General features: G+C 41.8%; 4 protein-coding genes across 9 annotated transcripts in view; all 4 read right to left on the reverse strand.

Annotated features, from left to right (window-relative positions):
- Positions 1-9307: 9307 nt before the first annotated feature.
- Positions 9308-24329, reverse strand: LOC109899861 (bone morphogenetic protein 5). Its single transcript, XM_020495466.2, has 7 exons — positions 23200-24329; positions 19972-20164; positions 15814-15962; positions 13607-13804; positions 11812-11888; positions 11436-11546; positions 9308-10812 (listed from the first exon to the last, which is right to left on the reverse strand). The coding sequence occupies exons 1-7, from the start codon at positions 23693-23695 to the stop codon at positions 10663-10665; spliced, it is 1374 nt and encodes a 457-aa protein (XP_020351055.1). The 5' UTR covers positions 23696-24329; the 3' UTR covers positions 9308-10662.
- A 2175-nt stretch (positions 24330-26504) lies between these two features.
- Positions 26505-89471, reverse strand: LOC109899860 (collagen alpha-1(XXI) chain-like). Of its 5 annotated transcripts, none has more exons than XR_004211592.1 (30): positions 89245-89470; positions 83162-83292; positions 82385-82945; positions 77102-77267; positions 76753-76981; positions 73985-74158; positions 73355-73432; positions 70353-70361; positions 66280-66369; positions 65174-65236; positions 50294-50347; positions 50146-50199; positions 49902-49955; positions 49382-49435; positions 48707-48760; positions 48566-48619; positions 46157-46210; positions 40086-40130; positions 39461-39514; positions 39216-39269; positions 38025-38078; positions 37748-37819; positions 36851-36886; positions 34492-34536; positions 31035-31067; positions 30784-30922; positions 30561-30615; positions 30281-30475; positions 30096-30173; positions 26505-28293 (listed from the first exon to the last, which is right to left on the reverse strand). XR_004211592.1 is itself a non-coding variant. In XM_031835450.1 (30 exons), exons 2-30 carry the CDS (start codon positions 83259-83261, stop codon positions 28103-28105), a joined length of 2907 nt encoding a protein of 968 aa, XP_031691310.1. In that variant the 5' UTR covers positions 83262-83292; positions 89245-89466; the 3' UTR covers positions 26505-28102. The 5 variants fall into 5 exon arrangements, 2 of the variants coding, with proteins under 2 accessions (XP_031691310.1, XP_020351054.1); XM_031835450.1 differs by having other exon boundaries at positions 30776-30922; positions 89245-89466; XM_020495465.2 differs by lacking the exon at positions 70353-70361 and having other exon boundaries at positions 30776-30922; positions 89245-89466.
- A 5755-nt stretch (positions 89472-95226) lies between these two features.
- Positions 95227-99356, reverse strand: LOC109898907 (uncharacterized). The gene is made up of 3 exons (XM_031835451.1): positions 98485-99356; positions 95706-96455; positions 95227-95396 (listed from the first exon to the last, which is right to left on the reverse strand). Exons 1-3 carry the CDS (start codon positions 98548-98550, stop codon positions 95337-95339), a joined length of 876 nt encoding a protein of 291 aa, XP_031691311.1. The 5' UTR covers positions 98551-99356; the 3' UTR covers positions 95227-95336.
- Positions 99357-122432: 23076 nt separating this feature from the next.
- Positions 122433-144179, reverse strand: part of LOC109898906 (dystonin) — a 190668-nt gene continuing 168921 nt past the window's right edge. For both annotated transcript variants that reach the window (XM_031835453.1, XM_031835452.1), the window contains 19 exons: positions 142865-143034; positions 142420-142579; positions 139177-139371; positions 138718-138846; positions 137882-138025; positions 137258-137446; positions 136849-136984; positions 136469-136632; positions 136169-136331; positions 135329-135483; positions 133408-133482; positions 133281-133298; positions 131997-132101; positions 130379-130496; positions 129895-130011; positions 127455-127648; positions 126942-127052; positions 123586-123718; positions 122433-123469 (listed from right to left, as the gene is read on the reverse strand). In XM_031835453.1, coding sequence (XP_031691313.1) covers positions 123216-123469; positions 123586-123718; positions 126942-127052; positions 127455-127648; positions 129895-130011; positions 130379-130496; positions 131997-132101; positions 133281-133298; positions 133408-133482; positions 135329-135483; positions 136169-136331; positions 136469-136632; positions 136849-136984; positions 137258-137446; positions 137882-138025; positions 138718-138846; positions 139177-139371; positions 142420-142579; positions 142865-143034 — 2730 coding nt within the window. In that variant the 3' untranslated portion in view covers positions 122433-123215. The remainder of the gene's footprint in view (positions 123470-123585; positions 123719-126941; positions 127053-127454; positions 127649-129894; positions 130012-130378; positions 130497-131996; positions 132102-133280; positions 133299-133407; positions 133483-135328; positions 135484-136168; positions 136332-136468; positions 136633-136848; positions 136985-137257; positions 137447-137881; positions 138026-138717; positions 138847-139176; positions 139372-142419; positions 142580-142864; positions 143035-144179) is intronic.

Below are 144179 nucleotides of genomic sequence, written 5' to 3' on the forward strand. Positions count from 1 at the left end.
ATGTATCGTGAGATTTTGAGTGAAAACCTCCTTCCATCAGCAAGGGCATTGAAGATGAAACATGGCTGGGTCTTTCAGCATGACAATGATCCCAAACACACCAACCGGGCAACGAAGGAGTGGCTTCGTAAGAAGCATTTCAAGGTCCTGGAGTGGCCTAGCCAGTCTCCAGATCTCAACTCCATAGAAAATCTTTGGAAGGAGTTGAAAGTCCGTGTGGCCCAGCAACAGCCCCAAAACATCACTGCTCTAGTGGAGATCTGCATGGAGGAATGGGCCAAAATACCAGCAACAGTATGTGAAAACCTTGTGAAGACTTACAGAAAACGTTTGACCTCTGTCATTGCCAACAAAGGGTATATAACAAAGTATTGAGATAAACTTTTGTTATTGACAAAATACTTATTTTCCACCATAATTTGCAAATAAATTCAGCAAAAATCCTACAATGTGATTTTCTGGATTTTTTTTTCTCATTTTGTCTGTCATAGTTGAGGTGTACCTATGATGAAAATTACAGGCCTCTCTCATCTTTTTAAGTGGGAGAACTTGCACAATTGGTGGCTGACTAAATACTTTTTTGCCCCACTGTATACAGCATGTACAGTACCAGTCAAAAGTTTGGACACACCTACTCATTCAAGGATCTTTCTTTATTTTTACTATTTTCTAGAATAATATTGAAGACATCAAAACTATGAGATAACACACACGGAATCATGTAGTAGCCCCAAAAGTTTAAAAAAAAATCTAAATATATTTTATATATGAGATTCTTCAAAGTACCCACCCTTTGCCTAAAGGACAGCTTTGCACACTCTTGGCATTCTCTCAACCAGCTTCATGAGGTAGTCAACTCAAATGCATTTCAATTAACAAGTATGCCTGTCTTCTTAAAAGATCAATTGTGGAATTTCTTTCCTTCTTAATGCATTTGAGCCAATCAGTTGTGTTGTGACAAGGTAGGGTTTGTATACAGATGATATTTGGTAAAAGACCAAGCAAAGAGAAATGACAGTCCATCATTACTATAAGACATGAAGGTCAGTCAATCCGGAAAATTTGTGCAGTCGCAAGTGCAGTCACAAAAAACATCAAGCGCTTTGATGAAACTGGCTCTCATGAGGACCACCACAGGAAAGGAAGACCCAGAGTTACCTCGGCTGCAGAGAATAAATTCATTGGAGTTACCAGTAACAGACACATCTAAACATCAACTGTTCAGAGGAGACTGTGGGAATCAGGCCTTCATGGTCGAATTTCTGCAAAGAAACCACTACTAAAGGACATCAATAAGACAAAGAGACTTGCTTGGGACAAGAAACCGAGCAATGGACATTAGACCGGTGGAAATCTGTCCTTTGGTCTGATGAGTCTAAATCAGAGATTTTTGGTTCCAAAGATGCAGAGTAGGTGAACATATGATCTCCGCATGTGTGGTTCCCACCGTGAAGCATGGAGGAGGAGGTCTGATGTGTGCGGGTGCTTTGCTAGTGACACTGTCAGTGATTTATTTAGAATTCAAGGCACACTTTACCAGCATGGCTACCACAGCATTCTGCAGCGATACGCCATCCCATCTGGTTTGTGCTTAGTGGGATTACCATTTGTTTTTCAACAGGACAATGACCCAAAATACACCTCCAGGCTGTGTAAGGGCTATTTTACCAAGAAGGACAGTGATGGAGTGCTGCATCAGATGACCTGGCCTCTACAATCACCCAACCACAATCCAATTGAGATGGTTAGGGATGAGTTGGACCGCAGAGTGAAGGAAAAGCAGCCAACTAATGCTCAGCATATGTGGGAAATCCTTCAAGACTGTTGGAAAAGCATTCCAGGTGAAGCTGGTTGAGAGAATGCCAAGAGTGTGGAAAGCTGTCATCAAGGCAAATGGTGTTTACTTTGAAGAATGTAAAATATATATTGATTTGTTTAACACTTTTTTGGTTACTAAATAATTCCATATGTGTTATTTCATAGTTTTGATGTCTTCACTATTATGCTATGATATAGACAATAGTAGGTGTGTTGAAACTTTTGAATAGTGTGACTCGTTTCAGGAAACTAGGCGTATGTTGAACGTCACTACTTCACTGGAGAGGCATTTGAACTTAAAAATTACAAAAAAAATGTGTTTTGTGGCAGAAATGCCTTCTGGAACATGTGAACCTTCATATGTCTTAATAACAAACTTGTATGCCATATGTAAATACAAATACGACCCAAGTTGGTTTAGCCATGAGAAAAGACTGGAACCTTCCCGCTAGCCATGATTGGATGAGATAACGGATGGGCTGAACATGCCGAGATATGAATTCAGATTGGTCTGCCATGTACCACACTTCCATCTATAATATGAGCTGGTCAGTATGTGTAGGTAACCCTTTCTAACGCAGTTTTTTTGAAAGACATCAAGATGGCGCCCGACAGAGTGGGCCGCCTCGCTTCTAGTCCTTAAGAAACTGTGCAGTATTTTGTTTTTTATGTATTATTTCTTACATTGTCAGCACAGAAAATCTTAAGTGTTATTACGTACAGAAGTGCTATTGGATATCAGAGCAACGTCAACTTACCAACATTACGACCATGAATTTCCCAAAGGGGATCCAAAAACAACGTCGCCGCAGAAGAGGTAGATGGAGTATCCTCCTGAGCAGACATCGGAGGTGTGCAGGCCACACACCGCCTTCGAGTATATTACTCGCCAATGTGCAGTCTCTAGATAACAAGGGAGACAAAATTAGGGCAAGGCTTGCTTTCCAGAGAGACATCAGGGATTATAACATACTCTGTTTCACAGAAACATGGCTCTCTAAGGATATATTGTCAGAGTCGGTAGAGCCACCGGGATTCTTTATGCATCGCGCCGACAGAAATAAACATCTCTCAGGGAAGAAGAAGGGCGGGATTGTATGCTTCATGATTAACAACTCATGGTGTAATCGTAACAACATACAGGAACTCAAGTCCTTTTGTTCACCTGACCTAGAATTCCTCACAATCAAATGCCAACCATATTACCTCCCAAGAGAATTCTCGTCCATTATTGTCACAGCCGTGTATATCCCCCCTTAAGCCATGACGGCCCCAAGAAACTTCACTGGACTCTATGCAAACTGGAAACCACATATCCTGAGGCTGTATTTATTGTAGTTGGGGATTTAGCTAAGCAAATTTGAGAACAAGGCTACCTAAATTCTATCAGCATACTGATTGTAGTACTCGTGCAGTCAATACACTGGATCACAGCTACTCTAACTTCCCCAATGAATACAAGGCCCTCCCCCACCCTCCCTTCAGCAAATCTGACCACGACTCCATTTGGCTCCTCCCGTCCTATAGGCAGAAACTCAAACAGGATGTGCCCGTGACGAGAACTATTCATGGCTGGTCTGACCAATCGGAATCCACGCTTCAATATCATTTTGATCACACATACTGGGAAATTTTCCAGGCAGCCTCAGAGAATAATATCGATTTATACGCTCATTCGGTGAGTGACTTTATAAGGAAATGCATTGAAGATGTTGTACCCACTGTGACTATTAAAACCTACCCTAACCAGAAACCGTGGATAGATAGCGGCATCCACGCAAAACTGAAAGCGTGAACCACTGCATTTAACCATGGAAAGATGACTGGGAATATGGCTGAATACAAACATTGTAGTAATTCCCTTCACAAGGCAATCAAACAAGCGAAATGTTGGTATAGGGACAAAGTGGAGTCGCAGTTCAATGGCTCAGACACGAGACGTATGTGGCAGGGTCTACAGGCAATCACGGACTACAAAAAGAAAACCAGCCACGTCACGGACACCGATGTCTTGCTTCCAGACAAACTAAACACCTTCTTTGCCCGCGTTGAGGATAATACAGTGCCACTGACGTGGCCTTCTACCAAGGACTGTGGGCTCTCCTTCTCTGTGGCCGACGTGAGTAAGACGTTCAGACGTGTTAACCCTCACAAGGCTGCCAGCACAGACGGCATCCCTGGCCGCGTCCTCAGAGCATCCGCAGACCAGCTGGCTGGTGTGTTTACGGACATATTCAATCTCTCCCTATCCCCACATGCTTCAAGATGGCCACCATAGTTCCTGTACCCAAGAAGGCAAAGGTAACTGAACTAAATGACTACCACCCCGTAGCATTCAAGAAGTGTTTTGAGAGACTAGTCAAGGATCATATCACCTCCACCTTACCTGCCACCCTAGACCCACTTAAATATGTATAGCTCCGCAACAGGTCCATAGACGACGCAATTGCCATCATAGTGCACACTGCCCTATCCCATCTGGACAAGAGGAAAACCTATGTAAGAATGCTGTTCATTGACTACAGCTCAGCATTCAACACCATAGTACCCTCCAAGCTCATCATTAAGCTTGAGGCCCTTGGTCTCAAGCCCGCCCTGTGCATTTGGGTCTTGGAATACCTGACGTGCCGCCCCCCAGGTGGTGAAGGTAGGAAAACATAATTTCCACTTCGCTGATCCTCAACACTGGGGCCCCACAAGGGTGTGTGCTTAGCCCCCTCCTGTACTCCCTGTTCACCCATGACTGCGTGGCCTTGCATGCCTCCCACTCATTTATCAAATTTGCAGACGACACAACAGTAGTGGGCTTGATTACCAACGATGAAACAGCCTACAGGGAGGAGGTGAGGGCACTCGGAGGGTGGTGTCAGGAAAACAACCTCTCACTCAACGTCAACAAAACAAAGGATATGATCGTGGACTTCAGAAAACAGTAGAGGAAGCACCTCCCCCCCCCCCCCCCCATCCACATTGATGGGACAGCAGCGGAGAAGGTGAATAGTTTTAAGTTCCTCGGTGTACACATCACAGATGAACTGATATGGTCCACCTACACAGACAGTGTGGTGAAGAAGGTGCAACAGCACCTCCTCGACCTCAGTTGGGAGTATGGTTCATTGTTTAGCTAGCTACTGTAGCTACATGTCTAAACAAAAAAACGTGACTATGCAAGTAACTATTTCCCTGTACTGTTTACACCTTCTGTATCCTGTGCATGTGGCAAATTAACATTGATTTTATTTGATATAGTATGTGTTTACCAGCGACAGTAATGTGAAGAACAACATGACCTGCACCAAACTCAAATTAGAATATAACGTTAGGCCAACGAGACAGTGTCCAAGTTCTAAAATTCACCCTGTAGAATGCCCTGCTTTTATTTTTTATTTTTTATAACTTAACGTTAGCTAGCTAGCTGACAAGGTAGAAACAAACCAAAACATTGTTTTGAAAGTTGCTTTTAGTTTCCTGGTTTGCTAGATTGACATATACTAAATACATTTTTAAACAGGTGGGGTTATTGGTGTTAAAATACACCAGTTATGCTAATTTGGACCACCAAGCTGCTGATGTTATGCAGCCTGTAGTTTTTGTGTTCATACTTTTTAATAACGAAAATGACAAGTTTGATTTCGGACAACAATAGAATGTTTAATGATGTCACTGCAACAACGGTCAATAGACGTAGTATAATTCAGCGTTTCGTCTTGAAATCTTTGGTTGTTTAGTACATGGCATCACATGTGAATCCTTAAAGAGATGGGTGGGGCTAAAGCTTAAGAGGGTGGGAAAGATGCTAAGCGGGGTGTAGAAACAGAAGAGCTCTCCAGTAGGTGTACCAAAACATTCAAGGGTAATTTTTTTCAAAAGTGGGGTCACAAGTTTATTAACTTTCAAAGCAGAATTACTTTCCATTGTTCTTCAAATGTAGGGTATGATATACCATTATTTTTTTTTGCTCTGAGTCTTTACTTTTATCCAATGTAAAAAAGTTTGCTACATAAAACAGAATTCAGCCTGTCAGTCTCATAAGATTATTTTGGGGAATGTAAACTATTTATTTATGTTACAAAACAATAAAAAACATTACTGTTTGACAGAAAGTGTCTTTTTGCCATAATTTCCAATTTGGGGTAAAAACATTACCCCTGTTGGCACTTTTAGGGGTCGAAATATGTTGCCGTTTTTAGGGTTAAGGATATTTTTATTTGAATCAGAACTTCACACAGTGTTATTTTCCCCTTTCCCACGTATTATTCTTCATAACGCCTTCTTCCACCGTCTATAGCGGGGATATTACGCAACCTCAGAAATGTTTCAGCCAGCCATATTGAGGCATTTGGTGACATGTTGTTATAAAATACTGTATATCTGCAAAAATAATAAATGATGATGAGAACTGATTGCACAAACAAGAGATTACCCTTCATGTTACTACTGCACTTCACCGGGTTCAACAAGTACAATGTAATGGTGTTGTGCTGTTTCACGATTCACAATGCACAGGAAAAAGTCTACCTTCTCCCTAATGGTCTTCAATTCCAACATTGAAACTGAGGGATGGGAATTGAAACATTAAATCAAATGTCCCTACCCTACTTGCGCCTTACAAGGTTACAAAAACCCCTGTATAGTGTTTGTTTTCTGTGTTCTAATACATCTGTTCTGACGTAGAACCACATGCTTTCTGTGACTTGTGTTTTGAACATTACAGAGAGAACCACCCAATCAACACATAGCAATTCAGACCATCCCCATGTGATGGATGGGCCATCTCAGGAGCAGCTTCCTCTGCTCAGTATAACACATTTGCTGAACAAGATGAAACTATGTTCCTGATCAACTGCTGGTACTGGTGGGTCTGTTTTATGTATTAAATCAACAGAGTGACCGTACTGAGAGCGCTGAAACACAAAACTGACATTTCATCAGCACTGTGTGCAGTGCAGGGTTGCTACTGTTTACATGCTTACAAAGCATTAGATATAAAGGAGCTGATTGACATCTCCAAAAACCAGAATAAGATTATAGAATAACTTAGAATATTAAACAGCAATATATTCTGTTATCCATTGTCTGAGTTATTTCAAAAGGCATAACATGCTAAATGAGGACGATCTAAGTTGACCATGACCATGACCATGAAACCATAGGAATATGAAGGATGATTCGTAATTGTAACATTCTTCGGCAAAGAAAGAAAAACACCCTATACAAACTTTAGAGGATTGTCATGCGTTGTTTTATGTCTGTTTTCAGAGCAGCCGTTTTGTGGTGTGTCTCAGAGTAGAGGGTTGTTGATGTGATGGGTGGCAGGGCACCTCTGACTCACTGCAGGCTGTAATTCAGCTTGGGGCCCTCCCAAGGGGAAGGGGGCAGTGTATCAATCCGCCCTCAGTGTGGCAACTGTTTCCCTTTCCTTTCATGTGGTCGGGGGGTTTACACTAAGAAGCCTGTATACTTGCTGAGAGTTCCTTAAAATAGGAGCTCATTCATCCTAGCCCCATACATTATAGAGAGGGAGAAGTGTAGCTGGATTGGAAAGAATCCATGATATTAAACAGTAGATGGGATTGTGAAGTGCTAGAAGTAATCATGCCAGGCAACAGGCCACAGGAATGCAAATCATCCTTAGTTAAGTTAGCAGGTGGCCTCTTATATTCATTGAATGTCAACACTCCTTTTCGATGGAGCGCGCATAACATCTGGGCAGGCAGGTCACTGTTTTTAATTAAGTGAAACACAGTCACTCAATGTTCTGCCACGTGAGAAAAAATGCTATAAAAAGGGGAGGGTGCGGGAAGAAAAAGTACATTTCCTGTGTTCGGTGAATGTCAATACAGTTGTGTAAATACATATTAATCTTTAACCTAATCCCTTTGGTTACCTACATTTCCAAGTGTACTGAACATCCCTGGGCAACCAAAGGACTTCTCTGAAAGTGGCACGTTCTCTCACACTCTTCAGGAAGCCCTACTTGGACTGATTTGTCAGACCAGGGGTGAATGCAAGACCTAGTCATCCCAGGTCTCTGCTCTCATTTCATAAGTGAGCCACTATCGTGAGAGCTTGTCATTAGTCAGGGGAGTGTATGCACCTGTTGATATAACGTTCTTTGATTTGTCCCTGGCCTGCTCACTTTACAGGTGCAAGCTTCCAGCTTCCAGAATACAATTTGTGTGTGTGAGAAGTAGATTAAGCTGACTTTATTTGTCCAATTGTACAGAAGGTCCAAAGGATATTTCTCTTCCTCTTTATCCCGAATTTATCCTGGGATTCAAACTGTCAGCCCTCTGGTTGCTGGCTCGCCTCTCTAACTGCTAGGCTACCTGCCGCTAGGCTACTGCATAAATAATACATGAAAAATATACTTTATGTATACTGCATAAACATGTCTAAGTTTCAATCAATCCAGCTCTTGTTGTGTTAGTGGTTATTAGGGGCTATTTCCTCAATGGTTAACTATTTGTTATTTTTTTCCATTTCAGCTAAGTGGGAGCTGGAATGGCAACTATGTCAAAAATCATAGCCCTGATATAAGAGGTGTTTCTCTTTTTATCTCGGAAGACAGGAGGGCACTGTCAGTAGTTAGAAAATCAGAACTGTCTTGAACTGAATTGTGTCTCCAAAGTGTTTGTGTGTAACAAATTAAACAGAATACATTTAGATATTCTCCCTCTTGGCAGTTATCTTCCTAATAGCTTGAATGTCCTAGCTAGTTGATTTAAAACGGTCACTTCTCTATGGCAACCCCATGCACAACGGGGCTTACCAACAGCTGCTTGGCAGGGCTCAAGTACCTTTCATGATTTAGTGCTAGCAAAGATGAGCACAGCACAACAACAAGCACTGCTATCCCACCACTGTAACTCAAACCCTGATGTTACTGATATATACAATGCATCAAACAATAATGTAATGGTAAAACATCTGGGCACTGTATGGTCTAAACTATATATTTATTCTACATTCTCCAAAATAGGAGGGATGCCTCTTTCGTGCCTAGTGACTGTAGATCACCACACACAGCAACAAATAGGATGTTGTAATCCTCCCTGTCAGGAGAGAGCAGAGCTCTGCTCAAAGCTCCCAGCACCACTAAATACTAGCACTCTCTCACAACACCGCAGATTTACAGGCTCCCTGGGTGGACCCCTATGTTTATATCATACATGTCAAACATTTATAAATCTCAGACGGTAGTCCGGCAACATAAAACATCCATAGAATTCCAAACACTAATACACGAAGACAACCTGGAGGCTGGCAGCTGGAGGAAAAAAAGAGGCATTGAAGTCTATAGAATAAAGATATGTTTGTCAATTGAGTTTCTATAAGGTGGGCTTGGTGTTTTAGGGCCCTTGAGGGTGGAAAAAATACAGTTATTTTCAAGTTAAAATGGAAAATCTTTTAAGGAATGTAAATTTTCTGTTAACTTTTTAAAGTGTTTTGGTTTAGCTTATAAAACATTGAAAGTATTTGAAAGCAATATTTTCAAAAAGATCATTTAATAATATATAAGCCACACTCTAATAATACAATAACGTGTACTTTTCCCAAACATATATTACTCAAATTATTATGAAGCATAACAACATGACAACAATAATATAATATCCATAATAATACAAAAATAACAGTGATATTACCACAATTGGGCAAACAATGTATTTTCTTAGAGTAGTTTCATTCATTATGTATTGCGTATGTAAAATGAAAATATATACTGGCCGTAAAGTACATTTTTAGGGAGCTACTCCACAACTTTTGTCTAGTTCTCATATATTCCTACAATAGACTGTTACTGAACTATGACATTTCCTGGGTCTGAGAATATAGCAGGCCAGTCCTCCTTTTTTCAGTGAATGCTATGGAAAGATATATTCAACAGAATGCATGACATATTTGATGTAGAGGAAGTACCTTTCAGCATAACTTATTTGATAGAAAGCATGATATATACATATATTTTATAGCCAGAGGTCTAACTATAGATTTTATGATAGACTATTTGATGCCTGTGTACAGTGTAAACATGATTAATGTCAAGGCCAGAGGAAAAACCCTAGAGTGTCCTATTTGAAATACTTAATTTACTATTTTACATCATACCTTTAATGTGATTAATGTTGTGCCAGGCTGTTACTCAAATTACATGAATACAGATTCTGCTTTTAACACATCTGAAGTAGAAATCAAAGAGAGTGTTGCAAGTTGCATACATGTAAGCTAGTATAGGCTACAATGTGCTTATAAAACCATAATAATACAATGTTGATGCAATAATTGACACTATATTTGAAATAAGATAGCTACACAAAACATGTTCAACTGGTATGTCCTAAAATATGACCTCATTTAACTGTAGCAGCAATATGTAAACCTTTTTTGAGTGGTTATAATAGTTTAAACAATGGTTTGAAAATGAAATCCAATGTAACAGTTTGAAAAACAGTGATATCGGTGTGCTTGAATAAAGCAATATTTTGGAAAGACTGGTATACTTGTTGAACCGTATCCAATAAACAATAAGATCCAAAATATTGATATTATAGAGAGGTTTCCTTTTACTAAGATTTACAATGAAATGCTATAACTATTACAATGTAATTGTATATGTTCGCTATGGCCTACAGGAGAGAGTGCTAAGTGATGTCAAATATACATGGACTAATACTCATTGTACAATATTGAGTGTTATCACAAAAATAGGGGGAAATAAATAAGTTCATAAAACTAATATATACATAATACTGTACAGCACAACACACATTCAGATCTATCTATATTGATATGAACTTTTCCAGCAATACCACATATCTGAAATACAATCCTGCTTGCCCATTAATGGCAACCACATGACCTAACAACCATGTTTCTGTATTTCTTGAGGATGACATTTGAGCTGTCATCAAAGTAAAGCACAGATATAGCGTTCAGCTTGGTCGGTGCACAGCATGGCTTTGGCACATTGTCAGGGAACATCAGATGGACCTGTGGAAGCAAATAGAAAGGACTGAGTATACAAAGGAGATTGGTCATTCCCGCAAAATAGTGCCTTTTGCATCCCTTTTGATATTTTAAGTAGGAATTGTGCACCAATATTGATTTTTAAAAGGCTGGTATATTAAATGAATAGCCTGTTTAATATAGACCACATGGAGAATTCAATAAATCTTTTTTTTTTTTTTACATGAATGAAGACTTGCATAAGTGACAACATTCTGCATTTTGACATGTCCCTCTGTGACTTCTAGGATTTTAACCCACTTGACCCCAAAATATCTCCATGTTTTCATCATCATTGTAAACACTTCGCTATTTTGTTGCTTTGACAAAGTCAACCCTGTTACTTTTTTTTTTTTTTACCTCGTGAGAAAACGTGTTAAACGTTTTTTATTAAGTTGAACATGTGCTGTTTATGACAGAATATTACAATTAGGTGAAATCAAAGTTGTACTGAATTGGTGGAACAACCCAGATAATTGGTGGAACAACCCAAAGCTGCAGTTTGTGCAGCTTAGAAAATCAATATGGTCTGGAATTAATCCAGCAATTAAGCAATTCAATATGAATTCATGGGAAATTAGCATCTTTTGAGTTTTTTTTTTACATACCAGGGTTTGCACAATGGCGTGATTTGTCGCATTCATATGTGCATTGAGTGGAAAGGAACATTCCCCATCGCAGTAAAAAGCAGCATAACCTTCCGGTGCAATAATCCAGTCCTTCAAATAGAATAAAGAAAATACAAAATAAGCATCAAAGTCCTCCTCTTTAATATTGAAGACACTTTATTGACACTTGATGTGTTTTCTTAAGTCTGTCTGTTTGTGGTCTACTGCATTTAATACAATAGTTGAAACTAAAAGAGGGGCTTTTTACACACACATATTTGTAACACACATGCTATGACCACTTGTGACATTAAGCTCTGCCATGCTTATGTAGAGTAGATATGGTATGGTTCAAATAGTGTTCCATCTTTCCTACCTGCCATCCTAAGTCTCGGAAGCTGACGTAAAGTTCATGCTTCTTGCAGGCTTGTTTTTGCTCACTGGTGTTATGATCTGAAAACAACAAACAATGAATTAATCCCTCAAGTCTGCAAGTTTATCATTAGGCTATTATATACTGTAGTTGTAGACATGAGTTTTTTCTTTCATACAACACCTGTGAGCACTGTGGTATATTGTTTACCCACAGTACAATTATTTTTTGACAATAGGAAATGAACACCAAATCAATTATTCATGAAATATTACCAAACTGTTAACAGCAAATAGCAGCACCAACTCATGTATGGTTATTACATTCATGTGGCCACTGAAGGGGTGTTGACTGGGTATCCCTAATGCACTGAACCACATCAGTTAAAAACAGCTGTCAAAGAATTACAGCCAAATTAAAATAACTAACTGAGATGGTCATTGTGAATGTTCTGTGTAGCTTAGCTAGAGTAGTTGTGTGAGGTGATTAGTACATATTCATATCCATAAACCATCTTTATGAGGACCTGAAAGAGGTAATAGATTAGGCAGGTAGGTTTACTATTTTGAAAATGTATCTGTTTTATATTGATCTACATCAGAGATGGGCAACTCCAGTCCTCAGGGGCTGAAGGGGTATCACACATTCCCCCAATGCCTATCAAACACAGCTGATAAAACTAATTGTATTCTAAATCAGTTGAATATTGGAGTCAGGTGTGTTGGCTGTGGCAAAAGTGTGACACCAATCGGGCCCATGAGGACTGGAGTTGCCGATCCCGGAGCTCCATCTTTCCTGCAGTAGATTATTTAGACTTTTGATCCATTAATTGGAGCAGCATGCAGTCAAAACAAGGCTCCTTGGCAACAAGAGGCTGCTTGAGTAGACATAACATCCTGGAGTGTGTAACAGACTGTTTTAATGCACTGACAGGGAATAACAAATGGGACTGTAAGGTTTGCCATCAACCTCAAAAGGTGTTTCATTATCTGAAGTAAATTTGCCAACCTACACCGGTCCAAACCCAAAACAATTTCAATGATGGTTCACTCTCAGAAGAAAAGCGTACAGTTAGGGTACAGTATTGTTTCTTGGGGTACAAAAGATAAAAATACGCATAATGTACCTTCAGAGGTACATATATGATCTCACTTGGTACTATTTGGTACTTTTTAGGGTACATGTGCAAATAATCTATTTATTTTGAACATAAAAGTATAATCAATGGAGGCGTGGCTTAGTGGGGACGTGGCTTTCAGTTAGTTATTTTGGGCCACCTGTGAGTGGAAGTGATGTGCCAGTTTAAGTGGTCTATGGTTATGTTAATTAAAGTTTGAGCATATCCTTTGCCAGTTCTGAAGTCTTTATAAAGGCTTACTTATGTGACAAGAAAGGAGCTGTAATTTATATTAACTCAACACTGAGTAACTTTGTCAAAAGGTGGTGTAATGGTTAAGGTGTTGGCTTGACAGTCGCTGGATTCAGGTTTGAGTCCTGGTCAGGCTACCACCTGAATTGTGTCCGAAGTGGGATGGTGGAGAGACATGTACACTTGAGGGACTTGTTATAGAAAAGAAGTACATTTTTGCCACTTAAAAAGAATGTGGTGGTACCCTAAAAAGGCAAATGCTACATGTTGTCTCTTTTAAGGTACAAACTGCAAGGGTCCAATTATTTACCTATAACTAATGTTACAATGGACATACCTTACAGGTATACCACTACAGTGACAAGCGTTTGTACCCCTTTAAGTACAATTCGGTACCTTTTTTCTGAGAGTGTAGTTTAATAAGCCCACCTCCACTTTTGGGTGCCCGTGGTGATTCCTGTTGACCACCTGATTTGTTGCGGTTGTGGTTCTTTCTCTTTCCACCAGCAGCCCTGACAGAGCGCAACAACACTTCACTGGCCTTGAAGAATGACACTAGGAATGGCTGTTTGGATTGTGGCCCATTCCTTCCAACGATGCCAGCAGACTTCATGTTTATACTCCGTCCTTTTAAAACAACAAGCAATGTGAATAGCAGCAAACAGAAGCATAATTAGATCCTGTCTAATCAAATGCGTTAATTTAAGGGAGCAATTAAACAAAACAAAATAGGGTAAAACGGTGTCATTAGAGTATATTTTGGAAGCTTGCATTGTTCATATGAGCAAAGACGTATGATAAGTTCCGTTTTCCAATTTGTATGATATTGTACGACTGCTATATGACCGCTATTCCATTCATAATGTAACCTAACGTAACGTAATATATCATACTAAATGGAGGAAAACACACAAACCACAAAGATCATTTATTATTTATTTATTGTCATATGTCATCAGCTAATGTATCTGATTCATAGATAATCCCAAAGAACATTCCATCAATGTCTTGTGGTTTTAAAAAAGATAAAAATATCCGTCTTCCTAGTAATCTTGTCATAATTGTTAAAACAGTCAGGTACTCCTTTGGGTTTTGAAATGTTTTCCTCATTTCCCCACACACAAAAAAAAACTTCTATCAATGAAAAAAATGAAAAACATTTGATGTTTCTCCAATCTTAGATGCAGGAATTATAGTTAACATGCATTATTATCCAAATAAACTCTGTAACATTAACATTGTGCTTTACAAAAAGGAAAAATTTATCTAAAACTGCCTTAATCTTTTAAGCCTCTTTTGACATGTGAAATATCAGATGCTGTTCTGAAGCCCCACCTCTATGAGGGATGGGCATCTCAGGATGATCTCTCCTACTACGTGACATGAAAATGATCTGTCCTCGACATGAAACCAAGCAACAGGTGTTCCCCTGGGGTCAGTTCTCCTTCCCCTATTGATCTCGCAGTCAGTCACTGGGCTCTGTTTTCTCTTCACAGGGATTATCCTACCTTTGCTATGCATAGGGCACACAACGCTATCTGTCCTTCTCTCGTCTGACACACAGGTTATGATATGGTATGTATCTCTTCATGTCTGATAAACATCAACATCTCAACCTCAAACCTTGACAACACAGGCCTGTCCTTTCCTCTATGGACAGCTGTGTCTCCTTCCAAGATAGCAAAGAACCTGGGTGTGACCTTGGAAAACCAGGTTTCTCTTTCTTTCACAGAGAACATCAATGACTCGGTCCGGTAGAGACTGCCTCTAAAGTAGTGTCCCCCAATTACATTCAGCCGTGGGCAGATTTTTCATTGAGCGGATGGTTGGGGGACGGAACATATAAATAGTTTGTACACTGCAAATTGACCGCAAGAACCCACAAAAACAGAATAATTTCAAACCTTGATTACATTGAGATACAATCACATCTGCCTCTATTTATGCGGGGGAATACTTGGGAACAGATTTCCTAAATTAAAATCACTTTAATTTCCTGTTGATTTTACAATATTTTATGTCCAAGATCAAAAATTACATATTTTTTATATATTTTAATTGTTTTGCTCAGAAAACTTGGGGGCCAAATAAAATCACCCACGGGCCGAATTTGGCACACGCCTATTGGGGAACCCTGCTCTAAGGCATCAGTGAATATCTACTCATTTCTCACAAGCTATTTAACACAGCTCCTAGACCAGTCACTCATCATCTTGCTTGGATTACTGCAACTCTCTCCTAGTCTGGCTACCCGGTTGTGCCATCAGAGCTGTGCAGCTCATCAAGAACACTGAGAGTTTATCCAGAATCTCACCCCATTTCTCAGCACTTTCACTGGCTACAGTTGGCACACCAGATTTGGACAGAGGTTTTTTGGCCATCCAGGACTGACATTGAACAGCCCTGGCCTACATTGCTTTGATGGAAATTTCTCTTTCCAATCTGTATGCAAAGATACATTCCTGGATTGACCAAGCCTGGTTGTTCCTTACCTGGATAAGAGTGTCTACTGAATTACAAAAAATAATTTCAAGGCAAACTACTTTGAAGCCTGGGGTAACTACAAAGTTTAACTGCTTTTCTATATTTAATTCCCTACAACAACAAAGGCAGATTAAAAATAGTGTTTCCCTTACCATCCAAAGTCTCCACAGAGAGCTGCAGACCCATGTTCTGCAGTGGGTTCAGCACCCAGTGGTTACTGGTGGCTGTGATGTCAAAGACCAGCCAGCCCCCATCAGAGGCCTTGATCTTTTTGGAATCCAACAAGAATGTCTCTGCATCCCTGTTAAGGAAAATATTTATATAAAATCAATAAAAAATAACAAGTGAATGCATGTGATAACTTGACAGATGGCAATACACATATATTACTATGGGTAAACTTTGATTTACTGGATAAAAAATATTTAACACAGGGGTGATATAATTGACGGACCTCACTCTGCTCTTTGAGCTCTGGAACTAATCATGAAATTCCTGTTTATGCACCTTAGTGTTGTTAAAACTTGCAAGGGCCACACAAAGAGAGAACACATGCATCCTCTGGGTCGTTTAGACTTGGAAGCAGTCAAACAATTAATGAGGCCCTGACCTGCCATATTGGAAATCATTACATAAACAAAGTATCATTAAATAATCACTACATGATGCAATTTATTCCAGCTTTCTCTCTTAGATCTGAGCCAAAAACATCCTTTGACAAAAATGTATCTTACTAGTTAAATTTGTTGTTCCATGTACTCTATCCTTTAAGCCCCATATTTTGACATTTCTCTGAAATATACTCCTCTCTATAAGGAGTGCCTAATGACTCTTTAGTCGGATTAGAGACAATCTGTTTTCACAGCCGCACAAAATATGGATAAGCAGGATATTAATCAACCAGTCATGTATGTACTCAAGGCTATAATTTCCAAGCAGTGAAAAAACACATTTAAGTAACAGATTTGTCTTTGCTCTACCACCAATTTTAAACCATATGTGACTGAACCGTTGAGCAGTTCAACACCGGCTTAATGATGGCTCCTTGGGGGAGGAGCAGGGAAAAAGGTGCTGAACTGTGAAACTCTGAATAATGTTTATCAAGCCGAAAAGTCACAGTTAGGAGCTGAGGAGCTAAATGTGTGATGGCTCCAGACCTCGGTGAGCCATAAAAGAGAATGCGATGACTGGGGCCTGGGGCTTCAGATGGGAGAGTTCAATGACTAGGACCTCCAGAAAAGCCCAAGAGGGTCATATCTCCCCTTCAATCAGCCTCACACATATTTGGCCAGTGAATGTGGGCCCTGCTTTAAGTAGACCCCTGTGTGTTCAGCTATGTCACGGCTTCCCACTTCCGGAACATTGTTAAGAGAAGCAGGTGGGCATGAGGGTTATGATGGGAGCCCCCTAGGCAGCCCCTAATGGGCCCACATGGCTTCAACTGAACTGGGATGCAACAAGCCGCCTGACAGGCAACACATAGACCAGGAGGAGTGATAACTGATGGACTTCCGAGGCTTCACAAGTGGTGAACATGCTAATGGAAAAGCTTTATCCGTGGACTATATTTATAAGGGCCCGGTGTGGTGAGAATGAGGCGGAACAAGGTTGGAGATACAAGGATGAGGTTCACAAATAGTCAGTCAGATGAAAGGAGAGCAATATAGGCAGTGCTTGACTTGGAGTGAAATAGGTTCCGGTACTCATTTTGGGTGCTGGTACTGTTTATATTTAGGTGCAGGAACTCCACAACACCTTTGAGCTTATATTCTATAAGAGGAACAGGAGCTCAAGCAGTAGAACATTTGAGGTGCCGGTCTTCAACTCTGGTGAGCTCCTACCCAAGTTAAGTACTGAATATAGAACACTTGTAGACCAGGCAAAGATAAACTGTAGAATTCATAGATTAAATCGATTTATTTAGTTAACATGTGCAAATGGAAATGTATGTTTGTTCCAAAGTTTCAATATCTTATTGAAAACATATTATTCATGCCCAAATGCAAATAAAGTCCAAATGTATGTTTGGTCTTAATCAAAGGAAAAACATAATTGGACCAGAATGTATGCCTAACCATGTTGCTGAGTCTGTTTACACAGGCAGCCCAATTCTGATATTTTGCCAATAATTGGGTAAAAGATCAGATTTGGGCTGCCCGTATAAACACAGGCTTATTGCCTCCTTTCTTGTTTGCTTCATCAGAAGACATATAATATAAACAGCACAATGGATGTTTTTAGTTAACAAAAGAAAGGAAACATACAAATAACCTTAATATAGCCCTTAATCCCTCCCAGATTTTCTCCCCCATTTGGAAACAAAGTTAAGATAAAACAAAGGTATAGTTAATTAAGCTTCTAAATTATAATATATACTTGTGACAAGCTTCCATTTCGTGGCATTTCTGATTACTTTGTGTCACTTACCAATCTAACACCAAACGTGTATATCAGGTTATGATTTTATAATTCAAAGGAGACAAATGACCTTCTTCAAGACACTTGAAATAAGCACATGAATCAGGATAAAGTCCTTCCAAACTTCCATGATGTGCTAGTGTAAACAGGATGTCTTTTATTTTCTGCCTAATTGCCTGCCTCAAGTGTTTCACAGAACAGTGCAGGTTTGAAAGGGACATTTGAAAGCCTCCCTAGGATTACGCTGACACAAGCATGTCCCCAAGTGCAGATGCTCAGCTTTAGACAATGTTATCTAAAGACAGCCACTTTCAAATGCATCCATTCACAAATTCGAAACTCATTTAAAGTGACAGTCAGAGTGGAGCTGAAGGATGCGACTAAAAATAAACAAAAGATAACTATTGTAAAATATAATGTGTCCATAAAATGTATATAGTATGTATAAACTGGAAGTAGAAGCCTAAGTGTTGTTGTCCATTAGTTTACGCAAATTAGGGGAGGGGTGGTAGGGTAAGGGGAAAATAATAAAGGAAAATATATTTTATATATATATATATATTTTTTTTTTTTACACAAAGAATATATGGGGGATTGGAAATGATGGAGACAAATACATTGATGGAAGCCACAATCCATCTGCAATATTATAGCTGATCTACCCTCAAAAAAAAAAAATTGTAATAAATAAATGTAAAAAAAAAGTGGCAATCGGCAGGAGAAACAATAACAAAACGGTATCTCTGCCTCTGTTTTGGTTAAAAGCTGAGAGATGGGGCTGGAGAACTCTCAAATTCATAGACAGAGCTATGGATACAAGGACATCCATGGTATCAAAATTATAGTTCTAACCATGTTTTAAGGCTATATAGTGCTTGTTTACATTGACTTTGTTTGCAAACATTAGAGTAAGACAAGCTTATATTTTGGGTTCTGATGGGGAATGACAGTTGAATTAAGCTTATGAGGCACTTATAAGTCATATTCTTCAAGAATCAATAGGTATACGTAGTTCATTTATAAGTCCAAAAATGGATGTAGCAACTGCTGACTGGCCCTTTAAGCTGTGTTCAATTTCACAATGTGTTAGGCTCCCTTTTATGCTATGGTGATTGATAGATTGATTGGTTGATTGATTGATTGATTGATTGGTTAATTGATTGGCTGATTGATGTATTGATTAATTCATTCATTAAAGTATTTATTTGAAAATACATTTACAACTATATCACTGAGAGATTACATCTCACATATGATAAAGAGTTCTTCCATTCTCAAAATATCCTGCATCAAAACCCAAATCAGCAACCATTGTGATTCTCTATCTGGCAAAAAAGGCTACGGTCGAACAAGGCAAACTGGTTTGTAAACTCACATGGCTGCACCTTTTATGTACAGTGATTCAGGATGCCTATAAACAATAATAGGGGACATTCGAGATGACTGGTTCCTCTCAGTTAAACAGAATAAGATGTGATTTCTCTTCCCTTCGTATAGGTTTTTGACTGAGGAATCCACCACTCTAAACCATAGAATGATCAATTACATACAAAAGACAATTCAGTTCATAACATTTACATTTAGACACAATTTACAGTGACAGTCTAAAGAGGTATACAACTGGATGTTAAGGATACTCTACTGTACACAGTGCTGTTAGAGAAAAACTACACTGTGGAACTTTATGCAAATCATAAAGAATATAAAGGTCAATTTATTTTATAGGTAGCCTTCAATATATTCTGTTTCTGCAGAGAGAATGTTAAATGTACATGGCTAAATGTATATCCCATTCCACAAGAATTTACAAAGTGATGGTGTACTTTATATATTTTTAAAAATTGAATTGGGATGATTTGGGGGTGTTGAAATGAAGGTCAGATGGTGCTTACTTGTTTTGATATTCCTTGATGACCTGGTAGATGGAGACCTTCAGGGTAATGTTCTCATAGCGGGCATGACTGCCATCTTTATAGATCCGAAACTCAGCAGCAGTCACCGCCTCTCCCTCTGGGATCTGAGTCAGGTCGAAACGAAACTCCTTGTAGTGTCTCCGCTGATGGGAGAAATCTTTGTCTTTCTCCACTGAAAAAGAAGACTGGTCCATGAGGACTAAATAGAGGATTTGCATAACTGCATAATATTTAGAGTGGCAATGCATAAGCCTTCAGATTAGTGATTCAGATCAGTGATTATTATTACTGATACCTTCTCTGAGCCACAATAGATACAAAATGTGTTGCACAGACAGAATGTGGTGTGCCAGCAGTAACCTACCTAACTGAAAAAAGGTAATTTATCAAATGTTTTCACATTCCAAAAGCCAATCCAAACATTTTGACTCCAACAAAAGCACTCTCCAGTCCATTTAATCAGTCAACTGAGTACAGGTAGCAGTTTCCAGACAGGCCCTCCACTGTGTGCCGAACTGCATTCTCTGCCCATGATGAATGGGCTGTCAGTTAAGAAAAACAGGCTGATTTCAATTAAAGACACTTTCGTCTGCCCCTCAACGTGACAAAAAGAGACCAGACAGACTTTTTGACAAGATTTGAGTGACTGCTTTGACCTCATTTGCCAACCTAATATTGACCTCCTGTAGTTCCTATACAATACATTGGCCGTGTTTGACACAGGAAACCCATATTTATCTTTCTCTGACTAATTTGTTTAAACTTGTTTTATCTGAGGACAATGATGAACGAGTTTATACTGAATATAAAATGTGCACATAAAAAATGTTACGTAATTATCAATAGAAAAACACACACAAAGAAGAGCAAAGACGAGCAGAGTGTATTTTCAACCCTGTCTGCAATCAAAGGCATGCCATTATGCAGTCAAGAAGACACAAAGTGACAGCTAACCATCCAACACTGTTGCTAAATAGCAGCATAAAAGGATTGGGAGTTGAGGTGTGTTAGTGTTCTGGCACAGCCAGTGAAATCATAGAGTCAGTGAGTCCATTTCACTGATAGTTTATCTACAGTGAAGGTCTGTGGTTGCTTAACACACAAAGGTCAGGGGTCAGTTCTGCCTGTTACAGATTGGACTTGCACCATGATTAGCTATGGCCAGTAATGTGAAGCAGAAGTGAAGCATTTCAAGTGTCAGATAGCTGCAGATTAATTCGGAAGGTGGTTTGACTCACTAAAAAGTGTCTGCCACAGTTTCAGGGAATTAACTTTGTTTATGGAATTCATTTTTAATTACAATTTGGAAGAAGAGGAAGTTGAGAATGTATACATATTTTGCATCATTTCTCATTGTTATGTCGACAAGAGTGAAGATGCATTTTTGTGAGTACATCACGTAAATGATCTAATAATCAATAATAATCACAACATACTTCTATGCTACAACTATTAGTATTATAGGAGTTAGTAGTAGCATTAGTGTAGTGAAGTCAATTATTGCTGTAGTAGTAATACTTGTGTAAATAGTCTCATTGTACACTTTACCACTGACTGTCCCCAGAATGAGTGCACAGAGCTTTCAAGGCTGACTGTGTACATGCCATGCAGCTCTAAGTGGAAACAGATGTGACAGACCAAGGTGAGGGATTTTAAATCCAACAGCACCTTCACATTAATACATTTTACATGCTCACGCTATAGCACTCTTTAGCTATATCTTTTTATAAGCCTCTTTTTTGTAAGATGTGTCCTCTGTAACTGTCATTTTTGTTTATCATACTAGCACATGTAAACAAGTATAACATTTCACTAGCTCCCTAACAACAAATCTTATACTTTATTGTTTTTTACCGCTGGTGTACTATCCCTTAAATACACATTTCACTCTCCATTGGAACGTAATGCTTAATGAAAAATGACACAAAAACGAATTAACAATGCTACTGCCTTTACATCTAACTGCCCAAACCCAGTGCCACATGGAATAAGTGCTGAAAAAGTGCAGGCTTCACTCAATCGCTTTCCTTTCTTTAACAACAGGAAATAATTAAGGTCAATTTAACCAAGGTCAGACAGTCATCTGATAAGTTATTATGAACTTCTGGGTCAAAGGTCAGAACTACTGATGAAACATTGTGTAAATTATAAGAAAGCTTTTCTTTACACTACAATAAATGTTGACAATTTCAAAACATATAAATACTCTAATGCGGGCCTTTTGTGAAGTATTTTGATAAACATATATTTATTCAAAATACAAGGCCTGTTTCCTAGGTAAGTCAAATATGACGGTTTAAGAGAAAATGCATGTATTTTAGGGGAAGTGTGACATGATGATATTGCAGTTGAATATTTTAAGATCTCCATAGAGTTGAGAATTTCAAGAATGTCCAGACAAACTCTTCTTTTGCTTATTCAAACCTGATTCAAAGAACATGGATATGGTCTTCAAAATGTGGATTGTTTGTGCTTTTACCAGTGTTTTAGCGTGTAAATATGGTCCTGCATTAATATCAGGCATCTGAAAGGCTGAAGTAGAATCTGATATTAAGTTTGAAAAAGACTTCTAACTTCATAAACAGTACCCATGAAATGTATATTACTCAGACAAACAGCACTGTGACCTTTGAAGAGAATTTGCAAACATAGTTGTGAGCAGTGTGGCATTGTTCTTGCTATAGGTGACAAACGGGAAATTAAGGCCTGCTACAATAGGAATAGCCTATAACTCCTATTAATTGTAAATGTAACTGAATATCATCATTTTCTGCAACAAAATTAAATTGGCTACTGTGGGAATATTTGTTGAATACATGTTTAGGGTTTGTATTGTAGTCTAATGATTAAGATCAAATTCAAGTAAAACAAATAATCATTCATTTTAATATAATCAAGGTTGTTAAATTTACATTTTGAGAATCTACCTGGTATTTTTTATATATATATATTAAAAAACATGGTCTAAGCATATGTTTTCAGCATTGAAGGACATTGTGTACTGACAATATACATTGTTTTTAATCATATATAAACGAATCTAAGCCTTTAGATATTAGCAGTGAGAAGGTCATGTGACAATTCTAAGGCTTAAAATACTGTAGTTTATCAGTGGCCACCATATTTTGTATAAAAAGAAATGGTGCTGGAGCGCAAGGCATAAATCAGGCAGCTTGAAACTTTTCTCAAGTCAGTTCACTTACTTACCTAAATTGACAAAGCTCATAATCATATCAGCATCGTTGAGATAGTTGGTGTCGTGAGATGTAGTGAGTGGAGGGATTTGGCTCGTCAGAGGGGCCGCGCGGTAAGGTTGCGCCACGCGAGTGTATCCCTGCGGATAGCCGTAGTTCCCTTTACGCGAGTTTCCATGAGCCTTCCCGCTGAATCCTTTCCCTGTAACCTCTTGTATTCCCAATCCTTCTTCCTCCTCAGTAGTCATGGCATTGTACAGGTCAAGCATGAACAGGGGTGCTGAGGATGCTTGTTTTCCTGGAGAAAAGGGCCTTGGACGATGTGGTAAACCCAAAATAGAGAGAATCTCTCTTTGAATCTCTCTCCGTTCATGGTTACGCAATCTCCTGTAAATAAAACTAGAATGCACATGGTTGTCCCCTAAACCACAATGAACCCAGTGTAGAAAACTCAAGCAGCTCCATAAAAGTCCAAATGTGGCCCGGTTCAAAGGAATGAAGGCTCTCATCTTACAATGATGTGTTTGATAATGATGTTACACAGGTATACAGTTGCTACTCGTGTATAAAATTTATCTCCATTTTAATACAAATATCACAATTTCTGAATGTTTTCTTGCAGGATAACATACAGGTTACTATGTCACATCACTTTTTAGGAGAACGCCTGCCTGCAATGATGTTCTTTGAAGTCTCACATCAATCTATGTTGTGGAGCTGTCCCTTCTCTTCGGCGTGAGGTCCCAGTTCCAGACATGCAGCAAGTTTTCTCGAGTCCTCCGCTTAAATCCAATGTCTCACTGTCACATGTTTCAAAGTAGACGCATCAAATGTGGAATTGTGACATTCTCTCGCACTTTTAACTCCACTTATACACAATAGCATACAGGTACGCCCATAAAATTCGAAAAAGCCCAACACCTTCATTGAATAGAAAGATAACAGCCCCTTTGAGTGATGTCGAGGAAATCACTAGACTATATAATAGCACCCGTTGCCACTCGTTGCCACAGCGCGTAACGTTTTTGGAAAATGTGTTGAAGCTTGTTGTCCATCCAATGAGTCCATACCACCCAGCCAGGACCAAGTTTTTGCATCCACCTCTAGCGGCCGCAATAAAACTTAACCGACATGAAGATGAATGTGGCAGCTCAGATGTGTAAGGGGAGACACTTGAAATCTGAAACCTGTCTTAACGAGTCAAAGAAGAACAACATGGCCATTTAATTACCTCTACAGGTTTGGACAAATCCGTGCGTTTTAGGAGAGGACATTTGGACAAATGCGTAATTTGATTATGTGTAATTTTAGGTGGTGATGAAGGCACATTTGTATATTAATTGAATCTAGAAATCTATCAATCAACGTTCATATTTGACGACATACAACGTAGGTCGATGTCTTATTTGGATAGGCCCATCTATTTTCAAAAGGTAACATTTTTCTGATTCTCTGAAAAAAATACAATTTGAGCTCGTTGCCTTGATGAGAAGACAATGGGCTGGTGAGGTGTGACATGTATGCAAGTTATCCTGAGGCCTCAACCAACACCTGTCCTACCTGGGAATATGGTCGTAATTACAATGGTAAATAATGGGTATCAAAGAAGATTTTTTAAGGCATGTGTATGCGGTGAGAAATGGGCTACTTTGCCAGGTTTACAATATTATAATTGATTGGGTATTTAATTATATAAATATTTTATAATTCATATAAATATTATATATAAAATATACACTTTTTAAGGGGTTGATTGCAATAGTTAACGTTACATGCAAAAACAACCTGTAACCACTTTGTACAGTAGGCCCACCTCAGCTTTATTATTATTAATATGTATTATACAAGTGTCCAAGTTATCCGTTTTTGGTTGGCTCAGGTGCAGTTGCTGTGCTGTCAATATGACCCTCAAGACATATCACAGCATAAGGCATGTTGTATAAAGTATTTATTTTTATTTCAATTGACTAATCACCCCATTGATTAAATGATTTAACAGCTCAGTTGCAGAATTATAACCCCATTGCGCCATCTAGTGTAGGATTCCTACATCATCTGTTAAAACAGAAAGAGATCGAGTTTGGGAAACCCTGGCCTAGCCTAAATAATAGTCCTTTATGATGGCGTGTTGACATTACGAAAATACTATAAGCTCGTTTGAGGAATATCATTTATTTCTTTAAACATTTATTTTATTTTATTCATCAACTTGTTATACATTGGGTTTCAGGGTGTTTGATGGTTGCCTGAGTCATCAGACCACTTTGATTGGACAGTTAATTATTTTTATTATTATTTTAAAAATGCTTCAAGCTCTGTCAAGTTGGTTATTGATCATTGCTAGACAACCATTTTCAAGTATTGCCATATATTTTCAAGCGGGTTAAGTCAAAACTGTAACTAGGCCACTCAGGAACATTCAATATCATCTTGGTAAGCAACTCCAGTGTATATTTGGCCTTGTGTTTTAGGTTATTATCCTGCTGAAAGGTGAATTTGTCTCCCATTGTCTGTTGAAAAGCAGACCAAATCAGGCTTTCCTCTAGGATTTTGCCTGTGCTTAGCACCATTTTGTTTATTTTTAGCCCACAAAAACACCCTAGTACTTGCCGATGACAAGCATACCCTTAACATTATGCATCCACCACCATGCTTGAAAATATGAAGAATGGTAGTCAGTGATGTGTTGTGTTGGATTTGCCACAAACAATACTTTGTGTTCAGGACATACATTTAATTTCTTTGCCAATTTTTTTGCAGTTTTACTTTAGTGCCTTGTTGCAAACAAGATGTATGTTTTGGAGTATTTTAGTCTGTATATGCTTGCTTTGTCCACTCTGTCATTTAGGTTAGCATTGTGGAGTAACTATAATGTTGTCGATCCATCTTCAGTTTTCTCCTATCACAGCCATTAAACTCTAACTGTTTTAAGGTCAACATTGGGCTCATGGGGAAATCCCTGAGAGGTTTCCTTTCTCTCCAGCAACTGAATTAGGATGGACGCCTGTATCTTTGTAGTGGCTGGGTGAATTAATATACCATCCAAAGTGTAATTACTTTACCATGCTCAAAAGGATATTCAATGTCTGCTTTTTTGGAGGGAAAACATAATTCCACTTTGGCATTATGTGGTATTGTGTGTAGGCCAGGGACACAAAATCTCAATCTCAATACATTTTAAATTCAGGCGGTAACACAACAAAATGGTGGAATTCTTATTTCATTTGCATGACACAGCACACAAAGAAATAAAACAAAAATATCTTCATAAGTCATAAAAAAGGATTTAATTAAGGATACCAAAAATCACTGCAAAGGTCACAATTAAACATAATTTTGTTTAATAAAATCAGACACAGCAAAAATAAAACAGACCAAGCTCTCACAGGTAAAGCCCATTAATACACAGTCGATTAGCTCAGTTTTATAAATAACAAAATGACTTAAACTTGCTAGGCTAAGGTAACATTAGGTATGGTGCGGAAAGGTAAGGTATTCAGGCACATAAATGGCATATATGCACTAACAGAAAAGAATTTGCAACAGACACAGCAAACTTCAGATGAAGTCAAGATGTCAACATGTTTCTTTTCACCCTCACTCTTTTGACTGAAAGTAGATAGGATGTCCCAGGTTTACATTTGTTATACTAGCTATTTTTTACCTAAGAAAAATACGTACTTCTGTATTTTCATACAATACACAAACGAGTTATTGTGAAAAAAGGGAATATAAACAAACATTTCAGTAATGCTCACAAGGTTGTGTTTTAGATGATTAAACATTGGGCTTTTGAACATAGCAGCTTCTGTTATAGAGATACTGTAGCAAGCTCACAGATTTGCCCTGAAACTTTCTTTAGATGTCTTTAGATGTTGTTTACAATAATTGCATTCATCAATTTACAAATTATAATTATACGGGTGTTTAAACATTGCATATATATTACTACAAACAAATTTGGTAAACAAATTTAGGGGTGACCAATTCTGGGTGACCATTCAGAAAGTATGGTGCACAAAAAAGCACCAGGGAGCAGTATATAGCAATAGATTGGTATCATCAGCACTGTCCAAGTGGAGGTGCAGGCCTTTATTCCTGTGTACTTGTTTGAGCAGGGCAGAATTCTTAACATTGGATTACAATTTGCCCCAGAATCCAACCGATGCCAACCAAAATCAACCAAATGTAGGAGCAATTACTATCATTCTTTAAAGGGATAGTGCAATTTTCCCCTTGTAGCTGTTCCTGTATACTTCACACTGTCCCTTTAAAGCAAAATGGAGCTTGTGACATAACAAACCAGAATGTGACAAGAACAGAATGAAGACATATTGACGGCATAACCCACTGGGCTCAGACGTCAATTCAGCGTCTATTTCAAGTTGGTTCAGCGTAATTTCATTGAAATTATGTGGAATCAACATTGATTCAACCAGTGTGTGCCCAGTGGGAAGTCAATGGTGCCATCTGTCAATGATTTTAGGAGGCGGGATAATGATGATTTAAAGTGTTTCACTATCCAGATCCCTCTACATTTGTAAGATATCCAGACACAATGAGTTCCTGACTATCTAAGGGGGTCAGGAAGATCTGATCCCAATCATATCACAAGGCATATTTTAATCGTCTACACCTGTCTAAAAATGTGGGCACAATCAGAATGAGACAAGATCAGGACAAAGGACAAATGTTAGAACCGGGTATAAACTGGGCTTGAGAAAGCTCATGAAAGGACGCACATGGATATCTTTGCTATATGCTGCACATGTTAAGAGGTACTTCCTGTTTCCGTGACTGAGGGGATACACTGTAAAAAATGTGATCTTCCTGAGATTGGAAAGATTTGCTGTTTTTCTTTGAGCGTTATGCATCAACTCCAGACTGTTCGATTGCCTGCCTGCTGCCATGTTGGGTCAATAGTTTGGCCCTTTACTAAAAGGATCCCTGCTCCTCATCATGACACCGTAACACTTGGATAGATGGCACACCCCTGGCTGGCCAGGGGCCCCAGGGTTACCTCTCTTCCCCTCCTCCCCGTTTAGGCCAGGGGGTCCTGGTTTCCCTGGATGACCTAGTTTACTGTCTCCCTGGGGACCCATTGGACCTGGGAAAGTAGACCATTACAAATGAAGTGTTTCTCTTGTGGTTCCAAAACATGTTCTACTGGTTGCCAACAATTACTAATCCTGTTATTTGATCAGTTTTTACTGAATAGGAGTAGTTCATGTCAAAAGGCGAACAGTGTGTTTATCTGCATAATGCTCTGAAAACAGGTTGCAATACACATGAAATGACTCCCAGAAAGTGCTCTCAAACAGCTTGGACTGAGGACATGATTAGAACACTGTGCAGTGACCCAGACGCATCAATATTAAAATAATTGTACTGATTTCATTTCTATCTTGACTAACCAAGTAGAAATAATGATATTACATACAGTGCAATTGGAAAGTATTCAGACCCCTTGACTTTTTCCACATTTTGTTATGTTACACCCTTGTTCTAAAATGGATTAATTGTTTTTTTTCTTCACCAATCGACAAACAATACCCCATAACAGGTTTTTAGAAATGTTAGCAAATGTATTTTTTTTTAAACCCAGAAATATAACATTTACAGAAGTATTCAGACCCTTTATTTAGTACTTTGTTGAAACACAGCAATTACTTTGGCAGCATTTACAGCCTGGAGTCTTTTTGGGTATGATGCAACAAGCTTGGCACACCTGTATTTGGGGAGTTTCTCCCACTCTAGGGAGTGTTGTGGCACAACTTTTTTCAGGTCTCTCCAGAGATGTTAGATCGGGTTCATGTCTGGGTTCTGGCTGGGCCACTCAAGGACATTCAGAGACTTGTCCGGAAGTCACTCCTGCCTTGTCTGTCTTGGCTGTGTGACTAGGGTCGTTGTCCTGTTGGAAGGTAAACCTTCACCCCAGTCTGAGGTCCTGAGCACTCTGGAGCAGGTTTACATCAAGGATCTCTCTGTACTTTACTCTGTTCATCTTTCCCTCGATCCTGACTAGGCCAAAGAGTTCAATCTTGGTTTCATCAGAACAGAGAATCTTGTTTTTCATGGTCTGAGAGTCCTTTAGGTGCCTTTTGGAAACTCCAAGCGGGCTGTCATGTGCCTTTTACTGAGGAGAGGCTTCAGTCTGGCCTCTCTACCATAATGCTCTGACTGGGTTGTGCAGCAGAGATGGTTGTCTTTCTGGAAGGTTCTCCCATCTCCACAGAGGAACTCTAGAGCTCTGTCAGTGACCATCAGGTACTTGGTCACCTCCCTGACCAAGGCCATTCTTATCCGATTGCTCAGTTTGGCCGGGCGGCCAGCTCTAGGAAGAGTCTTGGTGATTCCACACTTTTTCCATTTAAGAATGATGGAGGCCACTGTGTTCTTGCAAACCTTCAATGGTGCAGCAATGTTTTATAGTACCCTTCCTCAGATCTGTGCCTCAACACAATCCTGTCTCGGTGCTCTACGGACAATTCCTTCGACCTCATGGCTTGGTTTTTGCTCTGACATGCACTGTCAACTGTGGGAACATATATAGACAGGTGTGTGCCTTTCCAAATCATGTCCAATCAATTGAATTTACAACAGGTGGACTCCAATGAAGTTGTAGAAACATCTCAAGGATGATCAATGGAACAGGATGCACCTGTACTCAATTTCGATTTTAATAGCAAAGGGTCTGAATACTTGTGTAAATAAGGCATTTCTGTTTTTTATGGGGTATTGTGTGTAGACTGATGATATTTTTATTTAATACATTTTAGAATAAGACTGTAACCAACAAAATGTGGGAAAAGTTGAGGGGTCTGAATACTTTCCGAATGCACATTATATAAAATTCGATGTGCAGTAGCATACCATATGGAGTAAATATATTTCATATTTATATTTTACCTGGAGACCCTGGTGTTCCCGGATCTCCAATATCTGCTCTTCCTTGACTCCCCTTCTCCCCCTTTATTCCTGGATCTCCTGGAAACACAAATAGAATGCAATGTGTTCCAGTACAAAGCCAATGTTTACTTACGTTCTACTTGACTGTTTACCCGTACATACTGCACAGATTAATTGAGTCCTACCTTTCAAGCCACACATCCCAGGACGCCCAGGTCGACCTGGATGGCCCGGCTGTCCAATGGAACCAGGGTTCCCAGTAAAGCCCCTTGATCCCTGGGGCCCAACATGGCCTGGTACTCCGGGAGTCCCGTCCCTGCTTTGGCAGTGGTCACAGTGACTTTGCTGCTGGTTACTGAGGAGTAGCGAAGGCATCTCCACTGGGATAAAAACACAATGGAGGGGGGCTGAGATATAGGTGCAGTATAGAGAATACAGCAATTATCAAACATGATCAATACTCACATCTAAGTACCTCTCTGCATATTTGCTGAATGATTTGCTTGGACATCTCCCTTCCCTGTGGAGATGTGACATGATTGATGGCATCATGCAAAAATGTCTCAATCAATTCATACAAACGGCATAGACATTGTTGGATCAATTATGATGATTGTTGGTAAATGAGCAGTTGAATGTGAGACTATGCATGGTGGTGAGTGTAATGGTGGGTTACATACAGGTTTACCCTCTAGTCCAGGTGGCCCAGGAGGCCCAACGTCACCGCTCTGTCCTCGAGGCCCAGACGGGCCTGTCTGCCCTGATATTCCTGGCTGGCCTTGGTGACCTCCCAGTCCCCTCTGACCGGGGTCTCCTGTTGTCCCTTTCTGGCATGCACAAGAGCATAGTATAAGTACACACAATGCTATACTCTAGATGAGGACGAATGCTTGGCTATTCAGGGCTACAGCAATTTACAGAAGTCAATGATAGACTTACCCCCCCTTTTTGTCCCGATGAGCCATTAGAGCCCTATCAATCAAAGTAATGATGGCTGATTAGTAATGTTGCTTAATTACAATTCAATTCACAACTCAATTTGAGAGTTGTTCCCATACTACCACATTTCCAATCCACTACATGAGTGTATTACAACATAGTCAGTGCTAGTCTACAATATGAAATTAATACATTGTGACAAGGAAAATATTCTTAGTTATGAATTATATACACTACCGGTCAAAAGTTTTAGAACACCTACTCATTCAAGGGTTTTCTTTATTTGTACTATTTTCTAAATTGTAGAATAATAGTGAAGACATGAAAACTATGAAATAACACATATAACACAAAATATATTTTATATTGGAGATTCATCAAATAGCCACCCTTTGCCTTGATGAAAGCTTTGCACACTCTTGGCATTCTCTTAACCAGATTCACCTGGAATTATTTTTACAAGTCTTGAAGGAGTTCCCATATATGCTGAGCACTTGCTGGCTGCTTTTCTTTCACTCTGCGGTCCAACTCTTCCCAAACCGTCTCGATTTGGTTGAGGTCGGGGGATTGTGGAGGCCAGGTCACTCTCCTTCTTGGTAACACAGCCTGGAAGTGTGTTTTGGGTCACTGTCCTGTTGAAAACAAATGATAGTGGGACTAAGTGCAAACCAGATGGGATGGCGTATCGCTGCAGAATTATGTAGTAGCCATGCTGGTTAAGTGTGCCTTGAATTCTAAGTAAATCACAGACAGTGTCACCTCCAAAGCACCATAACACCTCCTCCTCCATGCTTTACAGTGGGAAATACACAGGTGGAGATCATCCGTTCACCCACACCGCGTCTCACAAAGACACAGCGGTTAGAACCAAAAATCTCCAATTTGGACTCCAGACAAAAGGACAAATTTCCACCGGTCTAATGTCCACTGCTCGTGTTTCTTGGCCCAAGCAAGTCTCTTCTTCTTATTGGTGTCCTTTAGTAGTGGTTTCTTTGCAGCAATTCGACCATGAAGGCCTGATTCACACAGTCTCGTCTGAACATTTGATGTTGAGATGTGTTTGTTACTTCAACTCTGAAGCATTTATTTGGGCAGCAATTTCTGAGGCTGGTAACTCTAATGAACTTATCCTCTGCAGCAGAGGTAACTCTGGGTCTTCCATTCCTGTAGCGGTCTTCATGAGAGCTAGTTTCATCATAGCAACTGATGGATTTTGCAACTGCCCTTGAAGAAACTTTCAAACTTCTTGAAATGTTCCGTGTTGACTGAACTTCATGTCTTAAAGTAATGATAGACTGTCATTTCTCTTTGCTTATTTGAGATGTTCTTTCCATAATATAGACTTGTTCTTTTACCAAATAGGGCAATCTTCTGTATACCCCACTACCTTGTCACAACACAACTGATTGGTTCAAACGCATTAAGGAAAGAAATTCCACAAATTAACTTTTAAGAACAAGCACCTGTTCATTTAAATGCATTCCAGGTGACTACCTCATGAAGCTGGTTGAGGGAATGCCAAGAGTGTGCAAAGCTGTCATCAAGGCAAAGGTTGGCTATCTGAAGAATCTCAAATATAAAATATATTTTGATTTGATTAACACTTTTTTGCTTACTACATGATTCCATGTGTGTTATTTCATACTTATAATGTCTTCACTAACATTCTACAATGTAGAAAAGAGTAAAAAATAAAGAAAACCCTTGAATGAGTAAGTGTTCTAAAACTTTTGACCTGTAGTGTAGGCTATGGAAAAATACCTAATGTGGTTAGAACAGTTTCACAAATCATAGCATTTGCAAGCATTAAGTACTGTGTAACTGGGCTTCCGAGGCAACTGGCCAATCAACTGTCCAATGGGATAAAATACTTTTATATTAAAGCCATAATTCAATCATTGATATATGGTGCAATTTGAAAGTATTCAGACCCCTTGACTTTTCCCACATTTTGTTATGTTACAGCCGTACACTAAAATTGACAAAATTATTTTTTCAAACTACACAAAATACTCCATAACGACAAAGCAAAATTGGGTTTTTAGTATTTACGTAAGTATTCAGACCCTTTGTTATGTGACTCCAAATTGAGCTCAGGTGCAACCTGTTTCCATTGATCATCCTTGAGATGTTTCTACAACTTGGAGTCCACCTGTGGTAAATTCAATTGATTGGACATGATTTGGAAACCACACACCTATTTATATAAGGTCCTACAGTTGACTGTGCATGTCAGAGCAAAAACCAAACCATGAGGTTGAAGGAACTGTTCGTAGAGCTCCAAGACAGGATTGTGTCGAGGAACAGATCTAGGGAAGGGTACCCAAAAAATTCCTGCAGCATTGAAGGTTGCCAAGAACACAGTGGCCTACATCTTTCTTAAATGGAAGAACCACCAAGGCTCTTCCTAGAGCTGGCCGCCCAGCCAAACTGAACAATCGGGCCTTGGAGAAGGGCCTTGGTCAGGGAGATGACCAAGAACCCGATGGTCACTCTAACAGAGTTCCAGAGTTCCTCTGAGGAGATGGGAGAATCTTCCAGAAGAACAACCATCTCTGCAGCACTCCACCAATCAGGTCTTTATGGTAGTGTGGCCAGACTGAAGCCACTCCTCAGTAAAAGGCACATGACAACCCGCTTGGAGTTTGCCAAAAGGCACCTAAAGGACTCTCAGACCATGGGAAACAAGACTCTCTGTTCTGATGAAACCATCATTGAACTATTTAGCCTGAATGACAAGCGTCGCGTCTGGAGGAAACCTGGCACCATCCCTACGGTGAAGCATGGTGGTGGCAGCATCATGCTGTGGGGATGTTTTTCAGCATTAGGATCGAGGGAAAGATGAACAGAGCAAAGTACAGAGAGCTGAAAACCTGCTCCAGAGCACTCAGGAACATAGACTGGGGCGAAAGTTTACCTTCCAACAGGACAACGACCCTAAGCACACAGCAAAGACAATGCAGGAGTGGCTTCGGGACATGTCTGAATGTCCTTGAGTGACCCAGCCAGAGCCCAGACTTGAACCCGATCGAACATCTCTGGACAGACCTGAAAATAGCTGTTCAGCGACTCTCCCCTTCCAACATGACTAAGCTTGAGAGGATCTGCAGAGAAGAATGGGAGAAACTCCCCAAATACAGGTGTGCCAAGCTTGTAGCATCATACCCAAGAAGACTCGAGGCTAACTGCTGCCAAAGGTGCTTCAATAAAGTACTGAGTAAAGGGTCTGAAAACTTAGGTAAATGTGATATTTCAGTTTTTGTTTTTTTATACATTTGCAAGCATTTCGAAAAACCTGCCTTCGCTTTGTCATTTTGGGGTATTAAGTATAGAATGATGAGGGGGAAAAACAATTTAATCCATTTTAGAATAAGGCTGTAACGTAACAAAATGTGGAAAAAGCCAAGGGGTCTGAATACTTTCCAAATGCACTGTAATCATAGGAAGTGCAACTTACATGATTACCTGGAATCCCCATATCTCCCTTTTCACCACTTAATCCCTGTAGAGAAAATTCAACTAGCAATTATGGTGTTTGTTTTTAGTCGTACAATGTTTTTGTAATTTTTGCTTGTGATTAAATGTAAGGTCTTCAGTAATCAAGTCATTGTCCTTCAGAACAGTTTTAAAATGTCCAGTCATGATTTTAGAATGAGATTTTAAGGAAAGGTTGTTGCTACAGTTGAAGTCAGAAGTTTACATACACTTAGGTTGGAGTCATTAAAACTCGTTTTTCAACCACTCCACAAAATTCTTGTTAACAAACTATAGTTCTGGCAACTCGGTTAGGACATCTACTTTGTGCATGACAAGTAATTTTCCCAACAATTGTTAACAGACAGATTATTTCACTTATAATTCACTGTATCACGATTCCAACAGCTTGGAAAATTCCAGAAAATGATGTCAAGCTTCTGATAGGATAATTGACATAATTTGAGTCAATTGGAGGTGTACCTGTGGATGTATTTCAAGGCCTACCTTCAAACTCAGTGCCTCTTTGCTTGACATAATGGGAAAATCTAAAGAAATTAGCCAAGACCTCAGAAAACGTTTTGTAGACCCCCACAAGTCTGGTTAATCCTTGGGAGCAATCTCCAAACACCTGAAGGTGCCACGTTCATCTGTACAAACAATAGTACGCAAGTATAAACACGATGGTACCACGCAGTCGTCATACCGCTCAGGAAGGAGACGCGTTCTGTCTCCTAGAGATGAAAGTACATTGGTGCGAAAAGTGCAAATAAATCCCAGAACAACAGCAAAGGACCTTGTGAAGATGCTGGAGGAAACAGGTACAAAAGTATCTATATCCACAGTAAAACGAGTCCTATATCGACATAACCTGAAAGGCCGCTCAGCAAGGAAAAAGCCACTGCTCCAAAACCGCCATAGAAATCCAGACTACGGTTTGCAACTGCACATGGGGACAAAGATCATACTTTTTGGAGAAATGTCCTCTGGTCTGATGAAACAAAAATAGAACTGTTTGGCCATAATGACCATCGTTATGTTTGGAGGTAAATGGGGGAGGCTTGCAAGCCAAAGAACACCAACCCAACCGTGAAGCACGGGGGTGGCAGCTTCATGTTGTGGGGGTGCTTTGCTGCAGGAGGGACTGGTGCACATCACAAAATAGATGGCATCATGAGGGAGGAAGATTACGTGGGTACTTTGAAGCAACATCTCAAGACATCAGAAGTTAAGGCTTGGTCGCTAATGGATCTTCCAAATGGACAATGACCCCAAGCATACTTCCAAAGTTGTGGCAAAATGGCTTAAGGATAACAAAGTCAAGGTATTGGAGTGGCTATCACAAAGCCCTGACCTCAATCCTATGGAAAATTTGTGGGCAGAACTGAAAAAGCGCGTGCGAGCAAGGAGGCCTACAAACCTGACTCAGTTACACCAGCTCTGTCAGGAGGAATGGGCCAAAATTCACCCAACTTATTGTGGGAAGCTTGTGGAAGGCTACCCAAAACGTTTGACCCAAGTTAAACTATTTAAAGGCAATGCTACCAAATAATAATTGAGTGTATGTAAACTTCTGACCCACTGGGAATGTGATGAAAGAAATAAAAGCTGAAATAAATAATTCTCTCTACTCTTATTCTGACATTTCACATTCTTAAAATAAAGTGGTGATCCTAACTGACCTAAGACAGGGCATTTTTACAAGGATTAAATGTCAGGAATTGTGAAAAGCTGAGTTTAAATGTATTTGGCTAAGGTGTATGTAAACTTCCGACTTCAACTGTATGTCCATGACAGTCAGTTTAATGGATATTTTACATCCAGAGACTCAGTCCAAGTGACTTCTTAACCGCAGTCCTGTGGTGACATTGTCATTTGACTCGGTATGCTTCCTAGTTTTTCCCACAAAGATCATAGCTATCCCTGTTTTCCATGACATTAAATCAATTAAGAGGTTGTTCAACATGATTCCATTCCGGCTAAATGAAAGCAACCACATTTGGAAGGAGGTAGTGAACCGAGCATCCGATTACACCCCAAGTCTTTTGTAAATGGAAAATGTAGCAACCTCTATTTATGTTTTCCCAAGCAATCTCTGGTCCATAAGTAAATGTACATTTTCAATATGTTCTACAGTTACAGTATGTTCACTTTCATTCTTTGCTGTATACCATTATTTGTTCTCTTGGTCTGAGCAACATGGCAAAATGCAATCAAACTGAATACTTGAAATGTCTGGAACATGAGGACAGACGCTCCATCCAATGCCTCAGGTGTTGCTAATGGGTTTGAAATATCATCAGGTGTTACATAAGAAAACCCAAATCAAATGTTATGAATACCTCCCCTCCTCGTTCACCTGGATCTCCCCTTTTTCCCTGTTGAGATAGAATCGACACCGCAATCACATGTTATTCTTATGGGCAGTAGGAGAAAATAGAGTTACGACTACAAATGTTTCAACTTCAATACCCACATACTGCCCCACATCCATGACACATGCTATGGATATGACAGATGACAGTATGTTCAACATTATACAAGCCTCTTGTAGTGTTTCACTCGTTTTTTCTGATATTTTGTAGTAAGATTGCAACTTGTCCTGAAGTGGTAGAAATGAAATGAAAGGCAAACTGAAAAGTACTGTTTATGATATTTCTGAAATGGTAAACTATTGTCTCAAAACATGTCTGAAACAGTTCCTGTAAACAATACTGTTATAGATCAATTATGTATTTTACTGCATTCGATTAACCCTCACCTGTAAATTGCAGTCCTTGGGGTAATTTATTTATTTCATCCCATGAAAGACTTGCTTGTTTGCTGTAGTATAAATTAATATTCTTTATTGAAGTTAATGGAGGTAAATCTGGAAACACAGCTCACCATAAAGTAGGTTTCTGGCTCCTAATTCTTAATCAAAATGCAACAGCAGTATGTTTCCTCCAATCAAAATGTGATTGGGATGGCAACACTGAAAACATTTGCAGAAAACATTCCTAATGCTCAATCCCAGCTCAATCGTACACTGCGTCTCAGAAGAAGAAAACATTTATATCAATTTCAAAAGGATGTGAGATCCTCTTTGAACAGAACATTTAGTGAAAATTACTATAATTGCTCATTTCAATAATTCCAGTAATTGCTAAATAAGCCTACACACAGGTAAATCCCTATCAAACTTTCAAGACAGTATTTTCCCAGCAGTTAAGAGTGATTTTGTAGGAGCCTGTAAATACCTTAGGTCCTGTCAAGCCTGGCATTCCTGGGTGTCCTGGCTGACCTGCTATTCCAGGGTCACCTGACATGCCCTGGAATAACATTCCTTCAATCAAGCATCATACTGTACATAGTAAGAACATATGGTAAGAACATGGTAAGGACACTTCGTCTTTTAGACGTTCTATAGCTTACATCGTACTGTAAACAGTTCTAAATGATGTCATGTATCACCTTTACTGTCTATTTACATTCACAATAAGCATAATCAACAGATATGAAATGTTAAATGTTGACCTCTGGTCCTGAAACCCCTGGTTGACCTGGTAGTCCACTTTCACCTTTGTTGCCCTTTATTTGAAAAAATGTAATTAATTAAAGGCGGAATTCTATAGTAAGACATAGCACACAATCCACAGTAGATACTGATATGGAAATACAATTCTGCTTTTAAATCATAAAATACTGCTGTGGGAAAAAAGAAAAGCTCATAATCAGCATTAGAGTTTTAGGCGACAATTGATTTTTCTAAACAAATGTGTTCCAGTAACTGCTGTCTGAAACGAATCCATGAATATGAAAACACTGCTCATGTCCATAAACTACTATTTCACCCCTGTGCCATTAACTAATACACATTGGCTCTCGTTAATGCGAGATCAGCTAATAAAAAGTGACTGGGAGACAGAGAGTCGGAGACCAGAGAAACAGACCGCTTTTGATTTCCATCCCAAAATTCCACTGACGAAGGCAATAGTAGCACTGTAGGCTTGGACCACCACTTCATTTGGCATCACTAGTATAGCCATGGCACCGCTCTAAACAACATACTCGCTAGAAGTTATATCCATGTAGAAAATGCTAACCCAAGCTAGGGTTGCAAAATTCCAGGAACGTTCAATAAATTCCTTCGTTTTCTAGAAATCCTGGTTGGAATATTTCAACCCTAACCCAAGCAAAACTATATGCATCAACAATAACACTGAGGAACTAATTTCACACACCAATAGACAAGGGACTGATATTCACAGTGCAACTATAAAATCCTGCCTTGTAAGGACAGATGAGGTAATGCAGCTGGCAGCATTTGGGATTTTATAACACTCTGTTGCTCTGTGTGGTCATCACTGCCTCTAGTGGTGGTGTTGCAACACTGCATGTCTGGGGAATACATTCCCTGACACAGTACCAGTAAGGTAGGATCACAACACTCAAATTGCTCCACACATACTGTACCTTCATTGGTTCACAACGTTTCAATGCTAATGGTGTAATAAAGGTATGTGTTTGAGCAATTGAGTGTGCAGATCTTTACTATTGCTATTTACTATTGAGATTTTCTCAGCCTAGCACCCCATGAAAGTACATTTGACTATTTCTGCAAATAGTATTCACATGGACATTGGGCAAAATACAATTGACATCATCCCTGAAAGGGTTTGTTCACAGCATGTTAAATTTCTTGAACAGAAGAAAAATTACTGTTACCGTAGGTCCAGGTCGCCCTGATGATCCAGGTTCACCAGGAAAGCCATTATCACCCTAAAGAAGAAAAACAATAAAACAACATAAATGTAAATATCCCCCGTATCTCTAGACATTTGTTGTCATTGAGTAAGTGTGAAAATGACTTAGCACTATGTCAATACATATTTAAGACACATACTACTGTAAGTGTGATCCTGAATACATTTGGACAACGTTAAACTATCTATTGACTGCAGCCAACTTACAGATGTTCCAGTTGAACCTTTGGCACCTTTCAGTCCTGACCAACCAGCTTCACCCTGTAATTATAATGATAGAATTAATAACATATGCAGTAACCTTTTTATATTGTAATTTTGTGCAAAGGTTTGCCAATTTTGAAAAAGAGTATATAAGAACAACTTTCTTCATTGATTACATGTGTTTTCTTTCTATATTTCACATGACAGCTTCATTAAAAATTATTTATGCATTTCAATATCAAAACTCAAACCATAGTTTATAAATGTCTGATGTTATGGGAAAAAAACATTGAGTCCCCATACTTTTAAAAATGTTCTTCTTTGTGCTCTTGGCTGAAGTATTTTCAAATTTCAGTATACTTTATAACGGTGCATGTAAACTGTGGTTGAACACAGCATAATGTTCATTCATAGTTTTAGACATAGAACAAGGGAATGTACAATAAAGAAGCACAATAACATAGCCTTTCTTGCAAGCACAAAATGTTTGCTAATGTATAAACTTGCTGGAAAGAAGATTGTGACTTTGAATCTATGTTTTTATTTAAAACACCATAATATCAATTTAATGGACAGTATGGGCATGTCCTGATATGAGCAGACCTTTATGATAATAACAGGAGCTCACCTTAGTTCCACTCTGGCCTACGTTTCCAGGCACGCCAGGCAAACCCTGGAAACAAAGACAGCGCAAATTAGGGTTAAGTGCCTTCCTGATTTTTCACCTTGGGCATTTGAACCAGCAACCTTTCGGTTACGGGCTCTAACCACTAGGCTACCTGCCGCCCTTACTCTATATGACAGCACACAAAGTCACATTTTACTTACCATGATATTAGCCTATACATTACAATTGAATTCAATGCATTTGTATTCAATGCAGTATATAGATGAAAGGCAGACAGTTAAGAGTTTCCTCCCCCTCTAATGTAGCTAACATACATGGTTCACAGATGTATGGTTTTGTTTTCTTTCTTCTGAGAGTCTGGATTAATCACATATAAAATGTCTCTCCCCTGAGCTTCGCTTGCTTTATCAGCCAGCCGGTTTAATGGCTTCCACAGGATGTTGTTAAAACAAATGCAAATACAGCCCTAATGCAGAGAACAGTGGTACTATATACTGTATCATTGGGTATCACAATGAATGGACAGGAAGATAGCGTCTTAAAACCTCATTGTATTTATAATGCATCAGAGAGATTATTATACCAAACTATATAATATACAGTATGTGTGTGTTAACCCTTTGTTTATCTCTTCATAAAATGCTGATTGATTTTATATGAATTTTTTATTTCACCTTTATTTAACCAGGTACGCTAGTTGAGAACAAGTTCTCATTTACAACTGCGACCTGGCCAAGATAAAGCATAGTAGTATTAACAGACAGCAACACAGAGTTACACATGGAGTAAACAATAAACAAGTCAATAACACAGTACCAAAAAATTTAATTAAAAAAATAAAATATATATATATATATATATACCTATACATTGTGTGCAAAAGGCATGACGAGGTAGGTGAATAATTACAATTTAGCAGATTAACACTGGAGTGATAAATGATCAGATGGTCATGTGCAGGTAGAGATACTGGTGTGCAAAAGAGCAGAAAAGTAAATAAATAAAAACAGTATGGGGATGAGGTAGGTAAATTGGGTGGGCTATTTACCGGTGGACTATGTACAGCTGCAGCGATCGGTTAGCTGCTCAGATAGCAGATGTTTAAAGCTGGTGAGGGAGATAAAAGTCTCCAACTTCAACGATTTTTGCAATTCGTTCCAGTCACAGGCAGCAGAGAACTGGAAGGAAAGGCGGCCAAATGAGGTGTTGGCTTTAGGGATGATCAGTGAGATACACCTGCTGGAGCGCGTGCTACGGGTGGGTGTTGCCATCGTGACCAGTGAACTGAGATAAGGCGGAGCTTTACCTAGCATGGACTTGTAGATGACCTGGAGCCAGTGGGTCTGGCAACGAATATGTAGCGAGGGCCAGCCGACTAGAGCATACAGGTCGTTGGTTGACTCCTAAACAAGCTGGTTGACTCCTAAACATGATAAACCTAATAGTACAAATAGGTTTGTTGTCCAAGAAATACACTACGTTGAGAGGAATCATAAAGTTTGTATAGAGAAAATACATGTTTACGTGGACCTATAAGTGTTCTCTGCTCACAATAGTTTTCACTTGGATATAATCAGTCATTTGAACATGGAAAATGAAACTTGGACACTTTCAGAGTCATTAGGACATAAAGTCTCATACCTCAAAGCTAATAAAAAAGCCACTATATATACAGTAGATGGTTTTAAATTAATAGTGACAGTCCCAAAAAGACTTTAGACAAGTTACTACTAATTTATATCAATAATAGGTGTTTCAAATACTTGAGGATAAGTTCCATGAAGTGGAATGGATGCATTCCAGTTCCATGCAAGCTTACCCAGTTTATCTGACCACTCAGTGTAACAAATCTGGAGTTTATAATAAGAAGCATGTGTGTAGTGAACAAATATGCCATGTTTATGGAAATACTAAACAAGGCCTACTACATTTAGTGATACCCAATATCCCTGATAATTCACTGTGGTCTAACCCTGGTGCAAGATGAGGCCAAAGACAAAATATTGTGTACAGGCCAAGGTCAGTTGATACGTCATCTTTAAGTAGTCCCAGAGACGACTAGGTCTCCTTTTTCAAGTATGATCTACGTATGTTCATAGCTAGCTGCTATATTATCTGTTGAAAACATGTCCTCCTTTTCAAAGATTTTAAACAGACATCTTTCACACTTCAAACAATTAATAACTTCAAAGGCTACACGAATATGGGTGACGTAACACGTTCTTACGTAGTTGGTGTATTGGCGGAAAATGAAGAATAACCAACAATGTCACATCCCAAGCAGGGATTGAGAAGCATTTTACATTTATTAATAAACATTGAGTGACGCTCTAGAATTTCCCAGAAATCTATTACATTTTAGTAATTTAGCAGATGCTCTTATCCAGAGCAACTTACAGTATTGAGTACATACATTTTCATACTGATCCCCCCCCCCCATAGCCCTGGCGTTGCAAGCACAATGCCCCACCAACTCAGCTACATGACACTACATACCTGTCTGTTCCCCTTTAAGTGATTATGTCATTCATCCCTGATCTTCCTTGACAATAGTATGTACTTCTCCATCAGTCTCAACACTGGTAGGCTCCTTGCTTTTTTTGTTGCCAATTTCTAAATAACTACCATCTTTAAAAAATCATGCTTTCCTAGATGTTTCTCTGTGTGAAGGTGCCAGGACCGGGCCTTGGAAAATGTTTTCTGTTTTTTTACCACATCCTCTTCAGACTTTATGCTCCTCTGTTCTTCCTAAAATGCTTCCCTTTCTTGCCTTTGATGTTCATGTGGTAGACTAACTACTATATAAACAATGTTACTTGTCCATATCACGACATGCAACACTGTACCACAACTTTCTTATTCCTAAGATGTTTTTCATGTAGCTAGCATGCCAAAATGGTCAAAATTCACACATTTCACTACCTCAGCGGTAATCCCCCTAAGACCCCTAAGACTTTCATTATCAAACACACAACCATCAAAACATTATGTTAGCCAAATTCTGCATATTCCGTTATACCTCACAGCATAATCTGATCTTCCGGTCTTGCACTCTAAAAGCCATCCCACTGGGCACACAGTAGTTGAATCAACCAACGTGGAAAAGATGCTGAATTGACGTCTGTTCCCAGTGGGATAGATCTATGTTTGGCAGTTGAGCGTGGCAATATTTGTTGTTCATAGACTAATGGGAAAAGTGCCTAACATTTGTGAATGTACAGTTGAGTCAATAAACAGTTTAGAATTGTTGACCATATCCAACAAAACTACCTTGAAATGGCTCTTTAGTAATTTTTCATGATAAACGGTGGCAGATGTTTGGCAAATGACAGAGACTATATCTTGAGGGGATTGTAAAAGAACATGGAAACATGTTGCAAAATAACTCCTCAAGAATCCTCAGACACTGCAAACATATTAAAAGCTGTTCCCTAGAGCATGCTATTGATCAAATCACGAGAAATTACATCACTTATTAAAGATCAGGACAATTAGCCACATCAGTTAAGGCACAATAAAAATCAATTGATGTGTCATATAAGACAGGGAATCAGATGAGCCAAAAGCTAATGTATGTGTAAAACAGCAAAGACGTTCTTGGAATAGGCTAAGTAGTACATCATGGTCAACTATGGTATGTGACACGTATTCTTGGATCGCTGATGGAGTATGGAGAAGATAAGTGTTATTCTATGAACAGGTTGTGACTGTGACACTTAAATGACTCATGGCTCATTGAAGGTGATAACGACATATTGGCACAAAGCATTCCATATAGTATTTTCTTCCAATGGAATTATATTTATTTGCCTATCTATGAAAGTGTCCAAGAACAGCCTTCGTTCCCTTCTCTTTACTTTGTTACATTGTGTTCTACTCATTTGAAATTTGACTGCAAAGAACTCTAGCTAGGACAGTGGATCTGGGCCGATTCCGGCTGAGAGTCGGGGCACTCGGCTGAGATTCAGACTCGGCCCGACGTCATGTGGCCCGAGTCTGGGCCGCCTTCGGCACTATTACTTATGGCTAGAATGCGGGATTGAGCTCGGGCTGATTCCGGTGTGAGTTATCTGGCCCAAATGTATTACTTGGGGCTCGGGCCGATTGGGGCTACTCTCTGGCAGATGATTACGCGGGCTGCTTTATATAATTAACATTTCATTATTCATTTATTTTTCCATATTTTCTCATTGTTTCTGTGAGCCAAAAATGTAATTAACATTTAAATTACATTCTTGAAGAGTCTTTTCTGTTTAAGTAGTATTTTGATACTTTGTACAAGGCAATTGATCAGAATTGAAAACTTTGTGGATGGGGCCTCCCGAGTGGCACAGCGGTCTAAGACACTGCATCGCTGTGCGAACTGCGTTGCTACAGATGCTGGTTCGATTCCCGTATGTGTCGCAGCCGGCCACGACCTGGAGACCCATGAGGCGACGCACAATTGGACCAGTGTCGTCCGGGTTAGGGGAGGGTTTGGCCGGCCGGAAGGTCCTTGTCCCATCGCACTGTGGCTACTCCTGTGGCGATCCGGGCGCATGCACGCTGACACGGTCGACAGATGTATGGTGTTTCCTCCGACACGTTGGTGTGGCTGGCTTCCGGGTAAAGCGTGCATTGTGTCAAGAAGCAGTGCGGCTTGGCAGGGTTGTGTTTCAGGGGACGCATGGCTCTTGGCCTTGTTGTAGCGATGGGACAAGACTGCAACTGCCAATTGGATATGTCTTTCATTTTGGATACATTTATTTACATTTGCATCGGGCCGTTTCTGGGGGGATTCTGGTAAGATGCCGGCAAAGTCGGCTGAAATCCGGTAGACGGAAACGGCCCGATGTACTTGGACCGATTCTGTGCATTGATTCATTTTGATTCTGGGCCGAGTCTGACACCCGATTCCAGTCCGATTCAATCAGTTCCGAGCCCCCGGAAGAGGGCCACTTCTGAGACGATTCCTCATTGCTATCTGGAAAATCAACATCCTTTCAATTCCAAACACTAAATATGCCCGAAGGACCTTTAACACCGCATGAGCTACAGTATTCTGCTTGGTCAGCAAAATGCTGAAGTGCAGGTTTTGCTATACTGCATCCATCTGTTGGCTTTGGATAGGGCCTGTAAGTAGTTTTGGAGGGCCAATAGGAGGTGCTCATCCATCTAATCTAAAAACCCTCCAATGGCTCAATGTGGCATCTTTCAGATACAACACTCATGATCTTCGCTGGTTATTGAAAATACCATGACACTTGTCTCAAGAGTAGGGGTGTTAACCCTGGTATCCTGGCTACAATTCCTTTGGTCACCCAATACAGTATGTCCATAGCCACCTAATCTTCCACAGCATCCAACTGGATCACTCAACCCATTCCTCCTCCCATGCAATTAATGCCAATGTCATCAACACATCTGGGAAAATAATAATTCAATAAATACATTGAAAATAAATAGAAAATAATATACAATCACTTCTAAAGACACTAGCTTGAGGGGATTGCAGGCAGCTACAACTATTGTGTGGTTTAGTCCATAAAGACGCTCATTGGATGTTCTGGCAAACCAAATGGCTTACAGCCCTGTGGAGCAACTGACTCATTCTCAAACATTTTAGTTCCATCACTCAGCTTGTGTGGCCAAATCGGCAAAACTTCCCATGCCCTTGCGTAAAACCTTATTTTTCAGCTTAAAAAAATGTCTGTCCCCAAATGACTAACATTTTTCCAATTAGCTGTGTTCCCAGCATCCCATAAAGTTATGTATTTCCATAATAGGGTTAATATCCTGGGATGAACTACAGGGGAACCACTCCAAATGTACTAGCTGTCAGAAAAACTCTCATGTTCCATGGTGTCTGCTTTGATTCAAATAGCCCCAGATGGCCAAGACTGTTTTGGATATCTCCTGCTAAAGTCAAGGAACTTGTTTTATTTGAGGGGGTGGGGGGGGGGGGGCAATTCTGGAATTTTTCCTATTATAGAAACCCAAGCACAGAAGAAAATACACCATTTAGAGTGCATTGGAATGTAAAGTCTAAATAAGCAATGGTTAAAGAAAGTATATAAGTGTTCATGACTTACAAGATGGCCCTCCCTTCCGTCTAGACCAGGTATGCCAGCTGCTCCAACTTCTCCCTATTGATTAAAATAATGCATCGAAATATCATAAACACAGACAACATGCCTAATATTTCAGTATACCCATTACAGGTACAGCTCAAAAGAGATAGCCGCATGCAATCATGTATTTAGTCATTGGATATTGTCTCAACTATCTTTGATACATGATGATGATGAACTGCTAAGATAATGAAAACCATGTGTCAGAGAAACCTGGAAACATCAATGTCGGCTAAGCTGAGAAGGAACAAGAGGAAACACTGGTGCTGACCCATTTACAGATCATACTGGTGCTGACCCATTTACAGATCACACTGGTGCTGACCCATTTACAGATCACAATGGTGCTGACCCATTTACAGATCACAATGGTGCTAACCCATTTACAGATCACAATGGTGCTAACCCATTTATAGATCACAATGGTGCTAACCCATTTATAGATCACAATGGTGCTGACCCATTTACAGATCACAATGGTGCTGACCCATTTACAGATCACAATGGTGCTAACCCATTTACAGATCACAATGGTGCTAACCCATTTATAGATCACAATGGTGCTAACCCATTTATAGATCACAATGGTGCTAACCCATTTACAGATCACAATGGTGCTAACCCATTTATAGATCACAATGGTGCTAACCCATTTACAGATCACAATGGTGCTAACCCATTTATAGATCACAATTGTGCTAACCCATTTATAGATCACAATGGTGCTAACCTATTTACAGATCACAATGGTGCTGACCCATTTACAGATCACAATGGTGCTGACCCATTTACAGATCACAATGGTGCTGACCCATTTACAGATCACAATGGCGCTAACCCATTTACAGATCACAATGGTGCTAACCCATTTACAGATCACAATGGCGCTAACCCATTTACAGATCACAATGGTGCTAACCCATTTACAGATCACAATGGTGCTAACCCATTTACAGATCACAATGGTGCTAACCCATTTATAGATCACAATTGTGCTAACCCATTTATAGATCACAATGGTGCTAACCTATTTACAGATCACAATGGTGCTGACCCATTTACAGATCACAATGGTGCCAACCCATTTACAGACCACAATGGTGCTAACCCATTTACAGATCACAATGGTGATAACCCATTTACAGATCACAATGGTGCTAACCCATTTATAGATCACAATGGTGCTAACCCATTTATAGATCACAATGGTGCTAACCCATTTACAGATCACAATATGTGCTAACCCATTTATAGACCACAATGGTGCTAACCCATTTATAGATCTCACTGGTGCTAACCCATTTATAGATCTCACTGGTGCTAACCCATTTATAGATCACAATGGTGCTAACCCATTTATAAATCACAATGGTGCTAACCCATTTATAGATCTCACTGGTGCTAACCCATTTACAGATCACAATGGTGATAAGCCATTTATAAATCACAATGGTGCTAACCCATTTATAGATCACAATGGTGCTAACCCATTTACAGATCACAATGGTGCTAACCCATTTACAGATCACAATATGTGCTAACCCATTTACAGATCACAATGGTGCTAACCCATTTACAGATCACAATATGTGCTAACCCATTTATAGACCACAATGGTGCTAACCCGTGTATAGATCACAATGGTGCTAACCCATTTATAGATCTCACTGGTGCTAACCCATTTATAGATCACAATGGTGCTAACCCATTTATAAATCACAATGGTGCTAACCCATTTATAGATCTCACTGGTGCTAACCCATTTACAGATCACAATGGTGATAAGCCATTTATAAATCACAATGATGCTAACCCATTTATAGATCACAATGGTGCTAACCCATTTACAGATCACAATGGTGCTAACCCATTTACAGATCACAATATGTGCTAACCCATTTATAGACCACAATGGTGCTAACCCATTTATTGATCACAATGGTGCTAACCCATTTACAGATCACACTGGTGCTAACAGCAATAATAGATTTCCACTGTTGGGGAACTCCCAGACAATAACAACAAATCCTTTGGGGGTCCAGTGCAGATCGACTATGCCAAGTCAACCTGATAGTCCATGTTTTCATACGTCAATCCCATCCCTCTGCAAGCTAACTTTTCTTTGATTAAATAAGACAACTCAGGCTTATCCCCACCCCCCAAAAAAAAAAAAAATTATAAAAACAACCTTGCACTTTACTTTTTCTACTTTTTTTTCAATTGAGTAAAAATGTACTTACTACGACTGTAATAATTGGTTGTCTCACCTAGCTATCTTAAGATGAATGTACTAACTATAAGTCTCTCTGGATAACAGCATTTGCTAAATTACTCAAAAGTAAATGTAAAATGAAAAACATAAAAACAAACCTTTTGACCGATTTGTCCTGGAAGTCCATTCTTTCCATCTCTTCCAGGTAAACCCTGAGTTGAAGAATGGGAGAAAGAGATATATTTTCAAACTTAAAGGCACATCAGCTCCTGGTTTGACACCAGAGTACCTATACGTACTGGTTCTCCCGGATGTCCTGCTGGCCCAGGGTGTCCCCTGCCTCCTTTTTCTCCCTGAAATCAGCAAATCATCAAGATTACCAATATTGAAAGGACCAATGAGGCCAATGTACTGTATACATTTGTCAATATATTTGTCAACTTGAAAGCCCAAGTAAGTTGCCTTTTAACTACTACCTAACCTATACTTTAAGCACAGATCATTGCACCTGTACATTGCACCTGTACATAGCCCATCTGTAAATAGCCCATCCAACTACCTCATCCCCATACTGTTATTTTTTTTGTTGCTCCTTTGCACCCCAGTATCTCTACTTGCACATTCAACTGATGCACATCTATCACTCCAGTGTTTAATTGCTAAATTGTAATTATTTCGCCACTATGGCCTATTTATTGCCTTACCTCCATTATCTTACCTCATTTACACTCATTGTATATAGACTTTTTTATTGTGTTATTGACTGTATGTTTGTTTATTTCATGTGTAAATCTGTTGTTGTTTGTGTTGCACTGCTTTGCTTTATCTTGGCCAGGTCACAGTTGTAAATGAAAACTTGTTCTCAACAGACCTACCTGGCTAAATAAAGGTGAAATAAAAAAATAAAAATACTGTTAATTTAGCCACTATTGTATATAACCATGTGGTAAATGACAGTGTTGTGACATTCTTACCACTTGGCCATCTTTGCCGGAAAGTCCTGGTCCCCCTGAAAGACCTAAAGAGCCCTGGGAAAGAAATGAAATATACTGAAAGTTTGATAACAAGTTATTAACATGCAACGCTCCTTACCTACCTTTCTCTGATAACATTTGATCAAGTGCCTCCGGAAACTGAGGCAGTGAAAGTATTTGAAACTTTACATATAACACCTGCATTAGCAAAATTACAAGTGACAATATGCTGATAATAAAACAGACACTGCCTTATAAAAAGAGCTTGTCTCTTGGATTCAAATGGAATTTTTATGTCCAATTTTGTACATTTTTTTTATGTCCAACCATGAAAATGCAAAAAACAAACATGTATACATACTGCATATATTTATATATATTTTGCTCAGAAAACATGGGGCGTCAAATAAAACCACCCATGTGCCAAATTTGGCCCTCGGCCCACCAGTTGGGAAACCCTGTTCTACAGAGAATCATACATTTGATAACCTCATTCAGTGAAGCCACTTTTATGGCGTACCTTTTCACCTGCTTGGCCCGATGGCCCAGGTAATCCCGGAACCCCTCTTTCACCCTGAAAAGACAAGAGATTTATACATCAAATGTGTGTTTGATAAAAGGGATTGTAGATTATTAGAAGTAGCTTTCGATCCGTACTCTGGAATCCAATCATTGGTGATATTGCTTAAAAGTGGGTCTTCAGTGTCATAAAATAGATCATGCCAATAAAACGTAATACTAATGCCCTTTTTTGAACTTCCTACCGAATCACCAGGCCGTCCTTGTTCTCCCTTGTTACCATCAACCCCGCGTCGCCCCTGAAATAGTGAACAGAAAGAGCAGCTCCATTGATTTACCATCAAAAACCCTAGTCTGATAAAAACATAATTTGTTTTAGAGTGCAGCTGATACCTCTGTCCCAGTTGGACCCTGTGGCCCAGGAAATCCTTGATTGCCAGAGATGCCCTTTATTTAAAAAAGCGGAGAGATGGGAAGTCATGAGGTATTCACCCTTTATTAATGTTGCTCATAGATTAAACATATTTATCAGCTGTGTGTTAAATTAAATTGCAACTTTTTAAAAACATTCATACATACACCCTTCATACGCTCTTTTTAAGGCTTATATACATAGATGCTTCAGAAGTCATTCATAAGGAAATGCTATATGAAGGGAAACAAAGGGGTTTTGATACATTTGAGAAAGCATCAGATATAAGGACCTTTCATATCACACTTCATGTAGTATTTTTTTTATTTCACCTTTTTTTAACCAGGTAAGCCAGTTGAGAATAAGTTCTCATTTACAACTGCGACCTGGCCAAGAAAAAGCAAAGCAGTGCGACAAAAACAACAGCACAGAGTTACACATGTCTAAACTTATGATTGGTACTGTATATGTGATAGGGATTTATAGACATTATGGACAGTGAATATGTTGAATATCTGAAGAATACGTGGATAGAATAGTATATATACAGCAATAGTTCAATTGGATACTACTTGACTAGAATACAGTATAGGCTGTACATACTGTATGAAGTGGGTAAAACAGTATGTAAACATTATTAAAGTGATCAGTGTTCCATGTCTATATACATAGGGCAGAAGCCTCTAAGGTGTAGGGTTGAGTAACTGGGTGATAGCCGGCTAGTGATGGCTATTTAACAATCTGATGGCCTTGAGATAGAAGCTGTTTTCAGTCTCTTGGTCCCAGCTTTGACGCACCTCCAACGCCCTCGCCTTCTGGATGATAGCGGGGTGAAAATCCCTTGGCTTGGGTGGATGAAGTACTTGTTGATCTTTTTTGGCCTTCCTGTGACAGCTGGTGCTGTAGATGTCCTGGAGGGCAGGCAGTGTGCCCCAGGTGATTCATTGGGGTGACCGCACCAACCTCTGGAGAGCCCTGCGGTTACGGACTGTGCAGTTGCCGTACCAGACGGTAATACAGCCCGAAAGGATGCTCACAATCGTACAACTGTAAAAGTTTGTGACGGTTTTAGGAGCCAAGCCAAATTTCTTCAGCCTCCTGAGATTGAAGAGGAGCTGTTGCTCCTTTTTCACCACACTATCTGTGTGGGTGGACGATTTCAGATAGTCAGTTATCTCAGATTTGCTTTGTTAAAGTCCCCAGCTACAAATTTGGCCTCAGGATATGTGGCATACAGTTTACACAAAGTCCAGTGTAGTTCCTTAAGAGCCGTTGTGGTATTTGCTTGTGAGGTATTCTAGGTCAAATGAACAAAAGGACTGTTCCTGTACGTTACCACAAGCACACCATGAGTAGTTAATAATGAAACATACACCTCTGCTTTTATTCTGCCTGGAGAGTTCTTTATTCCTGTCTGCGCAATGTACTGAGAACCCAGCTGGCTGTATGGACGGGGACAGTATATCCGGAGAGGGCCATGATTCCGTGAAACAGAGTATGTTACAGTCCATGATGTCTCTCTGGAAGGAGATCCTCTCCCTGAGCTCATCTACTTTACTGTCAAGGGACTGAACATCAGCGAATAATATACCCGGGAGCGGTGGAGGAAGGTCCACGCCTCCTGAGTCAGACTAAAAGTAAACTCTGAATACCTCTTCTCTGCCGGCGGCGTCTTGGAGCAACCTCTGTGATAAGTTCAGTAGAGTTGGGTGGTACGAACAAAGGATCCAATTCAGGAAAGTTGTATTTCTGGTGAAAATACTGGTGAGTTACCGCCACCCTGATATTCAGAAGTTATTTCTGGCTGTATGTAATAACGCAAAAAACTGTCTTGGCTTACAATTCTGCATGGATCTTTACCCTTAGTGTCATGGGAAACTAGGCTACTGTACAGGGTACAGTGCCAATTCTGTAATGTCTTTTACACTTTCACACCCATACTTGATTACCCTGCAAGTGGGCACCATTTGTTTATTTAATGTACAGTAATTGTGCCGACAAATTCATTGAGGAATATGTTAGGGTTGTCCGAATAAGATAATTATTCTCTACATAATTGCTCAATTCTATTTAATGACTCAAAACAGTAAACGATGTTTACTGAACTCAAAGATTCTTAGTTACTAAGGACGTTAACATATGCAATAAAACAGCCCCCATGTTTTGGAATAACCTCAAATGTAACATCTGCCCTAACTTCAGTGGTAGGATGACATGTACGGGTTTCATTGTTACATAGTGTAGAATTTGAAATAAACTGATGTCTTTCCTCTGATTACAAGTGATGACTTCACAAAACACTTGTGAAAGACACTCTCTCATCACTTTATTGCACTTTTGGAGGAAGATTTGCTTCAACAATGCACTGCCAGTATTCAAAGGCCACAGTATGTTCACAAAGAACATATTGTACTGTAAACTGGTCTACACTTCTCATGACCTCAGTCATCAGTAGAGATCAGTATTGAGTGCAAGTTGAACACCCCACACAGACCAATTTACAGTATATCAAAGCCTCTAATGGAAAAAGCAATGAAAATATATGACTTCAAAATGTCATCCGAACAGCGAGTTGATACATAGTTCATTGACAGAAAACAATGAACAAATTGAAGTCATGAAAATGACTGAAACAATAGGTCTTTTATCCATGATATAGTTTAGGCAGAAAATAACACAACTTGACCTTGAATAATGATGATATTCAAAAATTGAATTCATATGCCACTTGGGCAAACAATACTGAAAGATTACAGGGCGGTTTCCCGGACACAGATCCTAGTCCTAACCTAAAATTTACTTTCAATGGAGATTCTCCACTGAGCTTGCTTTTTAGTCCAGGACTAGGCTAAATCTGTGTCCGGGTAACCAGCCCCACAAGTTCAGTGTGATAGTAATAGAGCTGGTACAAGCAAACAAGTAATATCAGAAAAAGTGCCACTCATGTTTTCTGTTACTGAATTTCAAAGTTATTATGTGAGTATTCACGCAGAGACTGTTACCTTTCATGCTCAACAGTTTCAATGAAATCTGAAGGCTAACGCACAAACACCTTCTAAATCAAGTTACAAGATTTATCCTGTCACAATGACGGTTCCCCTGCAAGGTACGATATACTGTACTCTTTCATGGAAACAATGACCATGCATTCCCCTAAAACATTTGCTTCATTCATACAAATGTAATATTCCCCTCAAGGTCTTCATCATGTTTCCATCATAGCTAGCAATCTCAACACACTCTAAGTGGTCTATTCGATTAATTCCGGTAAGACAATTCCGCTCCAACACAAAGAAACCACGCACCAACATAGAGCGAAGATATGTAGGCACTTTATCATTAACCTAGACAATGTACTGTATGTCAGAGCGACATTCACCTTCACAAATGAAATGACACATTCTTCTCTTTTTGTTTGATATTACAGAGCATCTCAGGGAGGACATGCTTCAATGACTATCTTCGTGGTCTGTTTCATAATCATTATATTCAGACTAAAGGCCACTTAACATATAATCAGGTGAAGACCAAATATGTTTCAATATCTTCAGTGGCAACCAGACCACTATATCAAAGTCTACTCTCAGTCTCTGCAGATATACTGCATGTAAAAAAAACTGTGGCAGCAATGATTATTTACATTTGACTACGATCTATTCTAGATAATGTAGATCTGGACGTATTATTTAAAACACAAAGCTTTCCTGCAAATAATGATATATGAATGGTCTCCATCTGGCCCTCCTCATGAGCCCAGTTATCACACCAGTAGGAGTAACAAAGTTTCTCCTGCCTCCCAGTAGGAAGCAACAGCATTTAGAGTTAGCCAAGTGCTCTTGCCAAGTACTGTACTTTACTGAAGAAATAAGGCCCAAGGGGGTGTGGTACAGTTGAAGTCGGAAGTTTACATAAACTTAGGTTTTCAACCACTCCACAAATTTCTTGTTAACAAACAATAGTTTTGGCAAGTCGGTTAGGACATCTACTTCTTGCATGACACAAGTAATTTTTCCAACAATTGTTTGCAGACAAATTATTTCACTTATAATTCACTGTATCAGAATTCTAGTGGGTCAGAAGTTTACATAGACTAAGTGATTGTGCCTTTAAACAGTTTTGAAAAATCCAGAAAATTATGTCATGGCTTTAGAAGCTTCTGATAGGCTAATTGACATAATTTGGGTGAATTGGAGGTGTACCTGTGTATGTATTTCAAGGCCTACCTTCAAACTCAGTGCCTCTTTGCTTGACATCATGGGAAAATTAAAATCAATCAACAAGACCTCTACAAGTCTGGTTCATCCTTGGGAGAAATTTCCAAAGGCCTGAAAGTACCACGTTCATCTGTACAAACAATAGTACGCAAGTATAAACACCATGGGACCGCGCAGCCGTCATATCGCTCAGGAAGAAGATGTGTTCTGTCTCCTAGAGATGAATGTACTTTGGTGCGAAAGTGCAAATCAATCCCAGAACAACAGCAAATGACCTTGTGAAGATGCTGGAGGAAACAGGTACAAAAGTATCTATATCCACAGTAAAACGAGTCCTATATCAACATAACCTGAAAGGCCGCTCAGCAAGGAAGAAGCCACTGCTCCAAAATCGCCAAAGAAAAGCCAGACTACGGTTTGCAACTGCACATGGGGACAAAGATCGTACTTTTTGGAGAAATGTCCTCTGGTCTGATGAAACAAAAATAGAACTGTTTGGCCATAATGACCATCGTTATGTTTGGAGGAAAAAGGGGGAGGCTTGCAAGCAGAAGAACACCATCCCAACCGTGAAGCACGGGGTGGCAGCATCATGTTGTTGGGGTGCTTTGCTGCAGGAAGGACTGGTGCACCTCACAAAATAGATGGCTTCATGAGGATGGAAAATTACATGGATATAATGAAGCAACATCTCAAGACATCGGTCAGGAAGTTAAAGCTTGGTCACAAATGGGTCTTCCAAATGGACAATGACCCCAAGCATACTTCCAAAGTTGTGGCAAAATGGCTTAAGGACAACAGTCAAATTATTGGAGTGGCCATTACAAAGCCCTGACCTCAATCCCATAGAAAATGTGTTGGCAGAACTGAAAAAGCATGTGCGAGCAAGGAGGCCTACAATACTGACTCAGTTACATCAGCTCTGTCAGGGGGAATGGGCCAAAATTCACCCTATGTCACGAGTCCGACCGAGGGTGGTTCCCCTTCCCGGGCGGGTGGCGCTCGGCGGTCGTCGTCACCGGCCTATTAGCTGCCACTGATTGTCTTTCCTCCCCCTCCTTGTATGTTTATTGGTAGCACCTGTTTATGGATGATTAGTTTGTCTTTATTAGACAGCCGGCCCGCCTGGTTGTTGTGCGGGATTATTTCAGTGTAACCTTCGGCTCTGTTGTAGAGGTACGTGTTAGTGCCTGGTCGTGATTTTTTCCGTTGTACATTTTCATTCCCTGTGTTTGGGAACGTTACGATTGTGAGCACCCTGTGGTGCGTTGGTGCTATTAAAGACGCACAGCATTGCACTCTCTGTCTCCTGCGTTTGACTCCACACCCACCACACCCGGAGCATTACAGAATCACGCACCTTCAAACTGAATGGAGTCAGCAGGAGCAGCAGCCAACCCTCTCCCATTGATGGAGGAACGGGTTCTCCACCACACCACCGTCCTCCATCGGATCGGATCCGCGATGGATCAAGTGATGGAGAGAATGGACCGATGGGAGAGGAGTGGTCTCCTCTCTCCACCTTCGGCACCCCCAGCTCCGGACTCCCCATCTCCCGACTCCAGCACCCTCCGTCTGAGGCTACCGAGGGCTTATGATGGAGCGGCGGCGGGTTGCCAGGGGTTTCTGCTTCAGCTGGAGCTATACCTGGCCACCGTCAGACCCACCCCCTCAGGAGCGGAGAGGGTGAGTTTCCTCATCTCCTGACTCACGGGTCGTGCTCTGGAGTGGGCGAATGCAGTCTGGAATGGCCCAGACTCAGCGCGGGAGCACTACCCAGAGTTTTCCCGCCGCTTCTGTGCCGTGTTTGATCACCCTCTAGACGGCCGAGCGGTGGGAGAACAACTATTTCATCTCAGGCAGGAGAGGAGGAGCGCCCAGGATTACGCGCTGGAGTTCCGGACCTTGGCAGCCGGATCTGGGTGGAACGACAGGGCCCTTATGGACCACTACAGGTGTAGTCTCCGAGAGGACGTCCGCCGGGAGTTAGCGTGTCGGGACACCACTCTGTCACTGGATTAGCTGATTGACATGTCCATTCGACTGGACAATATGCTGGCTGCCCGCGGGCATTCAGAGAGGGTCCTGTGCGTTCCACCACCCAGCCCCTCCGCTCCCATTCCGATGGAGTTGGGAGGGGCTGCGCCGAGGGGTACCGGAGGAGGAGGCCTTCCCTGCACCAACTGTGGTCGGCGAGGACACACGTCTGATTGGTGCTGGGGGGGTCCGTCTGGGAGTAGAGATGGCAGGCGGAAAGCTTCTCGGTCACCCCAGGTGAGTCAGCATCAAACTAAACCAGAACCCCATGTTGGCCACGTGTTTGTCATAACCTTTTTTCTTCACTTTTTTCCCTCTTCCCAGCATAGGGCGCTAGTCGATTCAGGCGCAGCTGGGAACTTTATGGATCGCGGACTCGCCCTTAAGTTAGGGGTTCCGCTGGTGCCGATAGATTCTCCTTTCCCCGTGCACTCCCTAGATAGCCGGCCATTAGGGTCAGGGATGGTCAGGGAGACCACAGTCCCACTGGACATGGTGACGCAGGGGAATCATAGTGAGCGTATCAGTTTCTTTATTATTGATTCGCCTGCGTTTCCAGTGGTGCTGGGGACTCCCTGGCTGGCCCGGCACAATCCTAACATTTTGTGGAGACAGGGGGTTCTCCAGGGGTGGTCAGAGGAGTGTTCTGTAAGGTGTTTGGGAGTTTCCATCGGTGCCACGTCGGTGGAGAGTCCAGACCAGGGTTCCACGGTGTGCATTCCCCCCGAGTATGCCGATTTGGCAATCGCTTTCAGTAAAGTGAAAGCGACTAAATTACCACCTTATCGACCGGGAAGGGATTGTACGATAGATCTCCAGGTAGACGCTGCGCTTCCCAAGAGTCACGTGTACCCGCTGTCCCAGGAGGAGACGTTGGCAATGGAGACATATGTCACGGAGTCGCTGGGACAGGGGTACATTCGGCCCTCCATTTCACCCGTCTCCTCGAGTTTCTTTTTTGTGAGGAAAAAGGAGGGAGGTTTGCATCCGTGTATTGATTATAGAGGTCTAAACGCCATCACAGTGGGGTATAGTTACCCTCTACCTCTCATCGCTACGGCGGTGGATCTCAGGAGCGCGTATAGTCTGGTGCGTATTCGGAAGGGAGACGAGTGGAAAACCGCATTTAGTACCACATCAGGCCACTATGAGTACCTCGTCATGCCGTATGGGTTAAAAAATGCTCCAGACGTTTTTCAATCCTTTGTAGACGAGATTCTCAGGGACCTGTGCGGGCAGGGAGTGGTTGTTTATATTGATGACATTCTGATCTGCTCGGCCACTCACACCGCGCATGTGTCTCTGGTGCGCAAGGTGCTTGGTAGACTGCTGGAGCATGACCTATACGTCAAGGCTGAGAAATGCGTGTTCTCTAAACGAGCCGTCTCTTTTCTGGGATATCGCATTTCCACCTCGGGGGTAGTGATGGAGGGCGACCGCATTAGGGCCGTGCGTAATTGGCCGACTCCGACCACGGTAAAGGAGGAGCAGTTGTATTTGGGTTTTGCCAACTACTACCAGAGGTTTATCCGGGGTTTTGGCCAGATAGCGGCTCCCATTACCTCACTGCTGAAGGGAGGCCCGGTGCGGTTGCAGTGGTCAGCAGAGGCGGACGGGGCATTCAACAAGTTGAAGGCGCTGTTCACTGATGCGCCCGTGTTGGCGCATCCGGACCCCTCTCTAGCATTCATAGTGGAGGTGGACGCGTCCGAGGCTGGGGTGGGTGCCGTGCTATCACAGCGCTCGGGTACACCACCAAAACTCCACCCCTGCGCTTTCTTCTCACGGAAGCTCAGCCCAGCGGAGCGTAACTATGATGTGGGGGACCGGGAGTTGATAGCGGTGGTTAGAGCTCTGAAGGTGTGGAGACACTGGCTTGAGGGGGCTAAGCACCCCTTTCTCATCTGGACCGACCACCAGAACCTGGAGTATATTCGGGCAGCTAGGAGACTTAACCCACGTCAGGCAAGGTGGGCCATATTCTTCACCCGGTTCCGGTTTACTTTGTCTTATAGACCGGGCTCCCAGAACGTAAAGGCTGACGCACTGTCCCGCCTTTACGACACGGAGGATGGGTCCACCGAACCTACTCCCATCCTTCCCGCCTCAAAGCTGGTAGCACCAGTGGTATGGGAGGTGGACTCGGACATCGAGCGGGCGTTACGGGCTGAACCCGCGCCTCCTCAGTGTCCAGCGGGGCGAAGGTACGTGCCGCTTGGTGTTCGGGACAAACTGATTCGGTGGACTCACGTCCTTCCCTCCTCGGGTCACCCTGGGGTGACGATGACAGTGGGGAGCCTTCAGGGGAGGTATTGGTGGCCTACGTTGGCTAAGGACGTTAAGGGTTATGTCTCCTCCTGTTCAGTGTGCGCTCAGAGTAAGGCTCCTAGGCACCTTCCTAGAGGGAAGTTACAACCCCTCCCCGTTCCACAGCGGCCATGGTCACATCTGTCCATAGATTTCCTGACCGATCTTCCGCCGTCTCAGGGGAACACCACGGTTCTAGTGATTGTGGATCGGTTCTCTAAGTCCTGCCATCTCCTCCCGTTGCCCGGTATCCCTACAGCCCTACAGACTGCGGAGGCGTTATTCACCCATGTCTTTCGGCACTACGGGGTGCCGGAGGACATCGTTTCTGATCGGGGACCCCAATTCACGTCTCGGGTATGGAGAGCGTTCATGGAACGCTTGGGGGTCTCTGTCAGCCTGACCTCCGGTTATCACCCCGAGAGTAATGGGCAGGTGGAGAGAGTGAACCAGGAGGTGGGTAGGTTTCTGCGGTCGTATTGCCAGGATCGGCCAGGGGAGTGGGCACGATACATTCCCTGGGCTGAAATGGCTCAGAACTCACTACGCCACTCCTCTACTAACGTGTCCCCTTTTCAGTGTGTGTTGGGGTACCAGCCGGTCCTGACACCATGGCATCCGAGCCAGACCGAGGCTCCTGCGGTGGAGGAATAGGTATAGCGCTGCAAGGAGACCTGGAGGGCCGTCCAGGAATCTCTACAACAAGCGAGTGGACGGCAGAAGAGGAGTGCTGACCGCCACCGCAGTGAGGCCCCCGTTTGTACCGGGGGACAGGGTCTGGCTCTCGACCCGAAACCTACCTCTCCGATTGCCCTGACGGAAGCTGGGTCCGCAGTGTGTAGGGCCCTTTAAAGTCCTGAGGAGAATAAACGAGGTGTGTTATCGATTACAACTCCCTTCCTATTATCGTATTAACCCCTCGTTTCATGTGTCTCTCCTCAGGCCGGTGGTAGCTGGTCCCTGCAGGACAGTGAGGTGCCGGGGGTCCCTCCCCCCCCCCTCTGGACATCGAGGGGTCCCCGGCGTACACGATCCGGGCCATTCTGGACTCAAGATGCCGGGTGAGGGGCCTGCAGTACCTCGTGGACTGGGAGGGGTACGGCCCGGAGGAGAGGTGCTGGGTACCGGTGGGAGACATCTTGGATCCATCCATGTTGAGGGAATTCCATCGCCTCCATCCGGATCGCCCTGCACCTCGTCCTCCGGGGCGACCTCGAGGCCAGTGTCGGCGCGCTGTGGGAGCCGCGCGTCGGGGGGGGGGGGGTACTGTCACGAGTCCGACCGAGGGTGGTTCCCCTTCCCGGGCGGGTGGTGCTCGGCGGTCGTTGTCACTGGCCTATTAGCTGCCACTGATTGTCTTTCCTCCCCCTCCTTGTATGTTTATTGGTAGCACCTGTTTATGGATGATTAGTTTGTCTTTATTAGACAGCCGGCCCGCCTGGTTGTTGTGCGGGATTATTTCAGTGTAACCTTCGGCTCTGTTGTAGAGGTACGTGTTAGTGCCTGGTCGTGATTTTTTCCGTTGTACATTTTCATTCCCTGTGTTTGGGAACGTTATGATTGTGAGCACCCTGTGGTGCGTTGGTGCTATTAAAGACGCACAGCATTGCACTCTCTGTCTCCTGCATTTGACTCCACACCCACGACACCCGGAGCATTACACCCTACTTGATGTGGGAAGCTTGTGGAAGGCTACCCGATACATTTTACCCAAGTTAAACAATTTAAAGGCAATGCTACCAATTACTAATTGAGCGTATGTAAACGTCTGACCCACTGGGAATGTGATGAAAGAAATAAAAGCCGAAATAAATTATTCTCTACTATTATTCTGGCATTTCACATTCTTAAAATAAAGTAGTGATCCTAACTGACCTAAAACAGGGAATGTTTACTAGGATTAAATGTCAGGAATTGTGAAAAACTGAGTTTAAATGTATTTGGCTAAGGTGTATGTAAATTTCCGACTTCAACTGTATATAAAATCGAGCACAGAGCCATGCAATCTCCATAAACAAAACATTGTCAGTAGAATGGTCTTACTGAAGTCCTCAGTGACTTTCAACTTTCACCCTCAGACTCACATTAAGCATCTCCAATCCAAAATTAAATTTAGAATCGGCTTCCTATATCGCAACAAAGCATCCTTCACTCATGCTGCCAAACATACTCTTGTAAAACTGACCATCCTACCGATCCTCGACTTCGGTGATGTCATCTATAAAATAGCCTCCAACACTCTACTCAACAAACTGGATGCAGTCTATCACAGTGCCATCCGTTTTGTCACCAAAGCCCCATACACTACCCACCATTGCGACCTGTACGCTCTCGTTGGTTGGCCCTCGCTTCATACTCGTCGCCAAACCCACTGGCTACAGGTTATCTACAAGTCTCTGCTAGGTAAAGCCCCGCCTTATCTCAGCTCACTGGTCACCATAGCAGCACGCGCTCCAGTAGGTATATCTCACTGGTCACCCCCAAAGCCAATTCCTCCTTTGGTCGTCTTTCCTTCCAGTTCTCTGCTGCCCATGACTGGAACGAATTGCAAAAATCTCTGAAGCTGGAGACTCACATCTCCCTCACTAGCTTTAAGCACCAGCTGTCAGAGCAGTTTACAGATCACTGCACCTGTACTTAGCCTATCTGTAAACAGCCCATCTATCCACCTACCTCATCCCCATACTGGTATTTAGTTATTTATTTTGCTCCTTTGCACCCCAGTATCTCTACCTGCACATTCATCTTTTGCCGATCTACCGTTCCAGTGTTTAATTGCTATATTGTAATTACTTTGCCACCATGGCCACCATTTGACTCTGGAGCAGTGGAAACACGTTCTCTGGAGTGATGAATCACGCTTCACCATCTGGCAGTCCGACAAACTAATCTGGGTTTGGCGGATGTCATTAGAACGCTACCTGCCCCAATGCATAGTGCCAACCGTAAGGTTTGGTGGAGGAGGAATAATGGTCTGGAGCTATTTTTCATCGTTCGTGCTAGGCCCCTTAGTTCTAGTGAAGGGAAATCTTAACTCAGCATCACAATGACATTCTAGACGATTCTGTGCTTCCAACTTTGTGGCAACAGTTCGGGGAAGGCCCTTTCCTGTTTCAGCATGACAAGATCGAGATTGTGGTGGAATAACTTGACTTTGCATGTACAGAGCCCTGACCTCAACCCCATTTTACACCTTTGGGACGAATTGGAACGCCAACTGCGAGCTAGGCCTAGTCGCCCAATATCAGTGCCCAACCTTACTAATGCTTTTGTGGCTGAATGGAAGCAAGTCCCCGTTCCAACATCTAATGTAAACCCTTCCGAGAAGAGTGGAGGCTGTTATAGCAGCAAAGAGGGGAACAACTACATATTAATGTCCATGATTTAGGAATGAGATGTTCAATGAGCAGGTGTCCACATACTTTTGGTCGCCTATAAAATGGAGCGGAGAACATAGCTAACATTTTACATTCTCCCAACCAATTGTGTAATTTTTATTTTTTAAATTGCGTTTTGTGTGACTTATTTTTTAACTTATTGTGTACATAATGTTACTGCTACTGTCTCTTATGACTGAAAATAACTTCTGGACATCAGAAAAGCGATTACTCACCGCAGACTGGAAGAAACCTTTAACGATTCGGACGAGAAGAATATCTTGCTTTCATTGGAACAGGCCCAGATCCACGCCTTTTGCGTGAAGAAAAGACGCTGGAAAAGGGGACGCAGATCGGGGATCCTTCTGAGAAGCCGGAGGCAAGCGAGTAAACTCCCAATGCCTTCCATTCTCCTTGCTAACGTGCAAATAAAATGTATGACCGAAGATTATTCTACCAACGGGACATTAAAAACTGTAACATCTTGTTTCACCGAGATGTGGCTGAGCAAAGAAACGGACAATATAGAGCTGGTGGGATTTTCCATACAGAGACGCTACTGCTGGTTAGAAGAGGGGTGGGGGTGTGTGTCTTTTTGTCAATAACAGCTGGTAATAATCTGGGTGCTTATAAGAAATCCCCGCTATGCCCTCAGACGAACCATGAAACAAGCAAAGCGTCAATACAGGATTAAGATTGAATCCTACTACACTGGCTCTGACGCTCGTCGGATGTGACAGGGCTTGAAAACTATTACGGACTACAAAGAGAAACCCAGACGCGAGCTGTCCAGTGAGGCGAGCCTACAAGACGAGCTAAATGCTTTTTATGCTCGCTTCGAGGCAAGCAACACTGAAGCATGCATGAGAGCACCAGCTGTTCTGTGAATGTTGACCTTTAAACAGGTCAACATTCACAAAACCGCTGGGCCAGATGGATTACCAGGACTTGGATTACCAGTACACAAAGCATGCACGGACCAACTGTCAAGTGTCTTCACTGACATTTTCAACCTCTCCCTGACCGAGTCTGTAATACCTACAAGTTTCAAGCAGACCACCATAGTCCCTGTGCCCAAGGGGGCGAAGGTAACCTGGCTAAATGATTACTGCCCCGTGGCACTCACATCGGTAGCCATGAAGTGCTTTGAAAGGCTGGTCATGGCTCATATCAACAGCATCATCCCGGACACCCTAGCCCACCACAATTCGCATACCGCACCAACAGATCCACAGATGACACAATCTCAATGGCACTCCACACCGCCCATTCTCACCTAGAAAAAAGGAACACCTATGTGAGAATGCTGTTCATCGACTACAGCGCAGCGTTCAACACCATAGTGGTCATGAAGTTCATCATTAAGCTAAGGACTCTGGGACTAAACACCTCCCTCTGCAACTGGATCCTGGACTTCCTGATGGGCCACCACCAGCTGGTAAGAGTAGGTAACAACACGTCTGCCACGCTGATCCTTAACACTGGGACCCATCAGGGGGCCGATCAGGGGTGTGTACTTAGTCCCCTCCTGTATTCCCTGTTCACCCACGACTGCGTGGCCAAACACGACTCCGACACCATCATTAAGTTTGCTGACGACACAACAGCGGTAGGCCTGATCACCGACAATGATGAGACGGCCTATAGGGAGGAGGTCAGAGACCTGGCAGTGTGATGCCAGGACAACAACCTCTCCCTCAATGTGAGCAAGACAAAGGAGCTGATCGTGGACTACAGGAAAAGGCGGGCCCTACAGGCCCCCCCATTGACATCGACGGGGCTGTAGTGAAGCGGGTCGAGAGTTTCAAGTTCCTTGGAGTCCACATCACCAACGAACTATCATGGTCCAAACATACCAAGACAGTCGTGAAGAGGGCATGACAAAACCTTTTCCCCTCAGGAGACTGAAAAGATTTGGCATGGGTCCCCAGATCCTCAAAAGGTTCTACAGCTGTACCCTCGAGAGCATCCTGACCGGTTGCATGGTATGTTGCCTGGTATGGCAACTGCTCGGCATCTGACCGTAAGGAGCTACAGAGGGTAGCGCGAACGGCCCAGTACATCACTGTGGCCAAGTTTCCTGCGGTGTCAGAGGAAAGCCCATAAAATTGTCAGAGACTCCAGTCACCCAAGTTATAGACTATATTCTCTGCTACCGCACAGAAAGCGGTACCGGAGCACCAAGTCTAGAACCAAAAGGCTCCTCAACAGCTTCTACTTCCAAGCCATTAGACTGCTGAACAATTCATAAAAATCGCCACCGGACAGTTTACATTGACAACCCCCCCCATCTTGTACACTGCTGCTACTCGCTGTTTGTTTGTTACCTATGCATAGTCACTTCGCCCCCACCTACATGTACAGATTACCTCAACTAGCCTGTACCCCTGCACACTGACTCTGTACCGGTGCACCCTGTATATAGCCTCATTATTGATATTCTTATTGTGTTACTTTTTTTAATTACTTTTTATTTTAGCCTAAATATTTTTCTTCTTCTTGAACTGCACTGTTGGTTAAGGGCTAAGGGCTTGTAAGTAAGCATTTCACGGTAAAGTCTACACTTGTTGAATTTGGCGCGTGTGGCAAATGAAGTTTGATTTGATATAGTATAAACCACTTTTCCTTTCATTTTAAAAACATGGAAATGCCCTGGAATCCTTGACAGGCAAATCCTATTGGAGAAAGGATGCCATTAGCACAGCTATGTACTGTGCATCTCTCCAGGTGTGCCCTTTAACCGTTACAACTGAATTATCTTGATATTCAAGAGCTCCAATTGGCATCTGACTGATTTGAATACCCATTCAACAATGTCCCATATAGCAGTGCATCCATTATTGATACATTGATTTTCTCCAAAGTGTTGGATTCTGATGAGTGTTGAGTGAGTGGATGTTTGAATATAAAATGATGGAGTACTCACAGGCTTACCATCAGCACCAGCAGGACCAGCTTGACCGGGCCTTCCCATTGTTCCTGCTTCCCCCTGAAAGAGAAAACAGCAGCTTATTGACTGGACCATTTGGACCTTAAAACAATGCAAGTGCACCACTCATGAAACCGTTGAACTAGTCAGAAACCGTTTTTCGATTGCATGCTGCAAATTGTTTTAAAACATGTTCTTTGTGAGGAGCATCAAACAGTAATGGTTTTGACCTTTCCTGGAAAATGTAATGTCACGGCTTTACTGACTATCAGTAAAACACATCTTTCCAAGTGCATGTCTTAGCAGGATAGGTTTAACTTTACTTTATTCAAGATGCCATTTATTACAATTCCTGTTAATATATCAGCCCAAAATGTCCATCTGTGAACCAGCCATGCTTGTAGCATTTTGGATCTACCATCAAAACCTTGTTGAGCAATCTTTTCCTGTTGAAAAACAGGATTTGCACCCATGCATGACCATGCCCTTATAAACACAAACATGTCTGAAACCTTGTACACTCTTATAGAATAAAGGGACCAGTTGCTATGGTAATATTGCTTAAAGGTACGCTACTTCAAAGCTTTAGTGTTAGTTTTAACATCTTATAATTATTTGGCACATGCTCTGTGAGCCATGAAATGGGTCACAGAGCGTTTTATTTTGTGGCCCATTTCAGTAAATGTAATTTTGCCTAGAAGCCAGTCTGTTTCTACTTTTAGTCAACGTGTCATTCTCTTGCCAAACAGTCTGGAACTAGTCCTATTATTTCCATCAATAAGGACGTAGGACAGTGGGGCATGTGTTATTGATAACATCTCCCAACCACAACCCAATCACATGCATTGCTGTCACCTTGATGTACTGTAGGCAGACAGCCACATCTGCTTCAACCTTATCTTTCTACTTGGCTGTACTTACATGGTGTTGGACGAATTGCTCATGCAAGTTGCGGGGAGACAAAACATTTAGTTACAAAACTGTTCAAATGTGGAATGCTTTCAGAAGTGTATTTGATTTGCACAGCAGCATGTTCCGGATGGAAGGAAGTGACACTGGATTTAGAAACTGGCAAGTCTCGGGGTGTAAGCCTTCTGACTGACCTTAATGCCTGGAAGGCCAGGGGGTCCGGGAGGACAGGTACAGGGTTCTGGAGTGGGGTCCACGTCTATATCACCAGGGCCGTTTGCACACTGGAATAAACAAGAAACACATAATTCACTAATCACACATTACATAGCATTCACTAAGCTATACTATTAATCAATTATTTATCTGATTTCCTGCAAACAGACACTCTCAGACAACAGAAGCCAAGAGAGTGCGTTCAGTTCATGTCTCTTAGCAGCAGCCTTATCATTTAGCTTTCAGCAGCCCAGAAGCATTGACACAGCAGACACTACCAACAAAATGACTTTGTAAACGTTCAGTTGAAGTTGGAAGTTTACATACACCTTTGCCAAATACATTTAAACTCAGCTTTTCACAATTCCTGACATTTAATCATAAATTCCCTGTTTTAGGTCAGTTAGGATCACCACTTTATTTTAAGAATGTGGAATGTCAGAATAATAGTAGAGAGAATGATTTATTTCAGCTTTTATTTCTTTCATCACATTCCCAGTGGGTCAGAAGTTTACATACAATCAATAAGTATTTGGTAGCATTGCTTTTAAATTGTTTAACTTGGGTCAAACGTTTCGGGTAGCCTCAAGCTTCCCACAATAAGTTGGGTGAATTTTGGCCCATTCCTCCTGACAAAGCTGGTGTAACTGAGTCAGGTTTGTAGGCCTCCTGGCTCGCACACGCTTTTTCAGTTCTTCCCACAAATGTTCTATAGGATGTGGTCAGGGCGTTGTGATGGCCACTCCAATACCTTGACTTTGTTGTCATTACGCCATTTTCCACAACTTTGGAAGTATGCTTGGGGTCATTGTCCATTTGGAAGACCCATTTGCAACCAAGCTTTAACTTCCTGACTGATGTCTTGAGATGTTGCTTCAATATATCCACGTAATTTTCCACCTTCATGATGCCATCTATTTTGTGAAGTGCACCAGTCCCTCCTGCAGCAAAGCACTCCCACAACATGATGCTGCCACCCCGTACTTCACAGTTGGGATGGTGTTCTTCGGCTTGCAAGCATCCCCCTTTTACCTCCAAACATAATGATGGTCATTATGGCCAAACAGTTCTATTGTTGTTTCATCAAACCAGAGTACATTTCTCCAATCTTTGTCCCCATGTGCAGTTGCAAACCGTAGGCTTTTTTTATGGCGGTTTTGGAGCAGTGGTTTCTTCCTTGCTGAGCGGCCTTTCAGGTTATGTCAATATAGGACTTGTTTTACTGTGGATATAGATACTGTTGCCTCCAGCATCTGTTGCCTGTTGCCTGTGCCTGTTGCCTCCAGCATCTTCACAAGTTATTTTGCTGTTGTTCTGGGATTGATTTGCACTTTTTGCATCAAAGTACATCCATCTCTAGGAGACAGAACACATCTCCTTCCTGAGTCAGTTAAGAACAAATTCTTATTTTCAATGACAGCCTAGGAACAGTGGGTTAAATGCCATGTTCAGGGGCAGAACAACAGATTTTTATCTGGTCAGTTAGGGGATTCGACCTTTCAGTTTCAAGTCCAACGCTCTAACCACTAGGCTACCTGACGCCCCAGGTATGACGGCTGCGTGGTCCCATGGTGTCCATACTTGCGTACTATTGTTTGTATGTTTGAATGTGGTACCTACAGGCGTTTGGAAACGCGTTTGGAAATTGCTCTCAAGGATGAACCAGACTTGTGGAGGTCTACAATTGTTTTTCTGAGGTCTTGGCTGATTTCTTTTGACTTTCCCATGATGACAAGAAATGAGGCACTGTGTTTGAAGGTAGGCCTTGAAATACATACACAGGTACACCTCCAATTGACTCACATGATGTCAGAAGCTTCTAAAGCCATTACATCAGTTTAAAGGCACAGTCAATTTAGTGTATGTAATCTTCTGACCCACAGGAATTGGGATACAGTGAATATAAGTGAAATAATCTGTCTGTAAACAATTGTTGGGAAAATGACTTGTGTCAAGCACAAAGTAGATGTCCTAACTGACTTGTCAAAACTATAGTTTGTTAACAAGAAATGTGTGGAGTGGTTGAAAAACAAGTTTTAATGACTCCCACCTAGTGTATGTAAATTTCCGACTTCAACTGTAGTTCTAGAGACAAGGGGCTATATTACACGTTTATAGCAAGAAACAAACACACCTTAGCTGTGTTTGAATACTCATACTAACCGCACTAACCATACTTTTTGTGATGTAAATTGAGTACAGTATGTAGTATGCTTATTGGTCATAGTATGGATAGAGTTAGTATGCTAAAAGTTCCTGGATGTCGTACTACCGTACATTTGCCAAAATAGAAAGTATACACGCAGTGGACACTGTTTCCGTACTAGGGCCCATAATGTAATTCTTCAAGAAATGGGCAGGGCTTCACAACATTTTCAGATTTGAAGGAAATGGCGGAAGAAATATGTAGCCGAAGTCCGACGAGAGCGGATACAAATGAATTGCTTTAAATAATTACGACAAATGTTAAGAAAATGTTGAGCAATGTAATAAAGTAATGACTTTTTAAATTACTTACGCTACACGTTATGTTGGCTGACAATGTGTTGGCTACGCTATCCTTACGAACCGCATAGCATATCATTACATCAGTAGGTACTACCGGCAATGTTAGCTAGCTACCTCGTTACATCGTACTTGCCAGTATATTAATTATATGCTATCTAAGTAACTACCCAAAGTTTATTGACTTAATTATTCACGTCAGTCTTAGCTAGGCGGTATAGTCGTTGTGCGTTCTCAATGGACAGAAATTAGCTCTGGCTATCAACTCCGATTACAGAGCACTCTCGTCTCAGTGTGCCAGAGCGCAGAATAACTCATTTATGAACGCTCAACACCCGTTTATAATGCCGGTGTCAGTGAACGTCAGCAAAAAAGCTAATTAAATTGTTGCCAGCAGCACAGTTACAGTCACCAACACTCTGGATAACATGAAAACAGTCTTACCAGCTCTGCTATGGTGAGTAAAATGGTTAGAGGGAGGTGTTTTCTCATTTGTGTCTGGAAGTAGCTAGCCAGTTAGCTTGTGTGCTTGACTGCAGTGCTGTTGTGATGGTCAGAACACTCGGAACAACCCTACTCCTCAGCCAGTGTGCGCTCTGAATGCTCAGAGAGGGGAAACACTCAGAAGTTAGGAATGGACAATCTGACAACGCTCTGAATTTAAGAATTCCCAGCGTGCACTCTGGCTCTCCAGATTGAATTTTCAAACACAAACATGTCTAGCTAGTAATTTGTTATGCTAACAAGCTAGCAAGAGGTTGCATAGCAACAGAATCAACTTCCGGTAGACAGGCGTAGCTCTAGTATGCTCAACTGAAAGGATAGCATTCGTTTACAGTATACTAAAGTGAACTAAAAGTATATAGTATGTAGTGTATACTCATTAAGTATGTAGAATACAGTATGTTACTATGGGTATTCAAACACAGCACATGGCCGGCAGGGTAGCCGGCAGGGTAGCCGGCAGGGTAGCCGGCAGGGTAGCCGGCAGGGTAGCCGGCAGGGTAGCCGGCAGGGTAGCCGGCAGGGTAGCCGGCAGGGTAGCCGGCAGGGTAGCCGGCAGGGTAGCCGGCAGGGTAGCCTAGTGGTTAGAGCGTTGGACTAGTAACCGGAAGGTTGGACTAGTAACCGGAAGGTTGCAAGTTCAAATCCCCGAGCTGACAAGGTACAAATCTGTCGTTCTGCACCTGAACAGGCAGTTAACCCACTGTTCCTAGGCCGTCATTGAAAATAAGAATTTGTTCTTAACTGACTTGCCTAGTTAAATAAAGGTCAAATTTAAATTTAAAATTAAAATAAGTAAAGAATATTAGCTTAGACTCACTTACCCTGAAATCCATAAAATTCCATGTAACTACAGGTATGTGCAACCTAATGTAATGTTATAACTACAGTTATTCCTGTGTAGTTACATAGGTATATGGGTAACTTAAGGTAAAGTGTTGTTGCAAAAGACCATGCAATAAAATAAGTCTTACCTCTAGTGATGAAAATGAAACTAGGGGTTTCTTTGTAATAAAGCAAAGCCATCAGCCAAAATACATACCTCTCCATCCTGGAAATAAAAGGAGCGAGATTATGTCATTGAAGCACCTGGCAACCTGCAATCTCACCATAATAGACCAATCCATTAAGACAATAACACAGGTTGAATTGAAGGTCAATTAAACATTGCAAGTCATGCCGGGAGTGACAGAAAGAGAGAGAGAGAGAGATGTTGGCATGCGGAGGTGTATTTTCAGTGCGTTGCTCTCTCTCTTTGTTGCTCCCAAACTGAAATCCAGAAACACAGATGCAAAACAATGGTCTGGCATTGTGGATTAGTAGTCAAATAAATGGCCAAGCCAGTGGAGCATTTGGCCACTGCTTCACAAACAGAATAAATAAAATGTTATTTGTCACATGCACCGAATACAACAGGTGTAGTAGACCTTACTGTGAAATGCTTACAAGCCCTTAACCAACAATGCCATTTTAAGCAAATAGAGTTTTAGAAAATATTTACTAAATAAACTAAAGTTTAAAAAAAAGTAAAGTAAGGAATAAAATAACAATAATGAGGCTATATACAGGGGATACCGGTACCAAGTCAAGGTGCGTGGGTACTGGTTAGTCGAGGTAATTTGTACATGTAGGTAGAGGTATAGTGACTATGCATAGATAATACACAACGAGTAGCAGCAGTGTAAAAACAAAGGGGGGTGGGTGGGGGGGGTGGCCATTTGATTAATTGTTCAGCAGTTTTATGGCTTGGGGGTAGAAGCTGTTAAGGAGCCTTTTGGACCTAGACTTGGCACTCCAGTAACGCTTGCCGTGCGGTAGCAGAGAGAACAGTCTATGACCATTTTTGGGGCCTTCCTCTTACATCGCCTAGTATATAGGTCCTGGGTGGCAGGAAGCTTGGCCCCAGTGATTTCTCCTGAGGGAGAAAAGGTGTTGTCATGCCCTCTTCAAGATTTTCTTGGTGTGTTTGGACCATGATAGTTTGTTGGTGATGTGGACACCAAGGAACTTGAAACTCTCAACCCACTCCACTACAGCCCCGTCAATGTAAATGGGGGCGTGTTCGGCCCTCCTATTCCCGTAGTCCACGATTATCTCCTTTGCGTTACCCACGTTGAGGGAGAAGTTGTTGTCCTGGCACCACATACACTGCCAGGTCTCTGACCTCCTCCCTAATAAAATACCAAATACCCAAAATAGGCTGTCTCATCGTTATCGGTGATCAGGCCTACCACCGTTGTGTCATCAGCAAACTTAATGATGGTGTTGGAGTCATGCTTGGCCATGCAGCCGCAGGGGAACAGGGAGTACAGTAGGGGACTAAGCACTCACCACTGAGGGGCCCACGTATGGAGGATTGTTGCCTAGCCTTACCAGCTGGGGGTGGCCCATCAGAAAGTCCAGTATCCAGTTGCAAAGGGAGGTGTTTAGTTTCAGGGTCCTTAGCTTAGTGATGAATTTTGTGGGCACTATGGTATTGAACGCTGAGCTGTAGTCAATGACCAGCATTCTCACATAGGTGTTCCTTTTGTCCAGGTGGGAAAGGGCAGTGTGGAGTGCGATTGAGATTGCGTCATCTGTGGATCTGTTGGGGCGGTATTTGAATTGGAGTGGGTCTAGTATTTCCAAGATGATGGTGTTGATGTGAACCATGACCAGCCTTTTAAAGCACTTCATGGCTACCGACGTGAGTGCTATGGGGCGGTAGTCATTTAGGCAGGTTACCTTCTCTTTCTCGGGCACAGGGACTATGGTGATCTGCTTGAAACTTGAATGCAGGTATTACAGACTCTGCCAGGGAGAGGTTGCCGTCCGACGGTAAAAGAACAATGAGAGCAATATGCATGAGGTAAGCAGAGGTAAAGGTGCTCCACCAAAGTAGAGGCAGGATGAAGCAAATCACAAGCGATACATGTAATAATCTATTAAACAATGGTTATATAATGGCTAAAGGTATTCCTGGTACCATATGCTTCAATGCACAACTGAAAAGGAAAAATAAGAAAGTATTGTTTTGACTAAATGTCATCAGATTTCAAAATAACATCATAGGCCATGGCATGTCCAGGTCATTTTGAATGGGGTGGCCAAGGTGGGGCACAGACCCATAAAATGCTGAACTTAATCGATGCAAGATGGATTTTTTTTCAATATATTTTTATGATGGTTCAACGCGTGAAATGCTTCAGCTTAGGTTTGGTACAATTCCCTGTTAATCAATTCCAACGTTTTGTTACAGTGTTTGCGTTCAAAGTCAGATTCTATATAAGGGTATTAGCATACAGGAGTAAATTCACTTGTAATTGGCATCCAGAGTCCGAATTATAACGTTACTTTCAGGGGGGTCTCTATTTTTCTAACGGACCTACAAAGGTCGAAAATTTGTTATGGGCTTTATAGTGAAGATGTAATTTAACTGTACAAATCTATTACCTTTAAATGTGTCATGATGAACACAACCAGTCTTGATTCAAAAAGTAGGTTATGCACACGATCATCTACTCAAAACAGTGCACTGGGCACCCGCCATTTGAATGGAAATGGACATCTATTACAAACACCATAAGTTTAATGACGTTCAGACTACAAAGTGGCGTATATTCATGGATAAAAAAGAAACAATAAAAAAGAAACAAAAGTATAAAATGATTTCTCATTCCTATCTATCCTGTTGATTTCATACGGTTTTCGGCCAGACAGCATCAGATACATGGGCTACACATTAAGACAGAGGGGCGGTGTTTCGCGCGCTCGGATGCTTTCTCCAGTGAGATTGATGAGTCTTGCTGTCCGTGCACATCTTGGTAAAAATGCATATAATTTATATAAAAAATATATTCAGAGCCACTAAGTGGCCACTCCCTGGACACGCTACGGATCGTAGGATTGGATTTTCTGATACTAAGTCATGGTGGTATGGTGGCATATGGTGCATTGTGATCAAGAACAGATAAAGAAAATAGGAGATCCCTTAAAAAAATTGAGCTTGGTTTTAATGTGGCACATTTACTACAAGCACAGATCCAAATAGGTGTTTATACTCACAACTCCTGGTATTTCACAGGCGGTCTCGCGGTTGTTCTGCTCGGGGTCACAGTAGATCCTGAGTTTCATGATCTCAAACTGTTAAAGATAGGAATCGTTCATGAGTCTGGGGAAAAAGCAATTAATCCCTAACAGTTTTCTAATGATTAATGAGTCATAAGTCTGTATCGTCACTGTACCAGGATGTTATTTCTTTAGACTTAAGTGACAACTTCATTATATTTGCGATAGTTTTATGGGTTTAAAAACAAATCCAGATACATTCTGGTTGCACGTCTCAAATTTGCTTAAAAAAACTGTTGTTTGAAGACTGTAAAATAGATAATGTCAAACCAATTAAAACACAACACCATTATGATTGATTGCAGGTTAGCATGTTTGGCACACCAATTATCAACATGGCCAAATAAAGACTAAATAAGACGTAGAGGACAGAGAGGATCTTCATGCCAAGATTGTCTAATCTAAGGTCAGTATTTTTCAGAGGAAAATGCAGACCCTTGACTCTTGAAATCCTACTGTTAAACAGTTAGACCAGTAGAGGTTAAAATGTGATCCAATAAAAACAGTTGTCTTGCTCAAAGAGTCACAAATGCAGGTTGTGAAAATGTTGTCTCTTGATAAACTTACTGGTACAGTTGTCTCTTTGCTGACATACTTTCCAATCTGGGTCTTCCCATTAATGAAGATACCAACAGGAGGTTCCAACGGCAGGGTTTCAATTTCCAGGTCATCAACATACAGGATAACATCTTGCTCAGTGACCAGTAGCCTAAACTGGTGCCAGTTCTCATCAAATAGTTTCTATTTGACCAAAAAAGAGGATAAGTAATTATTGTGTATACAAAGACAGAGGTGTAGTGGGGGCTATACACAAGTATACGCCGTATACCCACTTTTTTTCAGTGGGCTTGAGGTATAGGCCTACTCACGTCTTACATATTAATCCTGATGCGTATCAGAATATTATAGTATTATAGGCCTACTCTGTATGAATTATGTAGGGTGAATTCAGAAAGAATGGGACATCATATAAACTGTAATAGCTTAATCCTGAACCGTTTATTTATTGGTCAGACAAGAGAAAATCTAAACTATTGTTACTAAGCCCTTGCAGAGAAACCGCATTAACAAAATCACATCACTTAACTATTTCAGCAGATTTTGTGCATTTTTGTGTTCATTCTTGAGAAAAGACACATTTTTGTGTGACTTAATTAGAAGGAAAATACACACTTTCCTGCAACTTCATTCACAAGAAAATACATTTTTGGGGGGCAAACTTCCAAACAATCTTTTGAAAGTTATTAGAGCAATGCATAATGGGCAATGGTGTTCTACACTGCCTTTTTTTGTGGCCCACATTTATTTACAGTACCAGTCAAAAGTTTGGACACACCTAGAAAACAGTTTTGGTATTAATACATTTAAAAAACAACGCAAGGCTAGTATTATAATATAATTATTTCGGAGACAACCTGGTTGATTAACAATATTGCTTGTTTTTTTATATACAGTACCAGTCAAAGTTTTGGACACATCTACTCATTCAAGGGTTTTTCTTTATTTCTACTATTTTCTACATTGTTTAATATTAGTGACAACATCAAACCTATGAAATAACACATATGGAATCATGATGGCGCACGTGCACAGCCGGTTCGGGTTCCGTGTAATGGCCATTGCATGAAAGCCTAGTAGGCCTCTGGACACAGGCAGTAGGTCTACAATGCTGGCGTATGTTTTGTTACAATAGTCTAAGTATATAACATGTGTGACACGACCGTAATAATCATCATGAAACAGCCTTGGAAATGCCATAAGTGTAAGCCAACATAATTCATTATATTACTTTAACCTGTTTAATAAGGATCAGCGTCCCGTCAACGGGACAGTTGCAAATCATGCAGTGCGTTATGTCAAAATCGCAGATTTCAGAGAAACAACAAATGTCGTTACACGTAAGTGTCTTATATCGGCTGAAAGCTTAAATTCTTGTTAATAATATAACTGCACTGTCCAATTTACAGTAGCTATTTCTGCGAAAAAAATGCCATGCTATTGTTTGAGGAGAGCTCCTAACAACAAACAGTTTTTTCACCGTGATACGTTTACGAATAAATTCACCGCTGAAGGTGAAATGTGTAATTACATTCTAAAATCTTGCTCTGATTTATCATCCAAAAGGTCCCAGAGATAACATGAAGTGTCGTTTTGTTAGATAAAATCATTTTTCATATCCTAAAAAGGTCCTAGCATGCACGATCGATTTTGTAATTCCATTCATTCAATTTGCAAAGAAATTAATCTGTGAAAATCTCACCCTAAACGTTGTTTCAACAAGTCAAATCACAATCGTGTCTATTCCTCAGAGATCCTAGAAGGGGTGTAGTATATCCTATAGGACACCATATTTGGTCAGAGAGCGATGCCTTCATGGCACGCCGATGACGTGGGCGGCCATTACTTGAACGGCTGTATCTGTGTCAAATAAGCACCAATCGGGATCAAACAAAGCTAGCTAGATAGCCAATGTGCCGGGCTTTACGGGAGTATCTGGAAACCATGTATTGTTGTTAACACGTTAGTTTTTTTATATAAATAAATATGGGACACAAAAAATGGCAGTGTAGAACATCATTGCCCAAAATGCACTGCTTCAATAACTTTCAAAAGATTGTTCCGAAGTTTGTTCCCCAAAAATGTGTGTATTTTCCTATCAGTTAAGTCACACAAAAAAATTGTGTATTTTCACACGAATTAAGCTACACAAAACGCACAAAAACACACAAAATCCTTGTTGTACACATTTGCACAAATTGAGTGTGAGATTGTGTTGGTTTAGGCATGTTAGGAATACATTTTAAAGTAGGCCTCGGCTAGCATATGGCCATTAGGAAAACTTTGGATGATTTCAAATAGTCTGACATGGTGACTGCTCTAGGGAGTTTGATAATCTGACCATATGATGATTATACATGATTATTTCAATTCTCTACATTCCATTCTTCTCATGTCTTCAATCCCCCACCTCCTAATCCTCAGATAGCCATTTTCTTGAAAATGTTTATTTGGAATATAACAGCACCAATGTAGTTTTCTGGCATGTCATTAGTATTATGTATACTAATAGTAATATCCTTAATGTGTGCAATAATACACCATATCACAGTGCTAACTTTTCTATGAGCTCTCTCTGTGTTATATTGACTTTATGGATTATTCATCTGCATTAAAGATGTTAATGTTGATTACCAGTTCAGATGAGAAATGAATGAATGACTTAGACAGACTATTTTTGTTTCTCTTTTCCTTTTTTCTTTCCATTGAGCCTTGGTAAAGTACTATCATGTCATGTGTCATGATTTGGAAACCAATCACTCATGATGTTCACATACCTTGGCAGGTGCTTGTTGGAAGACCACTTTCTGAGTACCACTTGGTGCTACACTGGTTGTGGTGAACATGATATTGCGTTCAAATCCATTTAGTGTGACTGCCATTTGTGGTTTCCCGTCATTGGTCTGTATCCTCCAAAGGTCCCACTCTTCCCTGATCAGAGACCCCTTGTACCTCAGTGTGGACACAAAGACATAGGAGGGAGGCAGGCCATCTGGAAACAAGTTCCTGTGGGCCAAAAATAAAACAATCAGTCAATCACATCACTATAAAACAACCAGAGTGATGTGTACCAGAGAGATATAGTAGACTTAGGAATACAGACATGGCATGATGTTTTAAGCTTACTTTGTGCTTTCACTCAGGTCAACACGAGATGTCACCTGAAAGGCCTTGGCCCCATAAAAAGACCCTTGAGTTTTTTTTACTTTTTTAGCCAAATCCAGATAATGTAGAATATCGAAGCCCTTGACATCACCGCTTTCGACTGGGATTCTGCTTGGACAAACAGTCTCTGAAATGGAGCGAATGAGAGAGTTTTGAATGAAATGTACAAAAATACAACATGGTAGAGTGTTTTTTTGTGTGGCTGGTTGAACACCACAAACAAATGTTCATAGAAGCGCCACCATTCTTTGCTCAGGTTGGGCTGTATGTTCATTTAGAGTAAATCCATGGAACACAATAATTTATTTCATTTGGCCTGGACGCCGAAGTGTAAATATCTGTAATAAAATACATTGGCATGGGACACTGGACATTTTGCAAATATGCAGTCTGGCTAAAGAACATCCCTCTCATTGGAAAAAAACAGACAGAATTTGACCATTACACCCACACCCTAAACACACATCTTAATTATTAATAGGACTTGCGAAAGCAAAAGTGCCCACTTTAAATATGGTAAAAATGATTCCTTCCATTTTATTATATTTATTATTTAGAACGCTACTCCTCTGACATCATTTAAGCTAAAAACGCCATTCAAACATTCAAATGTGTAGACTGTCTGGAATATTACGCTATTATAAAACTTTTAGATAACATCTATAATTTTAAACTATAAAACGTTTTTGTCCTCATCCACTTAAATAAGATTTTGTCAGCATTCTAAAGGTTTCATTCTTAAAAACTCCCTTGACCTCCAAAATTCTATGGCAAGTAAACAAATCACGAGTTGCACGTTTCAGCACAATATTGTTTTGAATGTCTGTTTTAGGACTGATGCCCAGCTGAGCATTCTACTCAATGTAGTGTCAGTGCTGATGAAGATTTTATCTAAATTGCATAACCGTGGCTTAGGAACACAATGACATTTCAAAAGGAGGCAAGTAATTAGTAGGATAAGCTATTGTCATCATTGCGATGTCACCAGATTGACTTTAGATGCAGTAAAACTTTAGCTACCTAAGACTGAGGGGAGAGCACCAGAATTTTTGCTAGCTAATATTAGCATTGATAGCTATTTCTGACTAACTTTGCTAGCTCATGGCAACATTGCCATTTCTCTAAAGTAAACTTGACGACATCATAATGACTGCAAAGTTTTTTTCTACTAATTATTTGTCTACTTTAGCAAAGTCATCGTATTTCCAGGCCACTATAGTGTACTTTTGAGGAAACAGTCATTAGTCCCCGTTCAGAAAGACTGAGCATTACCCATCAGCCGGACATAAATATGCTGCAGCATCTGTAGATCACTGACAGTGGCAACGACGCAACCGAGTGACAGAGGTGCAACCCATAAATACAACTTTTGACACAAATCAGCTACTTTGACCACTTTCCCAACAAGTTAGACATAGAATGTATAAAATCTTAGTAAATGTCTCTGCTTTTCAAATTTGGAATCAGAACAGAAATATCTTCTTCCAATCAAATGTTACAAATGTTTTAGTAACCACATCAACTGTATTTTCTGTCAACCTATACAAACAACTGACATTTTGACACATCTTTCAACAAGTTGGACAAAAACGTACATGGTATGCAATCTTAGTCTACTTCTCTGCTATTCGAATCAGAACAGACTTATATTCTACCAATCAATAGGTACTACTGTTTTAGTAACCACATCAACATTTTACATTTACATTTTAGTCATTTAGCAGATGCTCTTTTCCAGAGCAACTTACAGTAGTCCATTCATCTTAGATAGCTAGGTGGGACAACCACATATCACAGTCATAGTAAGTACATTTTCCCTAAATAAAGTAGCTATCAGCAAAGTCAGAGCTAGCTAGTAAGGGGAAAAAAGTAAAGTGTGAGTGTTAGTTCACGAAAGGCATTTTATATATAAAAAACATTTTTAAAAAGGGGGTAGCTGCCCTCCTGTAGGGGTGGTAGGGCCAAGAGTCCAGAGGTGGCAGAACGGAGTGCTCGGGTTAGGGTGTAGGGTTTGAGCGTAGCCTAAAGGTAGGGAGGGGCAGTTCTTCTTGCTGCTCCGTAGGCAAGTACCATGGTCTTGTAGTGGATTCGAGCTTCGACTGGAAGACAGTGGAATGTGCAGAGGAGCAAGGTCACATGGGAGAACTTGGGAAGGTTGAACACCAAGCGGGTTCCAGCATTCTTTATAAGTTGCAAGGGTTGGATGGCACAAGCAGGGAGCCCAGCCAACAGCAAGTTGCAGTAGTGCAGATGGGAGATGACAAGTGCCTGGATGAGTCACTGCCTTGATGTTTGTAGAATACAACAGGGTATTGTCCAGGGTCAGGCCAAGGTTCTTTGCACTCTGGGAGGGGGAAACCGTGGAATTGTCAACCGTGATGGAGAGGTCTTTGAGCAAACAGGCCTTCCCTACAAGTCATCAACTAATTTCATGAAGCTAACTTCCCACTGTTGAATTAACTGCCACAGAACTTACATACATTTCAAATTGTAGGTTAGGGAAAAGTGCAATGAATAGTGTCACTTTCTAGGATGTCAATATAAATTTATGTATTTATGGTTGTTTCAAATGTTGTCTTGCCTTTTAATAATTATATGGTCCTAGTCAAAAGTTTGGACACACCTACTCATTCAAGGATTTTTTGGATAATAGTGAAGACATCAAAACTATGAAATAACACATATGGAATCAAGTAGTAACTAAAAAAGTGTTAAACAAATCAAAAAACTGTATATTTTAGATTTTAGATTCTTCAACGTAGCCACACTTTGGCTTGATGACAGCTTTGCACACTCTTGGCATTCTCTCAACCAGCTTCATGAGGTAGTCACCTGGAATACATTTCAATTAACTGGTGTGCCTTCTTAAAAGTTAATTTGTGGAATTTCTTTCCTTCCTAGTGCATTTGAGCCAATCAGTTGTGTTATGACAAGGTAGGGGTGGTATACAGAAGATAGCCCTATTTGGTAAAAGACCAAGTACATATTATGGCAAGAACAGCTCAAATAAGCAAAGAGAAATGACAGTCCATCCTTACTTTAAGACATGAAGGTCAGTCAATCCGGGAACATTTCAAGAACTTTGAAAGTTTCTTCAAGTTCTATGTTGAAACTAGCTCTCATGAGGACCGCCACAGGAAAGGAAGACCCAGAGTTACCTCTGCTGCAGAGGATACGTTCATTAGACTTACCAGCCTCAGAGATTGCAGCCCAAATAAATGCTTCATAGTTCAGGTAACAGACACATCTCAACATCAACTGTTCAGAGGAGATTGTGTGAATCAGACCTTCATGATTGAATTGCTGCAAAGAAACCACTACTAAAGGACACCAATAGGAATAAGAGACTTGCTTGGGCCAAGAAACACGAGCAATGGACATTCTATCAGAGGAAATCTGTCCTTTGGTCTGATGAGTCTAAATTTGCGATTTTTGGTTCCAACCGCCGTGTCTTTGTAAGACGCACGTGTGATTCCCACCATGAAGCATGGAGGAGGAGGTATGATCGTGTGGGGGTGCTTTGCTGAGCTCAGAGTTCAACACCATAGTACCCTCAGAGCTCATCACTAAGCTAAGGATCCTGGGACTAAACACCTCCCTTTGCAACTGGATACTGGACTTCCTGACGGGCCGCCCCCAGGTGTGGAGGGTAGGTAGCAACACATCTGCCATGCTGATCCTCAACACTGGAGCTCCCCAGGTGTGCGTGCTCAGTCCCCTCCTGAACCCCCTGTTCACCCACGACTGCATGGCCAGGCATGACTCCAACACCATCATTACGTTTTCAGACGACACACAGTGGTAGGCCTGATCACCGACAACGACAAGACAGCCTATAGGGAGGAAGTCAGAGACCTGGCCGGGTAGTGCCAGAATAATAACCTATCCCTCAACGTAACCAAGACTAAGGAGATTATTGTGGACTACAGGAAAAGGAGGACCGAGCACGCCCCCATTCTCATCGACGGGGCTGTAGTGGAGCAGGTTGAGAGCTTCAAGTTCCTTGGAGGCCACATCAACATCAAACTAGAATGGTCCAAACACACCAAGACAGTCGTGAAGAGGGCACGACAAAGCCTATTCCCCCTCAGGAAACTAAAAAGATTTGGCATGGGTCCCGCAGAGTGAAGGAAAAGCAGCCAACAAGTGCTCAGCATATGTGGGAACTCCTTCAAGACTGTTGGAAAAGCATTCCAGGTGAAGCTGGTTGAGAGAAGGCCAAGAATGTGCAAGGCTTTCATCAAGCCAAGAAGAATATAAAATATCAAATTAATTGTAATTTGTTTAACACTTTTTTGGTTACTACATGATTTCAAATGTGTTATTTCATAGTTGTGATGTCTTCACTATTATTCAACAATGTAGAAAATAGTAAAAAATGTATAAAAACCCTTGAATGAGTAGGTGTGTCCAAAATGTTCACTGGCACTGTATGTGTTATAGTTTTTACCATTGATGACATACCACGAAAGTTGGTATGTGGTATGTGTATTGTGCACTTATTTCGGGTCTCGTGTAGTGTTTTTACGGGTCTTGTCCTGTGTAGTTATTAGAGGTTTAAACCTCACTCTTTTGTTTGGGTTACATCCCTGTGTATTTTATATACGTGTTTGTTTTGGGATTCGTCCCCGTGCCTTTTTCATGACATGTATTTTTGGAGGGAGTAATAAACCCCCCCTATTACGTATTCCTGCGCATGTCTCTGATCATTATAACGTGACAGTTAACTACTTTCCCAACAAGTTAGACAAAATCTTAGTAAAGCTTCTCTGCATTTAAATCTAAACTTAGAACACTTCTTCCACTACCACAAAAATACTTTCAAAGAGATAAAGCAAGTCCCACAATTATTCTTAATGGAAAATTAGGTATAGGTCAATAAAAGTTTAAACTGGTGTTCTAGCAATAGCTTCCCTAACCTTTACTTCACCCTGAAGCAGTGACATCAAGTTAACATGACTCTTGACACAGTTTGGCTTGTCATCCAACGCAGTGAACAACTTCAGAAAACATTAGATTCACAATCATTAGATCTTGAGAAAACATTACATTTCAAGACATTTCCTGTTTCTTAAGAGCTTGAATGTTTAGCAATGTGCAAACATGTTAAATCAACCGAAGGGTCTTTAGAGAACCACACCTTAATTTTGAACAACAGAAATGTCAGCCCCACCACTTGGTTTGTTATAAAGCTGAGGGATGGGGCTCATGAGAATCCCCATTTCTTCATTAGAAAATGCCTACCTTCACACAACTTCTGCCTTATGGTCTCACGGATCTTGGAAATAGCTTTATAGTCATCGACATAAAACACATAGGTGGAGGAGGGCTTGTTTCCAATAGCTTTCAACTCCTCCTCTTCCGTCTCAGATCCCACACCAATGGCAAATATTATTATTCCTCTTCTCCTGGCTTCCTCTGCTGCTGCTTTCACCTCATCTTGTGACTTTCCGTCTGTTAGGACCACAGCGATTCTAGCAACACCCTTAGGGCCTCGTTCAGACAGGTTAAATAGTTTGTCGCTAGCGAACTGTATGGCCGTCCCAGTTCTTGTGTTTCCCCCCATGTAGTCGATGGATTCCATGGCTCTGATGAGATCCTTGCTACGAAGGTGCTTCCCTAACGGGATATTTATGATTGGATCATCACTGTATTGGACCACACCGACCTGGGTGAACTTCTGGCCGATGTTAAAGCTTGTGGTGATGTTGACGAGCCATCCTTTGACTATTTCAAAGTTCACATCAGCTACACTCCATGAGCCGTCTAGGATAAAGACCAAATCGCTTGCAACAGTTTTACAACCTGTAAGAGAGATGATAAAGATGAGTGGTTTTACACAGCCTTGAAAAAAGATGAATTAAGAGTATTCACTTCTTATAAAGCAATGGCCTTTACCAATACAGTACATAGAAAGCTTTCCTGAACATCCATTCTGCATTTATAGTAACAGTGAGCGATAATGGACACCATGCAATGGAAATGTGTCACATATAACGATGAAGACAGAAGCACTCTTACTGAATCTCATGTCCTCATCTTGTGCTGCACAAGACAAGTGAAGGAGCATGAAGCACAGACACGGCAAGACACAATGCATGGATCTGGTTTTGCTACGCATGATACTGAAGTACCAAACTCCAAATGTGCACCTGTAGGGAAAGGGAAACAACACATGCATAGCTGAGATTGTCATTCCAATTATTCGTATCAGTTAACAAATCAAAGAACTGCAGACTGTTTTTCTTACTCGTCACTGTTCTCACTTGAATTCCATGCAATGCATATCTTAAATATTTAAAGTAGACAACTGTGACAAAAAATGGAGGGTCAGTATATTGCATTTGTTGTAAACAAGATAAAGCAACTTACAATGGAAAATAAGCCTGTGTTAGTGACAATGAAACATGGAAGAACATTCTGAAGTCTCTCTCTCTCTGTGTGTGAGTACTCAGAATACTTTAAGCCATACTTCTTTGTTTCTCTGTGGCTGCTTTAGGAAACTGTGTATTTCATTGCAGTTTCCAGCAAGTGAAAGTAAGAAACTGCAGATATAAAAAGAAGCAGATATAAATGAGGAACTGCACAGGAGGTTGGTGGCACGTTATTTGGGGAGGACAGGCTCGCGGTAATGGCTGGAGTGGAATAGGTGGAACGGTATCAAACACATGGTTTCCATGTGTTTGATGCCATTCCATTCACTCCATTCCAGCCATTATTATGAGCCATCCTCCCCTCAGCAGCCTCCACTGAGGAACAGATACTGTACAGTATGCTCCATAGAAAGCATTTGTGATTTGTGGAAGGAAGGTAGGTATGGTATGGACTTTATGGACTTTTAGGTTAATCCAATCGATTAACCTAAAGCCGTGGGTTTTCCTGAGACAAGGACTAGACTTGGATAGGTCAATTCTGCAATGATCGAGATCTAACCCTCGTCCACCATATGTAACTGTGCTGTCTGTTTGTTGTCCCAGACATAACATGACTGGGTTTTTCCACTCCCTGACCCAGGATTTGAGGCACAGCTCAGTGAGGGGCCAAGCTGCCACGGTAGAGCCGGCCATTTTGTTCCGGCCCTTTCCCCCCAACCCGTCCTGAGCACTGGGGGAAGTCGCTGGAAAGCAACACTGTGACATGAGCCAGTCAGCATGGCTTTTCCCTCTATCGACTTCCCTCCGATCTGGATAATTCTACATTTCTGCCGAAACCACATGGAATTCATTTACTGTGTCAGACAGTGAAATTCCTGCTCTGGATAGTGACCAAACACATGTAGTAGTCATGACAAATGGATGGCAACCATTGTCCAAGAGATAAAGAGACCTGATTGGATGCCAAAGTTACTGTACATTAGCGCTTGTTGGAGTATGCACCACCCGAGAATACATGCCAGAAAATTCTCTAAAATGACCCATTTTATTTTTTACATTTATTTATTGTTGAATTTTACCCCCTTTTTCTCCCCAATATCGTGGTATCCAATTGTTAGTAACTACTATCATGTCTCATCGCTACAACTCCCGTATGGGCTCGGGAGAGACGAAGGTTGAAAGTCATGCATCCTCCGATACACAACCCAACCAAGCGGCACTGCTTCTTAACACAGCGCGCATCCAACCCGGAAGCCAGCCGCACCAATGTGTCGGAGGAAACACCGTGCACCTGGCAACCTTGGTTGGCGTGCACTGCACCCGGCCCGCCACAAGAGTCGCTGGTGCGCGAAGAGACAAGGATATCCCTACCGGCCAAGCCTTCCCTAACCCGGACGATGCTAGGCCAATTGTGCGTCGCCCCACGGACCTCCCGGTCGCAGCTGGTTACTACAGAGCTTGAGCGCGAACCCAGAGTCTCTGGTGGCACAGCTGGCGCTGCAGTACAGCACCCTTAACCACTGCGCATTTTAATGGGAGGCCATTAAAATGACCCATTGATGCATTTCTTATTCAGGTCAGTGCGGTGCCGTTCACCATATGGCTTTTCTTCCCTTCTATGACCCACTCATTGACCTCTGATGTTATTGGGGCAGTGAAGGCACTTTATAGCTCTCCACCTTGGTCAAGATGACAGAATGGCAGGAATAATGACGCTGGTGTGCAGTTATTATAACCCCCCCCCCCCCCCCCCCCCCCCTAGAAAAAGACAACATAACCAACAAAGATTCTTCTGCCAGACATATTTCCTAAAACTTGAACCCAAAACATGACTTCCAATTCCTTGAGGGATTTAGAGTCTGAGTTATTCATCTAGTTTGCAGTAATACTGAGTACAATATTTATGTAATGCCTGGTGGGTTGCATCCAGCTTGACAAGGGAGTCGGGAAGCTCATGTTGAACAGCTAATTCCTGCTACTTTTCCAGAAAAGGTGCTACCAGAAGAGTTAACCAGACTAAAAACACAATTACAGATTTTCTGGTTCCTCGATCTGGTTCTTAACCACCCGTCTTCTGTTGCTATTTTCTTCTACATCATAGAGCTGTTGTTAAGCATAAAAGTTGATTAATCGTTTTCTCTACTGTAGGTGCACTAAATGGCTATTTCAAGGTTAGCACCTGCAGCCTTTTTTAAACTTAAAATAGGGGGGTTAATCAGCTTTAAAATTGCAGATAGATTGTAGCTTCCATCAATGTAATTGCCAGCATAATTTCCAATCCCCCATATAAGTCAAGTGGTCTGAATACTTTCTAAAGGCACTGTATAAAATGCAAAAGTTGACATATTAAAGACAGTCATTTAAGACTGCAGGTATACAGTGGCTTCGGGAAGTATTCAGACCCTTTGACTTTTTTCACATTTTGTTAGGTTTCAGCCTTATTCTAAAATAGATTTTTTTTTATCTCATCAATCTACACACAATACCCCATAGTGACAAAGCAAAAACAGGTTTTTAGAAATGTTTGCTAATTTATAAAAAATTCAAAACTGAAATACATACGTTTTCAGAACCTTTACTCAGTACTTTGTTGAAGCACCTTTGGCAGCGATTACAGCCTTGAGTATTCTTGGGTATGATGGTACACGCTTGGCACACCTGCATTTGGGGAGATTCCCCTGTGGTAAATTCTATTGATTGAACATGATTTGGAAAGGCACACAACTGTTTATATGAGATCCCACAGTTGACAGTGCATGTCAGAGAAAAAAAGAAGCCATGAGGTCGATGGAATTGTCTGTAGAGCTCCAAGACAGGAAAGTGTCGGTGCACAGATCTGGGGAACAGTACCAAAACATTTCTGCAGCATTTAAGATCCCCAAGAACACAATGGCCTCCATCATTCTTAATTGGAAGAAGCTTGGAACCACCGAGACTCTTCCTACAGCTGGCCGCCTGGCCAAGCTGAGCAATTGGGGGAGAAGGGTCTTGGTCTGACGGAGCTCTAGAGTTCCTCTGTGGAGATAGGAGAACCTTCCAGAAGGATAGCCATCTCTGTAGCACTCCACCAATCAGGCCTTTATGGTAGAGTGACCAGATGGAAGCTACTCATCAGTAAACGGCACATGACAGCCTGCTTGGAGTTTGCCAAAAGGCACCTAAAGACAATCAGCCCATGAGAAACAAGATTCTCTGATCTGATGAAACCAACATTGAACTATTTGGCCTGAATGCCAAGCGTCATGTCTGGAGGACACCTGGCACCATCCATAAGGTGAAACATGGTGGTGTCAGCATCATGATGTAGGGATGCCTTTCAGCGGCAGAGAATGGGAGACTAGTCAGGATTGAGGCAAAGATGAACGGAGCAAAGTACAGAGAGATCCTTGATGAAAATCTGCTCCAGAGTTCTCAGGACCTCCTGGTGTAGAGGTCCTGGATGGCAGGCAGCTTAGCCCCAGTGATGTACTGGGCCATACACACTACCCTCTGTAGTGCTTTGCGGTTAGAGGCCGAGCAATTGCCATACCAAGCAGTGATGCAACCATGTTGCAGCTGTAGAACCTTTTGAGGATCTCAGGACCCATGACAAATCTTTTTAGTTTCCTGAGGGGGAATAGGCTTTGTTGTACACTCTTCATAACTGTCTTGGTGTGTTTCAACCATTCTAGTTTGTTGTTGATGTGGACGCCAAGGAACTTGAAGCTCTCAACCTGCTCCACTACAGCCCTGTCGATGAGAATGGGGGCGTGCTCGGTCCTCCTTTTCCTGTAGTCCACAATAATCTCCTTAGTCTTGGTTACATTGAGGGATAGGTTGTTATTCTGGCACCACCCGGCCAGGTCAATGACTTCCTCCCTATAGGCTGTCTCGTCGTTGTCGGTGATCAGGCCTACCACTGTTGTGTTGTCTGCTAATTTAATGATGGTGTTGGAGTCGTGCCTGGCCATGCATTCATGGGTGAACAGGGAGTACAGGAGCGGACCGGGCATGCACCCCTGGGGGGCTCCAGTGTTGAGGATCAGCGTGGCAGATGTGTTGCTACCTAACCTCACCACCTGGGGGCGGCCCATCAGGAAGTCCAGGATCCAGTTGCAGAGGGATGTGTTTAGTCCCAGGATCCTTAGCTTAGTGATGAGCTTTGAGGGTACTATGGTGTTCAACACTGAGCTGTAGTCAATGAATAGCATTCTCACATAGGTGTTCCTTTTGTCCAGGTGGGAAAGGGCAGTGTGGAGTGCAATAGAGATTGCATCATCTGTGGATCTGTTTGGGCGTTATGCAAATTGGAGTGGGTTTAGGGTTTCTGGGATAATGGTGTTGATGTGAGCCATTACCTGCCTTTCAAAACACTTCATGGCTAAGGACGTGAGTGCTATGGGTCTTTAGTCATTTAGGCAGGTTTCCTTCGTGTTCTTGGGCACAGGGACTATGGTGGTCTGCTTGAAACATGTAGAAGTAAAAGGTCTGAATAACAGGTCTGAATATTTATACTGAATACTCATATAAATTTGATATTTCATGTTTTAATTTGTATTAATTTAATAAAAACCTGTTTTTGCTTTGTCATTATGTGGTATTGTGTGTAGCTTGATGAGGGGAAACTATTTAATCCATTTAAGAATAAGGCTGTAACCTAAGAAAATGTGGAAAAAGTCAAGGGGTCTGAATACTTTCCGAAGGCACTGTACACCTGCAGTCTTAAATGACTGTCTTTAGCATGTCAACATTTGCATTTTAAACTTAATTGCTTAAAATAATGCAATAAAAAGTTATTCCATCCCAAAATCAACATCTGCTGTTCAGTACGTACTACTTCGCCAAAATAAGGTGGAAATGTATTACTGCCAAGTTCCTCAGGCAATGAGGGAAAAGCCAAAACATTATATCAACTCTCCCTTAAAATCAAATAAAGTAATGACAACCATGAACCCTTATCATCACAGTGGACTGAACCACTTGGAGCCTGGGAGGGGTATTTCACTGTCAACATGTTCCTATTTTAGAATGATCTACATGCCAGAGGTTTATTTTGGGGATTGCCTAGCTTTTGTTTCGTTCACATATGTCACAACTGCAGAAACTCATGAAAATAATAAATGCAAGCCCCTGGTCTTGGTACCTCTATGGATTTTTTTCCCAAAACCTTTTTTTGTCGATTTATAAGGAGACTCAGACGAGGGCCCAGCAGAGTCAGTTGAGCTCCCAGCAAAGTTCAGTTGAATATTTCCATTAATTCTTTGCATATGACAGTGGGACATACAAGGGACTGATAACTCCTCTTAATGTCTTTAGTTTGCTACCTGCTGTCTGCCGCTGCAGCAGCTCAGATCATAGGAATCTACACACTAGTAGATTATCACATCTATTGAGACATTGATAAGCACAAAGCTTCAGTGAAAGCTACAACACACACCGAAACAAATTGCATGTCAACGATTTGAAATGGTACTAAAAGTCCATACTAATGATTTATCCAAAAAGGATGCAATGAGGTACTCCAACAGGTGTTACTTGCCTTACATTGCATTAAGCAATTTCATAATAAACCATTTTCAAACAAGAAACTATTAATTTAATAATTTCAACGTGAAACATTCTTTAGCATACCTTAGATACACGTATTGTCATCAAAGTCCCTTTGAGACCCAAATTCAACAAGTGTACAAAATGTAGTTTTCACAAAATGGCAAAATACCCCCCCCCCCCCCCACCAAAATTAAAAGTTACCAGAGGTTAGTGGAGACCGAGTCCTCTTGTCAGTGTGTGCGGTCGCCTTCTCATAGGTGCCCTGTGGCCATAGCCGTGGCGAGCTCTAGGCAGGAGAAGAAGCAGGGTTTGGGGAAGAAGTTTCAGCACTGCACCAAATGTTCCTTGTATGAGTGAAAGTCTCCCCTCTCCATCCACTTTCCATCTCTCTCTATCCCTCTCTCTTTTCCTCTCTCCCTTTCTCTCGCTTTGCCTCTCTCCCCTCTCTCTCTCCCTCTCTCTCTTTTGTTCCTCCCCTCTCTCTCTGTCCTTTCCGACTTTTTAACTGGCCAACAGACACTCTCGATTATCCAGGCTTAAAGAGAGGCAGATAAGAAATATTGAGAGACAGCCCCGTTCTGTCAGTGCCAGGGGAAAATAGTAGTAACAAGGACAGCATGCTTCCAAGCCACTGAGGGTTTGGATTGTGTACGGTGGGTGAGGGTAGAAACATGGAGTCTGGAGGGTTCCGGGAGCCAGGGTGTATTATACATAAGGCTGCATGCGTTCCTTCCCATTGCTTTGTAGCCTAATTTCCTATGGGCCTCCATATCTCCACTGTCATCTCTCCATTGTCATCTCCCCATTATGTGGTCATGGAAGGGACTTACCAAGGTGGACAGCAGGAGATCATCTTCTACAAGTGAGCAAAGAAAAAGGTGCAAAAAATGACTGTGAAAAGGTACCGTTCCTAGTACCCTTACAGCTGAAATTCATCAAAAATGTCCAGCCAAATCTGATATCAGTTGAGAATGTTGTTGGTAGATGTTAGTTTAATCATATCAGTTTGAGTTTCATAACTCTGCAGCATCCTGGCCTGATCAACTAATGAGACTCCGTTTTGGCTTTCTGCACCTAAGTATTGCAAGGATTAACAGTGTCAGTTTCAGAATACATGTACAGGCTGTAATACTCTCAGTGCCGCCCAGAAGACACAATGTTAGGTCTACAGAATGTAGATCTAATGAGACTACAAATACACATATTGTACACATCAAGATCACTTCCCAACCTGACCTACTAAGGGAACCAAAGACTCAGTGTAATATAACTAAGATAAACTGCACATTAAATGCTGTCCAGATACTGTAGGAGGATATATGAATTCAAATATGATCAGCATCTCTTCGAGGAAAAAAGGTGTTTACGCTATTGATGCACGCTGTTACATATGAGCTAAATAGTTAAAAGCTGATGTAATAAAATACTGCTTACTGTTTTGACATGATTGTGTCGTGATAGGGGGGCATCTATGAAAGATACATGTCTAACATAACCCCATGAAGACAGTATGCTAATAGAGAGATAAATCATGTCAGAAACATGGCTGTTTTGTTGAAATGTTGATGACGGAATTTTACATAAAGTATCTAGCATACCTTTAGTTAGTTGTCAAGTCAACAGGAAATTGAGTGGTGCCCTGGAAAATGTTGTCAATTCATAAAAGTGGTCTACTAAAAGTACATCGCCCCAAAAATATAATCCAACAGAATATTTATTGGTGTTTCACATGTAAGGGTCACCAGCTGATTGGTCAAAACGTTGTAGTGAGCTAGTACATTTGTAGTAGGTTCTCAACGAAACAACATAGTCAGGGCTGTATACTGTAAGTGACTGAAATGACAACGTGAAGGTTGTAGGTGCATTCCCAAACTTGACCAGACATGCTACATTTTTAAGACTTCACAGCTTCAAGGGCCCCAATGAAACTTTTTAACTACTTTGTCTAATAAACAGGAAACTATTGAGACTAATTTCCTCCCAACACTTTGGAGAGTCAATATTAGCTTACATGTATCGGCAAGATGATGACATGTCAATTGAAATTCTCCTGACAGTAAATGTTAGGCTGAAATGGTGCACCTCAGATTTGCAGCTGTATATCCCTCTTGGACATGCTCTGATGGAATGGAGAGACGTGTAGAACACGATTCTGTTTCTCCACATGATATGCCTCCATCACCTCCATAGCGAAGGCATCATCACCCTCATCCTAAAGGAAACCACTGGAAACTCACAAGCACCATAAGCAAGTATTGATGTTATACTCATCAAACACAAACACATCATTCAATTGCCTGAAATAACATACAACCATCTTCCAGCTGCTCAGAGCACTCCAATATAGCACAGAGAGTTTCTTTGCAAAATCCATTAGACATGTTCTTGTTCTGAAGTCAAGCAGCAGAGACTTCCTGAATCAGACCTGAGATACCATGTGTCTCGGCGTACCCTGGTGGTACAGGGCCCACCTGTTGCCAGTCTTCTGGCAACTGAGTTCCACACTGGACAAATGCTTAATCTGTGGTTTACACTGCCATGATGGATGACCTTTCAACGGGAACACCTGGAAAACTGCCCCTCTAACTTTCGAAATGTGAGATGAAGGCTCTTCAACAGGAGTGTTCTGGCCCTGGTTTCCCAAAAGCATCTTAAGGCTCAAAGGTTCTAACAATGAACTTAGCCTCAAAACCCTCTTGAGTCTAAGCCTTTAGAGGGCAATATCTACTAAACTAACATATGGAATTGTTTTAAGATGATCATACCATTTACTGTTATTAGCCCATAGAAACGCATTGAATAATACTTTTATACGTGGAAAAACTGAAAGTCCAAAAATAAATCAAAATGAAACATGTTTTGATGTGCCTGTCCTATATCTGAGGACAGGGCGGCAGCGTAGCCTAGTGGTTAGAGCGTTGGACTAGTAACCGGAAGGTTGCGAGTTCAAACCCCCGAGCTGACAAGGTACAAATCTGTCGTTCTGCCCCTGAACAGGCAGTTAACCCACTGTTCCCAGGCCGTCATTGAAAATAAGAATGTGTTCTTAACTGACTTGCCTGGTTAAATAAAGGTTAAATAAAAATAAATAAAAAAAATAAGAAAACTCAGGACAAAAAAAAGAAAAACATGTAGAGACATATTTTACCCCTGGAGTTTTGGCACATTCTACTCCCTATTCACTTCTATTAATTTGAACTTCCTGAATCTTGTGGAGCAAAACAGCCAATGTCCGTTTTCGTGAGTCTCAGCTTTCTGTTGTGGGGTCATATTAGGGTCAAACCGTTGACTCTACAGACGTTTTCGTGAAAAGTTACTCTAGTTACTCTCAGACAATCCTCCAACGTCTGACAAACACTGATCTCGTGAAGCGACTGTGTACCGCAAAGGCGAATGGCCAATACTGGCTCAGTGGATTGAGACACAGCCCATGCAAAAAACAGGACGTCTCTGGCATAAACACATGGTTCTATTTAATAAAACGTGATGACATCACTGATTTCAGCGCGGGCCAAACTGACACTCTCTCCCACTTTTCATTTTCCGGGTCAAGGAGGGAAGGAGGACAGAGGAGTCGAGGAGAGGATAGGACTTTTGCCCAATTGAGAATCTCCCCTACTCTTCTTACATAGCCTGTAGTATACTTTGGATGGAAGGGCTGGTACTCCAACTGTAGAGAATACCCTCTCCCTCTTGCGATGACCACTTTTCCATCTTAATATAATTAATGACATCAATAAGATAATATTATTTTCCTCTTTTGCCCACATAATCCAGCCTCAGACATGTTGGAGTCATTGTACAATAACACAGGTAGATTTTGTTTTGTTGGCTTGTTAGTAATGTAAACCCATTCCGGCGGTTCTTCACGGTTAACTGAAGATGAAATAAAGCATGTTCCTCTCTTTAAACCTTAATATCACTGCCCTCAATTTGAACCTCACAATAACAAACCAGCTTCTTGCTATTGGCACGGTGCATCTGTGGAGTGGTAATGGTTTATAATTCCATGCAATAAACGGCAATTAACATGATCACTTGTGCGGTTGGCCACATAGATTAGTATGATGCTTTGCTGAGGCGAGTGATCAGGCTGACTGAGAAAGTGTGAGTGGAATAATAACAAGATTTTTCATGGAGAGAATTGGCCAGGACAGAACAGAACTTCCTCTGAAATGAAGGAACCCCACAGAGCAAAGTAGAGGAGAGCTCCGCTTCCACAGCCCAGGATGCTGCAGGCCTGCAGCTACAGCTGAGGTGTCATCAAGAAGATGGGAGAAAAGGATGGCCACCTATGTGGGTCTCTCACAGGGATATCTAATAAACACACTGTAAAGAGGTAAACCGTTGACTCTACAGACGTTTTCGTGAAAAGTTACTCTAGTTACTCTCAGGCAATCCTCTAACATCTGACAAACACTGATCTCGTGAAGCGACTGAAGACAGGAGAGACCCTCGTGTGCTCCCCCACAGGACCTGTTTCTGTCTCCACTCCAATGGGCCTGGTATGTGGAACAGGGCAACCCATCGTAACCTATTTGTATGTTAGGGCTGGATTCAATCCGTTTTGCAGAAGATCCGTGTTAAAATGTAAAGGTAATGCAGCAGTTACCGTGAACGCAGTCTCCACGAACACAGGAACATTGCCTTTAAATTTCAATCACTACAGTATAGCGAGGATCTTCCACAATACTTCTGCAATACGGATTGAATCCAGCCCTTAACCTACACTCGGGAAAGAGATCCGAGAAGAAGAAGAAGAAGAAGGAGGCATTAAATGATAAATATGTCTTTTGATTGTATTTTGCATGTGAGCGAAAGACAGATTTCACAACAGAAGCACATCCAACACAGCTGTTAATTCATTCTCAAACATGAGAACAGACCTGTTGATGTTGTGGGAGTTATGATTCGTTTTCGTGTTTGTCTACAATCATAACCATATGTTTTCACTTAAAGATATGCAAGCAAACATCTTGTGAAATGTACAGGCATTGAGACATTGTCTCATTACAGAATTATAAATAAAACACATGGGACTCATGAATTTAACAAGCCTCAATCTACCAGATATAGAATAATGCATGTCATGCGATAACTGTCTAGGCCTGAAACACAATCAAAAACAGGCACACAATGTGTACTGTTCTTTTTTATTCACATTTATGTTCCAGATCTTTCCACTACAAGAGGTCGTTTTGTTGGTTACTTCATTATGAACCAACATTATGCCTTCTGGATGACACTTAAACCTGCTAGTAACAAGGCATACAAAAACGTAATCAAATAACGCATGACTTCACAACTGACATTAGGCACAGACTGACACAAACTGTTATTTTGAAAAGACATTTGACTATAACAGTATGCTGCTAGCCATAACAGTAACCATTGGCTAAGGGTAGCTGCATGCCAGATGAGTAATCATTGGCTGCTAGCCATAACACAAACCGTTGGCTATCAGTAGCTGCTAGCCATAACAGTAACCATTGGCTAACATTAGCTGCTAGCCAAAAGAGCAACCAATGGCTAAAAGTAACTGCTAGCCATAACAGCAACTATTGGCCAACAGTAACTGTTATTGATTTAAGTAGCTAGCATGCTTCAACAGAATTGTGATAAACACTTTGCTGAACAATTTGTGAATTACAATTAAGAATTGTACACTTGATTTTGTATTCTATAATAATATAATGTTCTCAATGATATATCATAATAAAAAAGAAAACAGTGGAGGAATTGTTACAGGAAAATAAGTTAGTAAAAACGTTTTGTGCTTTTATTATAAAGATCAGTGACATTTGAAGACAACTAGGACCAGTTTAAATAAAATGTGTCAAATAAACTTTCAAATAAAAGCATTTTTACATAATATATAGCTATTGGTGTATTTTTCAAATGAACCATGAGAATGGGATGTTGTTTTAAGGCCTACAGTACAACTTTCTAGAGCAGATTTGTTCAAGAAAGTAAAATGGGTGAATCTCAGTCTTTCACAGTGGAGATTGGATGCATATTTACATTGAAGCATTTTGACTTTGATTTTAATACATTTATTAACAAAAAATCTCCTCTCTCTCCCAATCCACCCCTCCCCCACTCCTCCTTTCATGATACATCCATGTAGCTTGGTCAAAAGTTTCCTCTTTGCCTCTATGGGTGTCTTCTCAACCTCTGGAGTGCATTCTGATGTGATCCATTGGTTGTGTTGTTGTTTAGCAGAGAGCACCCAGTGGTCTGACACACACCTGGGACTCCTCGTAGTCCTGGGTGATCTCTTAGTCCAGGCCGGCCTACATGGCCTCTCTCGCCCTCTCGTCCTGGTGTGCCATTGAAAGGTCTTCCACGTTGGCCTGGTGGGTAAAGGAGGGGAAATGGCTGTTAGCTAATAGTGGGTAGATAATGACTGTACCTACCAACTACTACACAGCTTTGAGAGTTTGCAGTAGACTTTATGATGACTTCCCATGTCCATTTGCATTGGAAAAAGGACATTATTCAACATGTACCCTTCTACTTACCAAGAAACCAGCATCTGTTGTTACAGTATATAATAATTACAATAGAACTGGGCCTGTCAAAACTATTGTTGGATTTCCTTTGATAAGCTGTAAATGATTATTCAGACGATAAAAAGGATGCAACGTGAAATGTGACGTTACCCTTTGGTCCCTGGTCTCCGATATAGCCAGGTAGGCCATGGCCCTTTGGTCCCTGGTCTCTGATATAGCCAGGCAGGCCATGGCCCTTTGGTCCCTGGTCTCCGATATAGCCAGGTAGGCCATGGCCCTTTGGTCCCTGGTCTCCGATATAGCCAGGTAGGCCATGGCCCTTTGGTCCCTGGTCTCTGATATAGCCAGGCAGGCCATGGCCCTTTGGTCCCTGGTCTCCGATATAGCCAGGTAGGCCATGGCCCTTTGGTCCCTGGTCTCTGATATAGCCAGGCAGGCCATGGCCCTTTGGTCCCTGGTCTCTGATATAGCCAGGCAGGCCATGGCCCTTTGGTCCCTGGTCTCTGATATAGCCAGGCAGGCCATGGCCCTTTGGTCCCTGGTCTCCGATATAGCCAGGTAGGCCATGGCCCTTTGGTCCCTGGTCTCTGATATAGCCAGGCTGGCCATGGCCCTTTGGTCCCTGGTCTCCGATATAGCCAGGTAGGCCATGGCCCTTTGGTCCCTGGTCTCTGATAAAGCCAGGCAGGCCATGGCCCTTTGGTCCCTGGTCTCTGATATAGCCAGGCAGGCCATGGCCCTTTGGACCCTGGTCTCCGATATAGCCAGGCAGGCCATGGCCCTTTGGTCCCTGGTCTCCGATATAGCCAGGCAGGCCATGGCCCTTTGGTCCCTGGTCTCCGATATAGCCAGGCAGGCCATGGCCCTTTGCTCCCTCGTCTCCTTCGTCTCCTTGATCACCTGGGAACAAGACACAACGTTCTCAAAACATGAAGGACATCAGGAAAACCCATGAATTTACCACCCCAAAATATGCATGCCCCCAGGACTGAGCTGGTACACAGGAACACGTTGTCCATGTTGATTAACAACCATGTGTTACTGAGATCATTGCTGGATACATTTTAAAAAACGGCTTGTAAAATATTCTTCAATTTCATTAGCTTGGCTGGGGAAATGTACCATAAGTGTGACGTCATTGTTAGGCCCTAAAACAATACATTAGAATTCACCACAAGAACACACACAACGCCATAATTAGTTATGGCTACACATCTGCTTCATTCAACTTTTGGTTGACATGATATTTCTTTTCATATTTGTAGGCAAATTAAGAACCAGTTTTATTGTTTACTTTTAAACAAATACATATTGATGCACGTCATGACTGATCTAAACATACTGTCATGGGCCCGATTTCAACCCTAGTGTGTAAATGGAACATCATTTTGCTTTTATGCACTTTTCTCTCTATGCCTATTCTGACCTTGAATTTAAGCATGAGAATAACGTTTTATTCACCAGGTATTCGTTTGGGGTGGAGATTGAATAAATTAAGGTGTGGCGGAGGTGTGTCTACAGATTTGCAGTATTCTAACCTTGACGTAATTCCAGAATAATTCCACCAAGAAAGCATCAATAGACGAGGGTATAGCCTACTATTGTACACTGTTATCCCTATTATAATTATATGTGTACTAATCTTCCAACATTACCATGGGTTGAAGAACTGAATGTGGCCCTTTTCAAAGCACTGTTTTATTTCTTTCATGCGTAAAGGCTCTCCAAACCTGTTTTTTATGATTCATAAATACTCTCCTAAACCTAAATAATGTATAAGATCAGAGTATCAATTGGTGCTGAAACAGAGACGAATATGCATATACTGCATTTAGATGGCTTTCTTTCATTGATCCCTAATATCTGAACCTGTTCTCTCATGTCTGTGGGCTAAAATCTAACTAACAGGTACACCGTATTTAAAGGGACGGCTTAAGATAAAATAATAAAGATAAATGAAAACCCTATTGAATGAAAATCTTTTGGCCAGCAAGTGGGAGGGTTTTCAGTGGTTGAATTAAATGTATTCAGAGCGCGCAAGGTAGCCACACATGCAGAGCGTGTTACATGACTGAATAAGGTAAGAATACCAAATACTGAAAAGTGCGTAGGAAAGTTTTGTTAGCAAAGCGCCTTATACCACCCACCACTGCGACCTGTATGCTCTAGTTAGCTGGCCCTTGCAAAATATTCGTCGCCAGACCCACTGGCTCCAGGTCATCTATAAGTCTATGCTAGGTAAAGGTCCGCCTTATCTCAGCTCACTGGTCACGATAACAACACCAACCTGTAGCACAAGCTCCAGCAGGAATATCTCACTGGCCATTCCCAAAGCCAACACCTCCTTTGACCGCCTTTCCTTCCAGTTCTCTGCTGCCAGTGACTGGAACGAATTGCAAAAATCGCTGGAGACTTACCTTTCCCTCACTAACTTTAAACATCAGCTGTCAGAGCAGCTATCCGATCGCTGCAGCTGTACATAGTCCATCTGTAAATAGCCCACTCAATCTACCTACCTCACCCCCATATTGTTTTTATTTACTTTGCTGATCTTTTGCACACCAGTATCACTACACACCATCATCTGCTCATCTATCACTCCAGTGTTAGTCTGTTAAATTGTAATTACTTTGCTACTATGGCCTATTTATTGCCTTACCTCCTCATGCCATTTGCACACACTCTATATAGCCTTTTTTGTTGTTGTATTCTATTGTGTTATTGACTGTACGGTTGTTTATTCCATGTGTAACTCTGTGTTGTTTCTGTCGCACTGCTTTGCTTTGTCTTGACCAGGTCGCAGTTGTAAATGAGAACTTGATCTCAACTAGCTTACCTGGTTAAATAAAGGTGAAATAAAAAATGTAATAAAAAAAATGCAGAGATCAATTTAGTTCTGTCAGTCATTCATTTGCACAGTATTTCTCACCTGGCTGTCCTTGTTTGCCTGTGTCTCCCGCCTCCCCATAGAATCCTGGTTGTCCAATCTCTCCATTCATACCGTCAATACCATTACCGCCCTAAAACCACATCAATCTATAGCCTTGAGGAAGGTGCAGAGCTTTGACAGAGATATAATGTTAGACATTTACACAATAAGATTTCTGTCTCCTGATCGCTGGCTGGTTATCGAAACTCACAACAGGATGCTTGACAGAAGCATTTGTATGCATTTGTGGTTTCATGAACTTCTATTAGCCTGAGAGATTCTGTGGTTCGAGGTAGAACCCTTTTGGGTTGCATTTAGGACCCTTTCTACAGAGGGTTCTACGTGAAACCCAAAAAGGTTCTCCATGGAACCAAAAAGGGTGGTCCTATGGGGACAGCAGAGGAACACTTTTGGAACCCTTTTTTTCTAAGAGTGTGGAAAACGTTAGTTTGGGGAACCTGAACAGGGTCTGTCTTAGTGCATAATACATGTGGAAAAGGCTTTCCACTCCAGGGATGCTGGTGAATCCCTCCAAGAACCGTTCAACCCAGAGCAAGTGCTTCGTCTGTGACTTCTTATGTTGTCTTCACAGGGACGTGGAAAGTCTGAATGTTTTCATTCCAATCTATACTGCCAAATACTTTAGCTTTCTTACTCCTGGCGCTATGTAAGCATTTAACTTGGCCTGGGAAACACAGAAACACAATAATGTATTGAGTGTGCACTTCAACAGTGTTCCTGACCAAAACAACCTATACATGTAATGAGGCTTAAAGGAATATTCTTGGCATCCTCCAGACAGTTTCCATGTTCAGTTGTTAGAGGATTTCTAAGATAATAATAAAACCAGTACACACACACACACACACACACACACACACACACACACACACACACACACACACACACACACACACACACACACACACACACACACACACACACACACACACACACACACACACACACACACACAGCATAGTAACTCTAAAACATGACACTCACTGGAGGTCCCGGTGTTCCCTTCTGTCCTGTGGGACCGGGGGCACCCAAGGGGACGTCCCCGTAGAGTGGGCACACGGCAGCACATGTCCTCTTCACAGAGTTGGCAAAGGTAGACATCTGTTCCAGCACCACTCTCTTGCAGACCTCAATCACGTGTTGAGAGGGAACGGTTGGGCCCTGTGGAAACAAGTCATGACTGCATCCATTACTTGGAGATTACTCAACAGTGGGACAATGACATGCGATATGGAATATAACATTACAGGACAGGGCAGGCCCGACCAATGCAAGGCTCTTTGAGGAAATCGGTGAGTGTATGTAATGAACGGAGAGAAACACAAACAACAATTTTTTTGTTAGGCGCATTATAGATTTTACAGCCAACTCTTGCTGTGAGTCACAAAAAACAACATAAATTAGAAACCATTTACAAGCCTGCTCGACACTGTTACCACACATGGTCTATGCCAATCGCTATAATGACTAAGTCTGTGAGAACAGCTCTGATGAGGTTAGTTTAGGGTATCTGTTATATATCTTTTATCAAGGAAAACAGAAGATAGTTGGTATATTGGCACAATGCAGGTTGTAAATATGGTGGCTTGTTTTGAATGGATCAGTCAGTGGATCAGTCAATAGAAAATGATGGCAGTAAATAGTGTCACTGTTTACACAACACAATTGAAAGCAGGTTCTAGGCTCTCTTATCACTAGGGGTTGTTGGTGAGTCATCCATTGCATGTGTGACTTTTGTGAGTTTTACTATGTGAGACATATACAGTATATGTAAAAGTGGTACTGGCTTCGTCTTCTTTCTTTTTTTACCCAGACAGTCAGTAAAAAGGCCTATTTTGATATCCAACGCTTGTGTGGCACCTGCCCAAAACAAATTAAGTTACTTGACCTTTTCAGATCCTGCTGAACATGGCACTTCCTGTACTTACTGGTGGCCCTGGCAGACCCTGAAACCCGACTGGTCCTCCATCACCCCGGACGCCCTTAGTTCCGACTGGGCCTGTGCGTCCGGGCTCGCCCCCTGGCCCACGCTTCCCCCAACCACTGTGGGGACCCTGTGCACCCACGTCTCCAAACTAAAGCACAGACAGAACATCAACAGAAATGTGCTGTAATACACCCACAACATACTGATAGGTTGTTAAATGCCCAGGACTAAACTACAATTCCTCTAACTTGGTCCCCATTTGGTAGAGCACGCAGACATAACCCACTGAGCACAAACTGGTTGAATCAACGTTGTTTCAACAAAACTTGTCTATATATTGTGACGTGGAATCTACATTGAAAATACATTGGATTTGAAAAAAGTCATCTATGAACGTTTTACAGTTGAAACCCACAGGATTTTCATCACGGTAACCAGAGGGGTCCCTGATGATCTTCTTGGCCTTCCTGCGACACCTGGTGTTGTAGGTGTCCTGGAAGGCAGACAGTGTGCAACCAATGGTACAGTACGTTCAGCTGAGCGTACCACCCTCTGTGGCACCTTGCAGTCCGCGGCGGTGGAGTTGCCGTACCAGGCTGTGAGGGACCTCAGGGACAGGCCCAATTTCTTCCGAATCCTGAGGTTGACAAGTCACTGTCGTGCCTTCTTCACCACGGCTTCCATGTGGGCGTGCACAGCCTAGTTCCCCCTGAAATCCACAATCAGCTCCTTTGCTTTTCTGACTTTGAGGGAGAGGTTGTTTACCTGGCACCACAACGTCATAGTGCCTTCCTCCTCCCTGTAGGCCATCTCATCATTGTTGGTAATCAGGCCTACTACTGTCGTGTCATCAGCAAACATAATGACGGAGTTGGAACAATGTGAGGCCACGCAGTCTTTGGACACTGTGCTGACAAACCCCCAAACGAGCTTCAACGCCATACAACACTCCTTCAGTGGCCTCCAACTGCTTTTAAATTCTAGTAAAACTAAGTGCCAGCTCTTCAACCGATTGCTGCCCGCACCCTCCCGCCCGACTAGTATCACTACTCTGGACGGTTCTGACCTAGAATATGTGGACAAGTATAAATATCTAGGTGTCTGGTTAGACTGTAAACTCTCCTTCCAGACTCACATTAAGCATCTCCAAACCAAAATTAAATCTAGAATCGCCTTCCTATTTCGCAACAAAGCCTCCTTCACTCATGCTGCCAAACATACCCTCGTAAAACTGACTATCCTACCGATCCTTGACTTCGGCGATGTCATTTACAAAATAGCCTCCAATAGTCTACTCAGCAAACTGGATGTAGTCTATCACAGTGCCATCTGTTTTGTCACCAAATCCCCATATACTACCCACCACTGCGATCTGTATGCTCTCGTTGGCTGGTCCTCACTACATATTCGTCACCAAACCCACTGGCTCCTGGTCATCTGTAAGTCTTTGCTAGGTAAAGCCCCGCCTTATCTCAGCTCACTGGTCACCATAGCAACACCCACCCGTAGCACGCGCTCCAGCAGGTATATTTCACTGGTCATTCACAAAGCCAACACTTCCTTTGGCTGCCTCTCCTTCCAGTTCTCTGCTGCCAATGACTGGAACGAATTGCAAAAATCACTAAAGCTGGAGTCATATATATCCCTCTCTAACTTTAAGCATCAGCTGTCAGAGCATCTTACCGACCACTGTACCTGTACACAGCCAATCTGTAAATAGCCCACCTAACTACCTCATCCCCATATTATTGCTTACCCTCTTGTTCTTTTGCACTGCTATATCTCTACTTGTACATCATCATCTGCACATCTATCACTCCAGTGTTAATGCTAAATTGTAATTATTTTGCCTCTATGGCCTATTTTTGCCTTACCTCCCTACTCTTCTACATTTGCACACACTGTACATAGATTTCTAAATTGTTTTTTTATTTTGTGTTATTGACTGTACGCTTGTTTATGTGTAACTCTGGGTTGTTGTTTTTGTCGCACAGCTTTGCTTTATCTTGGCCAGGTAGCAGTTGTAAATGAGAACATTTTCTCAACTGGCCTACCTGGTTAAATAAAGGTGAAATAAAAATAATAATAAATACAGAGGGTACAGGATAGGACTGAGGATGCACCTTTGTGGGACCCTCGTGTTGAGAGTAAGTGTGGAGGAGGTAATATTGCCTACCTTCAACACCGGAGCCGGCCCGTCAGGATGTCCAGGACCCAGTTGCATAGGGTGAAGTTCTGTCCCAGGGCCATCAGCTTTTTGGTGAGCTTAGAGGGTACGATGGTATTGAAGGCTGAGCTGTAGTCGATGAACAGCACATATGCATTCCTTTTGTCCAGGTGGATGAGTGCAGTTTGCAGTGCAATGGCAATTTTGTCATCCGTGGATTTGTCAGTGTGGTAGGTGAATTGGAGAGGGTCGAGTCTGTCGTGGAGGGAGGAGGTGATGTGGTCTTTGACTAGCCAATCAAAGCACTTAATGATGACGGAAGTGAGTGCTACGGGTCAGTATTCATTCAGTTCAGTTACTTTCCCTTTCATGGGCACGGGGATGATAGCGGACATCTTGAAGCAGGTGGGGATAGTGGCCTGAGCGGCCTGAGCCTGAGAAAAGGGCACATGACAGCACGCCTGGAGTTTGCAAAAAGGCACGTGAAGGACTCTGACAGCATAAGAGTCGGACTGGGCGGCAGGTAGCCTAGGGGCGGCAGGTAGCCTAAGACTGGGCGGCAGGTAGCCTAAGACTGGGCGGCAGGTAGCCTAACACTGGGCGGCAGGTAGCCTAAGACTGGGCGACAGGTAGCCTAAGACTGGGCGGCAGGTAGCCTAAGACTGGGCGGCAGGTAGCCTAAGACTGGGTGGCAGGTAGCCTAGGACTGGGCGGCAGGTAGCCTAAGACTGGGCGTCAGGTAGCCTAAGACTGGGCGGCAGGTAGCCTAAGACTGGGCGTCAGGTAGCCTAAGACTGGGCGGCAGGTAGCCTAAGACTGGGCGGCAGGTAGCCTAAGACTGGGTGGCAGGTAGCCTAGGGGCACCAGGTAGCCTAGTGGTTAGAGTGTTGGGCCAGTAGCCGAAAGGTTGCTTGATCAAAGTACTTTGTTTCTGGCCATTTTGAGCATGTAATCGAACCCACAAATGCTGATGCTCCAGATACTCAACTAGTCTAAAGGCCAGTTTTATTGCTTCTTTAATCAGAACAACAGTTTTCAGCTGTGCTAACATAATTGCAAAAGGGTTTTCTAATGATCAGTTAGCCTTTTAAAATTATAAACTTGGATTAGCTAACACAACGTGCCATTGGAACACAGGAGTGATGGTTGCTGATAATGGGCTTCTGTACGCAAGTTGTAGATATTCCATTCAAAATCTGCCGTTTCCAGCTTTAATAGTTATTTACAACATTAACAATGTCAACACTGTATTTCTGATCAATTTGATGTTATTTTAATGGACAAAAAAAATGTGATTTTCTTTCAAAAACAAGGACATTTTTAAGTGACCCCAAACTTTTGAACGGTAGTGTATATATATATTTTTTTTAATCCCAGCCCCTGTCCCCGCAGGAGGCCTTTTGCCTTTTGGTTGGCCGTCATTGTAAATAAGAATAACTGACTTGACTAGTTAAAGAAAGGTTAAATAAAAAAAATGAATATTTTTTTTTTATAAATATCCTCTCAATGTAACAGGTGTGTGTCATCGCCGGATGAGGAATAATCGGACCAAAGCGCAGCGTGGTAAGTGTTCATGCTTTTTATTTAAACTGAACACTATAACAAAATAACAAAGAGAATAAATGAAACCGAAACAGTCCTGTCAGGTGCAGAAAACACTAACTAGAAAATAACTACCCACAAAGCATAGGTGGGGAAAAGCAACCTAAGTATGGTTCCCAATCAGAGACAACGATAGTCAGCTGTCCCTGATTGAGAACCATACCCGGCCAAAACAAAGAAATACAAAACATAGAAAAGGGAACATAGAATTCCCACCCAAATCACACCCTGACCAAACTAAAATATAGACATAAAAAGCTGTGTGTGTGTGTGTGTGTGTGTGTGTGTGTGTGTGTGTGTGTGTGTGTGTGTGTGTGTGTGTGTGTGTGTGTGTGTGTGTGTGTGTGTGTGTGTGTGTGTGTGTGTGTGTGTGTGTGTGTGTGTGTGTGTGTGTGTGTGTGTGTGTGTGTGTGTGTGTGTGTGTGTGTGTGTGTGTGTGTGTGTGTGTGTGTGTGTGTGTGTGTGTGTGTGTGTGTGTGTGTGTGTGTGTGTGTGTGTGTGTGTGTGTGTGTGTGTGTGTGTGTGTGTGTGTGTGTGTGTGTGTGTGTGTGTGTGTGTGTGTGTGTGTGTGTGTGTGTGTGTGTGTGTGTGTGTGTGTGTGTGTGTGTGTGTGTGTGTGTGTGTGTGTGTGTGTGTGTGTGTGTGTGTGTGTGTGTGTGTGTGTGTGTGTGTGTGTGTGTGTGTGTGTGTGTGTGTGTGTGTGTGTGTGTGTGTGTGTGTGTGTGTGTGTGTGTGTGTGTGTGTGTGTGTGTGTGTGTGTGTGTGTGTGTGTGTGTGTGTGTGTGTGTGTGTGTGTGTGTGTGTGTGTGTGTGTGTGTGTGTGTGTGTGTGTGTGTGTGTGTGTGTGTGTGTGTGTGTGTGTGTGTGTGTGTGTGTGTGTGTGTGTGTGTGTGTGTGTGTGTGTGTGTGTGTGTGTGTGTGTGTGTGTGTGTGTGTGTGTGTGTGTGTGTGTGTGTGTGTGTGTGTGTGTGTGTGTGTGTGTGTGTGTGTGTGTGTGTGTGTGTGTGTGTGTGTGTGTGTGTGTGTGTGTGTGTGTGTGGACAACGTGTCCCCAGAGTCCTTCGCCTCTGTCCTGATGGATGGCAAATGTCAAATAAACATGTACTTCAGAGCTACTGCAAAAACGACTTTGTTTTGTAGGGGACATCATGTTCCAACAACATGTCTCCCTTTAGACTCTGTATCAGTCTGATGTCTTCATAACAATTACAGGTATACAAAGAATGACAAGAAAAGGAGATGCAAAGTGCCAAATGCCTAATTCACAGCAATTCTATTTAGTGTTCCTGGGAGAGTATTTAATAACATTGTAAAGAAGCATTACTAATGTTGTGTGTAAAACAAAAATCCATAACAAGATTCAGAAATAGGAGTTACTAAACAAATATATTAAGGCTTGTACAGATACTGATTTACATGTCTTAATGCATTTAGCCTTTTGAGGGCTTTTAAAGCCAGCACCAAAGGCTCTTAAAATAGGTTATATTCTGATTTGAGAGCTGACACTGGAAAGAGAACAGAGAAGCCCATGGTTTTACTCACACACACTTTGTAGTCTGAAGGCACTATGAGCCACATAATGACGCAGCCAACATGGAGTGTGCTATGCACTGCAGTGGGAGTTGTCTCTCATCAGACAGGATCAAACTTCAAAAACATGTTGAAAGTCCTATATGTGATCTACACATCCAGGGTTTTATATATACAGCTCTGCAGTCTGCATGACTGTACGTCGTTTTGAAATGCATGAACAGCTGCAGAGAGTCAAATATTTCATCTAACTACTTCCGGGGTTCTAAGGAATCTGCATTGTTCTCACTCTACATCAGAGAATGTGGTTTCACACAGTGAGAGAATTGACATGTTTCATAATGCATAAACAGACACATTGATTGTATAATGCATATATGATTGAGAGGATTGTAAGAAACCCATCTAGTAAACACCTGTAACAGACCCCGTCCAGACCACATGGTGCAAAGCAAGCTTTGAGTTTGTTATCAGCAGGCACATAAACAGGTAGAACAGGCCCTGAACAGGCCCCCAGGGGAGTTTAGTACCTACGTTACCTCAGGTTCAGATGGGGTGAGAATAGAATTTTCTGTGAAACAAGAGCCATGGCTCTGCCGTGAAAGCCAGTTTGTCACCACTAGTGAACATGCCTTAAGAGCAGAGCAGCCATTTGACAATTAAGGAGAAGAGGAGAGCCAGTCAGGCGGGGAGAACTAAGTGAATCATACACTAGTTTTTTGTTGTTCCACCCTGGACATGGGGATTGATGCAGGGTGGTTGCCAGGTTAATGGGGGGTAGTGAGCTACAGAAGCTCTGTTTGTGGTGACAAATGTAAAGACAGGACAGGTAATACATTTTGTCTGTGCACATCTCTGGATATTGATTTAGAGTAGGTCTAGTGTTTCGTCTAGTGTTGTAACTTAGTCGTGAAATGTTGGTACTGTACTGAATACAGTAGCATGCTCAAATCAGTTAATTGCAAAGCTGTGCTTTTATGTAACATTCTGAAGAACGTCATCTAAACTCACTAACACTTACAGTACAGTATATAGGTATTGGTCACCAGTTTTACCTTAGCGTTGAGAACACATAGATATGTGATGATAATGTTATGTGATCTGGGTGTAGACTAATGAATGTCTTGACACTTGACTTGATAATTTGGGTGCTATCACACTTCATTATAGAACTCCCTACATGTTGCTCTTGTAGTCGTACAGTAGGTGAATAACGTTGATTACCTTGGGGCCTGGCCGTCCAGCTACTCCCACATGCCCCTGTTGGAGAAATGACATGTTTTAGTGGTTTGGAGAGATTAACTTGTATTTCAAATAGTTTACAAAGAGTCACCTGGAACACTCACGACAGGTCCCGGGGGTCCAATAAATCCGGGTCTTCCTGGCTTTGCTAATGATCCCTTATAACCTCTGGGGCCCTGGAGAGAGAAGCATTTCTTAAATTTAGCAGAGGGATCACTTACTTTTCACAGTAAAAAATGATCTTGTACAGTAGGACGGCAAATGACTGGACACAGACATCTGTTGAGAAGGATACATTTAATAGTGCTGCTCCTCAATACTCCTCCTTGAATGCAATGGGTTCTTAATTAAAGTGAGACGTGTGAAGATTTGTATTTGTATTTATTATGGATCCCCATTAATTGTAGATATGTGGTACTACCACATATCGACAACACAAAATCCATATGTACATGTGTGTATAGTGCATATGTTATCCTGTGTGTATGCATGTGCCTGTGTTTGTGTCTCGTCACAGTCCCTACTGTTGCATAAGGTGTATTTTTATCCGTTTTTTTTTCTGATTCTACTGCTTGCATCAGTTACCTGATGTGGAATAGAGTTCCATGTAGTCATGATAATAATTTTGCACGCCCAATTTTTCAGTTTTTGATTTGTTAAAAAAGCTTGAAATATCCAATAAATGTCGTTCCACTTCATGATTGTGTCCCACTTGTTGTTGATTCTTCACAAAAAATACAGTTTTATATCTTTATGTTTGAAGCCTGAAATTGTTCTCCGGTCTCACCCAGCTCTCCAGGTGACCCTCGAGTTCCCTGTAATCATCATAACACCCATATGAGACCCTCTTAATAGTATATTACAAGTACAAGCACGACACTCAGGAAAACAACACTCATTAAAAGTAGCAACTACTTTGTTACTTTTCAAAATGACTACATACGCTCGGAGCCATAATTATTATACACTGTATATATGACTCTGCAATCTGCATATGCTGAGTTGGCAGACCAAATGGAAGCCTAGGGGATTTGAAGAGACCACATGCTTCATGACGAACCACAACACAATCTACCTTGAAGCCCCCGGCGACTTGTAATCCCTTCAGACCTTTGGGACCTCTGTCGCCCTGAAACACAGCAACTCGTTAGCAGTAATCTGTACTGTGACACCACTAACCAGCTAAAGAGATTATGGAAATGTGTTTGATGCTGGATTTACATCAAGGCCATGAAGTCCTCTCATCCCCTTATTTCCTTTGATTCTTTCAATGCCCTGAGGGAGACAGGTTGTTGTTATACACATTTTATAAATTTGTTTAAACATTGAAACAAAGGTGTTGACCTCTGAGGGTATGTCTTACCTTAGCGCCTGGCTCCCCAACATGGCCATAGTCATCTGTCTGTCCCATACCTCCCTGCAGCAGAAAAAAATGTTTAACATTTGTTACAAAGCAGACTAGGGGAAGAAAGGCAGTGTGAGCTGTATAGCAAGCAAGTGGAAAACCAGATTATGCTAGACACACCACAGGACCAAAAGTATGTGGACACCTGCTTGTCGAACATCTCATTCCAAAATTATAGGCATTAATATGGAGTTGGTCTACCCTTTGTTGCTATAATAGCCTCCACTATATGTTGTAACATGGCTGCGGGGACTTGTTTCCATTCAGCCAAAAGAGCATTAGTGAGGTTGGGCACTGATGTTGAGAGATTAGGCCTGGCTCACAGTTGGCCTCCCAATTCATCCCAAAGCTGTTTGATGGGGTTGAGGTCAGGGCTCTGTGCAGGCCATTCAAGTTCTTCCTCACCGATCTTGACAAACCATTTCTGTATGGACCTCACGTTGTGCATGGGAGACTTGTCATGCTGAAACAGGAAAGTACCTTCCCCAAACTGTTGCCACAAAGTTGGAAGCACAGAATAATTTAGAACGGGATTGTATGCTATAGCTTTAAGATTTCCCTTCACTGGAACTAAGGGGCCTAGCCCGAACCATGAAAAACAGCCACAGACCATTATTCCTCTTCCACCAAACTTTATAGTTGGCACTATTCATTGAGGCAGGTGGCATTCTCCTGGCATCCGCAAAACCCAGATTGATGAAGCGTGATTCATCACTCCAGAGAACGAGTTACCACTGTTCCAGAGTCCAATGACGGCGTGCTTTACACCACTCTAGCCGACGTTTGGCATTGCGCATGGTAATATTCGGCTTATGTGTGGCTGCTCGACCATGGAAACCCATTTCATGAAGCTCCCAACGAACAGTTCTTGTGCTGACTTTGCTGCCAGAGGCAGTTTGGAACTCGGTAGTGAGTGTTTCAACCGAGGACAGACAATTTTTCAGCACTCGGGGTCCCAATATGTGAGCTTGTGTGGCCTACAGTACTACTTCGCTGCTGAGCCGTTGTTGCTCTTAGACATTTCAACTTCACAATAAGGGCACTTACAGATGTCCAGGGCATCACTAGCAGAAATTTTACGAACTGACTTGGAAAGGTGCCATTCAATGACAGTGCCACATTGAAATTCACAGAGCTCTTCAGTAAGGCCATTCTACTCCCAATGTTTGTCTATGGAGATTGCATGGCTGTATGCTCGATGTTATACACCAGTCAGCAACGAGTGTGGCGGAAATTGCTCATCCACTAATTTGAAGGGGTGTCCACATACTTTTGTATATATAGTGTATGTACAGTTGAAGTCGAAAGTTTACATACACTTAGGTTGGAGTCATTAAAACTCGTATTTTAACCACTCCACAAATGTCTTGTTAAAAAACTATAGTTTTGTCAAGTCGGTTAGGACGTCTACTTTGTGCATGACACAAGTCAATTTTCCAATAATTGTTTACAGACAGATTATTTCACTTATAATTCACTCTCACAATTCCTGTGCCTTTAAACAGCTCGGAAAAGTCAAGAAAATTATGTCATGGCTTTAGAAGCTTCTGATTGGCTAATTGACATCATTTGAGTCAATTGGAGGTGTACCTGTGGATGTATTTCAAGGCTTACCTTCAAACTCAGTGCCTCTTTGCTTGACATCATGGGACAATCAAAAGAAATCAGCCAAGACCTCAGAAAAATAATTGTAGACCTCCACAAGTCTGGTTCATCCTTGGGAGCAATTTCCAAACGTCTTAAAGTACCACGTTCATCTGTACAAACAATAGTACGCAAGTATAAACACCATGGGACCATGCAGCTGAAAAAAAGCCGCTCAAAAAGGAGACACCTTCTGTCTCCTAGAGATGTACGTAGTTTGATGCGAAAAGTGCAAATCAATGCCAGAACAACAGCACAAGGACCTTGTGAAGATGCTGGAGGAAACAGGTACAAAAGTATCTATATCCACAGTAAAACGAGTCCTATATCGACATAACTTGAAAGGCCGCTCAGCAAGGAAGAAGCCACTGCTCCAAAACCGCCATAAAAAAGCCAGACAACGGTTTGCAACTGCACATGGGGACAAAGATAGTGCTTTTTGGAGAAATGTCCTCTGGTCTGATGAAACAAAAATATAACTGTTTGGCCATAATGACCATTGTTATGTTTGGAGGAAAAAGGGGGAGGCTTGCAGGCAGAAGAACACCATCCCAACCGTGAAGCACAGGGTGGCAGCATCATGTTGTGGGGGTGCTTTGCTGCAGGAGGGACTGGTGCACTTCACAAAATAGATGGCTACATGAGGGAGGAAAATTATGTGGATATATGGAAGCAACATCTCAAGACATCAGTCAGGAAGTTAAAGCTTGGTCGCAAATGGCTCTTCCAAATGGACAAAGTCCCAAAATGGCTGAAGGACAACAAAGTCAAGGTATTGGAGTGGCCGTCACAAAGCCCTGACCTCAATCATATAGAAAATTTGTGGGCAGAACTGAAAAAGCGTGTGCAAGCAAGGAGGCCTACAAACCTGACTCAGTTACACCAGCTCTGTCTGGAGGAATGGGCCAAAATTCACCCAACCTGTTATGGGAAGCTTGTGGAAGGCTACCCAAAACATTTGACAATTTTGGCTACCAGAAAAAGTTAAACAATTTAAAAGCAATGCTACCAAATACTAATTGAGTCTATGTAACCTTCTGACTCACTGGGAATGTGATGAAAGAAATAAAAGCATAAATAAATAATTCTCTCTACTATTATTCTGACATTTCACATTCTTAAAATAAAGTGGTGATCCTAACTGACCTAAAACAGGGGATTTTTACTGGGATTAAAAGTCAGGAATTGTGAAAAACTGAGTTGTATGTATATGTATTTGGCTAAGGTGTATGTAAACGTCCGACTTCTACTGTAATTCTAGTGAAATGTGCACCTGCGTCAATCAGAACACACAAGCTCACCTCGGGGACCTTCTGTAGAGCAGTGTATCACAGCCGTCCATGGTGACTGTTATACGGTAGTCTTGGCCAGTGGAATGTGGCTCTGACTGATTGTATAAGGCAGACCAGACATTGGCGGAACACATAGGAGTTTCCCAACCCGACAAGTGTGTGGGCATGACAGTAAGTTATATGCATTTCATTGTGGCCTTTGAATGGAATATACAATATCAATCCAAACACTTGAAGTTATCATAATAACCATAACATTTCCTTGGAGGAGTTAGATGTTTACAGAAGGATGAAATCTGAACATGGGCTATTAGGGGTTTCTAGTAGTACATGATGACTATAATGATGTGTTAAATATTTCCTTTAGACCGAAGATCTAAGTAGTGCGAGACATGCTGACCCCTGAAACATGGAGTTAGTGTTAACACAGTGTAGACCACAATTTATGACCCGAGGAAAGATGTGTCATAGCTAAGGGAAAATTGAACAACTTATTCTGTAAGTGTTTCCACACAGATGCTCATATCCTCACTCATATAAGACACTGTTTTGGCCTTTGAATTGGGGTTATTCTACTTGGTCAACCAACACCTTTGATCAAGACCAACAGTCCTCTATTCCATGACACCAGTTTACTAACCATCTCACTTCAGACCACGCCATGCACAGTCAGCTGCTAAGAGGCTGACCTTGGAGACGCTAAACGCTTTATCCAGAAGCATGACCGTGAACTTTACAACTTTACTAATGGAAGGACCACCCACCCACCGGGGTGGTCAGTTCATATATTGGAGCCAGGGAATGCCCTCCTTAGACGTCAGCGGGGGTGGCTGTAAACATGGTCGTGCTCTGTGACTTACATATTGGCAGGGGGTGAGGGTTCCACTGAGTCACAGAAGACAGATGTTGGCCCCCAACTGAGCTCCAGAAACAGTATGTCCCCCTCATCCCCCTGTCTTTGAGTGAGTACCCAGCATAGTTGTGTCTGTGTGTCTCTGTCTGTCTGTCTGTGTGTGTGTGTGTGTGTGTGTGTGTGTGTGTGTGTGTGTGTGTGTGTGTGTGTGTGTGTGTGTGTGTGTGTGTGTGTGTGTGTGTGTGTGTGTGTGTGTGTGTGTGTGTGTGTGTGTGTGTGTGAGAGTGATGTGCGGAATATATGGGCCATTTTCGCCCAGAGTCTCTCCAGACTAAAGGGCATGTTAAATGCCAAGCCAACAACTCGTCCTCTGTCTTTAAAGACCCACTGCCAGCCTTGCACACTATTGGGCACATGTTCTCGGTTCTCTGGGTTGTGTTTAAAAGACATTATGCATTTTAACTCCAGCATACCACCGAGTACTGGAGCTACATCAAAGAGGTAAATTAGTCATAACTCAGTCTCAATGGAAATAATCATGTCTACTGCCTGAAGCCTACAAGCAGGGTTATGTTTGCATAGTCAAACATGTAATTGAATCCTGATGCAATGAGTATGCCATGTCCTTTCATTAAACTGCTTAATAAACATTTTGTCCCCTGCTCTGCACTGGATGGCTCTCTATTGTACTTTAAGAGGTGTTCTGTTCTCAACTCTCTCCAGTCCTCTGACAATGACAAAGCATTCTTCCTGAGTGCTAAGTAAATGAAGGGCAGTAGTATGATGTTGATGACTACGATGAAAACAATTATGAAACAATGATTAATACGTATAAAACATAGCAACCTACCATAGCAAGTAAAACCACATTCATTGTTAGTCATTTGCAATAATTTTATGCAACTGTCTGCTTTCGGTGTGTGTGGAATTCAACACATTCAGATTCAATCTATTAAGTGTTCTGTTAAGCATCCCCTAATGTTAAAGTGAAACCAGACAGTCTACGATCCTTTGTCATGTTGAGCTAAACCATTTCCCTTCCAATGCAGATAAGCCTGCTATTGAAACATCATACCGTTTCTCAGTTCTACTTCCATTGCCCTTTTCCACAACTTCAGTGCTGTCGAGCAAGCAGTGGTTCTTCTATTTAATTCACTGTAGAAACCTCCTCGGTCAATATGAGGCCTACAGCCCAACATCTAATGTCTGCATACTGTAAAATCTACAAAGACCAACAGAGAGCATACATTCTGAGTGACAATTAACACTCATTATTCTAAGTTGTTGACCCTCGCCCATACAGCTCAACTCAACACCGTAGTGAGAACTATAATGAGAAAATGTCCTTACCCAGTTGCCTAGTCTTCCTGGCTCTCCTGTGTTGCCTGGGAGACCTCTGTGACCCTGCAGATGGAGAAATACAGTGGTAGCCGTTACCATTAGCCTGGACCATGAGCAAGCCAAGTTGGTCTCATCCTGTATGTGCTGTAATCAACTCTTTTATCATTGCCAATGAACGAACACAGAGACTGGCCCGCCAGGCTAATGGCTCTCAGCTCATTATTCAAAGCAGTGGTGCTGTAATGAGCCTAGTAGTCACCTTTGGTCCTGGGGGCCCTGGTTGCCAGGCTGTCCGGGCATACACGTACAGGTGGCCCTTCCTGCTGTCAGTCCAATTTCAGCATACCCTCCACACTGAATAGAATAGAACTTGATTAGTCCATCTGTACGGACAGAACTAATTCTTATGATTGGTTCCCTACTCCCTAGAGACACCACACAAATACACAGCACACATTTGGGAGGAGCACGTAGTCACTTCTATGGGAGACAATGAGAGTACAGGCTAGATTAAAAGACATACTGTACTGTAGGTATCTCTCAGTGAGGAACATGAACCCGCTGACAGTCGCTTCCAACTCACCACACTGGAGAGCTCATAGCAGTCCTCTGAGTAGGCCTTCTCTGGATCACAGGACACATCCATCTGCTGGAGGTCTACCTACAGTACCAGGGCACGGGATATTATGGTCAGTGTGCTTTCTTATGAACACTGAATTGACTGTGCTGCCTTCATCAATGTTGAATACAATTGCAAAATACTGTAGGCAACCCAGCATGATTTGGTCTGAACAGCACAGAACTTACTGAGGCGGAGCGGTCTCCCACAGCCCTCTTTACAATGGAGGTGTAACCTTGGTGGATGATGGGTCTGGGATTGTCGATGGACTCCACGCTCACCTCCTCTCAATCCACCAGCAACCTGACCTTATCGCCCTTGACCTGCAGCGCAAGCTTGTGCCACTCGCCGTTGAACAGCTTTTCCACCTGGTGGAATGTGCGCAGCATCTGGGTGCCACTGGGGCTGGTGTAGAAGAAGTCCAGAGATCGTGTGTCGCCCTGGAAACGGAGGCCCACCTGTTCACGTCCATCAGTGTCGCTGACCTACCACAGGTTCCAGGACCTCTTGGCGGCGTCCTTCGTCACCTTAAATGTGGCAATGATGGAGTAGTTGGAGGGCAGGCCGTCGGGGTACATATCACTGTTGCACGACAATCATGGTGTATTAGGAGACACTGAACATAGTTCAAAACATACTATTTTCATGTAGAACAAGCACTTGCATTTGTAGTGCAATTGTATTTAGAATAAAATGATCAAATACTTTTGAAACAACACAATCAGTGTTGCACGGGCTTAACATTTGAAAGCTTTTCCCGCTGCTTTTAAACCTCTGCTTTTGGTTTCAAAACCACCCTAGTTGGAAACTCTGAAACTGAAACTTAATCTACCATTAATGTTTTCAATCACAGCGGGCCTGTTGCACAACCTAATTGTATACACCCTCTTCTCTTCCTCTGTGGCTACCTGTCAAGGCAAATCACTCCTGTTGCCTTTTTGATGCTGTACTTTGACATTTTACATCATTCTTTGTTTCCATTATTTGTATTTAATTTATAGTAACACACTTCTGATTCTCAATATAAACATATCTTAGTTGTCAGGCATTGAACATTTTACATTTTTGTCAAAGAAAATCAGATTTAATATTGCAGATAGATTGTAGCTTCCATCAAGGTAATTGTCTGCATCACTTTCAATCCCCCATATATATTTTTTGCAAATATATATACATATCCAGACATACACATACATACAGGCATTGAAAGTTCATTGAGGACAGCTTTGCTGGCCACAACACAGAGGGAAAAGACCCAACAAATAGATGAACTACTGATGTTCAATGCCTCCCAGCAATGAGTAGACAAACAGCATAAATCTGTGTAGCCGATCTATGCCAAGAAAGTGTCAATGAGGGTTTGAAGATGGCTGGGGAAAACCCTCCCCTATTCCAATTTAATGATGATGTCTTCATTTCCAAAGGAAACCCTGGATGATAGGATGATACACTATAACTACTCATAATGAATTTTGACCAACAACACATCATTATGCTAATCAACAAACGAGTCAATTACTAGATTCATCCATTGTGATGACTGAATGAAACTCCAGTGGTGTTCCACCAACTGTCAATTGGTGAACATCAAGTTATGAAGCAAAGGCACATTTGTAGGTTTCCGTGCAGGAGATGATGAAATCAAATCTGTTGTTTGGAAGTGATAATTACACTGAGTGGAAAAACCGTGGAAACCCCTTTGGCAAAGGAGCAGAGAATAAACGTAGCTCATACAATACACGTCGCTATTAATCTTTCCTTTTGGTGCATGGTCCTAGCTCATGTTAACTAGCTCACATGGGAGGAATGTAGAAAACCTTAAGATAAACATAATTATTGAGTTAGGAGGAGGAATGACAAAGTTTGGGCGCTGGGTCTCGTTCAGGAGGATGCAACATACTGGAAATACTATAAATGATGACTTTTTCTACATGTCAATGAGGCATGTCGATTCTATAACAACATGTTTCTGAAGTTGGAACAATGTGGTGCCCTACCCTTACACTCTGGTTGATTACTTTTATCTGTACATTTGTACCTTTTTAATTCTGTAATTATTTTAACTATGTGTGTTAAGTTTGAATATCAGGAATATTATATTCAGGACTACTTTAGAAATAAGTGTTTTCCTGTGTTATCCTCTGAGAATCAACTGTACATCTTGACATTTATTTATTTGAAACCTCACAAATTCCAATCTATTCTAATCAATTTGGCCTCAAATGTGCATGCAGACAATACCTCATTGTTTTGCGCAGGTGGATGGCAGGGTTCACACGGTTAGGCCACTGAATCAGGTTCAGATCCGTCTACCTTCCTCACCCCTCTGGACTTAAATACACGGAACTCCTCTAGCATGTCATAACCTCAGAGTAAAAACATGCAGCTCAGTTTTTCACCAATGTCATGTTCATAGTGTTGAAGGGTTTAAGGCAGTGAATGATGAGGATCTGGATGCATTTTTAGACATAAAACACATCATTTGAAAAAGTCACAAAGTAGATTGAACAGTGCAGTGGCAGTGGGCATGTGGAAGGACTGAACAGTGCAGTGGCAGTGGGCATGTGGAAGGACTGGACAGTGTAGTGGCAGTGGGCATGTGGAAGGACTGGACAGTGTAGTGGCAGTGGGCATGTGGAAGGACTGGACAGTGTAGTGGCAGTGGGCATGTGGAAGGACTGGACAGTGTAGTGGCAGTGGGCATGTGGAAGGACTGGACAGTGTAGTGGCAGTGGGCATGTGGAAGGACTGGACAGTGTAGTGGCAGTGGGCATGTGGAAGGACTGGACAGTGCAGTGGCAGTGGGCATGTGGAAGGACTGGACAGTGCAGTGGCAGTGGGCATGTGGAAGGACTGAACAGTGCAGTGGCAGTGGGCATGTGGAAGGACTGAACAGTGTAGTGGCAGTGGGCATGTGGAAGGACTGGACAGTGCAGTGGCAGTGGGCATGTGGAAGGACTGGACAGTGCAGTGGCAGTGGGCATGTGGAAGGACTGAACAGTGCAGTGGCAGTGGGCATGTGGAAGGACTGGACAGTGCAGTGGCAGTGGGCATGTGGAAGGACTGAACAGTGCAGTGGCAGTGGGCATGTGGAAGGACTGAACAGTGCAGTGGCAGTGGGCATGTGGAAGGACTGGACAGTGCAGTGGCAGTGGGCATGTGGAAGGACTGAACAGTGCAGTGGCAGTGGGCATGTGGAAGGACTGAACAGTGCAGTGAACAGCACTGAACAGTGAAGGACTGGACAGTGCAGTGGCAGTGGGCATGTGGAAGGACTGAACAGTGCAGTGGCAGTGGGCATGTGTAAGGACTGGACAGTGCAGTGGCAGTGGGCATGTGGAAGGACTGAACAGTGCAGTGGCAGTGGGCATGTGGAAGGACTGAATAGTGCAGTGGCAGTGGGCATGTGTAAGGACTGGACAGTGCAGTGGCAGTGGGCATGTGGAAGGACTGAACAGTGCAGTGGCAGTGGGCATGTGGAAGGACTGAATAGTGCAGTGGCAGTGGGCATGTGGAAGGACTGAACAGTGCAGTGGCAGTGGGCATGTGGAAGGACTGAACAGTGCAGTGGCAGTGGGCATGTGGAAGGACTGGACAGTGCAGTGGCAGTGGGCATGTGGAAGGACTGAACAGTGCAGTGGCAGTGGGCATGTGGAAGGACTGAACAGTGCAGTGGCAGTGGGCATGTGGAAGGACTGGACAGTGCAGTGGCAGTGGGCATGTGGAAGGACTGAACAGTGCAGTGGCAGTGGGCATGTGGAAGGACTGAACAGTGCAGTGAACAGCACTGAACAGTGAAGGACTGGACAGTGCAGTGGCAGTGGGCATGTGGAAGGACTGAACAGTGCAGTGAACAGCACTGAACAGTGAAGGACTGGACAGTGCAGTGGCAGTGGGCATGTGGAAGGACTGAACAGTGCAGTGGCAGTGGGCATGTGTAAGGACTGGACAGTGCAGTGGCAGTGGGCATGTGGAAGGACTGAACAGTGCAGTGGCAGTGGGCATGTGGAAGGACTGAATAGTGCAGTGGCAGTGGGCATGTGGAAGGACTGAACAGTGCAGTGGCAGTGGGCATGTGGAAGGACTGAACAGTGCAGTGGCAGTGGGCATGTGGAAGGACTGGACAGTGCAGTGGCAGTGGGCATGTGGAAGGACTGAACAGTGCAGTGGCAGTGGGCATGTGGAAGGACTGAACAGTGCAGTGGCAGTGGGCATGTGGAAGGACTGGACAGTGCAGTGGCAGTGGGCATGTGGAAGGACTGAACAGTGCAGTGGCAGTGGGCATGTGGAAGGACTGAACAGTGCAGTGAACAGCACTGAACAGTGAAGGACTGGACAGTGCAGTGGCAGTGGGCATGTGGAAGGACTGAACAGTGCAGTGGCAGTGGGCATGTGTAAGGACTGGACAGTGCAGTGGCAGTGGGCATGTGGAAGGACTGAACAGTGCAGTGGCAGTGGGCATGTGGAAGGACTGAACAGTGCAGTGGCAGTGGGCATGTGGAAGGACTGGACAGTGCAGTGGCAGTGGGCATGTGGAAGGACTGAACAGTGCAGTGGCAGTGGGCATGTGGAAGGACTGGACAGTGCAGTGGCAGTGGGCATGTGGAAGGACTGAACAGTGCAGTGGCAGTGGGCATGTGGAAGGACTGAACAGTGCAGTGGCAGTGGGCATGTGGAAGGACTGAACAGTGCAGTGGCAGTGGGCATGTGGAAGGACTGGACAGTGCAGTGGCAGTGGGCATGTGGAAGGACTGAACAGTGCAGTGGCAGTGGGCATGTGGAAGGACTGGACAGTGCAGTGGCAGTGGGCATGTGGAAGGACTGAACAGTGCAGTGGCAGTGGGCATGTGGAAGGACTGGACAGTGCAGTGGCAGTGGGCATGTGGAAGGACTGGACAGTGCAGTGGCAGTGGGCATGTGGAAGGACTGGACAGTGCAGTGGCAGTGGGCATGTGGAAGGACTGAACAGTGCAGTGGGCATGTGGAAGGACTGAACAGTGCAGTGGGCATGTGGAAGGACTGAACAGTGCAGTGGGCATGTGGAAGGACTGAACAGTGCAGTGGGCATGTGGAAGGACTGAACAGTGCAGTGGGCATGTGGAAGGACTGGACAGGTGAATAAATCAAAAAGGCATTTATCGCAAAATATGATCAATCAAACAATGATTATTGGTATTCATGTTACTGGTATTCAACAGCATCAAACTTTTTCAATCTAATGTTTTGTGAAATAGTTATTTGTTCAATCAGTGTTGATTTGCAGTAACTTTAACAAAGAACAGTACACTTGATTACACACTACAAAATGTCATTGCACTTGGCACAACATTAATTCAGTTGACTCTCATTCCCACAATTGAAGGGTGTCATATTTCCTAATTATATGGGTGTCATTTCATTCAGAAAATGGGAAGTCCGGATGTTTTTGACCTCACCGTGAAGTCAGTTGGGGTTGGTAGTGATACATTCTGTTAAGCCAAAATCCCATACTGACTGCAGGAACTACTCAAGAGGGGAAGGATGTGTAATCTTCTGAGAGGGTTATGGTTGTATGTACCAGTGCTGCCACTTGTTGGTCATGCAGAAATAGAGGATCAAATTATATTGCATTGCCCGGATCACTGTTTGTAAATTTCCACGCCAACCAACTTTGCTAATATTGGAAAGAAAGAAAACAGACAGTCTTGAGAAAAGCTGAAAATCAATCAAGCAGTATTATTATACCCTCAATAAACAGCAAAAGGGAATAAAAAGTCATTTTATGGTACTTACTTGGTAATTCCTGGCTTTTGGTCAATCCAAAGAAAGCTAGAAGTACTGGGAAAACAAGCATTTCTTTTAGGGCTGGCATTTTCTAAATGTGATGTGCCAGGGATTATAAACACCTGCAAAAGTAAAATAAGAGAAGCTCTAAGATCAAGGAAATCTATAGTGAGGAACAGTGCCCTGTTTTACTAAATTGGTAGGATTAGGTCAATTGTAATCAAATGCAAATAAAAAATACTCAACAATAAAATAACAATACCCTACTCCATTAATCATAGAAATAACAGCATTCTAATATGAATGTTGATTACACATGAACACAAAAATATGTTTATGTAGGTCAATAAATCAGCATCAAATGATCTATAAAAATTATGTACTTTTCCATCTGGAATTAAATGATGTCTGATAATAATATTAAATCAAGTCCAATCAGGCAATTGGTCAGAAAAGTGCCTGTAATAACTTGGTCACAGCTAACCTTACCGAAGGAGTCACATAATTATTCATGAACCATAAAAAAAAATATATATCAACTTCACTATGTCAAAAGAATATTATCCCAACAAATCAAATCATACAATATCAAATCATGTTCACATATGCTCAACTCTCAACCATTGAATAGAATTGAGATATTTCATTTAGTCAAAAAAGTAGGCTGAAGTTCATTTGATTCTTTGACATTTTGTTCCCATAAAACAATATTCATTATCCAGATCCAAAACAGCAGAATCTACTTTACTGAACTGATGGAGCCATTATCTGAATCTACTCTTAAATCAGACAAATTACACTTTTCTTTTCTTACCTTTTCCATATATATATATATATATATATATATATATATATATATATATTTTTTTTTTTAAGTATCCCCAATTTTGTGATATCCAATTTTAATTAGATGCCAGTAATATTTGTCCACAATAAATCAATGGCCAATTGTTTCCAGCACACACAAAACCCACCATCATATTTCAATTAAATTATAATAAAACCGAAACATACCTATATATGAATGTAGACAATATTGTAAAGATCACTCACATATTCCTGAAAAAGAGGCCCCGATGTGGACTGCTTTCGGTTCCTTTACAGTTGCTGCAGTGAGGATATAACCAATTTAAAAGTGGCATCCCTAGGCCAAACCATGCCTTAAACCATTCAGAAAGATAGTGGCTGGTCTCAGGAAGACCTGACCCTTCCTTGCACTCCACTCTACCTTCGGTCCCCAGGGGATGTGATCTCTCCCACAGGCCTGTCTCCTCTGCTGAAACACACTGGTTGTCCTGAGAAGGCTCAGGGCAACCATTCAGTTCTTCTTTCCATTTTTACACACGTTAGGAGCACAAGCAAAATCTACATCTTTCGACGCATTATTGATTGGGATGGCACAAAATAGACTGAAATGAATTTGCAAGGAGCATGGTAGACTGTCCTTTCCTACACCTGTCATCTCCTCTGAAGCCTCCCTAATCATTATTCAGCAATAAATATGTACATTTTTCTTTGCATATTAACTTGTCACAGTTCATATACGTATTTTCATTATTTTAGGCTACTTTTATAATCATACTTTTATCAACTCAACTAAAAGGTGAAACATTTTTGGTTATGTGACCGCCTTCCCAGGACAGTCAGTTGCTGTCCTGATTTCCACTGGTAGAAACCTGTAGTATGTCGCATTCATGCGCGAGGAGCGCTCCGCAAACGTTTCCGCACAGAGAATGGTGGTGCTGGGAATACAATTAACTCAAAACCCGTAAGACACTGTACTGAACCTGAGCATGTGGCCTAAAATAAATGAGAGTTGGATTTGTCAACTATACCCTGCTTGTGGACCTTCACGGCTCTGAATGAAAAATCTAAATGTATGTTTTTTTGAGGCACACACCTTGGCATTAAAGGAACCATCTGTACATGTTTGGTTATTCATTTCAACAAATTAAATATAACCAATTGATCTGCTCCTTTGTTTACATTTATGTTGACCCACAGATGGTATGGGCTGCCTGTAGGCTATAGGCCCATAATTGAGACAAACTTGTTTCTAACTTGACATTTATGGAATGAGCACCATTATCACAGCTTTTACACAGCACTTAAATTCGAAAGAGGTAAAAGTTCATATGATCTGAGAGATTTGGAAGAAATGATCTGTAAGAAACTCACAGGTAGACCATGTTGAAATGCAACAATACAGATCAAGTTTCCACATTTCCTGGGGTGAAACTATCACCTGCTCAACTACAGTTGTCCTATTCAAAGATCTCGAGTGGGTTAAATGCAGAAGACACATTTCAGTTGAATGCATTCAGTTGTACAATTGACTAGATATCCCCCTTTGCCTTTCTCTGTACATTATATAATAACACCACGAGTCATCACGAGACTTTATGAAATACTTCCCATTTCTATATGATGCTAGATTTCTTTTGTCTCCGCTGCATCCTATTGGGTCAATCTACAGAAATTATACATTATTCTGTAACAATAATGTATAACATCATGTAAAAAAACAGACAAGTATGTGATCCAGGTCAGTATCCCATGGTAGCTTTCTGCTAGCAGATTTATTACAAAACGTTAACAGCGATCCTTTCCACTCTAGCAAAATGAACCATACACTGACAAATGCACTAAAGAATGTCTACTCAGGGTCCGGGGAGGCCAATGTCCAAGGTAAAATGGCACACATCACTGTAAGTTGACCAAACAAAACAGTACTACCGAAGGTAAGGTGGAGTACTTTAAAGCCTGGATATTGAGGGATTTCTGCGTGAACTTGCCTTCAACAGTCATCTCAGTCAGAACATAATTATTTGCAGTGTTTACTATGTGGTAGGCTACAGGTATATTGTATTGCCCTTTAAATGCATTTTGGCAGTACATCATTGCACTTTAAATAGATAATAGATAATTGAGGTGTCCCACAGGATCTGTCACACGCATGTCAGCATACAGAACATTCAGTAACCCTCTCACGAGCACAATGCTGTGTGCTGCCATTCATTAGTGTACAGAACTGTTAGTTGAGCATACAGTGTGGTCTTCTCCATGTTTTTTTCTTTTCAGTTTCTTTAAACTCTTCAGGTTTAGCGTCAATAAAATAAAATAGTCATAATAATTTGACATTATTCACAAAAAATTAAATACATTAAGACAAACACAAGGCCATTGGCATTCCATTCTCACTTAATAATAAACCATTTTTCTATTCAACAGAATATTTTACATCTTCACAAGACTTTAAATAATCAACACATACGCCAGTCTCTCTTGTCACTTTGGGCCAACGTGGTTGTCTCAAGGCCCCTGACTATCTCTTGGAGGTCTGGGCCAGTTTGCTGGGAGTCGACCTTCTTTGAGGAGTCGGGATTCTGGAGGGCTTGCCTCCGTGTTGACGTGATGACGAGCGGGGTGTAGCCCGACTGGTGTCACCCACCGTCTCCGATGTGTCGGAGCACACCGATGCGATATCCGAAATGTCGAAGTCTGAAGCATCGCTTCCCCTCCGGCTGCTCCCTCGGCTGCCTGCTTTACTTCCAGGTCGGCTGCCGGACCTTCTCGATTCTGGGGGACAAAAGATTCCGGTATGGTTATTGTCTGGTTACAGCAACTGGTAACTTTAATAGCAGACCCGAACAGCAGAGCCCTTTAGCTGCTTTTCAAAAGGAGGCTCTACTCACCAAACCCTATCGCCTGTCCCCGTGCTTTCATCACAGCAGCATTGATCAGGGTTCCCTGCTCTTCTCCTGACTGGAAACCTTTTCCTGACAAGTATCCAGGGAGCCGCAGTTTACTTCCCTGTATCGGAGTGCTCTGCAAAAGACAGAGCATTTGTTAGCATTTTTCTCTATGTTTACAAAAACATATCTAGGTACGCAATGGTAAATCACAGAAGAAGACGATTCTCTAGTCTAGTACATCGACTCTTCGAACACTGGTAATTCTTCTCTAATTAGCATGTTATGCAATGTGGCATTCCGATGAAATCTGATCAAACCCCACGGACATCCAATATAAGGGGTTATTGTGTTGAATGAAAAGTTGATGTACTGTATGATATTTCAGGAACAACTTAAACTTGTACAGTGGATTAACAGATAAACAGTTCAACATGCAACACAGAACAGCGGGTCAGTTCTTAGTTTGAGTTAGTTAGAGAAGGTATTTGACAACAGAGAGAATGTTCCACAACGATCACCAGTTAGTACTTTAAAGCATTAAATTAAAAATACAAAATGAAATCGGGCCTCTAAAAGACAACAAATATACATCTTATGTACTCCCTTCAATCACAATTTGCTCCCTACACTTCCCCTTTGGCCTTAACACTTTGATAATAGCAGATCTGCCTTCTTCATTCTGGGGGATTGTGTAGTGGCGGAAGCTCCACCACTACACATTTTACACCTATCCAGACTCTTTAGATCAGGGGTGGTCAAACTTCTGGGCTTGGTTAATTATTTAGAAATGTAAAAATGTAAACAATATCTTTTTAGGGTCTTGAAACAAAAGCTTTTTTGAAAGTAATCATAAAATTACAATTCAAACAATCAGATCGCAGCCATATAACAACACATTCTGATTACCATTATTAAAGATGTATAAAACATTTCACCATTGTAGCATAGAAACTGCAACTTAGTTTCTATGTTCATCAGGCTAATAACGTTTTGGGAAAATGTTGCAGTTTTAAAGCACATTTTCTGCAATTCTACACATTTTTCTAAGGGGCAGCGGGAAAATGTAGCAGTCTTGAAACTAATTAAACTAATTGCTATTCTACTCATTTAGCCATGGGGCAGAGAGAACATTTTGCCATGGGGCAGAGAGAACATTTTGCCATGGGGCAGAGAGAACATTTTGCCATGGGGCAGAGAGAACATTTTGCCATGGGGCAGAGAGAACATTTTGCCATGGGGCAGAGAGAACATTTTGCCGTTTTAATGCCTGTTTCCTGCAGTTCTACACATTTTGCCATGAGTGGTGTAAAAAGTACCCAATTGTCATACTTGAGTAAAAGTAAAAAATACCTTAATAGAAAATGACTCAAGTAAAAGTCACCCAGTAAAATACTACTTGAACAAAAGTATTTGGTTTTAAATATACTTAAGTATCAAAATGAAATGTAATTGCAAAAATATACTTAAGTATCAAAAGTAAAAGTATAATCATTTCAAATTGCTTATATTAAGCAAACCAGATGGCACAATTTTCTTGTTTTTGATTTATTAATGAATAGCCAGAGGCACACTCCATTTACAAATGAAGCATTTGTGTTTAGTGAGTCTGCCAAATCAGAGACAGTAGGGATGACCAGGCATGTTCTCTTGATAAGTGCATGAATTGGACCATTTTCCTGTCCTGCTAAGCATTCAAAATGTAATGAGTACTGTTGTGTGTGAGGAATAACATATGGAGTAGAAAGTACATTATTTTGTTTAGGAATGTAGTGAAGTAAAATTAAAAGTTGTCCAAAATATCAATAGTAAGTACAGATACACACAAAAACAACTTAAGTAGTAATTTAAAGTATTTTTACATAAGTCATGGCTAGTGGTTTAAAGTACTTATGTCATGTTGATATGATATCTGAGTGAGAGTGACTAACAAAATCAATGAGGGCACCTGCTTTGGGTGCCTGGTCAGTAATTTGACCATGATTACTGCAAGGTTAAGATAGCTGACTAGACTAACTTACCTAGCAAACTATAAAATGTTAGCTGACATGGGATAATTGATTGACCGTCAATAGCTATGTTTCCATTAACTTGTCCAGCGATTTTTTTTAGACATTAGAAAGTTAGCATAGAAAATAGATGCAACAATTGCCTGCTAGGGGGCATTTCCATTGAACTATCTTGTGTCGATAAAAACTGCTGATTGTAATGGCGTCACACCTTTAAATCGCAAGAACCTACAGTGTCAAATAAAAATGGAGTGGTTGAAGTGTTTCCATTACCCATTTAGGCAAATTGTGCATTAATAAATTGGCGACAACTGTATGCCTTTCAACCTATCTGTTTCCTGATAGAATGCAAGAAATGAGTTATATTTGCCAAATTCTAATGATTCTCATGTGCCTAACGGCTGCCTAGGCTAGTCCGGGCCATGGTGAAACTTGCACTCCTGTAGATCTGAGATAATTGAATGGTAAAACTTGTCAGCCAATCAGAAAAGCAAAGTGAAGAAATTCAGTTATTCTTGAAACTCAGGAAAAACATAATTTTTTATAGTAAAATTATTTTTATTTTGCAAGCAGTAGGCTAGGCATTTAGAATTAAAGCTGCAATGTGACATTTTTGTTATAGAGCTGTCACTATCATTGAAAGAATGTCTTGCAAGATCTGTTCTGTGTGCGCTATTTCTATGCTTCCAGATCTTAAGTTTAGTTTTTGTGTCTTTTACTTTCGGTTTTGTTCACCAGCTTCAAACAACTGAAAATACAGTATTTTTAGTTATGGAAAATATATTTCACAGCAGTTTAGATGGTACAATGACTCTCTACACTACACTTGCTTGTTTTGTGACATAAACTGAAATTAGGCGAACTATTAGAATTTTAGCCACCAGGAAATGGCAGAGCGATTTCTTCATAGTGCATCTTTAAATGTGGAGTGGAACTTATGGCTATGTGATGACAGCACGTGACCCACATACCTTAAAAATTATTCGGCAATCATAATTTATTCTAAAAACACAGTTCCCATCATCATTTTTTAGCAATAAAGAAAGATAAAGAAGAAAAAAATCTGCTCCTGTCGAAACGGATGAAAATTATGTCGATCTTTAGAAAATGTCTTCTTTATCTGCCGTTACCAATATTTGGTTGGCCATGCTTTAGATATTCAATTATTGTGAAGTTAGGGCCAAGGGGAAGGGGTAGGGCTATCTAAGTAGTTATTAGTGGAAAAACCTACTTTATTTCCTTTTTCCTTTTACTCAGACACTATACAATTCAGTTAGATGGTATTGTAGGAGGCAGCAGTTGTTAGGTTCAGAGCTCTGGAGCGTTCCAGACCCTGTTGATTCACTATACCTCAGAGGATGAACCTTGGCTCTCAAAGGAGTCTGATGATTTAAGAGGAGTGGAGGGTTTGCTGTTTGTCAGCCAGGGTTTATCATAATTGCGAGTTATGTGTTGGGGAGTCTGGGGGAATAATGGCAAGTCAAACACACAAACACAGGGATTCAGATGGAGAAATCAATAACTAAAAGGAGTACAGGTAGACTAAATGAAGAGCTATGATATATGACAAAAGAAAGGAATGATCAAAATATATCAGACAACCAAAAACAACGTATATAAACAAATGATAAAATAGACAAATGAAAAACAATAGATATGGTTGGCAGCATGTGGGGAATGGCAGACAAACCAACACACACCGTTTCTGTAGAAATTGTTCAAATACATCTAGCTTCCTATGGTCATTAAATACAAGTCATTAGCCAATTTTGCTCTGTTGTCAGTGAAGTTAATACATGTATTTGCTGTGGAAGAAGGAGTATGTAGTCAAAAGCTCCTACCCAGATTGTGGGCGTCTCTTACCTTGGGTGTGCTGGGCAAGGCTGGGTTATTATGCTGGGCCGGACAGCTATGGCTAGAGTTTGACCTGTTGGGAGAGGCAGCTCGTGACGACGGCCGCGACCTACGACCTCTATACCGGAAGCTTGCCATCACCTGAGTGGTGCCCTCTGGGAGAATGAACTTTTCTCGCAGCTCCATGTTTGTCCTGCCTTTGGCTGGGGGGTAAAATATGACAACATACAGTAAGACATATGCATGGTTGTTGGTGTATGATTGATTATAAGTAAGGTGAACCTAATTCATTTCAGTGGAGTGAGTAAATGTATGATGAGTGCCTGCTTTTAGAAACAGCAGACCATTTGAAATGAATACAGGTTGCTGTTTATACTATTTGTGATTGGACTATTGTGCAAATAAACACGTGTGAATGAAGGACATGCAGTTTCACATCACTTAGCCACAATGGCAAACTCACTGAAAACAAACAGTCCCAATAGGAAGTGCTGTGAAAAGGACATTCTTAACCGATAGAGATTCATATGGACAGAGTGCTTAATGTACAGTACAACAGACTCACTCTGCACATACAAATCAATAAACGCCTCCATCACCCCAACCTCGCAAAACAAAATAAAGATACATAGAAGAATCTATGGTCACCCCAAAAAAATGATGATGAATTCCAGTGGCTTAGAACATTAGCCATATAACTATAAGTAACTATTTCTCCCCCGCATAGCCTTTAGGCGGAAATAGTCAATTGCTGGGAAACCCAGTGATTGTCAGCGGCACTGCAAAAAGAAAAGGTGCACAAAGCCACTGGCTGCTTTTTAGATAGATAGATAGATAGATAGATAGATAGATAGATAGATAGATAGATAGATAGATAGATAGATAGATAGATAGATAGATAGATAGATAGATAGATAGATAGATAGATAGATAGATAGATAGATAGATAGATAGATAGATAGATAGATAGATAGATAGATAGATAGATAGATAGATAGATAGATAGATAGATAGATAGATAGATAGATAGATAGATAGGAGAGAAAGAGAGAAAGAGAGAAAGAGAGAAAGAGAGCGAGAGAGGGAGCGATAGAGAGAGAGCGCGATAGAGAGAGAGCGCGATAGAGAGAGAGCGCGATAGAGAGAGAGAGCACGATGAGAGAGACAGCCATAGAGAGAGACAGCGATAGAAAGAGACAGCGATAGACAGAGAGAGAGAGCGATAGAGAGAGAGAGAGAGAGCGAGAGAGAGAGAGAGAGAGAGAGAGAGCGATAGAGAGAGCGATATAGAGAGAGAGAGAGCTATAGAGAGAGAGCGATAGAGAGAGAGCGATAGAGAGAGAGCGAGAGAGAGCGATAGAGAGAGAGTGCGATAGAGAGAAAGAGCGCGATGACAGAGAGAGAGCGATAGAGAGAGAGAGCGATAAAGCGAGAGAGAGAGCGATAGAGAGAGAGACAGCGATAGAGAGAGACAACAATAGAGAGAGAGAGACAGTTAACAATAGATAGACTATAGAGAGAGAGAGAGAGAGAGAGAGAGAGAGAGAGAGAGAGAGAGAGAGAGAAAGCGATAGATAGAGAGAGACAACAATAGAGAGAGACAGTTAACAATAGATAGACAATAGATAGAGAGACAGCAGGGTAAAGAGAGAGAGAGAGAGAGACAGCAATAGAGAGAAAGAGACAGCAATAGAGAGAGAGAAGCAGGGTAGAGAGAGAGAGACAGCAATAGCGAGAGAGAGAGACAGCGATAGAGAGAGAGACAGCAATAGCGAGAGAGAGAGACAGCGATAGAGAGACAGCAATAGCGAGAGAGAGAGACAGCAATAGAGAGAGAGACAGCGATAGAGAGAGAGAGAGCTATAGAGAGAGAGAGACAGCGATCGAGAGAGCGATAGAGAGAGAGGGAGCGATAGAGAGAGAAAGACAGCGATAGAGAGAGCGATAGAGAGAGAGCGCGATGAGAGAGCGCGATGAGAAAGAGAGAGACAGCGATAGAGAGAGAGCACGATGAGAGAGAGAGAGTGATAGAGAGAGCGAGAGAGAGAGAGCGACAGCGATAGAGAGTGATAGCGATAGAGAGCGATAGATAGAGAGAGAGATAGATAGAGCGATAGAGAGAGAGCGATAGAGAGCGATATAGAGAGACAGAGCAATAGAGAGAGAGAGAGACAGAGAGAGAGAGCGATAGAGAGAGAGAGCGATAGAGAGAGAGAGAACTGGTGTTAGCCTGGAGGTCAGTAAGTAAAGAGAGATTCAGAAGCAGGTGATGTGACTCAGAGAAAATGACGGCATGCATGAAGACCCACAGACCGCTGGATAACAGGAGAGTGTGAGTGGAGTCGCTTTATGGGAACGCCATTCACAATGAGCACTCCAACACACCCATTTTGTACACACACCCACACATTAACCCCCCTTACACATACGGTGATGCAGACACACATACCACTGGGGGGTTCATGGAGCAAGGTGAGAAAGTGTGAGATTTGTTGCCAACCTATAGGAGACTGAGTAATTGAAGAGTTTGATTCCGAGCGCAACATTTTACTCCCGTGGTGATGAACTGGAGAGGAAGGCGTAGGAAGCAGTAGGAAGGCATTTAGCAGGAACATTTAAACACATAAATAGAGGAACTTCTGCAGTAGGATCTGATACTGTAAGCAATAGAGTAGCAACATACACTCAGACACACACTCAAGACTCTACATGCCACATTCAGCCTTATCCAGCCATATCATTTAATCAGAGTGAAATCCATTACACAACATCAAATCATATGGTAATAAATACTGAATCAGCTGGAGCACCGCTATCTAAAAATAGACAATTAAAACATAAGTGACACACGAGTGAAACCGAATCCAGAGATTTCCCTTTCTTAAAATGAATGACATTTTCTAAAGTTTACCCTGTCCTGTCTGGTGCCTTACCTCGACATGGGTCGTTCTTTACAAGGAACTCATCCAGAGCCATCCAGCCTCCACCAACGCGCACCATCACAGTGCTCCGCAGGATCCGCACCAGACGCAGCTGCTGGGAGTCTCCGAACTGCAGAGGGAGGAGGGAGGACAGAGAGGAAGGTGAGGCCAGGAGTCACTAAGCACTACTCTGCATCAACAACACTGGACAAGACTTGAAGCTGTGCAACACCAGAAACCAGCAGATGCTACAATTTGGAGATTGTTAGGAGGAAGTTTATCCGTCTATGAGTTGGTGCCTGATTACATTGTGTCTTCTGACTTGTGGATTACAACGACTAGTTATACATATGAAATATGACTTAACTAAAATGGATTTCACTTCATCACTAGATGAGAGAGGATGGTTTTGCTGTCTGGTTTCTTTCTTGTGTTGCTCAGCTAAGCCCATTGATTGAGACACAAAGCAACAACATCAAGGTTTCATTCTCATAGACACAAATGGAGGGTCAATCCAACTGGTTTTGCCTTCCCAGAATGTATTAGTGCATTCATCATTGTCAACCATGTGGGATTGGTGTGTGACTTGTGAAATTGGGATACATTGATTTGTAATTGAGGTGAAATGGGTAACACTTTACTTGATACCCCCTGTCAACAGGCTTATCGTAGCCTACATACATCTGTCATAATCATGATATAACAACTAGTATTTTGACTGGTTAGGGCATCTGAGGTCAATATCATTGTTATGACAATGTTATATATCCCTTATGATTAAGGTTGCAAGTAAATGTAATAATTAGTAAGTTAATCATTTGTCATTAATCAATATTGTCATTTATCAATATTATAATTTAGGAATGTTTACTCATTTTTTCACATTTTCAACTGGAAACTCCTATAACAGGCTGTATAATATAAAGAGCATTAGACTGAAGAGATGAAACTCAACCACTAGGGGGCACTATAGTGTTGCAGTCTATCCTTACCTTCTTTTGGGACATGTTTGTTATTTTCGACTTTACTATGGGCTGTTTGCATGTATCTTGCAAAGCTTTCAAACAAGCCTGATATGGAGGGTGAACAAACAGCCAAGCGTCATAAGAAGAGTATTTGCAGGAGAAGCCAGCCAGTTGGATATGGCCAAGGGGTTAGCAGATTTGACAACACAACAACCATGGCCTCATGCTTTCCATCAAACATTGTCACATCATAGCACAATCAATAGCACAAACAGACAAAACGGACAAAATCTCCTGCAAACCAACAACGTGAACAGTTGCACTTTCTATCACTACAGAACAAATCACCATATTCATAGATGCATTGACATTGATGGAGGAACCAATGCAGCTGAGCTCCAATGAGGAACAACATGGGGGATGGCATCTTATCATCTCTCCAGTCAACCACGGTGTAAACAATCAAACATGACCACACATTGATGAGCCTCCAGTTAGGTGCCTATTGTAACAATCTCATTTAAATTCAATTATGTGATTCCCATAATGATTGAATGACACTGGTGAATTTTGTGATCAAGTACAGTAAAAGTGATGAATTGAATTGGAAAATGATCTGGAGAATAAAAATAGTCACAACAAATGGCTTAAGAATGCCCATTTACCAGAATACAGCTTTCCAAAACCGCAACGTGTAGGTGGGGGGTTAGATTCTGACTGTCCCTGTTTGCTATTATCTCATCATCATGTAAGCAGTGAACCAGACCAAACTGTCAAAAAAATTGTTTAAGTTGATTTTGAGTAATAAACGAATACAAACTGGTGAAGAAGACACACATTATCTTACAAATACATGCTGTATACGGTTTGTTTCCCCTATATACCCCTATTCATTCTCCTCAACAAACAGCCATCAATGTTTCAGAAAGTGAATGGACCATTCATTTTATATGAGTTATGTATCCTGTATTGCAACATGCATTTCTTTGCCCATTTGAACTCAATCAAATAAAATCAAGCAAGATAATGTCCTAACAATGGGAAAGGTGTTCGCACATCTTTAAAGGGAAAGCAGTTAATGTTTGTTGAACAAAAAAAGCTGTTATACAAAGTCATGTCAGCCATTACTGAGACAAATCAATCACAGGAAATAAAAGAGAAGCAACAGGCAACCACACATTAAAAGCATTCTAAATCCCAAACTGCCCAAATGGTCCAATTATAGCACATGAGGGGGGAAAACCTGGAAAACCTATTATTTCTTATTGGAAGCTCAAAAGCAACTACAAATAAGAGGGAATACTTGAATCAGCATTGGACTTCAAAGCATTATAACACTTGACTGCCTTACATGCTGATTTGTAGTTTTAGAAATGATCACAAGCTCAATGTTATTTCCTATCTAAATAAGAGCATTACTGTCACTATTTTTATCTGCACAATCAACCAGTACAGGTTATATATACACAAAGATGCATTTTATGACACTGTGGCCATTTCATTCTTGGCATGAGCTGAAGAAAGCCCATGACCCAAAAGGGGATTATTTTATTGCACAGTCATTCCTAGCAGGCTACTACATCAATGGTCCTCCACCTGCACCAGTTATAGGCACCAGCTGCTTTCCCACGCCAGCCAGCCAGACCCAATCCAATATCCCAACTACTTATGCCGGTGGAACTACCCACATAGCTATTATTATTATCATAGACTAATAAACAAATTAAAAGTGAGCCTTTTCAAGTGAATGGAAATGTCTGAAAGAATTATTGCTGTCTAGTGTATCTACTTCTGAGTTCCATCGTGATTATGTCTTGGAAGACTCTTGGCAAAATGTTAATGTTAATTGGAAAAGAAACAGGGTCAACAAAAAAGAGAGGAGGGGTTGATTAGGCACAGCACCACATCATAGATAACGACAAAGAGCGGCCTGAGCCTGTCATATGTACCTGGTTTCCAAGGTAGAACTGGTCGTGGAAGGGACAATGAAAAAAAGTTACAAATTAGTTTTTCATAAAGCACATGTTTCACTGAACACTTAAGGTAACGTATAGGGTATTCACAAAATCCTCTTACCCTGTATTTGTTGGCACCAATTTGCTCAACTTGGAATCGTTTAGGACACTTGCATTTTGCCACTTGGCGTGTGACCTACAAAAGAAGAAAAAAAACAATTTAGACATCATTTATATTGCGGGAAGGTAATACATTAGTTCCAATGATTTACGGATCATCAACTAGATTCAGCTGTGGACTGATTTGTTCTTGAGCGGATGGTCGGGAGACCGGAACATAATTACAAATCATTTGTAGACTGCAAATAGACCGCAAAAATATAAACTCAGCAAAAAAAGAAACGTCCTCTCACTGTCAACTGCGTTCATTTTCAGAAAACTTGTGTAAATAATTGTATGAACATAACAAGATTCAACAACTGAGACATAAACTGAACAAGTTCCACAGACATGTGACTAACAGAAATGGAATAATGTGTCCCTGAACAAAATCAAAAGTAACAGTCAGTATCTGGTGTGGCCACCAGCTGCATTAAGTACTGCAGTGCATCTCCTCCTCATGGACTGCACCAGATTTGCCAGTTCTTGCTATGAGATGTTACTCTTCCACCAAGGCATCTGCAAGTTCCCGGACATTTCTGGGGGGGAAATGGCCCTGGCCCTCACCCTCCGATCCAACAGGTCCCTGTGGGATTGAGATCCGGGCTCTTCGCTGGCCATGGAAGAACACTAACATTCCTGTCTTGCAGGAACTCACACACAGAACGATGTATGGCTGGTGGCATTGTCATGCTGGAGTGTCATGTCAGGATGACTCTGGAGGAAGGCTACCACATGAGGGAGGAGGGTGTCTTCCCTGTAACGCACAGCGTTGAGATTGCCTGCAATGACAAGCTAAGTCCACCCCAGACCATGACGGACCATCCACCTCCAAATCGATCCAGCTCCAGAGTACAGGCCTCAATGTAACGCTCATTCCTTCGACGATAAGCGCAAATCCGACCATCATCCCCGATGAGACAAAACTGTGACTTGTCAGTGAAGAGCACTTTTGCCAGTCCTGTCTGGTCCAACGATGGTGGGTTTATGCCCATAGGCGACATTGTTGACTGGGATGTCTGGTGAGAACCTACTTTACAACAGGCCTACAAGTCCTCAGTCCAGCCTCTCTCAGCCTATTGCAGACAGTCTGAGCACTGATGGAGGGATTGTGCGTTCCTGGTGTAACTCGGGCAGTTGTTGTTGCCATCCTGTACCTGTCCTGCAGGTTTGATGTTCGGATGTACCAATCCTGTGCAGGTGTTGTTGTGGTCTGTCCACGTGGTCTGCCACTGCGAGGACGATCAGCTATCCGTCCTGTCTCACTGTAGCGCTGTCTTAGGCGTACATTGCAATTTATTGCCCTTGCCACATCAGCAGCCCTCATGCCTCCTTGCATCATGCCTAAGGCACGTTCACGCAGATGAGCAGCTGATTTTTCAGACCCTGGGCATCGTACTTTTGGTGTTTTTCAGAGTCAGTAGAAAGGCCTCTTTAAGTGTCCTAAGTTTTCATAACTGTTACCTTAATTGCCTACCGTCTGTAAGCTGTTAGTGTCTTAACGACTGTTCCACAGGTGCATGTTCATTAATTGTTTATGGTTCATTGAACAAGCATGGGAAACAGTGTTTAAACCCTTTACAATGAAGATCTGTGAAGTTTTTTGAATTTTGACAAATTATCATTGAAAGACGGGGTTCTGAAAAGGGACGTTTCTTTTTTTGCTTCGTTTATAATATTTGATTAAAACATAATCATTTCAAACCGTGCTTGCGTGTGTGGGAACTTTGGAACTGGTGTTTTTACAGTCTTTTATGTCCAACAATGAAACTATGTTTTTGCTCAGAAAACTTAGGGGGCCAAATAAAACCACCTGCAGGCCACCAGTTGGGGGAACACTGATTTACGGTCTGAGTTATATGTCAACACATATACAGTAGTACCTCATCTTCAATTTTGTCTGCATCTGTGAGGGGTTTGTATGCCTCTTTGTTGGGATGAAGAGCAGCCACAAACTCATAGTAGTCGATGTAGCCGTCACCATCCCGGTCAAATATGTCTGCCACCGCACTCATCTCCAGCCGACTGGTAGGGAATTCTGGAATGTAAAATTAAAAAACAGGGGTAAGATGCTCAACGCATTTTCACACTAGCATACTGAACTGAATCGTACTGTGCTGGCTCAGATATTTTATTTTCGCATTGTTCTTTCCAGCATAGTTACATCTATGGTGAATGTGTAACCAGGCCAGCCCAGAGCAGCTCAGCTTGGCTTGGCTCTGTAATGTGAAGAGGGTATAGGTCAGGAGTGTGAGGGTACAGGTCAGGGTGTCAGGCAGCCTAGCATTTAAGAGCTTTGGGCCAGTAATTGAAAGGTTACTGGTTTGAATCCCCGAGCTGACTAGGTGAAAAATCTGTTGATGTGCTCTTGAGCAAGGCACTTAAACCTAATTGCTTCTGCAAGTCGCTCTGGATAAGATGCAAAATGTAATTTTGCCCGGGGGCCAAATTGGTTATATTTCCTCGCTGTCAAAATTAGCAAAACATTTTCCGATATCCATAGTTTTTCAATGCTCCCTGACTGTCAATAAACTATACGAATGTAGGTCCATTATTATTTCTACACAGATTCAATTTGGTTTTAGTAATTTTCAAGTATATTAAGTTCGTTCCCCTCAACCCACTCACAATTGTATTTTCTAATTTAATATATATAGATATAGATATATATTTTTTTACTCAAACCACCTGCAAGCCAGATTGGATCCTCTCACAAGACTTACTGGAGGAGAGGATGCCTTCAATGAACTCCTGTCTGGTGACCTTTCCATCCTGGTCCTTGTCAATGCGTCTGAAGAAGTCCATGACACGTGACTTCTTATGGTTCATCCATCGCATGTAGCGCTTCCGCCACACGTCAAAGTCAAAGTTGGCAAATTCCTTCAGCTGAAAAAAAGAAACCACAATACATTGTACACTATGACATACATTGTACTGCACATAGTGATCATTTCTAAATGTCTCCATAAAGCACATAAAGTCATGAACATTTAGCTAACATAGGGTTAAATGATCAGATGTACCTCCTCAAGTCTGTCCATGGCATCGTTGAGTTTCCTCCTCCTGTCCAGGGCCAGTAGCCACACCTGCTGCCACTTGCTGACCAACAGGTTGACCCTGGGGTTCTTGGTCACTATGGGAGGCTGTGACGCTGATGGGTACATGGCTTGTGTGGGAGAACGCTTTCCTGTAAGTGAAAAACAACCTCCTGTTTAGTGATACCGCTTTTCCATTGTATAACTTTTGTTCTATACCAGAAAAAACATAGGAATAATATCATTTCGGGGACAAAGAGAGTGAGGTAAGCTATGAGGATGTTGTGTCATGGTGCAGGCAGTGCATCAGAGCAGGGCCAGATGGCTGAGGTCAGGGTGTTTAGGGGGCCCCTGGTAGGGGTACATACTTCCACCTCTTCCTTTCTCCAGGACAGGGATTTGGGACTGGATGGCAGGCTCGCTACCACCCGCAGCCTTTCTTTTGTGTGTCTTGGTGATCGTGTCAACATCTGGTTGTTTCCTGGTCATTTCCTCCATGAATGTCTGCAGGGCCACACAAAAACAACATGTTTTCAGTTTGTACTGTATACCGTATTCACTTCAAAGGCAATGTACATGCATGCACAGTACACATAGAGTAACTCATGTTACTAGAAAGAGATTCTAGTACTATCAGACTGGCATTGAACAGCATTGAAGTGGGAAATGTTTGACCAACCAAGCACCAGGTAATACACCAAACTCCACCTTCTACAATTTGCTTCCTTTACATCATATAGTAAAGGAGGATAACACAAGCCCCTGGTCACACTGTACCTGGTGTTCAGCAATAAGAGCTTTGACCTCGTCTATCTCCTGAGGCAGGACCTCCTTGTCCTTCTCATTGAGTGTTGCCTCAGCCCACTGCAGCCAGCCCAGCAGACCCTCCAGCAGCTCCTGAGTGGCAAGCAGATCACTGAGGGCCATGGCCAGGCGCTGCTGGTGCTGCCGTGCCCAAGCCTGAACCTAATATGGAGAAACATGAATAATCAATTTAATGCAGCTGGTAATTTAGCAGATGCTTTTATCCAAAGCAAACCACAATTGAAAGTAATATATATTCAGTAACATGTGGTCCATGCGAATTCAAACCCACAACACTGGTGTTAGTAGCACCATGCTCAAACCCACTGAGACATTGAAACAACCCAGTGAGTCATTTGAACCCCCAACAACAAGAATTACATTCATGGCTTTTCACTTAAACTAGGATTAGGTACAGCCAAGTGAGAAAGTACTGTATCGGTATGACTGAGAAACGCGAAGAAACATCCTGGCAATCATTGAGGTTATGCAAGTGATATTTAAGGAGATGGCAGACTGCTTTGCCATGATATAGGCGTATGATCTGTCACCCTCCAGTATGACGCACAGCAGACAGGCATGTAAGTGTTCACTGACCTCCTCGAACCGGGCTTTAATGATGGTGTTCCAGTGTTTGATGGTGGTGATAGAATCTGGATGGCAGATGGTCAAGATAGCCTCCCCCATACTGGTGGCTTTGTTCAGGCCTACTCCCTTCTCCTCCTGCTTCTTCATGAACTCCTGAAAGAGAACGGTTGGCTTCCATTAGCAATCGACAATGTTTGCGTCAAAATATAAATAAAAAAGAAACCTAGCAGCCAGTATCTCTGTTTCTCGGTTCCTCTTTCAATACCTGGTCAAGTGGAGATGAAGAAAGTAATGACATGTGAAGTCAGGGGAAACTGTTTTAGATCCAGTGAGATCATGCTTGAGGAAAAGTCAATATTGTGAAGCAGTTGGAATGGAATATCAAACCACCATGTAAAATCCATGTATGGCATTTCTACTTTTACTGGCAAGTGCAATGGACGTGTAAAGACTGTCAAAGTGAAGTGTGTTTTTAATGTCGACAATACATTATGAGTCCCTCAGCAGAAAATAATGATAGTCGAGTGGAGAAACAAACCCACATTCTCTGCGAATAGCTGCCATATGTTTGAGCTAGGTACTATTTTGCTCAGGATGAAAATAGTTCCATGCAAGCCTGATCCCTAAAGCATATACAAGGCTTTAATAGCTCAGAAAAACTCTTAATCTATGGCCCGATATTGCATTTCACATTTGGTCAGCTTTTATCTAAAAGCTTTATTCTATATTATGGATATTGCGGGATTTTGCTTTAGGGACCTTTGTGTCCCACCTGGAAGTTAATCTGTAGGGAAACACTGTGTTATTCTATAGGATGACGATGTTCCAGGTTAAATGTCACTTGCCTTGTGCTGCTCGATAAGAGCCCTGAGGGCATCCTCGTCGTCGGGCAGGGTGCCATGGAAACGAAGGCTCTGCTCAGCCTCGGCCAGCCACTCCAGCAGGATATGGACCGTAGAGTGGAACTCCTCAGCCTGCAGCCAGAGGACAGGGGACAGAGAGGTTCACCAACACACAGGTCTGCAAAAAGCATTCCTCTAAGCACTCAGCCAGGTCCGAATGGTTGCATTCCAGGATTATTTTTTTTGCAGACACACTGCACTACTCAGTAGATTGCCATGATCATATGAATGATGTTCCTAAGACATTTAACAGATCTCTTTTGTTATATTAACCCATCCACCACTCCCCAAAACTTTATTAGATCTGATCATCTGTGAAACTGAATAAAAAGATGACCTGCAACGCCACAAATGTAATTTGAATAGGTGATATAGAGAGGTTTGGCATAGTGATAGTCCTACCTGACACAATGCCTGTTCCAGCCGAGTCTGTTTAGATACTGAGCGGGCACACACAGTCTCCCAGCGAGCGCTCAGCTCCTGCATCTGAGCTTTGACCCAGGATGAGTCTTCGTGGCTGCTCTCAATCAGGTCCTTAGCCGAACGCTTCAGGGCCGCAACACTCCCCGTCCTCTTCCCCAGCTCCTTTTGGAACACCTGGAAGATACGTCAGAGAGAGAACTAATGAGACACGACACACAGACCCAGAGATACATGGAAACAAACACACAGACGCAGAGATACATGTAAACAAACACACAGACACAGAGAAACATGTAAACAAACACACAGACACAGAGAAACATGGAAGCAAACACACAGACACAGAGAAACATGGAAGCAAACACACAGACACAGAGAAACATGGAAGCAAACACACAGACACACATACATACGCACACTCATGTTTCCCAATAACCACAAACTCCATCTATCCATTACTGAATATACAGCATTTTGCCACATCACATGTAATTATTGCTAGAATATCCCTTGTGCCAATATAAATTAGACCAGGTTATACAAACAGTCATCTCGCACCATTTCCCTCAGGGCTAAGCTGTGGTCCTAAACAAAATAACCTAAATCAACACTGAAGGTTAATACAGTTCAACAGGCCTGAAACCTGTCCAGCTAACACACTAACATTGTGCTAAAAGCACTTCCAATTTGAACAGTGTTGGGAAAGTTATTTTCTAAATGTCATCTGTTACAGTTACTTGTTACCTGTCTAAAATTGTAATCAGTAACGTAACTTATGGATTACCCAAACTCAGTGATGTATATGGTTTACTTTCAGTTACATTTGGATGACTTTCCCCTTAAGAAGCTTTAGAAGAAGACAAAAAGGATCCATCAAACGTATTTGGTGTGTCATCATAGTGGTCTCTGATTTGTGGTCAGACTCACTCAGATGGAACAAACTTAAACTTGTGCCTTTTTTCAATGCTGATTTGAATGTGATGGAGAAAACAAAAAGGTGTCATCATGTACTGTTTTGCAAATATCCAAGAAGTAATCATCTAGTTTTTTAAAAAGTATCTGTAATCTGATTACATGTAACCGATTACAGTGGCAAGCAAAAGTATTCACCCCCCATGGCATTTTTCCTATATTGTTGCCTTACAACCTGGAATTAAAATAGATGTTTGGGGGGTTGTATCATTTGATTTACACAACATGCCTACCACTTTGACAATGCAAATATTTTTTATTGTGAAACAAACAAGACCAAAAAACTGAAAACTTGAGCGTGCATAACTATTCACCCCCCAATGTCAATACTTTGTAGAGCCACCTTTGGCAGCAATTACAGCTGCAAGTCTCTTGGGGTATGTCTCTATAAGCTTCGCACGTCTAGCCACTGGGACTTTTGCCCATTCTTCAAGGCAAAACTGCTCCGGCTCCTTCAAATTGGATGGGTTCTGCTGGTGTACAGCAATCTTTAAGTCATACCACAGATTCTCAATTGGATTGAGGTCTGGGCTTTGACTAGGCCATTCCAAGACATTTAAATGTTCCCCTTAAACCACTCAAGTGTTGCTTTAGCAGTATGCTTAGGGTCATTGTCCTGCTGGAAGGTGAACCTCCGTCCCAGTCTCAAATCTCTGGAAGAGTGAAACAGGTTTCCCTCAAGAATTTCCCTGTATTTAGCGCCATCCATCATTCCTTCAATTCTGACCAGTTTCCCAGTCCCTGCCGATGAAAAACATACCCACCACATGGGGATGGTGCTCTCGGGGTGATGAGAGGTGTTGGGTTTGTGCCAGGCATAGCGTTTTCCTTAATGGCCAAAAAGATCAATTTTAGTCTCATCTGACCAGAGAACCTTGTTTGGAGAGTATCCCACATGCCTTTGACGAATACTAAACATGTTTGCTTATTTTTTTCTTTAAGCAATGGCTTTTTTTCTGGCCATTCTTCCATAAATGCCAAGCTCTGTGGAGTGTACAGCTTAAAGTGGTCCTATGGACAGATACTCCAATCTCCGCTGTGGAGCTTTGCAGCTCCTTCAGGGTTATATTTGGTCTCTTTGTTGCCTCTCTAATTAATGCCCTCCTTGCCTGGTCCGTGAGTTTTGGTGGGCGGCCCTCCCTTGGCAGGTTTGTTGTGGTGCCATATTATTTCCATTTTAAAAAAATGATTTAATGGTGCTCCATGGGATGTTCAAAGTTGATTTTTTTTATAACACAACCCTGATCTGTACTTCTCCACAACTTTGTCCCTGACCTGTTTGGAGAGCTCCTTGGTTTTCATGGTGCCGCTTGCTTGGTGGTGCCCCTTGCTTAGTGGTGTTGCAGACTCTGGGGCCTTTCAGAACAAGTGTATATATACTGAGATCATGTGACACTTAGATTGCACACAGGTGGACTTCATTTAACTAATTATGTGACTTCTGAAGGTAATTGGTTGCACCAGATCTTATTTAGGGGCTTCATAGCAAAGGGGTGAATACATATGCACGCACCGCTTTTCCATTTTATTTTTTTAAATAATTATTTGACAAGTTATTTTTTTTCATTTCACTTCACCAATTTGGACTATTTTGTGTATGTACATTACATGAAATCCAAATAAAAATCTATTTAAATGACAGGTTGTAATGCAACCAAATAGGAAATATGCCAAGGGGGATGAATAATTTTGCAAGGCACTGTACATGTTACCCCTCAACCTTGCTTCTGCACCCCCATGAAGTAATCTGGATGAATTTGAAGGACATATATGGAGGGTGACTAAACCAAGCACTGACTGTTGATCTACTTCAGCGCAGTGACTCAGATATCCTGCTAGGCCATGCACCTTTTATTTCTCTGTGCCTCAGCAATCTCTTGTCTCTGCCAATTCAAACCAGTGTTTTGTCACATAACACAAGTTCCATTTCCGACAAACATTTACGGGGGGGAAAAAATTACCGCTCTCCGGGCCATAATCCTATTTAATATATTTAGCCTGTGAGCCACAGGAAGGAGAATAAAATACGCTGAACAATGAGAACAGCAAATCCACACACAGTGTAGCTTCTGAATTTTGACTCCTATTACATGGTACACAAATAGGTAGGATATGTTTGCGCTTTAGAATCAAGTCAGATACATTTGCTTAGGCCCAGGAGGCACCTACTGCCATTGTTCCATTGAACAAGGCACTTATCCCCCAAACTGCACAATAAAGATCTATTCTACGAATTTTTATTTTTTTTACCTTGTGACTGTCAATGAGATTAAGGACCAGGTCTATATCTCCATGTACTGGCTGGTCCTCGGCCAGCTGAGGCTCCACTCTGTACAGCCAGTCAATCAGGGCCTGAAGGGCATCAGTAAACTGACCAGAGAACAGCAGTGCCTCCTCAAGCTTGTTTTGCCTGAGAGGAAACACAGATCATTATTTGTGAAAATACGTAATGACCCCTGACAGCAGAAACTATCATTGTTTTCTATTATATATGCAATATCATTACGATTTGACAGCAACACTCAACTGCGGCAATATGCCTTTGAAAGGAATTATAGTTGAATCACAGTATATCAAAAGTCTTCACAAAGCCCACAGTTTCAGTATCCATCATTATCAAGATTAGATGAAAATATATAATAATATGCATATTATGTGTCCGATACATAGCAATGTGCAGGTCATGTCCTCTTACCTCTCAACTGACTTGCCACAGACAGTGTCCCACTTGTCCCTCAGTTCACTCAGCATGTCATCCAGCTTCTGGTTGTCGTCCTGCAGTGACGTCTTGTCCTTCAGGGCGCGTCCCGTACGACTGGTTGTGTCATACACCGAGTGTTTGCTCCCCAGCGCCTTCTGGAACTCCTGCGTGAACCAATGGTGGAGAGACATGGTCATTATATAGGCTAGTTTATCCTATCCAAGTCAGCCTGTGGCTCGTTTTTAGCCTCATCTCCAGCCGTTCAACGTTTATACGGTGTGTCTGGCAAAGAGAAACTAGTAGATTTTAGACTAGACAGCTGCACAGCCAACAGTGAAATGTCTGAAATTTAACAGTAGCATAAGCAATTTGACCATGGTCTCACTTTCTGTTTTGTTACGAATTGACAGATCGTCAGCTGCACAATTGAGAAACCACAGCTGAGTTATTTCTGAGGCACTACATATGATTTAACAGGTAGATTCCTTCACAGAGGATTGTCCCCCTAAGCTACAGTCTACATTCTGTCATGGATTGAAATTTATGAGTGGTGTGTGTGACCTATTTGCTCATAAAGGACACTATGTAGTGGCTGAAACCAAAACAAGGGGTCACAATTCAAGCGTCTTTCATCCATACGGATTAAAAGTATCCAAAATCAGGGCCGTCCCTAATACATTCTGTACATCTAGGGATTATGAAAGGATTAGCAAAAGCGCCTCACACACAACAGCTCAAGGACAACAACTGAATAGCCTAGTTCCTGACACCTAAAGCACTGATGAATACTGTGTACTATAATTAAAAACAAAAAAATGTGTTTTAAGTGAGAAGTAGGCAATGGTCTGAAGATGACAAAAATAAAGGAACTTCACATGAACAGCACAATGCTTACTCCACCCATGCTCTACAGTACCAAGGCTTTCCAGCACACAGCTTTGACCTACTTCATTAGCTATGCTGGTCTATCGTAGTTCAAACAAAATGTATGCAGGTTGCTTAAGATTCAAACCTTCTCAAACAGCCTAATTCATACTCTAAGAGGAAGTGTTCCCACAATAATGTGATTTGTACCGCATACAAGTTAAACTTTTGGATTCTTCACACACCACACTAATCCCATTCCACGATTTTATTATTATTATATAAAAGCAAGCTTTGTTTTTATACCTACAAGACAATCACGTTTGATTGGGCAAGCTATTTTGTCCTGTAGTAATGTGGTGCCTGCCTGTATTTCCTTAAACCTTTACTTTAGCAATACATGTAATTTAGAAGAAAATCAATCATAATCTTGTTTTGGTCAGTA

This window comes from Oncorhynchus kisutch, linkage group LG11 (genome assembly GCF_002021735.2).
Source record: "Oncorhynchus kisutch isolate 150728-3 linkage group LG11, Okis_V2, whole genome shotgun sequence".
Lineage (NCBI taxonomy): Eukaryota > Metazoa > Chordata > Actinopteri > Salmoniformes > Salmonidae > Oncorhynchus > Oncorhynchus kisutch.

Excerpts from the sequence above, each read along its gene's own strand:
- LOC109898907 (XM_031835451.1), bottom strand. The coding sequence starts at position 98,550 with ATGGAGAGATTGGACAACCAGGATTCTATGGGGAGGCGGGAGACACAG. Across the intron at positions 96,456-98,484 it reads AGGCAAACAAGGACAGCCAG|GTGATCAAGGAGACGAAGGA; the intron begins GTGAGAAATACT and ends TCTTGTTCCCAG. Across the intron at positions 95,397-95,705 it reads CGGAGACCAGGGACCAAAGG|GCCAACGTGGAAGACCTTTC; the intron begins GTAACGTCACAT and ends TTTACCCACCAG.
- LOC109899860 (XM_031835450.1), bottom strand. The coding sequence starts at position 83,261 with ATGCGTAGCAAAACCAGATCCATGCATTGTGTCTTGCCGTGTCTGTGC. Across the intron at positions 82,946-83,161 it reads AGATGAGGACATGAGATTCA|GTTGTAAAACTGTTGCAAGC; the intron begins GTAAGAGTGCTT and ends TCTCTCTTACAG. Across the intron at positions 34,537-36,850 it reads CAGGTGAACGAGGAGGGGAG|GGATTAAGTGGTGAAAAGGG; the intron begins GTATTCATAACA and ends TTTTCTCTACAG.
- LOC109899861 (XM_020495466.2), bottom strand. The coding sequence starts at position 23,695 with ATGAGAGCCTTCATTCCTTTGAACCGGGCCACATTTGGACTTTTATGG. Across the intron at positions 11,889-13,606 it reads ACGGGCACCCAAAAGTGGAG|ATCATAACACCAGTGAGCAA; the intron begins GTGGGCTTATTA and ends TGTTGTTTTCAG. Across the intron at positions 11,547-11,811 it reads TCCGAGACTTAGGATGGCAG|GACTGGATTATTGCACCGGA; the intron begins GTAGGAAAGATG and ends TTCTATTTGAAG.